The sequence below is a fragment of the Haemorhous mexicanus genome, chromosome 6, assembly GCF_027477595.1.
Source record: "Haemorhous mexicanus isolate bHaeMex1 chromosome 6, bHaeMex1.pri, whole genome shotgun sequence".
Classification (NCBI taxonomy): domain Eukaryota; kingdom Metazoa; phylum Chordata; class Aves; order Passeriformes; family Fringillidae; genus Haemorhous; species Haemorhous mexicanus.
Window position 1 is genome coordinate 9,063,962 of NC_082346.1, and position 144,179 is coordinate 9,208,140.

Consider the following 144,179-nt stretch of genomic DNA (forward strand, 5'->3'; position numbering starts at 1 on the left):
TCAGATTAGAAGTCCTACAAGGATCATCAAGACCAAGTCCCTGCTGCTCTCAGGACTACATAAAACTAAACCACAAGACTAAGAGAAGTCCAGACATTCAATGAATTCTGGCAAAGCTTGGTTATGTTCCATATTTGCATTGCACATCTATACAGAACTACTTCAGCATAGCCTTGTTCAGAAGACAAAAACCTCCAGTTATTAACTCCAGAGATAGAAGTTTTGTAGCTAGAGCCAAAAAGTTATGGTCTTTTTCAATTTTAATTGTATTTTTCCCCACATGCACTCAAATTATGCATATTTCTAAAACACATGCCATTAGTGTCCAGCACAGACCACTGATGTAATAAAAACCCCCTTTCACACTTAAAAACTTTTAAGGACCCCTGCAATGCTCCTCATTCCATGGCTCAATAAATTGCAGTACAGATTAAAAATTATAGGATTAAGAAACAAATATAAAGAAACAAAAATATCATCGAGTAGTTATTTCCCAGTAGAGTTTTTCAGCTTGCATCCCACACAGCTGGGGCCAACAGCTCAAGAGGGAGTTGGGCAAGATGAAATTTTTCCAAGGACTTTGTCTAATTTGAAGTCAACATAGCTATCATATTCTATGTTTTAATTCCTGCTTCCTGAATGTCTGGGAGCAGCCACTTCTGCTTGATTCAGAAATTGCCTTAAAGAAATGGGAAAAAATAGAAAAAGAGGCTAATTTCATTGTAATGAAGAGCAGCACTTTATTTTGATGACTTTCAATTTTTGTTGTCTCTTTACTGCACACTGCACCCAACTGCCTGCATGGGAAGGTTTGATCTTGATATTACAGCATATTTTAGGAAAGTCTTTTTGGTATTCATTAAAAACCAGGAAATTGTCCAAGTATTTTAGATATTTCTCCTGAGTCTTCAGCAAATGTTCTAATATTTAATTACTTTTCATATTTATGTTTGCCTAATGGTGGTCTATGTGCGTAAAACAGCTCTACTGGAGCTCTTCTATCATGTTCCAGGAATGCAGTGCTCAGATTTGGTCTAAGTAAAACAAATAACAAAAAACTTTATCCAAATAACATTTCTCATGTAATGATTCCTGACTAGTCTTGATGAATTATAAAAGTCGCAAACTTACTCTAGGAGATTTGTGTAAAATAGCAAAAATAACTACACTTGTTGCCACATTTATTTTCACATGGCAAGGCAAAAGAAGAAGCTGGATGCTATGTTAACACACTGGCTGTTTCCCAGCATCCTCTTGAACATCTGTTGTATCTTCCCCCTAAAAAATGCAAGTAGAATCAGCACTTCCATTGCCTCTTACATAGCAACTTAATCTAGCATTTTTATTACCCAAAAATGGATTCTAGCAAACAGCCCCAATATCTTAATGCATCAAACACTTCTCTTTTTAAACCAATGACAAAGATAAATCTAATATTTCTAAGAACTAGAATATTTTCTAAGTTTCTGTAAAACTTACAGAACCAACAGGTCAACAGTATATGCAACAATTATTAAATTATCTTCTGGTACTACAGTAGCCACAACAAATAAACTGAAAGAATTATGAAATTAGTTGCTTTGTTTGGAAAACCACCCCAATGGAATCCTGGTATCCCCAGTAATCTAAGAAAACAGCATTTGTACAAAGACATTGTTTTAAAAACCCAGAAGTTTGGGAACTGACTGGTCATTTTAGAATTTGTTTAACAGATTCTACAGCATCAAGTGATGAAACTGAGTAAGAGGGGATGACTGAAATAACATAAATATATTTCTTTCAGACAATATTAAAACTTCATATGTATCCCTTCGGATCATGTTAAAAATGCACATATGCCCAAGAGACCTTTAATCTATGAATAGTTTTTAAAAGTCACCAAGTTTTAACAGAGTAAAAACCTTTCCAGACAACGAGGGCTTCCCAATCTGCCTTTCCTACACATAATTTCTATTACATAGGGAACATGAGAAGCTCTGCATCACATTTTACATTCTAATTAATTTCAACTGTATTCACCTCGAGCATTTTGGAAAGCGAGCTCACTTGCAATCTTCCTGGAAAACCTTTTCAGAGATATGCAAAATCTCTCAGAACCTAAGTATTAGGCTAATCCAATAAAACACCCAAAGCATCCCAACTATTCAAAAAGTTTTCATGTGGAAAATTCCACCTCGCTGATAAATTTCTTCATGTAAACTTGACTCATGTCAATAATTCACAGCATTATGCAGGAAATAGTTTAAAAGTTCCAGGGTTTTTTATAAACTCCAAAGAAAACTGTGCATTAGTATTAGAACAAAATGTTTGCTTTTATTTTTCAGCTTCTTTCCCAATTCCCTCTGGGTGGGATAAAAATATTTCAAGCCAAGCTGCAGTTAGTTACTAATATAACTGTGCTCACCAAAGAAAAACAGATTCATTAAAATACATCTAGCTGTAGAAGTCCTCCACAAGGCAAACATCTATCATCAGTCATAAAGTGCTAACTTCAAACTGAAAGCAGAGCAGTATCACACAAACTTTACCTTCAGCTGAAATTCAAATTATCATTTCAGTACTCTTCCAGTACAGAACACCTTTTAATTCCATTTTCGATGTTGCTTTTTTTCTGCTGTTGAATACTCACACCAGAACCATGGACACAAACTGCAAACTTTGCTAAAAAACTTAGAAGCATAAAGCTAGAGTTTTATCTGTAAGGGAAGGAACATCACACCACCTACAGCCAGTAAAGGCTTTATTAGCCCATCTCAGCTCCACTTAGTGCACCCACTCAGCTTTCAGGATTATTCCCAATGGGCTAAAATCCTGATAGTATTAGTCAGAAAAATTAAATTAGTCTTTACCAAATCACTTTGATATAAGTTATTCCAGGGCTCATTCGTTCAATCCTGAACCATTAAAATGCTTTAGTACTGACTGGGAAAGAGTGAGACAATTCACAATTGATTTCCATGCAAGCTAAATTAAATTACATGGAGTTATATGTCTAGTTCAAAAAGGGCAACAACAAGGCAATGCTGTGTGCTTTATAGAAAAAAATCTCTAATCTCCACTTCCTACAACAGTCTTTTCCATAAAGAAAAATCCAACTGATACAGGCATCTAGGTGCCATGATAGTAGTTTGTAGAGATTTCTTTCTTATTTATTTTGGGAAGCATTTAGTGAAAAAATTTGGGGTTTGATATTCTTTCCCAGAGTAGCCTAAAAAGATGAGACTTTATCTTGGCCTTGTAAATTCTGCATATAAGACTTCATCTGTGGCAGTTTCAACTTTATTTGGACCATGTACAATTTACATGCAGTCTTTTGCTTATTTTTGCTTTTTCATTGTAAGCTTCCATGGCATTGTCCAGCAGCCATGCACTTGGCTGCCTTCAGATTCCTTACTTTTGAAAATATCTCCCCAACAGTTCCTCAGAGTTGAGCACCAAAACATGATCTAAAAACCTACAAACACCACATTACCTGCCCCTAATGGGGATCCCCAGAGCTCCACCTTGGCCCTATGCTCTGCAACATCCTGAATGACATGGACACAGGATTTTGGGAGATACTAAGTTGGGAGCTGATAAAAAATTGGGAGGAGCTGTTGCCTCCCTTGAGGCAGAGGGGCCCTGCATAGAGACCTTGATAAATTAGAGGCCTGGGCAATCACCAACTGTATGAATTTTAACAAGGGGAAGTTCTGGATTCTGCACCTGGAATGGGCAACCCTGGATGTACAGACAGACTGGGGATGAGAGGCTGGAAAGCAGCACCAGGGAAAGGGACCTGGGGGTCCTTGGCAGGCTGAATGTGAGCCAGCAGTGCCCTGGAGCCAGAAGGGACATCAGGCACAGCATCACCAGCAAGGCAAAGGAGGGGATTGTTCCACTCTGCTCTGAGCTGGGGCAGCCCCACCTTGTTGTGCTGGGGCAGTTTTGGGTGCCACAATGGAAAAAAGATATAAAGGTACTAGAGAGGATCTAGAGGAGGCCTTGAGAATAGGGATGGTTTTTGAGGGGAAGCCATGTGAGGAGCAGCTGAGGGCACTGGGTCTGTTATCCTGGACAAGAGGAGACTGAGATCAGAGCTCACCACAGTCACAACTTCCTTGTAAGTGGAAGAGGAGGGGTAGGCATTGATCTCTGCTCTGTCACAGGTGACAGGACCCAAGGGAATGGCCTGAAATTGTGTCATAGGAGGTTTAGGTTGGGTATCAGGAAAAGGTTCTTCCCCTAGAGGGTGGTTGGGCACTGGAACAGGGTCCCCAGGCAGTAGTAACAGCACCAAGCCTGACAGAGCTCAAGAAATGTTTGGACAATGCTCTCAGGCACAGGGTTTGACTCTTGGGGTGTCCTGTGCAGGGCCTGGAGTTGTTCTTTGGAGATACTTGTAGGTCCCTTCCAACTCAGAATATTCTGTGAGAATAAAAATTGAGAAAAGTTTTAGACAGACATATCTTTCTACATTTAGTGCTACTCAATTTGTTATCCCTTGTTATATTATAAGTCAGGAAGAAGAAGCAGTAGTAACTTTTTCATATAAATAATAAAAGACCACCCCTGTGCATAATTTAATCATCATGCCCATTTGAAACTTACTGATGTTAACCCCAGAAAATACTGCAGAACATTAAATGCTAATAGAAACTCATGTCTATTTCTCCATGGATAAATTTACCTAAACACACAGAAATCCCTTAACAAGATTTGCTTTTCACAAAAAGACACAAAGAAGTTATTTCCTATTTTTGTTTCAAATTACAAAAAGCTTCCCTTCAGCAGAATCAATGTAGCACTGAAAGTTGGGCTCCAGCCATTACTGATTGGGACACATGAAAGTTACCAAAAATCAGGTCCTGAGCTGGGAAGTCAGAGAAAGAATGCATCTGCAGACTTTTCCAATGCCAAAACCATCTTGCCATCTAACATGTGCCACACAACTCACCCAAATACCCAAATTCACTCTCAGATCCAGTTTTCCATCAAACCATTTCTAGCTCTACAGCAAACTGCTCAAAGCAGAACACAACAGAACCTCTAAAATTCAAAGGACACAGCCACGAGATGTTTGATGATGAACTGCTGTTGGTGGGCATGGGGACAGGAGAAAGCCTGCTGACCAGGAAAAATCAGGAAAAGAGAATCAGAATGCTGCTGGGAGCAGTGTGCCTCCAACTCTGTCATCACCAACAGCCTCCAAGAGCCCAGTAAAAATAAGAGCATACAAGAGAAGAAAGGAAACACACTGTACCAGGCAGGCAAGTCTTCCTAATTTTTAGCAGCTCAGAAATTTAACAGAACAGAGCAGCCTTGGAGACTGAATTTTCACAAGAGACAATGCGGATTGCATGTTACACTAATTACAAAACTGTTATTAGTAGTGGAGAAATAATCTGCCAGTTGGACAGTCTAAGCCCACAGCAAAGGGCAATGTGTGAAAGAGTCAGCTCTAGAGGCACATGGAACAGCAAAAACATAGCTGCAGTTCTGGAATGGTGCAACACACTCCTGGCAATTAAACTGGCTGATCCTAAAGAAAACATTCCGCAATGCATCTGAAGAAAAAAAGAAAACATATCCTTTCCCACAGAGATTCACAAGTTCTGTGTGAGTTTGTTCAATAGGAGGATTTTCAGGATTTTTTCATTAGCACATGATTCCTCTGAGCAGATTAATTTGATACTAGATTTTTGGTCACCTGGAATCTTCTCAAGTCAAAATCCATACCCAATGCACTGCTCTGCTCAGTCCCAAAAATGGATTTGTTCTAGTTGTCATAATAGTCAAATACAGAAGCAAACCTTGTGGTTTCCCCTCTATAAGGAAAATAGGGCTTAGAGGAAATGAGGAGTTAAGAAGCTCAGGCTTTTGCTGTAACCTATGTGACATCCCACAAGTGTCATGTGGAGAGGAATCAGAGATGCATCACAAGACCAAAAAGTGAATTTTTTGGCACAGCAGGAGCAATTCTCTGCCTTAGAGTACATGCATTACACTGTATGTATATGTACATACTGTACTGAAGAAAGTTCCTATTACACTGCCATCTTTCTAATGCCTGAAGCCAAATCATATGGTCAACAGTTGTGCTACAGATCAATTAGACTCCCTGCAGGTGGTCATTTTTCCCTGCACTGAGCACTGCAATGTACAAGAAATAGTCTGGTAAATAAAATGCTTAGAGACTCAATCTCCTAAGAGCACATCTGTCTAATTGCTACTTTTTACCACAACTCCCTTAGGTAAAAAATCACTTGTCACACTATATCTATCTTTTAAAGTAAATATACTTCTTCTATTTTATCTGCTAAAAGTGTTGCTGACCTACAGTTAGTGGACTCTTAGCAGCTTCCTGTGTTCTTCCTCCTTGCAGGGCAGCACTGGTAACTCCATAATAACAGCTGCTTCAGTGACATAGATTATAAATGATTTCTTTATCAACAGAAGTCTATGTTTTATAGAAAGACCATATTCCAGAAAGCTTTTATTTAAAGCATTTGCATAGAAATAACCTTGCACTGAAGACTGGACAAAAGACAGAGAAACTCCAAAAACTGTCAGGAGCAAGAGGCGAAGGGAACATCCTGCAATGCTTTGATTTCTAGTTAGAATGCAAGATGCTTGAAGCAAATAGTGCAACTGAGATGGTCAATTAAGAGTGCTGTGATTGTTCTTCTACTGTAAGACCCCCTCAACCTTGCAAAAGACAGAAAATCATTACAAAATCATTAATGCTTCAGTGTCTAGGTAGCTATCCTTTGGAGAAGAAAAAGCTTATTTATATCAAAATACAGATACGACTAGAGTAATTTTATCTTCTGGTTTCCAAGGAGACAAGTGACCTCTATAGACTTTGCCTAACAAGTGTATCAAAGTCATATCAAAGCAAGTAAAGCCTTGAAAGCCATAAGAAAGTAGCTCAATGCAGAGAAAATCTGCTGCTCAAACCTGAAATTTAACAGCTTGGGTAGTTTGCCAGCACAGCTTCACTGTTGGTGTCGCTTCCCAAGATTCCTTTTAACAGAGCACTCTCTGTAATTGGTATTGCCAATCTTTACTTCAAGGCAAAATAACAGGCAGGAAAGGCTCCAACATGGCAGCACAGAGAGTATATTACAACCAAAAATAGGGGCAATAATCCAACTTTATAGCACTCATGGGGCACACCTTCCTGAGACCCCAAATCCATCCTTTCACAACCCATCAGCAACGCCTTGAAGCCAACATTTATGTTGTGTCAGCAATTCTCTATTTCAGTGCTCCAGAATCTCTGGAGGATTCTGCTTTCTTCCTCAGCCAAGCTCAGGAAACCTACTGGAGCCCACAGGATGTATAATCACATTTTCAATGCCTTCCTAATCTACAAAAAGCAGATTTGTTTTGGCAAAGTGCAGTTAAAGAGATTCCCTGTCTTTCCCCACGTCCCTGTTGTCACTCACACGTTCTCAACACACTAGGGAAACACTGAACCAGCTTTTTCTTGGAGAAATTGCTTCAAGTTTCTCTAGTTAAAGTTTAGCATCCATCCCCAAGAACCTGCACATATTTTGGCTTCCTTGAGTGGCTCACCCTCATTTTCCTGCTATTGCTCTTCCATTTGTTCACTTCAGGCAGAATGCTGTAGAGCTAACATGGAGATGGTGAGCTGCAGGACTTCAGGGTGCTGCTGGGAGCAAGGAGCATGCCTGGGGAAACTTATGACTAATTTCAGCCTGTTCTGATCTAGCTCAGCTGACAAAAATAAAAGGAAGTAAAAAAAAATCATTAAAATATATGAAAACCCTAGACAGAAGGTCTAGGTTGTAATTGTGGAGCAGATTAATGGGTTCTCTGTGGTAATTCCAAGATCAGCTAAAGAGCCTTGTATTTCTTGTGGGGTAGGGCTGGGAAAGTGCCCTTGAGAAATTCACAAGTGTTGGTGGCAAGTTCCTGCATCCTAAAAATCTACCTGGGCACAGGCTAGCCAAGAACTCAGGAAAAATGATGAGGAGACAGGAAACAGATTCAGGAGACAGAAAAAAAATCAGGTGGAAGAAACTGTTATTTTAGACCTGACTAATAAAGTGTTTGGGAATATAAATGTGTGAAGGTGTTTTGAATGAGATCATGAGAGACAGTGCCAATGATTCTGCAGAAAATAAGAAGTGAGAAAAGCTGAATAGGAGCAAGACAGCTCCAGGTTAAACTCACAGGTGCATCAGATGAAGAGCTATGCCGACAAACATGGGGGAAAAACACCTCATGTAATGCCAGAATTGGGGGCTGCAGTGTGAAATAGATTTGTGGAAAGACACAAACAGCAATAAGAAACAAAAAAATAGACCTAGACAAGTACAAGTCCAGGATTTCTCCAATAAGACAAATTACAAATGTAAAAACTCCCCACACACGTTCAATACCTTTTTTGCAATACCTTTTTTGCTTACTCTTCAGAGAAGACTAAGAGACCAGATATTGAGCACAGAAGAGAAAGCAAAATGAGGAAAAGAGTTTAAAACCACCAATTCCCAACACCACAGAAAATTCCAACATACACAATTGTTGTGGCGTGAAGCTATATCCTGTCCCTCAGCTGTGCCAACTTCTTCCTTCCCTTCCCCCTGCCCTCTTCCTAAGTGCTGTCTGTCAAGTTCCACATTCCAGTAAAGGCATCGTGTGATTGGCAGAAGTTCAAAAGATGCTTCTCAGACCTGGGGTCATTGGCCTGTGTCCATGGCCTGTGTCCAATGTCCAGGTGCCATTGTCCCCTGAGACCCTCCCCCTCCCTCTCACCTATCCTCTCCCTCCCCACTCCCTGTGGGCTTAAAAGAGACTGAAGCCATGCGGTTTGTATTCTGTTGGAGTTGTTACCGAGATTCAGAACTCTGTCACCCTGGAATAAACTCTGGATTTAACCCTCCGTCGGAATCCGCTCTCTTTCTCTTCACCATCGCCTGAACTTTTTCCACTAGAGGTAAACTGAGTTTCTACTTTGCTTGGACTCATTCTGAGTGCCTAACTGCCAGCCAGCCAAAGGTGTCTCTGAGGTGAAACATCCACAGCTGCTACCTTTGAGCACTAGGGCTGGACCAGCCCAGGCACGCTCCACCCGGCAATATTGGGATTTTTTATTCCAATACACAATGATAAGGATACCTTGCTGGAGAATTGATCTAGTTGTTCTATTCCCCTGGATCCTGCAGTTGAAAAAACAAACAGAAGAGAAAGCAACAGAAGAAAACCCACATTGCAAGGGCCTGATGAATGCTCAGGTGCAGGGCTTTAATCCACTACCAACTCAACAGCAGAATTGTCACTCAGGTTTTTTACTCACTGCTATTTGTGATGAGTTTTACAGGCAATCAGCTGTAATCCAGGCTTCTTTCTTCTACAAATTTCTACATTTTCACATCCTTTTGTTGCCATATACATACTGCTCTATCATATTCTACCCCTTGACCAGTCGAGAATGTCTTACACTCATTTGGTTTGTAATTCTCTCCCTGTTTGCATAAAGGATGGTCTTTCACTTTGCATGGGGCAAATAAAAGCAGTACTCAAAGAAACTTATTTTTAGAGGAAAAAGTGCTGAAGTTACCACTTTTTGAGCTTCCTCATCTCAGAGGTTCTCTGAGAAATTTGCGTAGCTCATTCATAGAGCATCTCCCCGGTGCTGCGAGCTCTCATTACAGTGAGAGAAAAGAAAATGAATCAGAAATCAAGTGTTGAGCATTCACAGTCCTGCGCTTGCTCCTCCTTCTCCTTGGAAGCACAGCCTCACCTAATTACAAGGCCCTCAGCACTCCCAGCTGTGTGGTACAACGTGACACAGGAGTGCAGCATCCTTTCAGAAGCAAGATGAGAAATACAGGCCTCCCACACTGGGAGATCTGTGGCAGGGCGTTTTCCAGAATTCCTGTGCTGATAAGCATTTGATGATACAGAAGGTTACATAAATAGACAGAGAGATGAAGGTAGATAAGAAAAGATGTGACAGATTGACAAAGACATTTTGGGGTACAAGTCTTACAGCACAGTCAGCAAAAGCCCAAGGCAAAGTGGTATTTTACTAAAGTAAATCACATAGCATGGAGAAAGGCTAAGCAGGGTTATCAAACCTTCTCTTTTCATCAGAAATAAAAAAAAAAAAAGACTGCTGCTTACAATTTAAAGAAAGGTCTGACTATTGTGAACCTTAGCCATGGAATTCTCACTAAAACTGCTGCTTTTACAAAAGGTCCTCTCTCTCCCACTGGCAAACAACAAAGCATTGGACTGTTCAAAAGTCCTCAGCTAAAAGCAAAGTAATAGATTCAAACCCACAAGTATGTCAAAGAGCTAGAAATCAAAAAGCTGCAGTATAATTTGGCTGAGTGTACAAGTTTCATTTTTTTACTACAATCAAAGCCCTTCAAGTCTGTGCCCTTTGTGATTTATCAGTAAACAGGTGACTTTTATTTGCTGTTGCTCAATCTTAATTCGAGGGCAGTAAAGGATCTACTTTATCTGCCACAATGTAAGCTTATTATGGAACTGGCTATTCTATCTGTAATTTATCATAGGAGAGCACAGGGTCCCTGCAGCAGGAAGTCTTCCAGTGGCTCACAGCTGCTGGGTGTAAGCGCTTAGCTTGACATCACTGAACATCATTGTCTTCAACCACCAGCCTGCTGATCTTTCAAGGCAGCAGGATGCTGGCAAGGCCTCAGTACTCAGAACATCTGGAGCACTCCAGGAATCTTAGGTGTTGCCAGCCTTCTTTTACTCCTCATATCTTTTGAAAAAGAGTTTAAAGCTGACAATAACTATGTGCATGCAGTTAGCCTTGATATAAAGCATTTCCTGAAATCTCTTAATAAAACAAATAAAAAACAACAGTTTTCATTCAATTCTGATAAGATCTCATCCAGTCTGAAAACTCAAGATCTTAAAACTGATTCTGAAAATTCAAGACCTGAAAACTGATTTTTCCATCACTGATGTTGTATTAGTAAACTGTGTTTATAGATTCATTCTAATCCAGGTTTTCTGCTCCCAATCTGCTTTGACAACATCAACCTTCCTACCTAAATTCTGCTATTTACAGGTAGGATATTGCATTAAATTCACAGTGATTCCTTTGTAAAATTGATAAACTTTTCTTTTCAAGAGAGGATATCTTTTATAAATATCCTTCTTCATCAAAAGGGATAAATATTTTTAAAATTCTACCATTCAAATGGTTGAAGAAACACACTTTGGCAGCTGCCTAGAAACATCCCTTCCTGAGAAACATTGGAATGCAGCAGTGAAAATGCTCTTGGACTGAATTTAATCTATCTGAAGAATCATGTGTACAGCTTTTTTGACAGTCTCATGGTGAGGAAGGCTTCACCACACACATCCATGCTGGCTCACTTGGATGGGAGCCAGGCTGTCCAAGAGATCTGCTACCAGGGAGAGATCATAGCAAGTTGACACATTTTTCAAGAGAGCACAGCACACAAAGTACTCCCTGTGCTTCTCCTAGAGAGAGGCTCTCCTTGGAAAAATCTAGCCAAAAGGGAAGGCTGGGGGTGTGTAGGGAGCTTGAGCCTTTCTCCTTACACCCTGAAAATGTAATTTAACGCACAGGAAAAGGCTACACATAAACCCTGCTAGTGCTATTAGTGAATAGGACAGCTTTCTGTAGAAGAATAGCCATCTCTGAGAGTGAAAATGTGTGTATGTATACTGAGTTGCTCATGTAAATGCATTATTTCAACAGGCTTGCAATCAAAATTTTAGTATGATTTCTCCTGCTTAGGTATAAACTCAATTTATCTACCAAAGTAAACACAGCATAGAAATTAACAGTTAGATATTTCCAGGCTAGAGGTGTCAAGCAGAAAGTCTGAAGTCTAGGAAACAGAATAAAGAACTAAATTCAGTAATCCATACACAACTGCCTGAAGGTTGGGAAGAAGAGCAGGTGGACTAAATAGTACAAAGGATCACCATAGGAAAGCCTGTAAACCTAGAAATTTTTTTGGATTAGACCTCTATTTTGGACAAAAATTACTTGGCTGGCTGCCTAGAGAATCAGGCTGGCATCACTAGGCTAGATTTATTACTTGGAATAAGGCTCAGACTATGAACAGGCATCAGGAAAGCAGGGACTAAAGCTAAGATGATGCTTGATTCTAGCTATGATAAATGAGAAGAAAAGCTCTCTTTATACAGGAATTTAATCTGGACTCATTGCTCCAGCTGGACATCTTACAGACAATGGTTTTCCAAAATGTAACTCAAACTTCTCAGTTTCAACCTGAGTAAAAGATGTATCTTTCTTCCATCTGATACAATTATGGTGTAAGCACAAGTTATTGATTTATTAATGATTTATAATTTAAATGGGAAGTGCGAGTCACATGGCCAGGGATATATTCAGGGATGAAGGGAAAAAAAATCTTCAGGACTAGATCTTAAAAGAGTTTCTAGCCTGGGAAGAAAAATGGTCACAGCTGAGACTGTAGTCAGGGATGGCTCAAGAAAGGAGAACTCATGAAGATGAAACAGGCATTAAATCATAAAAGACAAGCAAGACTACAGGTAAAACTATGTTAAAAATATATAAGTAAGGCAGAAGCCACACCTGAAATATAACTTGTACCTATCCCATTTTAGCTCTGTGGGTCTTAAAAAAATCGAGCAGGCACTTGAGCCTCTCCCAACCCCTGCAGAATGGACTGTGCCTTCCTGTCCTGTCCACAGCACTCACTTCATCCCTACGAACTCTTCAAGACTCAGCCCTACTTTCAGCCTGGCAGATGCTCCTGAAATGAGAGGTGGAGGAGCAGGGCTAAATGAGCTGTCACTCCAATTCAGGCAAGTATCAGCCAGCCCTACAACTACACTGGGAGGCAGCTTTCAGGAGAGCAGAGAAGCAGAGTGAGATGAGTGCTGCAGGCTGAGAGCCTTCCAGGTGACCTGGGGACGGTGGACAGAGGTGTAAGCAAGCAAGTCCCACTGCCAGGCTGAAAAATGGAATTTAGGTTAAGGATAGAGCTTGGAAAAGCACAGCATATGCAGCTGAGTGATAGAGCTTGACATGCTCACACAGCTAAAATAAGAGCTTGAAGAAGCAGGAAGCAATGCCATGTCACGCCTTCTAAAACTGGTGTGAGACTCGTGGGTGCAGCTTGGGCTGTGGCTGGTCAGGTACAGAGAAAGTCCAGAGGTGAAAACAGCCATGGACTGTCAAAGATGGGAAATGAAGACACAGGAATGAAACCACAGAGGAATTATTACTCCTGCTACAGCAGGTACAGAGCCTCTGGCAATAATCCAAAGGAGAGGTTAGGCTCATTTAAAGTTGGGAATGCAGAGCTGGAAAGCTGAAATTGATGGTGATTGTTTAAAACCTCACACGGAAAAAAATGAAGACTGGAGGGAGAAGAGGGGATTTATCTATCACTCTGTTTAAGACAGATACCAATTTATGGCAACAAAAAAAGGCTGGATTTAGAAATAAGAGCCCCCAGAAGGCTGCTATTGCTCTTTGAGTGCGGAGCACAGCCAATTCAGTTTGCATTTGTTCAACAGCATAGGCTCTGTCTTCCCAAAAATCAAGTACAATGGGAAAGGTCTAAAGGCCTGACAGAAACATCTGCCATCGAAGACTAAAGTTTAGACTCAAGCAATGCTCCACACAAATATCACACAAAATCAGTATTTCCTAAAAGAGCAAGTAATCACCAGCAGTCTCCAATAAAGTACTCTTCTTTTTACCAGCTATCGAGGTCTCCATACATCATAAGTAGTGCAGGTGGTGGAAGATCATTGGTTCAGGTTTCAAGTACTACCCCTCTGGAATTTTTAAGCATCTCTTGAAAGGCAGACCTTGTGAGGTTGAAGTAGTTACAGGCTTGGACTAAGAAGAAAAAAGGGAACTGCTTGCCTTGGAAAGGAAAACAGAAAATACAACCGCTTTGAACCATTTTTGTTTTAGACTCTGTTAAAGGATGTCTGGCATTAAGATCTGCAGGTGGTTACACAACACCAGAGTTGCCTGTAATCTTAGGATTCTGTGAACTCAAGGGGATGATTGATGCATACTTTTGTTCAGTCAGAGACTGAAGAGTAAGTTAGCTTCAATTTGGCTAAAATTAGGTTAGTTATGGTCACCTCTCTCATGATTTAGTAAGGTTAACAGTAAGTAAACACACAATAATAGCCAGCTGTTCTCTGAAAATGCAGATTTTTTTTGTGCTTTGCAATGAGAAAGAAAAAAAATCATGGCATTTGTAGCACCTTACTTTTCAGAAAGAAAATTTCTATGATTATTCATGGAGAAAAATAAGGAATTACAGAATTTCCTTAAAAAGAAGGTGTCATGGTTTGGGCCTGGAGCAATGCCAGTGCCCCCATGAGAATACCTCTTTCCCTGGTATCTACTGTGAGATGTGATCAGAGACAGAGCAGAGTAGGCTCCACCTTAAGAATGAAAGAAAAAAAACTTTATTAACCTAAAACTACAAGGAAAAACACACAGAACACAGGATGAAAACCTTCCAAATTTCCTCCTCCTCCCCCCCACCAAATTTCCAATTCAGTTACCACCCCTTAGATCACCCACTCTCAGTCCAGCACCACCCTTTAGTTAATCAATTCTCAATTCCTCGAGAAGAGAGGAGTCCCTCTTGCATCACAGACTTCAACCAGGAAACAGTCGAAACTTCTCGTGTTTCCGTGTCACGTGTGGCACCGCTCGGAGAACATCTGCCATCGTGATCTCTTCCTTCCATGTCCAGTGCTCTCACCACTGCACATGGGCCAGAGCTGCTTCTAGGGTTTTTCCCTTTCAGGATGCTTTGTCCAGTTCCAAAAAAAGAGCACAGTCCCTCTCCTTTTGGGACACCTCTCCTCCCCAAATTTCACCCCCTGGGGCTGAGGGGTCTCTTGAACAGAGATCATCTTCCTCTTCTTCTTCTTCGAAGACAGAGGGCACCACCACCACCCTCCTCACCCGTCGTCTCTGTTCACACACTTTCACATCACCGCACTCTCCTGGCTCTGAGCCATTGCCTCCCCCTAAATGCAGTCTCTGTGTCACAGGAACTCAAGGGTTCTGTCATGGCTATTCAAGAAAAAATTCCAGCCAAAGGCCACTCCAATCATCTCTTCCCACCTAGGATTCTTCTCAACTTCTCTCAATGTCTTTCACTTGTCCATTTCTTGCTATCTCGCTCTATCTCCTCAACGTCAGGAAGAATCAGCATTTGCAAGGTTTCCATCGTCCCAAGAAGGGTTAAAAGTCCCAGGCTCTGCCGGTTCGGTTCATGAACTCCCATGGCTGGCTGCCCTGCGGGGCACCCCCCCCTTCTCCTTCACACCAGCCGCCTGTGCAGCTATCACAGGCACAGGCTGCTCTCCTCTCTCCCCCTCCGGGGGGGGGGGGGGGGGGGGGGAATGGGGGATGGCTGCCTGAAGCCCTCACAGGGCTCTTCCACCCTTCGGCCCAGGCCTGGCCTACCTCCCTCCGGCTGCATGGCTCCCCTCCCCCACCCAGCTCGGAGCCAGGCAGGGGAAGGTCTGCTCTCTTCCAAGACCAGAACCCAATGAGAGTTTCCCCTGGGAGTTCACAGCTTTTAACCCCCTGTGTTCTCAGAGGCATATCCATGCCCTCAGAGAACAAACCAGGTGCCAATATTAAAATCTGAACACCGATTGGCGTGACCACACCATCCCAAAAAAAACCTCATTTCCTCTCAAACCATGACAGAAGGCTGCCAGAACCCTTTAGATTTCCACATACAGAAGCAGACACAATGATGACAATCCCATACTAAAGTTTCCCTCATTAATCTGACATCACATGAGGATGTTACAGTATCAGGATGTTTTATTTCTTTCTCTTGGCATTTTCAGTTCTTCTGATGATCCACCCAAATTCTCTTCCCTCCCCCAAGCCCCTAAGTAGCAGCATTCTCATTGTTTTATAAGCCAATCTGCTGCACTGTAGTTAAATACATCTCACTGTTTTTAATTTCAGACCAGTTTCTTTCATGGTTCCAATGCTCTTAGACTAACAGAGCCTCCTCTGTATTTCTCTGTGTCACCCTGCACACTCTCTTTTCTTACTGGTTTTATTCAGAGTTGATGCTCAGCATCTTTCAGAACATAATCTTATTTTATAGACATAGGCTCTAATAGCTCCTTAGGGTTTGTCTGGTTATTGTTGTTTGCCTGGGATGAGCACACAGTGCTCCCAAGGTCACTGATGTGGCACCACAGGGTCTGTCCTGCAGCACCTGCAATCAGCAGCAAGGAGGGATGACAATGACCAGAGGAGAAGCCTTCACCCCATGACACAGAACATCTGCTGAATCTGCTGGACTGTACATCAATGGGAATTAGCCCTCCAGCAGCTCCCAGAAGGAGGGAGGCTACAAGACTTAACAATTTAACCATACCTCCAATTATCTTTGCTGTGTCCAAAGTAGAACTGTATTGCCCCAGACAGCCCAGCCTCTCTTGAGTTCAGCTGCTCTGAGTTTAGGAACTTCTCCCACCTTTGCAAATACAACCTCTCCTAAAACAGCCAGTGTGTTATTTTTCCTAACCTCTCCTCATTAGGCTGTTGGCACCACTCTGGGAGATATCAGAGATGGCTTTGAGAGAATAAATGTTAAGGGCAGGATGGTGCAGATTTGAGATGGGAAAGCCCAATTTTGGTAACAAGAACTACACTGCATATTCTTGATATCAAGTATTCTTTCTGGTAAGTCTGCAACATTATCTGGAAGGGAGAACAGAAGTCCATACATTATTCCAAGAAAGCGAGATACAGCGCCACTCTTATGCTCACAACATAACTATAAGAAAACTATTTTATGGCTGCCCATAGTCAAACATAAAATGCCTGAGTAGAGCCTGGAAATCTTACCAAGTGCAATCAATGAAAGACAAAATACTGAAAACCACCCATTTCCCACAGCCATATAAAGATATTATGAGCAAGACAAAGAGTACTAGAAACTATAAAAGTAGGGCATAAAAAGATACTTGAAACTGTTTCATTTGGAACCCTGGACCCTTTTATTTTTTTTTTTTTTCTTTCCTAGGGTAACAAATATTATCATACTCCAGGGATCCAATTTAAAACAAAGAAGCAAAAACTGAAAACGGCACAATATTTATTTTGTTGCCTTAGCTCTACAAGGCATACCAGAAAGCCAAAAACTCCACAAGGAAATTATAGTGTAAATTAACAAGGAGAGCTAAGCGGAACCGCAAGCACGATGTAGGCTGAAATTAACCCTCACTTGTACTTGCTAGAGTAAAGGAAGGTGTATTGAAAGAGGCCTCCCTGTTATGTTTTCTTTCTTCCCCTGACTTATGGAATTATAAAGAATTGGTCTGGCTGGTGTCTTAAAATATTTAATCCCTTTACATCAGCAAAGGGATTTGCTCGCAGAGAAAGCATGCAGCAGAGTGAATGCTGTAATCTTATTCTTTAAAAACATGGTCAGCCCAGAAATTGTCCATTTTACTCAGGAGGATGCAATTACATTTCAGCTTTCATGTAAAGCTGCTTCATGAAATTGAAAAGCCTGCACATGAATAGAAACAAAACAGCAAGGAAAAAACAAAGACTGTGGCTGGATATGGATAATTTCTCCTTTTCCACATGGTTTGAGGGAAAAATAGCTGGCTGCATTGGGTGAAGGCAATCTGCAGTAAGCAGGCTGGTACCAGCCTGTTGACCTAATGGCAACAAGGAGTCTGGACTGAAGAGCTCAGACTCCTGGGGAAAGCAGGTGATCCAATCCCTCATGTCTGTGAGTAAAGACTTTATGAACTACACAAGAGAAAAAATAAACAACCACAGGGGGAAAAAGCAACCACAGGGAAAAAAAAAAACCAACAAAAGATACAGAGAAATGGGAAGACATCTGAGGTCTCAAGGGAGGAAGAAGAATCTTGTTAGCTAACCCAAATCCGGAGGCTGGGACTAAAATAGAGAAGTCCCACTCACCGCTTGCTCTGCCAAAGCCTTTGAGAGACAGCAACATAAACTGCCAGGAGGGCTTTAACTGAACAGGTTTCTGCAAGGAAATGCCAGTGTCTTCATTTGGTTCAGGAATGCTAATAAAAAAAATAAACTTTCTGAGAGAGTCAAGGAGAAAATAATTTAAAAGGTGAGTCTTTGTTCCTTCCTCCCAGCTGGATATTGCAATGGAAGGAAACTCATACAGAAGGAGGTATCCGGCATTTGCTTCAGGGCGCTCTCTTCCCAAGATGACAGTCTTCGGTTCAATGAAGGCAGCTCCACTTTTATCAGCAAAACCAAAAAACTCCAAAATACTGTGAAAAAAGCATGTTTTCTGCCCATGCTAGAACAGAAGCTATTAGGAAAATCCTCCAAATTTCAAATAATTGGAAAGATACTTCTCATTCCTTTCTGGATGCATGATAATGAACAAAAGGAAAGTGTTTATATTTTTTTTATATATTTAAATTCAGATACAAACTGTAAATATAACTTTCAAGTCAGAAACTCTCAGCTTAAGAAATTACACTCTGATTATGTAAGGCTACAGTAAGTTAATTAAATTGTATTAATCAATGTTGGTTTCAATGTGAAAAGCAGAAAATAAAGTCAGAAGAGACTGTTTCTACATTCACACAAATATGGCTTATGTTGTGAGACATAACTGAGTCTAAATCTTGACTTGTTAATTATCAAGGTCTTTACTGTGTAGTTTCTGATACTTTGATCAAAGGTTAAAATCTCCTGTGAGAGACAGGTGAGTATTTGGAAAAACACGGTGATCATATTTTATTATAATTTCTCCTCGTTTTTGGAGTATAAAGTTGTTGGACAGAACAAAAAGTTCAAAGATCTTTTTGAGGGATATCTTAAAAATGTCTACTTGCTATCGATAATGAGATTATATTTCTGTACCCTTGATATTTGGCATGTCTGTCAAGGAGGAGCAAAGTTATTACCAATACCGTCTTTGTTATGTAATGTAGAGATATTTAAGTAACGATTAACAGTTCAGTAAGGAGAACTACCAATAAAAAAATGATATCACACATTCCTTAGTTTGCTCACATCTGTGTTTTGATAAAGTATACACTGAGAAGTAGACATACCTGTCTGGTTTAATCATTTTGCATTTTTGGAGTAAAAGTGAAAAAAGAGAAAGTGTGAAAAGTTAAATCCACTGTGTGATTCAGAAGAAAAAACTGTAAAGGTTTCATCTTCTAATCCCTTGGTTCTATGCAACACTGCGGTGCTGAAGTGAGCCAACAATTTACAGTGGTAACTTAAGATGTAGAGGACAAGATGAGATCCACCTTGAACTAAAATCCCTAGACTCCACACAGACAAACAAAGCTCAGAACTGACTGCTGCCATATACTGAAATACCCCAAACACAGGCACCCTCACAGATCACTTTGCTTTTACCCAACTTTGGGAGTAAAGGCTGTTTTACAGTTTGGAAAAAGTCACCACAGTCTTCACAAGGAATTGGGTGGGAGCTGCACTGGATATTGAATGACCTGAGATGGGCTGCATTTGGAACAGTTAAGACAACCTTTATGTTTTTTCTAAACTTAATACACATTCAACAGACAGGCATATTTATTCACTCAAGAAAAATATTTTAAATCGAAATAAAATTTTGCTAAACTAAACCACTTTTAAGACATCAAGGTAAAATGCTTTTGCACGATTTTCATTTGAGACAAAAATGCATTCTCACTTAAATTCTTTTCCTATTTGGTTAAATCACCTTATATTCAATAGAAAATTGCATTTACTTTCCTATATGTTGTGTTGATTATATTTTGCCCCATTTTTCTGTGTAATCATACTCAATTTATATTTGAAAAAGCCAGAAAACTGGCTACAAAACCAGCAATTTTTTCCACAGTCATACCATCATTCTCTTTTAGAAAAGCTTATGAAACCTATTTCTTTCAGCTTTTTCTCACAAGAAATGCTTACAAATCATTGTTTTGTAAGATTATTTTTTGTTTCTTTTTTCTGGACACTCTTCAATTCATCTGTATCTGAAATTGCAGTATCCAAAACTTGTGTTAGATGAAGCATCAGCAATTTCAAATCAGAGTAATTATGTTCTTTGTCTTTCATGCAATATTCCTCACCATAAACTGCAGAGTCACATTTGTCTTTTTGCAATAGCTTCACATTGTCAACTCACTCTGTTTGTTTCTCCCCATGAGCCTAAGTTTGCGTTCCAAACCTTTCTCCAGCCAGCACAAGCACTGGGTGGATTATGCATTCTTCACCTTTTATTTCCTAATATGGGGGAAAGAGGCCACTGAATTTCACACAGAACCCACGGAGTCAGACACACACCTCAGCAAAATTCAAACTAGCTCTCTCAATGACCAAGGAGATTGCTGGCATCAGCCCACTCTAAGCACCACTGTAGAGACAGCCCTGGGGAATACTGGGACCAGCACCACACTTTACATTTCCCCTCTTTCTTCCAGACTCAAAGGTGGGCTCCACCAGCCACCTGGAATACTGTTTAGAATCCTCTCCCAAAGGCAGGCACTCTACCAAAATCAGAATCCATAGTAGCCAAAACAACAGGATTTCAGTAAAACAGCACCCTGCATAGATCACATTGGAAAAGGTGAGGCCAGGAGTAATTTCATCACAGAAAATATTTTTTCCCACAGCTTCTGGCTCAGAGAACAACTTATAGATGAGGCCTGTGCCCTCTGCCTTGCTAAAGCAACCTTAACTCTTCTGGCTGCACAGATATTCCTGGGTTGAAAAGAGCTGAAAATCTCAGTGCCTAAAGAAGAATGAGCTCTGAAAGCTAACAGCAGCTGACATAGGCTGAAGAACATTTCTGTGACAGCTTCAATATTTAGCCAGAAAAGTATGGAACATTAATCTCAATTTCCTATGCAATGTTTTGGTGTGGACTTCAGTTCCTGGAGTAATTAATGGCAAGAGAAACCCTTCTCACACAGTGAACTAGGTGCTTACCTAGTTTCTTAGCAAGCAACTCATGTATCCCAGAAAGTAATAATTTGTGAGAATTTATTTTTAACACAAATTCTGCTGTAATATGAAAGTTCAACTGCTACTGATTGTCAGTTTTCCCTAGATTTAGGCAACAATGTATTTTGGGAGTATGACTCAGGAAAACATTCACATGACCAAGTAAAGCAGGTGGCCAGGACCTACCACACAGCATCAGTTTCATCAGAACATCCTCAGAGAAGGAAAAATAGCTCCTAGCTGCTTGGGAAGGTGATCACAGGGTGGAAGAAAAAACTGTACTAAGGTATAGGTTATAATTATTACAACAAATAAAGCAAACTGCAGTGTCTTTTGCCTCAGCATCACAAAGAGATACATTTCTAAAAACCACGATTCTGCTGATGGAAGTGTTTATATTGTGTTGAAAAAACTCATTTACACAAGGGACTCAGTCACAAGTTTAAATTATGCCTCTGCCAAAGAAACAGCTTACCTGCTTCTCCCTCAAAAGTATCTCACACAGCAGCACAGCTCATTTATTCCCGCAGTGTTTCAAAGGGCAGAGGAGATGTTTGCTAGTCTGTTGGGAAGTGAGATGCCCAAGATCCCATGAAACTCTACCTGTCCTGTGCAGATTGATGCCCAGCCCTGGGTGCTGTGGTTGCACAGGAACAGGAAGCTGGCACACATGGCACGGAGGTACCATGAGTTACAGGGTGGCCAAAGGGCCCTGTTCCCCTGGGATTCCTTCCTCTCCTCCTTCTCCTGGGTAAGAGGGATTTGTTATTCCTGTCATTCCTTTGCCCAGAAACAAGGCTGTGCCCAAGTCAGCTGTTATAAAAGCTGGGCAGTTTCAAGGTAAGTTTTTCATCCCTAGACAGAGATTTGAAAGGATTCTGCCTCAGGATCGTCACAGCAGCATTCCAGGACCCCTCCAGGGGCAGCCCTGATTCACACTGGGAAGCACCTGCCTTTAGGGACATGGGCTGTTCCCTTTAACTAAAACCAGAAGTGTTCTGGCACTTGAAACTGTGTGTATGCATGTGCTACAGCTCTGATTTTAATTCCTGCTTGTGGCAAAAGGGATTTTTAGCCCAGAACAGACACTATTTCTACATTTCCTACCTCAAGAATACCTTGCAGAAAGCATATTTTTGACACAGTTAACTGACTATTTTTTACCAAAACTGCTTTCTGGATGGACTCCAGTTTATTTGATTATATGTTAATCAGAACTAAAGATAGATCTAAAAGGAATAAAAACTTTCATCCTTCCACAAGGAGACTTGTGGGTTTGTTTCACGTGCAAGCAGATCCCATCTGACCTGTCACTTAACTTAAAAAGTTTTCTAGATTTAGCCATCTTTCAGAGAAGTCCATGAATACAGAAACAGTAGTGATATCTGTAAGTTACAAAGCATTAATTTACCATGAATCAAAAATGAATTTTTATTCCTTGGATATTAAGAATTTGTTTTGAGCTTCAGTTTGGTTTGTTTTTTTTTCCTTTTTTAGGTTAGGGTTCTGTTATCTCTAAGGTTCAAGGATAAGGGACCATATCCTCCTCACTGAAAGTTACTTCCTTAGCATTATCTTACAAATTCATCACAAAACCACCAAGCATTTTAATTTCTTTCTTTTGGTTAGGAAATGTTAATTTGTAGCTGCAAGCAGCTGAGTGGAAATACATTAGCAGAGCATTCCTGCAGTCCACATTATGACTGAGCTCAGATATTTACTTATGTGAACTATACCACTCAGTGAGATTGTCAAAAGGGGTTAATAAATAAAAGTTCTACTAGACAGTGTGATAACAATTTTCAGCTATATATTTTTTTTCTGCAGATGATTCTGCTTTTTTGAACTAGGGAAAAATGCTTTAGAGGTAATAACATTTACTTTATTCAGTGGCTTTAAGAAATGATGAGCATGGTTCAGGTTTTATATAGAGTCCTGAATACTGGCTAGACTCTTACAATTGTAACCCTTTTCTGGGCAAGCTACTTTCAGTGACAGATATTGCATCATCATTCCACCTCGCAGAAAATGGGCTCTGTATTTTATGCATTTACAAATTCTCAAATGGTATTAACTTGGGGTTTTTTTACTTATTGGCTGCCAATGCATAAAATGCAGGACCAACTTCTATTGTTATTGTCTGGCTCCCATCAGCTTGTTAATATAAATAACCAATTTCAGGGTGAGTTAAGACACCCCATTCTCAGGAGGTTCTTTTCTGACATCAAACTTTCACCTTCCTTGAGAATTTGGATATTCCAGCACGTGAGGGGAGGATAGTAAGAAGAGTGCCTCACATTCAGCATGATGACTCCATCAACTTTCATTGGACTATCTTCAACATTCAGGTCCAAAGTTAAATTCTGATTTATTAGTGTAGCATGCTATCTATGGCTCTCCTTGGAAGCAGAAAGGTCCTTCAATGGTTCTTGTGTTTTTCTTTGCAGGAACAGAGAGCTGGTGTTCAGGGATGGAAAGCCAGACAAAATTGCAGAATCTGAAGGGGAGATAAAAACCACTGACTGCAGAGACAAGATTTTCAATCCATGTGAGCAGTCAATAACAAAAACCACAAACCACAGACTTGGGAATTCAACAATTCTTCTCAAGCTCAATTCACTCTCAAGGCTGAATTATTCAGTGCACTTCTTTCTGTTCTCCCAGTAGAGTTTGCAAAAGCTGTCAAGGAATAGATTGTCAAATTAGAAGGCAAATCAGAAGAGATGTGTTTTCCTCCCTCTTTCTCAAGTTTTAAGGAAGCTTACTTAGGATAGATTAAAATTGCATGTGACATGCTACAGCACCCACAGTACTCTCTGTTAACAATGTGAGTGGTATGAAGATCAAGAAAAAAATGGTAATCTTTTATAAATAGGTCATGAAAGAGGCCCATCATACCAAAGAGCTTGTGATGTTGAGCTGTTTACAGTCTTCTGTGCAGTGTCTCCTACTTTGAGCTTGCAACTTTTCCTTAGGAAGTAAAGTTTAGTCCACTGGCAGCATGGGGAAAAGAACAACTGAACAACAACAAAAAAAAAAACCATAAAAAATCCCACTGATGAGCTGCAGTCTTGTTTTTGCTCATAACCTCCTTTCAGACAACTCATTCTTTATCCATACCCCTTCAGCTCACTCTGTAGCATGTAGCTGAGTCCCAATTGTACCAGGACACTGGCTGTCAGATGTACACTCCTAATCCTCTGGTACAGCACAGCTTCTAGTGACACTTGATGGCATCTCAGACATTTGACACACTGTTCCTCTGCTCAGGAGGGACACTTGGCTCTTCCTTCAGGACCTGCTGTGAGAAAGCTCCCTACTATCATTCAGAAAACCCCAAAATAACATTTTACTCTTTCTGACATGGGAACAGCTCACAGGCCTCCTGCAGAGGAAAGTAAAAAGATTGGTACTATCCTAGCATTTAACACTGGGTTTATGCCTTACATTTTAAATATCTGAGCAAAAGTTAATAAATTACATGTGAGTTCAAATAAAAAGCCCTAAGATTTTATAAAAACCATAAGAAAAATGCACTAGTATCCTTTTTTTCATCAGAGTATGTAATTCTGATCTCAAAATCTTCAAATGACTCCATTATACTCAAGGACAGCTATTTTTTCAGGTTAACATCATCAAAGTGATGATACCGCCTTTCCTTTCAGTAACACTAACTTGTTTCCATATGCCCTCTAGAAGTCAATGATGAGGGAAAGCCCATATGGGGGACATATCTATTTTCTAATTAACCTCCCCTTAAAAGCATTCCTAAAACCTTCTGTGAAGAATAACTAACTCATCTCAAGAATGACTGCTCAGAAAACATCTCAAAAAAAACCCCAATTGTAGTCTCTGAGATTTCCATTCTCTTGTTTGTTTACCTAAGCATTTTCTACTTTTCAGCAGTAGCAGAAGATATATCCATTAAGAAGAGAAGGGTGACTGTAAATAAGAGGAAGAGTTAGGCAGAAAGTGTGGCACAGCCAATAACAGAAACATTTTTGACAGATGTATTAATCCTTGGGCCTACAATGGCATTTCCCTTCTGAGCCTGGACTACAGGTGACTGCCTTTGATGAAATGGCCTCCTTTAACCACAGCAATGTTCTCCTTGTTTTCAGCCATTTTGTTCTTCTGTTTAACTACAGATTCACAAACTTTGAATTCTTGGGGTGAAAAATAAAGTCTTGCTTGTTGTGTTCCATTAGTGACTTCGCTGTTCTATGTGTTTTCTTGATTTTCTGAAACAACCCTGGCTTCCCTTCCTCCCTTTTTTTAAAGAAAAAGGTACTCCCATGATGAACTGTACCCAAATGGGGAAAAATAAGTCAAGAAATTATAAATACTCAACACAAACATTTGATAAGTTCTGGTTGCAGCACAGCCATAACAAAAATTCTGATGCAAGCTGCTTGCTTGCTTCCAGAAATGCATTTGTTTCACAAATGCCTCAGCTTTGAAGGTGACTTCATTGCCAGCAATCCTTGTGCTGCTGCCAGAACACTGGGGAAAAGCTTTATTTCAAGAAAAGAAAGACGAACTTGTCAATTGATGATGACAGAACTGTTGTAGGTCAAACAGTTAAACTTATTCTGACTCTATGTGTAGCAGGCTTGGGGATTTTTTTTCTAACTTCTGAGTACACTGTGTTGTGTGAGGGCAGCTTGAGCTAAACAGAAAAAAAAATAGACTTACTGTGTCAGTACAGATTGTAACTCTCAGGATAAGGTTAATAAGAGCATCCCACTGCATCATTCAGTGACCTTCTAGGACCAAAGTTAATTAGTGCAGCATTCATTAGGGATCTCAAATGTAACACAGTCCCCTCGACTGGGGAAATCTGCTGCTGACACAGGAGCAAACCAGGAGTGCCTGCAAGAAAACAAACATGCAATCAATGATAGCAAAATGGCAGAAACAACACGTTCTCCGAGGCAAGATCAGGAAGGAAATGTGGCACTTGCTTTGAGACACAGCTGATTACATTTACTGCTGTTATCTCCAGAGACATGGGCATTTGCTCACATAGTGCACTTAGAGCTCAGAGCTTTGGAGAAGAGATGCCTTTGTTTACAAGCAGTGATGTTCAAATAGTTTCTCTTCTCCACCATTTACCAGAGTAAAAAATTTCCATCTCCAAGCACCTGTATTACAAACATCTCAGCACCTTCAAATTGCTGCTATTCAAAAAAATGAAGTAATTTTTTTTGTAACAGGATAAAGAAATTGCCACTTGATCACCAGGCTGTCCAGAGCTCACTCTCCAGCAAGCCTGAATCCCAAGCTAGCAATGGCCTTGTGGTCCCACAGGATAAAAACCACACTCTGGCATTAATATCACTTTGCAGATGATATATTTGTCTGTCCTGGAGAGAGGTCAAGCTACAGAACAGCACAGCCATCTTGGTCAATGCCAAACTACCAAATTATAGCTAAATAATATGAAAAATAAAATAAAAATTATAGGCAAATTGTATACAGTAATTCAAAATCTGGTCACACATGATCACTGGACTTTGTATACAGATATCTCTGATAGCTTTAATAGCTTGGAGAGTTTACATACATATGAATAATCTGATAGCCCTCTTGAACCTGTTTTTCTCTAATAGACATTCTAGTGCTTCTAGGTCTACAAAGTTCTTTAAAATTTGCCCCTTCTCCACTGCAGTAGGGTAAGCAGCAGGACTGCTGTAACCTGATGCTTAGTTTCAGAGGAAGAGTTCTGACTGACAATACCTCTTATGAATTGTCTTTCTCCCTGCATACTTGGAGAAACAAATGACATTCGTTTTTCCAGCACCAAGATGAGCATTTGTGCAGCATTTATTGAGACTAGCAGAGAGCTTCACACGGTTAGATGTGAAAACATATACTGACATCACCAAAACCTCTGGCTCTCAAAAATATTATTACAATGGTAACAACTGTAACAGCTACACACTATTTTATTATCTATTATTAATTCTTAACAATGACAAGCCAGGCTGAGCGAGTTGCCTGATTACTGGTGGAATTATGCCTGGCTTATACAATCATGTTTTACAGATATCATTTTTGTATTAAAAAGGGGGAGTGAGGGGGGTGAAGGGAGGAATGCCTTTCAGACATAAGCAATGTTGCCAAAGCACTAGGAGGCAAGTTATATTAGTAAACAACTTTTCTTATTAATACCCTCTCCTTTCCCAAAATGCACCTCATTTCGATGACATACTTTTTTCTTTAAGAAGAAAAAAAGTGTCTACTAGAAGATTATGCTATTTCTAGAACTGTTATCATCAGTCTTTAAACAGGAGGCTGAACATCCACACCAATCTGAACTTCCTGAGCTTACCGGGGCCTTTGATATTTGCCTTAAGTATTATAAAAGGGAGAGAGAGAAAAAAAAAATGAAGTTAAATGGAGCAGCCAGTTCTCAGGTTTTCCCCTCATGACACCCACCAGCCTCCCAGCCTACAAACCCAGAAAGCGAAGCAGCACCTTACAAGTCTCCTACTTGTCAGGATAAACATGCCTAATGGCACACATCTCCTCAGCCCCCTCCTCCTCCGCGAAGGCTCTCCTGCCCTCCCCTCCGGCTATGCCTGGGTCTCAGGTGCCTGAGCTTTCTCAGCCGTGCTTTAACTCTTTTTACCCCGTCAATATGAATCCGCTGAACGAAGACCGCCGCTCCGCCCGGGCTACATCTCCAACACTTTCCCCTCCCGACTGTGAGGGCGCGCGTTCCGGATAGCGAGGCGTTCGCGGTCCGCCAGCCGAGCGAACGGGCTCGCACCGGAGTGGGAGCGGGCACCGAGCCGCAAGGGCGCCCGGCCCGGGACGAGCCAGCGGAGGGCCGGGCCTGCCCGCCATGGGGAGGCGGGAGACGGGGCGCTGTCGGTCAGGACCCGCGACCGGCTCCGCGCTCCGCCAGCCTCTGCGCCGCCTCTGAAGTTTCCCCCGAGCAGCGTGCGCGCTCGGGGCCGCGGGCCGGTCCTGCCCCCGGGGCGGAGAGGGGCGCAGCGGCCCCCACCCGCTCCTCTGCCGGCAGCGCTGCGCCAGTGCGGCTGGGCGGCCGCGGCGCCGGCGCTCCCCGCCCTCGCGTTCAACTGGTGGGACCCCCGTGCGGCCCCGGCCGCAGCACCGCGCGGAGCGGCGGGCGGCCCGGCCCGGCCCGGCGGGGCGGGCGCCGCCGGCTGAGGAGGATGCGGGTGGCAGCGCGGCGGCCGCAGGCGGGCGGCGGGCAGCGGCGCGGCGCCTGACCGCAGGGCTCCGCTCCGCTCCCGAGGATGCTGCGGGGCGATGCCCGGCGACAGGGAGGACGAGATCTGCCAGAAAGCGCTGCAGCTTCTGGCCGAGCTGTGCTCCGTCGGGGCGGTAGAGAACGAGAACTGCCGCGATTTCATCTACTACCTGCGGGACAGAGCCCGGCCCCGTCTCAGCGACTCAGGTACGGCCGCCGCTCTCGGGGACGCGGGCACCGGCGGCCTCCTCCGGCCCCGGCTGCGGGAGGAGGGCGAGCTCCCCCGAGCATCCCCGGGCTGCCGGGAGCCGCGGGGAGAGGCCTGCCGGCGCGGCGGGGGCTGCCCGGCAGCGGGCGGCTGCGCAGGGAAGGTGGTGGCGGGGGGATGCTCCGGAGCTGCGGGGCCGGGCGGGTTTGCCCGGCCCGGCCGGGGGAGGACGCCGGTCCGGGCTCGGTGCCGCCAGGCTCGGTTTTAGCGCCCGGCGCTGGGGGAGATGCGAGCCCGAGCCCGCAGCTCTCCCCGAGCCCGCGGCGGGGGCGGCAGCGCGGGGGGCGGGCGCGCAACTTTGCGCGGGCGCTGCCGCCCGGAGCGGGTCGGAGCCGCCCTGGCCGGCGCTGCCGCCACCGCTCTGCTGCAGTGTCGGCGGCCCGGGGCTGCCCCGCTGCTCCCTCGCTGCTCCCCCGGCCCGCCCCGCGCTCCCGGTGAAGCGGCCAGGCGCTTTCGCAGCTCGGTTTAACTGGAACGCTGTTTAACGCAACTCCCCGGTTCCGTGTGTCACAAGCTAACAAGAGTGTTCCTCGCGTTTCTGTAGCAGATGTGGAGGTGCAGGTCTGACAGGATGTACACTGGGTTGGTTTCTGTGTGTTTGTCAGGGTTATGGCTTCCACATCGTGGCATTACAGTCTTACTTAAAAACTTTAACTTATGGAATCTTTCTCATAAGGAAGCTGAGCTTCAGCTGGACAAAACGAGAAGAGATTGAGGATTTTTCTCTGGATGCCAGGGAAGGGCAAATTGCAGTTTAGATTAAGAGCTTATTATATTTATTTTTACATCATCAAGTTGAGGTTGCCCAGTATGGGGAGAAATTTAGTGAGTTAAGATAGAGGTTGATAAATGTCTGCAGTACTGGGAAGCCTTGCTGTTAGATCAGCAAGTCATCACAGCACAGTATTCATTGCTTCATTATTCTCAGAAATAAATCAGTCCATTTAGCACGGGACAGTCTAATGACACTCTTTTCTGTAATTTAGTAGCCTGAAGTAACACTCAGAGTGCAACTTCCTGACAAATCCTTGGATATGCTGGAGGCCTGGAGAAAACAAGTAAAACTAAGTAAAAAAAATACTCAAGGGAGGAAAAAGATGTGCTGTCACAATAAATGAATAAGGAATTTTCCATCATTCAGTTTGCTTGTATCCAAAGCTATTTGCAGCCATTCTGGCTTTTTGCCACTTAAAATATTCAAATTGGAGTGATTCATGCAATGTTTGATAGGGTTTCTTTAAAAGTAGACATATTTAATTGTTTGGTTCATATACCAAAGAATTCATATACCAGGCAGATTTAATTACTTTGTTCATATAAGCAGTAATTTTAGGACAGACACCTGTGATTTTCTGTAATTTTCATTTACTAAAGGATCAGTCATGTATTTGTGTATCAGGTCATGATTCCAAAGCCGTCTGCTTAAATCAGCGCTCGCTTTGGATACGAAACTACTTGAAATGCATATGGAGACTTTAACCTCCACCACTTGGATAACAGCTTTTCAGATTTCTTTCAGAAGCTACCTGCTTTTTTTTTTTTTCATCAGCCTCAGGCAAAAAGAATACCTGGCATCTTTTTGGAAGGGATTTTAAAACACAGTGTGCTCAGTAAAAATTTATCACCTCTACCTAAAGATGATTTAAAAAAAAAAAAAAAAAGTGTGTTTATTTCTACCTGTTTTGCTTGAACCATTATTACACAACAGCCTTCCGGTGTTGTTGTGAACCTGCTCGATTACACAGAGCAGCAGTCCCTAACCTTTGCCAGCCAATGTGCAACAACACTGAGCAATTATGCTGCAGGCAGCATCTTCCCATTGGCCTCAATCTGAACGGTTTTATTTTTTGCAGCTGCAACCAGTCTCAGAGGGTCTTAGCAGGCAACATGTTACCCATAAACCCTGACTTGGAAAATAATTCTGTGAGGTGGTCATGTCGGGAATTCGTTAATTTATCTAATCTCATATTTATTTGATTAAAACGTATTTCTTAGCCCAGGATGGCTGTCCACGTGGTTTGTTTAGCTGCGGTCTTTAGTTGTGCTGTGGGCTGTAAGAAGGCAGTGCCCATGACTTCCAAAATGAAGCAATATGACTCACAGTGAAAGGGCAGTAAATAACACTGACCAAACCCAGCTTGCTGTGTGTAGTCAGTTTCATTGACTCAACAAGGGCAAAACGGCCTTAAAAGCCCGGGCCACTCATCCATTGCCCTTCCAGCCACTAGAGGCCTGAACATGGATGTGGAGAAAAGTGGTGCTGAAGGACAGTGTCTCCTTACAGAACCAGGCAAAAGATGAAGCTGTCCTTGCTCCAGCTTCCAACCCGAGCTTCCTGCCCCCTGCACCTGTGAAGGTGATGTGCTTGAATCAAATTCAGTAACTGGCTCTTAGGCCGCCCAAAACAGCAATCTAAAAAGATCTACAGCACCAGGGTGGAGAAAAGTGCATGATTAAGTAGCTGATGAGGTACATAACTAGGTATTGTGCAGGCATTAGAGCGTGGGGACATGCTTTGAAAAGTGTTTCTGAAATGAAGTGGACACTTGCCTTAATCCATGGTGGGTACAGACAATTCTGCAGCACCTTTGGCTGAAGGCATTCATGGATGTTGGCTCTGTCCCCTGTCAGGACTTGTTGAAAAAGCCCAGCCCTAACTGGGGTGGGGAGAGGGAGCTGAGGGGCTGCTGAGCCTGGTGCCTGCATCTGTGTCCAAGCTCAGCCTCCTGGCACCCCTCAGCCCCAGCAGGGAGCAGCTAGGTCCCTGGAGATCCACTCCTCTCTTGCCTGACATCTGATACACTTGGCTGTGTGACTCAGGCCAGGAGGGGACTGGATGCTTGTGGTGTGTGCCACATCTTTATTTTTCAGTTCTTCAGGGTATTTGGGGGAGTGCTGCACGTGCTTTGAGCACGAGTTTAAGGGCTAATGAGATCTGGGTTTGACATGCTGGTCCACTGGATTTCAAGGGTGACACGAGTGAGTCAGATTTTAAAGCTTTTCAGAAAACTGAAAATGCAAATTAGGCATTTAGTGAAAAATCTTCAATTAGTTCAATAAGAGTTATATGTCAGAGCAACCTTGAAAATCCCCAAAAGGCATCCTTAAGCATTTAGATACCTTAATAAGCTGACTCGTTTTCTGTTCCATTGTAAAATGTCAATAATATTTCTGTATCACTGAAGGGCTTCTTGAAGATATATTGCAAAGTCTGAGCACATCAGGTACAGAATACATTCATAAAGGAGAGTCAGATGGACCTCTCAGAGACATTCAGGTAAAAACAATGTTTGTCATTTGGGCATTTGAAAACAATCCCTCAAGATCATGGAATATCACCCCATGACATGTGATAAAGCAAATATTGTAGAGCAGGAATGAGCAGAAGAATTCCTTACATGTGTCAAAAAAGAGAAATCCAGTAAACCAAAACAACAACAAAATCATGAAAGCAGAAAATCTTGATAGAGAGACTGACCATTAAAAGAAGAATTAGGACAAAAAAGCTGTTTATGAAATAAGGGTTCTAACAAAGTCCAGGCCACTAATCATAGTGAATTGTTCATTAATTTTGTAGTGGAAAAATTATATAAATATAAATAAAAAATAAAGTTTTCTGTTGCTTTGGGTTGCACATCTTGAGGATGAGCCATCAAGGTCTTATAATACTCTTAATTGCATTCTTTAAAATTGACTAATAGATGCTAAAACAGAATACATGATGAACATTGTGGGCATAGCAATGGCATGAAGTGTTTTACAGGTCATAAGTATGAGATAATTATTTCACAGTGACAGAAAGCCAGATTTTAGTACTTGATGGAGGTAAAGATAGTTGACAGTCAAAAAATCTGGGAGTGGAAATGGGATGGATATTGAAGACAAAATGTATGAGAAACTGCAATTATGGTCTTGCAGTAGAATTTAGGCATTTTATGAATCAGTACTTTACTTTTTAATGTCTACTTTCAGCTTCAGGACAGAGAGAAGCACAAAGAAAAGAAAGCCAAAGAGGCATAACCATGGCCTCCCAGCCCTCTGGTGGAATGTGAGAGCCCAGGTTTTCTGTGGAGGGTGTTGTTCCAGTAGACAGCTCATTCCCTAGAAAGCTACTACTTGCAATTAAATTGTACCTCAGAAAGTTTCCCTTTAATTCGGAACTGACTTTAAAAACAAAACCTGTCTTCAGAAAGTAGTTTGGTTCCTTAAAAAAGTATTTTAAAATTTTTATACTTTAAATTGCTTCCTGATTTATTCCCACCTCACTCCCCAAATTTTCCAGGAGCATAACAAGCTGCAGAGTTTCATCAAGACATTAAATACATCTAGATTCATCTAGGAAAATTCAAAAAGCATTTGCAAGTTTTAAAGACATGAAAAACATTTGAGTGGGTGAAATAACTTCCAGTATGTTTTTTCATTTTATTTTCCTCACTGTGAGCTGTTGCTCTCCAGATTTTCAAATTTTCTTTTCCTGATAGTATTCAATGTGTCCCACTAGAGCAAGACTTTGTAGGATAGAGGACAAGTGTAAATCATATTTCCTCTCTTGAGGTCAAATGAATGAGCACGTGTGAGGCCCAAGTTCCTTTGGGTTTTGAGAACCAAAGTGCTCTTTCAAGAGTTGAAAAAAATACAGCGATGTTACTGTGTTTAAGACTAAAAACAGGTATTCATTTTCTCTTTTGAAAAGTCAGGAACAAGTTTGAAGAACGTAAAAACAATTACTTCCTGTTGCTTGAATTCTAAAATGCTCTGCTAGTTTAATTCCCTCTAAACAAAGAGGCTCTCAGATATTTTCCTGTCACACTGGAGGAGTTTGATATTGTTTTTCTCCTTGGAAATCTGTTTTAAACAGCTGGCTAAATTTTGAAACAAATTGTAGAAAAGAGCAAATCATGTTCAAAGTAAAGGGACTACCTGTGCGCTTAATAATGACTTAAGACTATAATTAAAGTAAATCAGTTTAAATAAAAGTAAAGATTTTAATTTATTATAATCTCATATAACATTTTCCTGGAATGTTTTTTGCTCTTTTGCAGCTAACCTAAAGAATTATAGGTGTTTAAGTTATGACTTACTCTTCAGAACCAGAGAAAAGGACGACTACAAAGATTTTCCTCATGATAAAACCGAGCTTTGATCAGGCTGGAACACAGTCATGTTAAATACTCTTCAGATACGAAAGAGCCCTGCTCTACTGAGATCACTTACTATTTTCCAGACATGCAGAGCAGCAGCACTTTACCTTGAGAAGCCAAACACGAGGAGGTTTTCTATAGTCCCTGTGACCAAGCCTCACTCCACTGCTGTCCCATGGCTGCTCCTGGACACTGTGGGAAGCAGAAATGTTTCAAGTCTATGAGAAAAAGGCAAGGTGGCTTCCAGCCCTTCTTGGCCTCTGCAGCCAGATTCAGTACAGGTGTGGAAAGTAGGGGCTTCCATTTCCATTTTGGTTTTAGTTCTCACTTATATGGGGATTTCACCAAATGTTTGTTGTTTACAGTCTGCCTTATACCCTGAAACTACAACAGTGTGTAACACTGTGTTAAGTAGACTGATGCCAACTACATCTCTTTGTATTTAACAGAAAAGAATGTGTTTACTCAAATACAACACATGTATAAAAATGTGTTTACTCATATACAACACATATATAAAAAGGTGTTTACTCATATATGACATGTATAAAAAAATAATACTTATTTCCTGAAGTCATTGCAAGCCTATTTGTGAAGTAATACTACAAGTTAGAATAACATGCTAACTGAATCAGGAATTAGTTATCTCTGCAGCCTCACAGTTTATGCAAGTGTGCAGTGAACATTAAAGAAAATGGGTTGTTTTCAACTGGAAGTAACAAAAATATTTATCACTGAAAACAGTCTGAAGAGAAATGACCTTGGAAAATTAGGATGCCTAGATAGCATACAGGCTGTCTTACCCCTGAATTCTTGTCCCAAGTGTCAGTTCTGCTGATGAAGAGCAATAGGTTAATTTAGCCCTTGTACATACAAACTGGTTTTGCCACTAAATCTTGATCACTGCATTTGTCACACCTCCTATTTCAATGGGGTTTGCACATTTCTCCTAGATGAGGGGAGAGGGGAAATGATTTTCTAATTATGCTTTCCTTAGAGTTACCCAAAATCTTTGTACAGGCCACAGTTTACATTTGTCACCAAAAACTCAGATTGCTTAAGGAGAGATGTTGCTCTAAGAGATTTATGGGTTATTAATTCCTAAAAAACCCATGAACTTGTGTTACAATAATGACATTTTTAGAATTTTATTGTGGTAGAATACTGAATTGTTAGTTATTTGTGTGATCCACACATTTAGTGACCCAAGTATAAATGATCAGCCACATGTTGACCCAGATAGCTTTCTGGAAAATTCCTTTCCAAACTAATTTGTGTGAGTTTAATTACACTGACAATTCAGAGACCTAGAAATATAAGTCCAAAATTATTGCTGTTATAACAGCAGATCTGCTTAAACTCAGTCTCGAGGCAGTGCAGCTCTGTACCAGCTTTGATGTGCAATATTTAGAGGCTGAGCACAAACTGCAATTTATGTATTTTTGTTTAAAACCACATTTCTGGGGTTTAGCTCTTCCCCCACTGAAAATAATGATCATTGTTGATGTAGTGCAAAGCTGTACTTAAGAACATTGCACTGTATATTTTTTGCTATATTTTGTCATTTATTTAAGCTCTTCTGTGGCTTTATTTAGACCAAAGAGATAGATTATTTTGACCTAAAGCTTTATGTCTCTTTCATATTGCTAACAAAATTTTAGTCCAAGGGATAAAAATTTAGAATAATTAATTACAGATGCTGTCAGTTGCAGCTGCAGTTCCTAAAATTCATCATTTTACAAGATCAATCTTTTTTGCATGCTTTGTAGTATTGTTAAGAAGAGAGTACTTGATCAATTTATTTGGAGAGTACAGAAATAAAGTGTTGTGCATAACAGGTGGTGATTTGCCCATTTCTTACATTTGCTATTGTGGTCACACTGGGTATTGTGTGGCTTAAGCTGCTCAAGAGGTTCAGCTGCCTCTCTTTTTTTGGATTTGGGCATTCATTAGCCCAGTGAGATCAGTTTGGCTTCCTTTGGCAGGCATGTACACTGCAGGATTTAATTCTGTGCATCTCCCAAGGTTAGCTGGAATCCAGAAATACAGGAGATGCAGTCAAAACTGGCATGTGTGTGTGTGTGTGTGTATGTTTTAAGCCAATTTACCGTTGATATGTGTCTACCAAAGCTAAAGGTTGGAAGAGTTTATAATCTGTCAGAAAAAGCTTCCAGATTATTGCTGTAAATCCACCATGCTGACAAAAAAAAGACAGGCACTAATGATTTTGGAGTTAAAACTTTCAAAGGGCTTTTTCAAAAACCTTCCAGATTTCTTTTTAAAATAAGAATAATTGGATTTGAAATAGGATAATTCCTGCCAGGATAATTTCTCACTTTCTTTTTGTACCTGTAGAGTTTCACATGCACTCGAGAAGAAAGCCTTGCAGACTTCCCTTGGGTATAAGTTTCTTCAGTTCATTGCATGTTCATCAGGGAGTTTGTTTGGAATATCCTAAATCTATCTTACAGTCTGTGAAACTCCCTAAATATTTCCTTTCCAGCTGTGATGGACCTTTCCTGTGTGTATACAAAACACTTAATATTTATCTTTGAAAATTTCTTCTGGTAAACCAGTCTTCATCACTCCCATCTAGGTTACTTTTGTGCCTGGTTTCTCCATCTCTTTTCTAAATTATATGTGTATATACAATAGTGTTCCATGTGTTTTCCCCTTGGGGTGTTCCCACTCCTTTTCTCAAGCAGCATCTCATTTTATTTACTACCCTATTTTTAATCTCTTTACTTCGTCTCTGTTTTATTTGTCTGACTTCAGCAATATAATTTGGTTTTCTTCTCACATTTAGTGAAATTTCAGAATGCAGTGAGAGTTTCAGTAGCTGTATAATCAGTCAGTACATAAAGTTTGACCCATCTTACAAACTTCTTGTCTCACTGGACATCTGTCTGCAGTTATATAAAATTCCTTTGGAGCTCCTTTTTAAAACTTTCTTCTTCTTTTGTTGTTTGCAGGAGGTTCATGGCTGTGGAGTTCATGGTTTCACTGGTACAGATTAAGACATTCCAAAAGCTGTTTCTCACATCTATCCAGTTTTATAAATAATTGCAACTTGTAAGTCTGTACAAATTATCCCAATATTACAGAAAGGAATGTACAATGCAAATTAGGAAATGATCAATGAGACCAACAGTCTTAGGATCTTCTGTTTACATTTGTAGCAGATGTTTTACCCATTTAAAAGAGGAGTTTATTTTTTTCCCCTAGAGAAGTGAAATGGATAAGATTGATGTCGTTATTCCATATCTTTTTGGGAAGCCTACCCTGAATAGGCTGATCTCAAGTGAACTTAGGCTAAGTTCTCTCTGCACAGCAGAAAGGAAGAGAGAGTTTCCTGAGCCGGGCTGCAGGGAAAAGCAGCAGGTATTGAGTTGTTCTTGCTGAGTGCTCTCCTATTCCCTCTAGTAGGGTTGATGTAGGATATGTGTAGCAGTGGTATTACCTGCTGTAAAGAGATTTTAGGTCTATTAGCAACTAAATACAAGAGAAAACAGATCTGGTATTGCTTCAAAAATGTGTAAGGCTCTAAAGAGAAAATTCTCTTATCAGTAAAATTCTATTTTTTTTAAGCTATACCAATTTACTCGGGGTAATACAAGACACAAATCTAAACCAGTTGTTTTCTTCTGTGATTGTGCTCTCTCCTGCAGTAGATCATGCATCAAGAAAGGGTACTATTTCTCCAGATGCCACTAAGGCATCCATGATAATAAAAGTCTAATGTAAACTTTTCTTCCTTTTTGTTTTCATTTTAAGTTGACAAACATTAAAGATGACTAATGAGTTAAAAAAAAGCAGAGGTGAGAAATTAGACTTAGCAGGTAGACAGAAGGTGAGGGGCTGGCCCAGTTTTGTCCATTTGTTTTGTTTTTTCCAAGTTCGGGGTGTTTCACAAACAAGGAGTGCAGAAACCTCGAGGTCAGCAGGCACAAGCATGGTGCCTGTCACCTATTCTGCTCAGGAGATGGACCTGAGGAGCAGAAGGGGCAGCCAGGCCACTGAAGAGAGAGATAAAACTCATATTCCTAAGGGACCAAAGAGCACCAAGCAGACTTGCTGTCATCTGGAAATTAGTGTTAGCAGAGTTGCAGCTTGAGGTTCTGAGTATGTGCCTGTGGGGACAGGAAAGGCTGCGGATATACTGTGTTATACCCCTGTTGTAAGAATTTCTATTTCTGTTTTATATTAAACTAAAACTTGCTTTTTTTGTCCTGATTTTTGAAGCCTTTTGAGCTTCTTTGTGGAGTTTGATGTAGGGAAAAAACCAATAGATAAAGCAGATCTGTCCAAATTCTTTGTCTGTCTTAGGGTCCTCTCACTGGTTTGTTTGTTGGCTGGTGGGTTTTTTGTGGGTTCAGTAGCTTTCTAAGCCAGCAAATCAGGATTTGCTGCTGACATTTGGGCTGTGGCTAATGAGGAAAGAGAAGGCTTGGCCATTGTGGCTTCCCCTATTCTGGAAAAGCTGTCACCTTGACTCTTTCATGTGCAGCAGCATCACTGTTCCTGCCAGCTTCTCTTAGCTGCAGAAGGTGTAACATTTTTATATCTGCTCTCATTCTCAAGTTAATGTCTTGTTCCTGCCTACCTTATTCGTTCTGTACCTGTCTCTTGTTCTGTTGTCATTGTGTTATAAAGAGCAAATTGACTAGTCAAGATGATTTCTTTCCTGCTGCTGCTAGGAGCCAGTGATGATAAAATAGCTAAAAGCAGTTCCCAAAATAGCAGTGCACAGGTATAGGCTTGCCAGAGCTATTGGATAGTCATTACTCTATAGGTCCTTCTGTAGTGTTACAACTCAGACCCAGCACTGTGAACAAAAACTGCTCTTTCTTCCTTTGATGGATTTTTCTTCATTTTTTTCTCCTTTTCTTGGGAGCTAGAAACCAGAACAGAAGCATCTTCAGCCACTTCAACTTTTCTTTCCTTCACAGATTAGGGGGAAGCAGTTTTTCACCTCAGGAACATCCAAAATTCAGTCTTGGGATTCACTTCTTATCCTAAAGGCTCGGCGCACTGAGAGATGAAGCAGTAATTTTGTTAAAATGGAAGGCTTGGGATCTAACATTTTTTAACCATTTGGCAGTTTTACCTCCCTTTTTTCTGCACCCCTCTCTATGTGAAAGATTTGCAGTGGTAGTTGTTGCCATGGCACTAAGCAGGACAAGGTGTCTACTCCAGCCTCAAAACTGGATGTTTACAGCCGTATTGTGAAAAATTATCCCTTCTGACAACTCGGGGTTGTTTACTCAGAATTAACACACCACTACTCTTCTTCCAAAGTGAAGAGATGCTCTTCAGGTCATTCCCTGTGTGTCAAGACAATTGTGAGCTTCAGCAGTGCTGGAAAAGCCTCAGAATCAGCTCTGTCCTTCCACTCCCTCGTTAGCTGTTCAAATGAACAACCGCTTCACGCCCTGCCGAGCAGCTGATTGGCCTTGGAGGGAAGAAGCATCTGAAGCAGTATTAATGTTTCATTCAAAATCATGAGAGCCAGGGAGGAGGGGAATTAGGGAATTCAAAACCCCAAATCAGGACTGCCTTTTATTTCACCAGGCCCTGTTCTCCAGCAGCATCCCAAATTTTCTCCCACACTAGATTTCCTCTCAGGATGGTCTTGCTGCCTTTGTGAGGTGTTTTTGCCAAGGGTAAATTTAACAACTCTCTTCCCCTTGCCTTTCTTTCTCCATTGTCTGCTTCTTTTCCCCAGCCCTGTTGACAGTATCTGCTATTACATATGCTGTTCAGGAGATGGAGAGACAAAGAAACTGTGCATCCCTCCATCCTCTTCTCTTTTCCTTTCTCAAGTCTTCACTGCTGCATCAAGGCCAGTGAAAATTCCTTTTTATTTTCTCACCAAACACAGCCGATCAGAAAGCTGAAAAATTAGTGCCTTAAAATGCTATCTCAAAGATATGTGAGCAAACTGGATGTGATAAAGCAATCCGTAAAGGAGCGTAGTGGGTTGCATGACAGCAAGAACAGCCAGCTGCATCTGGGAAATATGTAAGTCCTTGGACTCCAGCAGTATAAAACTTCCCAAGCTGTAAAAGAAGAGCAATTCTTTCTCTTTTGTGGCAGTCCCAATGGTTTGAAACATAGTTGGCAACTAATAATTGCAATCATAGAGTCATTGACGTTAAAGGAAACATCACCTCACAGTGGGTATTCACATAAGATCTTGGATTCCTTGTACATAGTATAGCACGTGCTGGGGTTGTTAAATTTGCAGATGTTGCTAATAAATAAAAATAGTTTTATTAGGACAGGAATAGAAAAAACATTAGATACAGAAGTGTTGCATAACCAGCCTTGATGAGCAGGGAAGTTCCCCTTCTGCAGCATTCAAGAAATACTGTTCCCAGTAACTGACAGCAAATAGATCCTAAATCCCTAGGTCATCCTCAGATAAATAATACCACTGTTTTCAAAAACTCAAATGTTGCTTATTCTTTTATCTGTTAGCCTCTGGAAAAAAAATAAAGGGAAACCAGCAAGCTTTGACAGAGTATTTCCTGACTCAGCAGTTCAATGGGAGGAACGATGCTGACACACTTGGTTCAAGGTAATGGAAGGACTTCACCCCAGCTGAGGAGAACTATGAATGCACAAAACAGCACAGGAGGTGCCTGCCTGAAACTCCTGCTAATCAAATATTACTCAAAAATCTGTTAATACAAATGTGTTTGACTCAAGGATGTTTTTTAGAGACAGAAGTCATGCTTTAGTTGGCTGCCATAGATTACTAGTTGGAGACTGAAAACTAAGGCTGTTTTTTTTTTTTAATTGTGCACTTGAGATGTGATCTTGTAGTAATCGGTCAGTGCTGGTTTTCCCTACCCCTTCAGCTGCTTTTTCAGTACTGATATGCAGTAAAAATTCCATCTAATGCCATGTCTGTAATCAGCAGAGAAAGCAGGGCATGTCTCAAGTGTGATGTCAATGAAGCGTTGAGCAGAAAATGGCCTAAAAAGCAGCCAAGAGAAAACTGTAGGACCAAGGATTTAGGTGGAAAGTAGCCAGCCTGAATATGGCTCACTCTGTTTTCATAGCAAACACAAAATAAGAGCCTAGGCTTTCCTGAGGCCTCTCAGCACTTTACCCTTATAAATAATAAACAGAATACATTTTCCTCCTGTGTGGTTTAGCAAATATAAATGTGCCTCTGTTATCAGCAAGGAAGTCATAATTGAGAGGCAGTGATTTTTTGGAATACACATTCAAATGGGACTAAATAAAAGCATGAGGAGGATTTCAAAACTTCTATTTCTGTGCTGGGTTTCATATGTTCAGCTATGGAATTTATTCATGATATCTTTTTGCAAGCTTGGATTTACATTCTCAGACTCAAATCATGCCACTCACTCTAGGCCATATCTGACACAGCAACAGCTCTAACAGGGTAACTTTAGGTATAATCTTTTGCATATCCCAGCATTTTGCTTACTGCCCCATTTTTGGCATAATTTCAGAGTTTTGGGTGTTTGCTTTCATGGCCTGGCTTGGATTACAAATACACATCTTGGTGTGACACCATTTGAGACTGAAAGGAATATGGTCATGGTAATCCTGTTCACATTATTGTATCAGAAATGCAGAATAAAACATATTTTTCTTGGAGAGGGACACATTTCTAACATGCCCCATTTCCAGTTTGTGTCCCCTTCACGTTTGGGATTAAAGAGTGTCTTTTTACTGGCTCTATTTACTTGTTCTTAAGGATATCTATTTGTTTATTCAGTTCAGTATGCCTCAATGTATGTTGTGCTCATGTTTAGGAAAACTACAGAATTGATTATCCGCCTCTTACATGAAAGTCCTCTAGAGAAATTACAGTGGGTAACTCTACTAACAACCCACTAACAGCACAACTTTCACAAGTCTGGAGGTTTGGAACATGCAGTTCTTGAAAGTGCTTGGTCCTTTTCCCTTCTTCTTTTTTGTCAGTTTTTTTCTTAATGAATGTAATGTCATGCCTAAAAGTGAAAAGTTTTCTATTTTCTTAACATTCACATTTAGTCATTCAAAAAATTATTCCTTTTTTTCCTACAATCATCTGAGTCAACCCTATGGTGGGAATTGTTTTGATTTTAAGGACATAGGATCACAAGGACTTCCTGAAAAAAGGATGTGTACAAGCACCTGAGTCTAAAGAAAATAATTAAGTTACTGTTCATGTAATTCAGTTTTAGGTATTTTTTTTCCCTAATATAATCAAGCTATCAGATGAGTGATTTTATTTTCTTCGTTCAACCTTATTTCTTTATTTATTTTGAGGAGCCATGTAGAACCAGGGTTAGTAAATATTGGTGGGTGCCTTATCTACCTTTGTTGGATGACAAGTAAAAGGTACCACATTCTCAAAAATTATCCTAAAATCATTCCACTGAAGTGGCTGAAAAGTTAGCAATTCCTATCAGTATATTCCAGCTAGCAAGAGAAGTTGGGTGTGGCTGTCTCTGGAGAAATGAGAACCCCCATTACTATTTTTAGAGACCAGAAGATGAAAAAACTGTGGCTATAAATTTACCATCCATTGTGTTTGTTTTTCCCTTAGAAGTAGCAGAACTTTTTAAATTCTTCAAAGCCAAGGAAAACCCCAAATTTAAGAGCAATCCAGGTGAGCAGGTCTTGGAGGAGGAGAGAAGACATGAAAGCTCAGTGTTTCCACTCCTGTTCTCTTAAGTATCCCACAGCACTGGTGTCGTGGTTTTTGGGAACAAGGGGCTGACACCAACATCTTCTTCACACTCCTCATAATTCTGGGAGGGAGATGAGGAGAGCAGTGGTTCTCCCCTTGGAATAGGCCAGCAGTGGTGTTGTGGTTTTTAGGAACAAGGAGTTTTTAGGAACATCTTCTTCACACTCATTGTAATTCTGGGAGGGAGATGAGGAGAGCAGTGATTCTCCCCTTGGAATAGGCCCAAGGAAGAGCAGCCATGAGTCTGCAGGAAGAAGGTTTCAGGGCTGATGGTCCCTTCTCTACATCCCATTTGTTTGTGTGCATCCACCTGGAGAGCCTGGTGAGTGCATCATGTGAAAAGTGTATCACTGATTATAATTGAACTCATCTTAAAAGTACTGTGCCATACCCTGTGATTATAATTTCTCTCTCTGGTAAGGTTGTTTATCTTCTCTTTCTTGTTTGTTGCTTGAGTAAAGCTAGCACATTTGAAATTCTGTTTTAGAAGTAGGATACTGTGCAACTGGTGGTACTTCACTGCAGAATAACCTCCAGAGGGATTTGTAATCCCCTGGTACTATCATCCAATTGTGAGCCAAATTGAATAATGAGCTCGGTGCTATGAATTCAGCCTCATACTCAGCCTCATTCTGCATTGGTTAGCATTGCTTAGAAATAAATTAATTATTACTCTGTATTTATGCTATCAATGACATCCAGAGGCTGGCCTAAACACTCTGGAGCTGCTGGCAGCAGCAGCAGCAATATGATATTTTTATGTACATGCAGGTATTTTGTTCTCCCTCTGTAAATATGTGCTGTAGACTGTCTTTTAAAGGAGCTGTTACTGCATCTTCCCCACAGCTAGACAAAAGCAGACAGTACATGCTGGACATCAGTCAAAGATGCACAATGACACATAGTTTGCTATTAATGTTTACAGGATTTGGAATGTTGTAATTGATTTTGGCACTGAAAGTGCAGTCTGATAAATTGCTTGTCACTCTTGTTTCATCCCCGGTCTCACTGAGAATCTCATATGCAATTAACCATAATTGCTATACTGTATTTATTCTAAGGCACACAGCACATTGCTGGTTTGTTGTTTGGTTCTCAAAAATGGTGAGTTAATTGCTTACAAAAACACAACTCAAAATAAGGGGACCTTTGTTGTGAGGGACTTTTCTTCAGAGTAGAAAATTACGGAGACTTTAATATCATCCATGTTCCAAACTCATGGCCCTCCTGCATTTGAAATCTCCCTGGCTTCAGGGACAGGAACTTGTGCACAAAGGCATGACAAGTCCATCTCCATTACCAAACTGTGGAACACAGCAAGAGGAGCTGGATTCTCTGCGCACCAGGACCGAAGTTAACAAGTTCTTGTGCTGTCTGTAAGACAGAGCAATGCCTTCTGCATGTGGAACTAGACAGGAGTTCTTTAAAGCAATGTATTTGCTCCACATCCTCTAGGTCACAAGGTAAAAGCAGCACTGAATGGCTCACATGAATTTCTCTGCCAGTTTATCCTGGCAATATTTTCTATTTAAACAGCCAAGGCTCCAGAATTAGCATGGACTGTCTAGAAACCTCAATAAAACGAAGAGCTTTGCCAAGAAACAGTCTAGGACAGCAAAAAAAAAAAAAAGAAAAAAAAAAAAGTGAAGCCCTTCTCACAGATCAACAGCAGGAATCTTCAAAATTTTCCTTCCCAGGAATGAAGCTGCATTGTCTCCTGCTGTCATCCAGGGATTGGATGCTGGAGGACAGGTCTGGTTCTCAAGTTTAGGATGAGGGCACCTGCTCTTTTCTTGTGGTAATGGATTGGTCAAGGAAGACCTGATCAGAAATTTCATTTCTATCCTTGCTAAAGCAGAGGATACTCTTCAGTTCCTCATGTTAAGAAACCAGCTGTTCTAATTTTTTTCTGGAGAAAATAATTTCAGGAGGTAAGATACAGATCCAGCTAAATCAACTTAATTAAAGAAAATGCAAATCCAGTCTAATACATTTTCTAGTAGGGAGTGTAGATTCTGCTTGCTGCAAGCACAAAATATCTCCAAGAGTCTGGATTTGACAAATAGTGGCAATAATTGTACATCTAAAACATTAAAAATATCTTTTATCAGAATGCTGGATGAAAAAATGAATTTTTTTTTTCAACACTTGCAAATTGAAAAAACAAGCCTAAATACCATGAACTGATTTCCAGAATATTCAAACTAGTTTAGATCTTACTTTTCATCCTGTTAATTATTTTGCTATTCTCCATTCAATTAATTATCAGATTAAGGTTCTTATGTAATATGTAAAATGGACTTTTGATAATAAAAGATTATAAAAGAAGTGCTGCAGAGTTTGCTTAAAAAGAAAGCACAACAAGATTGAAATCTGCAGAATTCCAACTTGAAAGAGACTATTAACTTTGATAGCAATTGCATGTACCATTACAGTTGCATATTCCACAAGAAAATGGGGTGCATCACTTGGGGCATGGAAGACAACTACAAATCTTTACTGTAGGAATCATTAAAGATTGTACATAAATACCATTCCTTGGATTTTCTGCTTGGATCTTCCAGAATTGCTACATTTATCAAAACCTGTTTCATATTTTTTATTACAGATGTTGATTATAACTGATTTGGAGCTTTGTAGTTGCACAGGAAGGACATGAACCAGAGAAAGGCCAACAAGATGATTAGAGAGATGGAGCATCTCTCCTACAAGGAAAAGCTGAGAAAATTGGGGTTGTTCAGCCCAGAAAAGAGAAGGTGACCTAAATGTGGCCTTTCAGTACCTGAAGGGAGCCCACAAGAAGGAGGGAGAGGGACTTTTTACAAGGGCCTGTGGTGACAGGACAAAGGGAAATGGCGCCACACTGAATGATTGTGGGTTTAGATTAGATATTAGGAAAAATTTCTTTGCTGTGAGGGTGGTGAGGCCCAGAGAAGTTGTGGGTGACTCATCCCTGGAATTGTCCCAGGCCAGGTTGGATGGAGCTCTAAGCAACCTGGTCTGTTGGAAAGTGTCCCTGTCCTTGGCAGATGGTTTGGAAGTAGATGATTTTTAAGGTCCCTTCCAACCCAAACCATTCTATTAATGATATTTCAGTCTTCATGTTTCAGTGATGTCAGTGATTCATGGTATTTCAGTCTTCCTAGAATCTAGTCTGGAAAAATAAGGAATCCTTCTGCTTTGCAACCTAAGAACTGATTCTCAGCATGAGTTTTTTTACTCTGCAGGGTTGGTAACGTGGCTTTTCAGCTGACTGTATCACCTTCCTTCTCCAAAATGTGTTCATCCTCTCAGTCCTTCACGTGTTGGCCATGTGCCTACTGAAAGCAGGTGCATTTGGAGAAATGACAGCTTTCTCAGGACTCAGTTATTTAATTAACTCATTTTTAACTGGATTATTTGAAAAAGCTATCCCAACTGTCTGATGGTCAATACCTTGCTTGTGGGCTGAGCAATGCTTGTCAAAATCCCTGCTTCTCTTGTCTTCAGTTGTATTACACTTCTCTAGAAGCAACTGGAAAGCTGCTAGACTCACACTGAGGAGTGAGAAGATCCAGGTTCCATTTTTAACTTTTCAAACTGTTTTCCAAAGGCTCACCTTGACAGCTGTGCTGTGTCTTGGGTTTCCATTCTGCGTCTTGGTTTGCCTGTTTCTAAAAAGACACTTTAAGTAACTTTGACAATTATAAATGGAAAAGCTACTTAGTGATTAACAGTTTAATCACTGAGATAATTTAACAGCTTTGTTCTGTGGTCTACTTGGTATTGTGAGTAGAAAAACAAACAATTCTTCAAATATCCACTAGGGTTTCTGAACACATTTTTGTGCCGTTTACATTCCATTAACATTCTGCTGATACAGATTTACTCACAGTGGTTTTAACTGTGTCTGTCCAGACACACTTTTGTGCTAACAGCTTTCATGAGTAAATCCTGATTAAAAAAAAAAAAAAAATTACCCTATCAACAATGGCAGATTAATTGATTATTTAAATAAGGACAGAAGGCTGTCACTTATGTCTCAGATACATAGCAGAGGTTACTAAACTTAAATATTTAAAAAAATAGCTTGTAAATTGCTCTTTAAAACATTATAAATTACATCTTTCTGATTAGAAATCTGAATTTTCATGTCTTTTCCTATTAGTATGATATTTGAAATCACCAGAGAAAAATATTTTTAATGGACCTTCATGTCATAATCCAGAGTGTCAATATTGTAAATTGATGGACATTAATGAAGTAACTGTGCATCAGAGAGGTGGTCTGGAGATTTGGACAAGAAAATGTCAACTCCTCTTAATCACTCCTGAAGAGTAATTAAATGAGTTCTTAAATTGGGGTCTCATAGGTGCTTAGATGGTTTAGCTTTGTAATTCTGAGCTCACTGATGGCATCTTCATTGAATCACAGCATAGAATCTTTAAGGGTGGAAAAGCCCCTTTAGGATCATTGAGTCCAACTTTTAAGCCAGCACTGGGAATTCCGCAAAAATCAGGCCCTGATTGCCAAGGTGCTGTGTCTGGACACCTTTTAAACACCTCCAGAGAGGGAGACTCAGCCCCTGTAAGGTCAAGGAGGGAAGCTTGGCTTTCTCTCTCAGCTCCTTGCAGCTCCATCAAAACAGAGCAAGGACCTGTGGCTCCAGCAATACACATCTATCCTACTCAGCATTAGTAATTTTTTAGAACACCAAAGCCCTACAGGCTTATATCAATAAATATAATTTATTAAGCTTATTTCAGTGGTCATTTTATATGTATTTAATACATACTTTAGAATCTTATCTTTCCACCCATGCTGATGTATCTTAGACTTGGGATGGTCTTGTGTGAGTGTGTATGGCAGAGGGGAGGGATGGAGAGAGGGAGAAGAACAGAAAGAGAGGGAGAAACCTTTGAACACACAAACCAAAGTAAATTGGTGTGGATCCATCTGCAGTGTTGGCAGAATGGAGTGTATGAAGTGTGCCTGTTCATTGTCATAGAGAGAAATAGATTAAAATCTTCAGAAAAGTTTTAAGATATTAACCATTCATATTTTAATTGCTGGATATTTTTACATGCATCAAATTTACACACTTCTTTAAAGTGGTTGATACTCTTAAATAGGGTTCAACATGCAGCCATTGCTATAAATTACTTTTTGTATGAGCATATGAGCTTCTGATCCTTTCTCTGGCCTTAGTCTCTGGTGTTCAGAGGTTTCTTGAGTTGTGGCTCACAGTGATTTTAAATATCTAAAATAAAAACACCTCGTGCTTTTCTTAGGTGCAAAATCTACCACCAGGCCCCTTGCAGCTTTTGAAACCCCTAGCGGGATGCGAGGCTAATTTGTTTGGTGAAGTTACTATCAGCCTTAAAATCCTGAAATGCTGAAGCATTACTATCTTGACCTTTATGTCAAGATGAATGAAAAATAAATTAACTTCTAGGACAGCATGCCCTTCTGCAGGACTGCATTTGTTGGAAAATGTCTGGTTTTACATAGAGGCAGAAGGGCAAAAATAGGCTGTTTTTCATCAATGCTGAAATATCTTCATCTTGATGGTTGCCAGAATTTCTAGCCTTAAAGAATTAGTTATTGATACTGTTCTGTGGTGTTTCTGGTTTATTATTTTCTGGGTACAAAGCTATGGGTGTTGTTAATAGGAAGGTACCAGATGGATCAGGGTTGACAGCATGTAGGGTTATACCAAGTCTCATCTTTGTCCCTTGTGCTCCACCTGTCTCCTTCTAAAGATTTGTTTTCCTTATGAATCCATCAGGTTCTCAGCAGCTCCTGACCTTTTCCCAGTAAGTGATTTGTTGAGTGTGCCCCTTTGGCTGTGTGGCAGGGCCATGTTTCTTCTGGTATAGGTGACCAGTTTGACTCAGGAAATTTAAGGGCATATTAATACACTAATCTTCCTGAGTCTCTGACGAAGTTTTGCATCTCATTCGTGAACTCTGACATTTATGTTGGAGAGCAGCAATCCCATGGCTGCTTCACTGATGCTGAAGTGCATGGCTCAGATTTATTATCATCTTGATTTTTTTTCCTCTTTTTAATCTATCACAGCTCAATCAAAGTGCTTAAATCAGCAGCTGTAGAGAGTAAAGCCCTGAATTCATCCCTCAGTGAGCTACAGTACCTTCAGTTTGCTGTTCCCTGAGAAAGCTGCAGAACTGGATGCCTCCTGCCCACTGTGGAGTGAGAAATACAAGAAGAAAAACCCCTCTAGCTTTCCAGTTTCAATTTTATACTCATGACTAAATACAACAAGAAATTATACAGTTCATAAGAAATTGTTGTGTTTACAAGAGTTGTTGCTACTTGTTCTTTCCACAGATTTCTTTTAAATAAAATGTCTTGCATGGTTGTACAATTAAACCCAAGAAAACAGCAATCCAGATATATTCAAATCTTACTCAAAGCATACATTCTTTAGTAAATGCTTTGCAAAAATAAGCAAGTTGAAGTTCTTTTCTGTATTCAGATTTGCCAAAATTAGGAAGGCTTCCAAGAGCATTTTAGCTTTAAAATAATCCATGTCTAGGAATGAAAAAGAAGAGATCAGTCTGAATGATAATATTATCAAATCTGTTTCTCAGGTCTGTTCTTTAGCTGCTGCATTCCTAAGATGTTTCACTTCAGATTTCTCTTGATTTTCTCTGTTTTCATATCTGTTCTGCAGTTTTCTCTTAGACAGTACTGTTGTCAGACAAGACATTTGGACTTGATCTTAAGGATCTTTTCCAAGCCAAATGATTCTATGATTTTATAACTTCCAGAATTACCCACTCATAATTCTCAAAGTCTTAAGCTATTTATTTTGCTCTCTATCAGTGGAGTATGGATTGAAAAAAAATATATTTCATATTTTTTTCTAACAGTGAATTCATAGTAGACATGATCTGATGGTAAATTAATAATTCATTATATTTCCTAGTAGTAACTATCCCTGCCAGTAAGGCTTTCATCACACTCTAATACTAATGGATCAGCCCAAAAATCTTCCTTTTATAAAGTGGGAACCCTAAGTTCACAAAGAACAACAGACCCAGAATACATTAGCCATGGCTGAAATATTTTTAGCAGAAGTCAATGTGAGTGGTGCAGTGCATCTGGCTCCTCATCAGAGAAAGATAAATGCTTTCAAGGCTGCCTTTATTTCCCTTTGTCCCAGCAACCCCTCTTAAAAGAAAAATCAGGCTATTTAATCAGCTTAAGATGATAGTGATTTGTGATGGCAACAAGCAATAAAGTTCCTCCTTATCCATCTCCGTCTATACAGGCAACTTTCTTGAAGTCCCTTGTGAGGTTTCAACACTTGTGACGACCTTTTTATGATCTGCCAGTATAGAGAAAGCAAAGAATTTTGGCTCTTTCTTAAATGTAAAGCAAGTATTGTAAATATTGAACTACTGTGAAGGGCAGACTCCCATAAAGTAGGCTTAGAGTTGTTGTTTCTGAAAAGGAAGCTAATGAAATAATTGACCTCGTTTCTGTTGCAAGCAATCTGACTTTAAAGAGAAGCTTGCACTTCTACTCTGTGTAAATTGTCCAGAAAAGTAATACTGTCTTATTTCTTACATATTTATTTTAAAAAAAAAACAAAATGAAAATACACCTAAAAATTAAGAAAGGTTCAAAAATAGATATATTTTTTAGGTTATTCAAAATCAGAAAAGCTAAGGGTTTCCACTAGACTTAATAAGATTATAGAAAAGGAGAGACCACTGGTATGTTAAATTCAGTGCTTCTAGTAGGAAAAAGATTGGAAGTTTGAAAGAAAAATACAGATTTTGACTAGAACTATATGAGCAACACAGCTCCTATTAAACATTTGTCTGTCTCTGTGAAAATGTCTGTTTATCATATTCATCAGGTTATAGATTTGTGTGTAAATATTTAGTCATTAGGTATTAATGTGAAACTTTAATGTTGTTGAAGCTCAAACAGCCCTTCATACTCTTTAGTGCTCTGTCCACATCTCTCAGTCCTTTGAATTAGTTTAATTTCACAAATTTTGGAAGGTGGCGCTGCCCATGGCAGAGGGGTTGAAATGGGATGATCTTTAAGGTCCTCCCAACCCAAACCATCCTATGATTTTATGATCTCTCTAGCTGTTGTTTTGATCATTTTGGGAGAATATTACTGTACAGTTTCATACAAATGGGAAATGAAATGCTGCTCTGTCATTTCCTCTAGTACTCTAAAACGCTTTCCTATTATTGCAGCTTACTGGGCTTTCAGGGACTAAAATGGAACTTGGAGCTTTTTGGCATGGTTCAAATGAGCTCTTTGCTCTTCCATAACCTGGGGGCTTCCTGCTGCTGGCTATATACTGCAGAAATAAATGGCAATTTCTCTTCATTATTATTCATAGGGTCATAATATTCAAGATTAATGTGTGCTCGGATGGCTTAGTCATTAAAATATTCACAAATCTTGACGGTTTCCTAATTTTTAACACACACAATTTGTCCAAAAAAATTTCTACTGGAAAATTTCTCTTAGGTTATTCTTTATTCATTCTCCATCATTCATTTTGGTATTAAAACCTTTCATTCTGCTAATGAGGGAGCATACACAGTATTTGCCAAAAATGACTAGTCATTTTGTTCGACTAGATGAGAAGTTAAATTCTTCAATTACTTCATGAACTTCTACTTTGCATACCGTAATAAAAGCCAGGATAAACACTTGCAAAACATTAATTAACAGCTCTGCTCACTTTGTGAAGGGTCCTGCAAGAAAAAGAAAAGTCAAAGTGTATAATAATTATTGTTTTCTTGGAATAAATAATCTGATTCTGTGATTTAACACATGCAAAGAAGAAGCAGAAAAAGTCACGGGAGCTTTAGTCCTACAAAGCACAGCTGCTCACTGTGAAGGACCTCACAGAACTGATGGTCACAGGAATTTGCAGTGTTAGTGTCTACCCCCAAAATTTCTTTTCCACTAGTAATATCACCAGCTTTCCCTTTTAGCTAAGACACAAGCATGCCTCAAATGTCAAATGGCTTTTAGGAGATTTCGTGTTCCTGTGCTCCAGCTACTTTTCCTGTCCCAGCTACTTTTCCTGTCCTGCAGATGTATCACTCCCCATGATTCTTCCTAACAGGGTAAAATAGAGCCATTAAAGCCATATCCATACACAGAGGACTTGAAAATCTGACATGGTGTCTTTAGAACTGCTGTCCTCTCTTCTGTTATATTTTAATTTATGGATTTTTTTCCCCCAGTTTATAATTTTTTACACTCGGCATTAGAAAACCACTGGTATACAGTAATTTTGCACATTCTATCAATTGTGTGAAGTGTGTATTGAAAGAGAAATAAATAATAAGCAAAAAGAAGCAAGAATGAGGCATGAGAACCTGGGAAAATCTTACTGCAGCCATGTATATGAAGACATGAAAAATTCTTTTTTCTACTGTACTTCAACCGTGTCACTTGTGGAGCAGAAGATTTCATTTCCACCAGGGGAACAGCATCATTCCTTGTCAGTAGATACTGCTGCAGGATGGCAGGGAAGAATGCAAGCCCTTGGACATATGACTCCTCTCAACTCTGTCTTTAAAATTCACTGCTCATACAGCCAGCTGTCTGATTAGTGAAGGCTTTTTTGTCACTTACAAACTGTAGCACAGTATTATGTGTCAGCTAAGTTAACAAATATATTCACATTAATGCAGACTAAATGTATTAGAGATCCGCTGTGCAAACAGTAATAAATTCTTCTTAGAACAAGTTCACATACAATTTCAATTGTAATTAATCAACTAAGTATGAAATGACCTTACCTGAATTACAAACAAGGCATTCTGCTTACATAACTTCATCTTAATAAGCAAAACTTTCTTTTTGCAAAACAAAAAATTTTGTAATTTACTGTGTTTTGAGTACTTTTTTCATATTATTTAATTTCCATGAACAATTTGCTTTAGGTTTTGTTAGTTTGTTTGTTTTGGTTTTGGTTTGTTTTTTTTTTTTTTTTTTTTTTGCTTAAAGCTTTAGTCTTCTGACCTTATCAATAAACTATTTTGTCAATCTTATGGCAGTTTTGAGTTGTATCACAGCAATTCCTGCTAGAAAAATACTCTGCACAAACAAATCTCTTACTGGTTTTGCCCTTGTTATTGTGAATATTTTGTATGGTCATTTAGTAATTGTGATTTCATATTGAAATTGTGCTGTGAAATTTATGTAGATTTAAACTAATTGACAAGTTCCTTGGTGAAGTCCTAGGATTATATTTATGAGACTAGGTTAATGTTAAACAGTACCTGGAAAAAACATTAAACAAATTTGTAACCGTAGCAATGCAGATGAAGAGAAAGCATACACTGATAAACAGGAATTTGTAACACTTTTCAGGAATAAAAAGACATGCAAGCCACTCAGAGAATTAGAACAGTGTCTTAACCAACACAAGAGCTTTACATACCCTGAAGCCTACCTAGAAGATGTAGAACACACAACCAGCGAATTAAAAAAAAAAAATCACTAAAAGCTAATAACAGCCTCAAATACCAGTGAGACCCAGCTACAAATACATTTTCAGAGCATGGAGAATGTTGCTACCATGTGAAGCCCTGAAACTGATCTCATTTAGGCCTGGTTTGTTGGTCCACACTCATAAATGTCAAGGTCAGACACAGGTGGAGCATGTACATGTTATAAAATGAATTTAATCTGAGATTCATTCCCTTGGTTTTCAGCTGCCTTCCTTTAAAGAATTGCACTGAAAGTTTCTAAACACGGTATTAAGGATAATTAACAGCATTTCAGAGAACAATACATTAGCTGAGAATTATTCCTCTGTCCCAGGAGTCTTTGCCAAGGGACACCTTCCATCCTGAACAAATGCCAGTTATGTTAATTAAGGAAAACTTGTGAAGCACAGAGGAAACTACAGTGCAATGACAGGCTAAAACTGCTTCAGGTGCTTGATCCTTGATACTTCTCCTGTGGAAAACTAAGGGTTTTAAGTTTAAAAACTTAGGGGTTTAGGTTTTTAGGTTTAAAAAACCCTCCACTTGCTCCTGCAGTACAACTACTGAGCTGAACGATGGCTGCTAGCCTTCCATGGATGTATTTGCACAAAAGAAAAACAATTTACATTGTCAAAAGCACAGCTAGGATTTCAGAAATAGGCACTGATGTTTTCATTGTTTTTCAAGAAACCAGACTTCTGAACATATTCCTTAAAACCTCCCCCCAAACAACAAAAAAGTAATGTAAAGAGTAATTTTTTTTTTCCCTTAAGAAATGACAGCTTGAAATTTCCTCTGAATTTGGACAGAATCATATTTGCAAAGAGTGATCTGTCCCAATATATCCTATAGTCTAATAATATGATTATTCTGAAAAAAAATTAACTTCATTATTTTATTTGAATGTCTTTTGCAATTTGTTGGGTATAAATAGGGAAAGATTCCTTCTCTTGGACTAAAAATATCTGTATTGCAAGATCTTAAATTGCTAAGGTTTGTTTCACCCCTTGCTAGCCAAACTTCAGCCAACAATATTCTTGTCCAGAAGTAGACTATTCTAATATTGTCCACAAGTATTATAATACACAATGAATATTGTATATTACAATACTTCTGGAATATTAGAATAGTAATTTTAATAAAAATGAGAGCAATTCAGCAGAGAAAAGAAAGCCTGTTGTACTTTGATAAGAATGTGTAAAGAACTCTCCCAGTTAGGATTTCTAGTAAAACTCATTCAGCCTCAAGTTAAACCAAATTGCAGCCAGTTTGTTGGGAAAGGAGTTCGTTTGGTAGAGCACCAGTCACATCTAGGCAACTTACAACTTGATTTCACATCTAGGCAACCTACAACTTGATTGTCTAAATAATTACATTATTGATCATTTCCTTTGATTATGTCATCATAATGTCATCTCTGTGCCTGGATGATGAGAAATTGCCCGCTCAGTTGTTTTTTATTTATCATATGTTGGCTCTTATTTGAATCTTCTGGAGTCAGACAAATCCAAACAGCATAATTTGTGCTTTTTGACTCCACAACTCCAATTGCATGTCTAGACACATAAATTGATCTGCATTAGCTATTGACCTTTCCCATTGTTGGCTAATTTAGATACTTTATTTTGTATAAAATTTAGCAATCCAAATGGTAACTTAATAATACAAGAAGGGAAAAAAATACTTCAATCCTTGTTTCACATATGAAAAGACAAACACATTTCTGTGTGTTTTGCTTGTCTGATTTTTTGGTGAGATTTTTCAGCATCAGAGTTTTAGAGGGTAAAGCACAACCATTTATTCCAGAAAAAACAAGTCACAGGCTTGTAATGTGGTACTGTCAGTATTTGAATGGAATCATTACACATTTATCTTTGGTCTTACAGCCTCCCATACTGAACAACACTCATGCACCATCTATGGAAAAGTTCAAGACAATTCAAATTCTTCTAGAACAATCTATGATTTTATTCAAAGTCAATATAAAAGTTTATATTCAGTGGATCTACACTTTGAAATATAAATAGAAGCATAATTTAATTTTCTTTTTTACTAGATAATATGCAAAGTGCAGTTATGTCTTACAACATTACTGAAATTTTGGTTATTGTGATCTAAAAAATGTTACCCACTTAGTATTTCATCCCTGCCAAAGTGAGATTGTGCTATGAACCTACTTGGTGGCTCTCAGACATTGGAATAGGTTGCCCACAGTGGCTGGTGAGGTCTCCATCTTTGGAGAAATTTCATCTGGGCATATTCTGTGTGAGGTGACCTTGCTTGGGCAGAGTTGAGCTAAATGATCTGCAGGTCCCTTCCCCAAAGGTTCTGTTATTCTCTTTAATAGGAGAATCTGAACACAAGACAATTTATATTCCTATCGTACATTCCTTGACATAAAAAGTGGGATTTTTCTTTTCTGTGTAACAGATCTACTTTAAAATGTAAGTAAAAAATGTAAAAAGATTCAGCATTCAGCAATGACCAAACTGAGTCTTTTTGATAAAAGGGCTGAGGATTTTTTATCTCACTGACTGTAATAAAATCTGTCACAGACAGAAAGGCCATGTTCATCTCTCCAGGCTGTGGTAACATCTCATGGTCTGATCCACAGGTAGAAAACTCCATTTCACTTGCTATTTCCACATCATTTTTAACCTTGTGATTGCTACCAAAAAAATCCAAAAACAAACCAAAACTGGACAAACAACTACAAAACAAAACAAAACAAAGCAAAATTATGCTGATAAGCATAGTAGATAAATGAGGTGAAAGTCAGTAGAATAAAAAAGATTGAAACATGGAAACTCATGGCATTGTCTTACAGATATTCTGATGCAATAATAAAAAATTGATTATTGCATCAGAATATCTGTAAGACAATACCATGAGTAAGATATTCAGAGGGCCTCTGTCCTTCCTGGAAGCCATAGCTGAATTCTTGGTGGTAGGAGCTGCATGGAGATAGTGGCAGTGCCTCCTGAGTCCTCTAACAATGAAGTCACAGTCTCAGTAGACAAAGAATAAGAGACAGCTACCAAATCTCAAGAATGTTTAATCTGGGGCCATCGTAAAGGTCTGATCTCTTGTTTTCTGTCTATCCAAAGGCCTCCTTTGCTAGAGGGGAACACAGTGTCCAGCAGCAACATGCCATAATCAATATGCTATAATCCAAGTATTCTGGCATGCTGGAATTTGGGAGTGCAGCCATGATGACAAAGGTAGAACTATGAAATTTTGACTTGGATTCATATCAAGATGCTTGGCTGGCATCATGGCATTCACAGAGGGAATTCAGAAGCAACTGGATTTGTGAGGAACACTTTCTATGCTTCAGATCTCATTTCTGTGAGGACAAAGTAGTGAAGACTTTCCCTGCTCTCATTACAAAGCAGAGGAAATCACTAGCGTCTGATGAGTACTGCTACCACAGGAGAATACAGATAAACAGGCTTAGAAAAACTGAGACATCTGGAGAGATGGAGTAAAAATCACACAGAAAATACAGTATGGATCAGTAAAAGTGGCCAATAGAAAAGCAGCTCAGGGATGCAGCCAAAAATCTCTTCGCGTGGGCTTGTGCTCACCTCAGATGTTCACCATGGATCTGCACTGTTGTTGAAAATTGCCTGCCAGGCACACAGGATGTGAAAATTACTGTCTGATGAAAGGGAAAAACTTAGAGCACTACCCTTTAGTCTACTGTCTTCCACAGAAGCAAGACAGATATGTTTTCCACCCACAGAAGCAAAAATTTCACACAAAAACTTCTTCCTTACACAAAGGAGTCAGGAAGAAGTGAAACCAAGATGATGGATAAACACTCCCCTCTCCTGCTGTGACCTGCACTGTTTACTGTCCAGCTTCTCTGCAAGCAAACTGTGAGGTGATAGTGTTAGAGATTTTATTAAAGCCCCCCAAACTCTCCAAATGGAAAACAGTTCATATTGCCCTCATGTGTTTCTTCTCTCACTGTCTGTTCTCTAGAAAACTTCCTCTGCTGAAGTCATCTTCAAGGTAGGGTAGGGGACTGCTGGTCTACTTGTCAAATTGTTCCTCACCTTCGTATTCACACACCCTTATCATTGGGCAGTCTTCTGTTCTCACCTTGTAATCTTCTGGCTGCTTCTGATAACTCCAAATGTCTCATTTCTTTCAATGCTGGGCCATTTACTTGAATTAGTTCTTTGAAATAAATGGCCTTTTTGCAGACCTCTCATGTATTTCTTTCTTCTTCTCCAGGGAATCCAAGACAAATTACTTTATTCTAAAGGCCCTCTTTCACTTCTTCGTCCTTGATCCTCAGCTTTTTAATCAAAAAGATTATGTTGTGCTCTGCCTCCACTGCCAGATTTGTTTACCAATAAATATTCAAAAATTATCAAGAGCTACCATTTCACTCTCTCCCAAATTCCCTTTTATGCATGGGAGGAATTTCTTTAATTAATTTTAGCTCTGAAAAACTCTTTGCTGCAATTCCAAGCAGCTGCTGTGCTGTCCCCACTCTTAATGAGCTTTGTCTTGATATGACTGGGAGAAGGACAGAAAGGGCCACACTGGCTAAAATTGTTTGAAATTGGTTTGCAGCATGCAAAATAAACCGGACAGCTCCTGTGCAAAATGGATTGCAGTGTCACTTCCCCCACTGTGGAAATTTACTCTGTCTGGCTAGTGAGAATGAGACTCACAGCAGGGGCAGAAGGTATTGACTTTTCCATTTTTTTAAAAAAATGTTATTTTTATTTTGGAATGGACCAGGGCTGTTTCATCTGAATTGTCATTTTTAAATAATTGTCTTAGTAGAAGAAGTACATTTCAACCTTCTGCCATCCTTTGAGAATTCAGGCTAGCTGTTTGCTTAGAGAGATGCAGCCTGACACTCTACACACAGTGTGAAAAATTGCTTTGATCAGCTTGTGTTTATAATTTAAGGCAGTAAAATAGAATCCTCACTAATTGTGTTCAAGGCATGATGTATTGTGTAATCCACAGAGAGATTAATTTCAAAAACATTGTAACCACAAAAACAGCTGATCCACTGAGTCATTTTCCCAACCTGCAACTTAAAGCAAAACATAGCAAAACCTACTCCCAGTAATTTATTTCTGTTGATGGACTAGGATAATGCTGGAAATGTGGGGAAAAACAACAGAAAACTCATCTGCACATTCCTTTTTGTAGCGAAAGTTTAAAAAAAGTAAAGAAAGAGACTTTGGAGTTAAAAAATCCAGTAAAACCTCAGCTTTGAAGAGATATTAGTATCCTAATTAAATTATGAAGAGCAAGCCATGCATTGATAGTCAAAAATAATTTGCAAATATAGGAATGAGTCTAAAATTATATGGAATGGAATTAAAATAATAAACCAAGATACAGCAGTGAAATACTTTAAAAATTCATGTCACAGAGGTGCTTGTGTGCATATTTTCATGGTGTTTGAGCCTAATACAGGCTCTGGAAGAGAAGCTAGTAAGAACTGGCAAAACAGGTGGAGGAAACTGCGCTGCATGAAAAGGAAAAAAAAAGCCCAAAAAGATAAAACGTACTGCAGGCACAGCTTTTTCATCAACAGGAAGCTGAGTGAGCAAGCAAACAACCCTTTTCAGATTTAGAATGACCTTTCATCCCACCCAGCTTTTGGAGGGTAATTTTAAGCTAGGTTCAAGTCTTATGCCACCCTGATTTTTTAAGTTTTTCTAAGCCTTCTGATGTTTACATTCTTTTCACGAACCTTCTCATACACTTTATGTAAATAACTTATTGTTTTGCATTCTTTTATGGAAGAAAAGAAATTTGATAGAATGTTGGTTTGTCCAGTGTCATTGGAAAGATGGAAAGGAAACCCCTCCAATCCACTGTCACTTTTAGAAACCTATAAATGTTGGAGTCAGAAATTAAAAATTCTCTTTTTACCTTGAGAAAGCTGCATGGCTGCATTGGGTTATTTTGTGTTCTATAGTGACAGTCTTATACTGAATTCCAAGCTTTTTTTTTCCCCTGGGGGGAAAGAAATTAGAACTTTTAATAATTTTATGACTGTTGCACAGACCAGAATTTAATTTGCAGTCGAGAGGTGTTGGGTGCTGTGTTGGTGCTCTGGAGACAGTGTCGAGGCGTGACAGGGATGCGCTTCTCTCATTTGCAGATATCTCCATAAGCTTGCTGTCCCTGGTTGTCACAGCCTGTGGCCTGGCTCTGTTTGGCGTGTCCCTGTTCGTGTCCTGGAAACTGTGCTGGATCCCGTGGCGGGAGCGGGGTTTGCCCTTCGGGAGCAAGGACAGCAAGCAGGAGCCGCTGCACTACGCGGACGCGGAAGCCGACGCCAATGAGCGCGACTACAGCGAGGAGTACCTGGGGCAGCCCGCTGCCTACCCCGAGGCCTCCATGAAGATCAGCCACACCTCCCCGGACCTGCCGCTGGACACCCAGGCGGGAGCCAAGGAGAACTGCGTGCCCAACGTGCGGATGCAGCGCCAGACCACCGAGCCCACCTCGTCTGCCCGGTCAGTAAATCGATTTGTCTCTGTTATTCATGAATACAGCCCAAAAAGCACGGCAGACACTGATCTAAAAAAGGGTTTAATTTTCTTTCCATGTTCCTTTAAAAAGATATATATTTTTTTTATATGTGTGTGTATATATATATATAGAAATATATATATTATAATATACATATTAGAATATATTATTATATTAATTATAATTAATAATTATAATTTTATTGATTATTGATAATATATTATATATTATAATAATTATTATATATTACTATATATTATATATAATGGTATATATAAAACTATATATTATAATATTTATAAAAATTATATATATATTATATAAATAAATAAGTAAGTAAGTAAATATATATATATATATATATATATATATATATATATATATACACACACAGAAGTTGTTCACTGAGGTGCACAAACCTTGTAGGCCGAAGAGACAGGATCGCAATCCTATTCCACTCTTCTCACAACTGATGCCTTTTTGGGACTACCTAAAAACAGAGGCCAGCCAAAATTAAAGGAATAAAATACAGTTGTATTTATTGAAAGGCTTTCAGGTACATTCTGGGCAGACAAAGCCACCCCAGGGACTATACCCAAAATGGATGACAGGTCTTGGGTTTCATACTTTTATAAGTTTGGTCCATTTGCATATTGGGGGTTAATCTTCCAATTACAACTTCAGATAGTAAAGTCATTCATCCCCAGTTTGCTGCCCCCAACTCACTTTTGCTTACATCTCTTGGGGCCTGAGACAGTGAGGTGTCCTTGATTCCCAGGCCTGGAGAGGAATTTCTCTGCCTGACCAAACTGGGGGAACAGTAGCTGACGCTTTATATGGAGTTTAGATTACACATTGAAGAATTTTAGGATTACAAATATATGAAAAATATAAAAGCTAAAATCCTAAGACATCACAACTACTGTCTCATTGGTGCTTTTCCCTCAGGAGCTGGATAACACAGAGCCCTGCATCCTTTACAAGCACCAGTACAGCCTAGATTTAGCTTGTAAAGCATATTCATATGCACTTAGCACTGGTGCTGAACATTCAGCAATATCTCCTCAAAGATTTTTCCAAAGAAAAGTAGGGCAAGCTAATGAAACTCTTGCAAGAATTAGAAATAGGATTAAAAAACTCATAGATTTTAGCCACAGTCATGACTTTGGGGGGAAGAGTGACTGAACACAAGCCAGTGAAGTCTCCAGGGGAACTGGAAAACCAGTACACGAGGGAAGAGGAAAGGGGGAGGCTGAGAGTGTGTGCAGGGGCAGGTGAAAAAAGCATTATGTTTCATACAGCAAGAATAAGGATCAGCATGTGAAGAGCCAGTAAATATCTGAGTCAAAGCCGATGCACTTCAATTGGAGAAGGTACAGCACTAGCCCAGTGGCTCTTTGCTAGCCTCTTCTTTTTATTCCTCCACAGTATATTCTGTGTCTCTCACTGCCATGAAGAGCTTAAGGGTTGAAATTTTTTTCCTTTGCTGACATGATAATATTTTATCCTGGAAATGACTAATGTAGAGCCATAAGATTATGTATTTATTATGCAACAAGAGAAAAAAAAAATTAGGGTAGCACATAAGAGGCTGTTCCTGCTTTAAGCATGGGTAAACAGATATTTACCAGGAATGAATGAACAATTATAGCAGAGGAACTCTTGCTGATTACATTCAATATAGATAGCTTTGGATTAATCCTGTGCTGGCATTTTCCACATGCTCTTTCTGTGTTCAACCTGAGCTCCTGGTGCTCCCATACACTGAGTGATTGCTGCATATGAATAGGACAATAAAATGGAACTCATAGAAGATTAAGCTTTTACCTAATTCAACTTTCACATCTCCCTACCTCAACAGGGATTGCAAATTTGATTTTTGTTACCATCCATGAAGGAGAAATTTCAGTCACAGTAAGTGTGAATTATTAAAGCTAAAAGCAACTTTCTTATCCTCAGCTAAAGAAAGTAAAGGAGCTTTTCAGCCTAAGTACCACAGAGTTTATTACATCAGGTGTGAGAGAAAAGGAAAACAATTGCCAGAGTGATCAGCAAACCGTTTCAGCCCAGCTTGAGAGATGGGAGCAGACACTGATCTGGCATTAGCAGTGGGGTGCTGAAGGTCAGCTCTCACAAACGCTGGGTCTCAGGGTTTATCCCTTTGTTAAAAACCCGACCCGTTGTACATTATGGAAACACCTAACGTGAGCTGGATCTTCAGCGTGTGTGCACAGCCTGTTTCAATTCTTTCTTCTTGGCTTTAAGGCACAACTCGCTCCGGAGACAGCTCAACCTGTCCAACCCTGACTTCAACATCCAGCAGGTGCAGAAGCAGGAGCAGCTGACGGGCATTGGCCGCATCAAGCCAGAGCTGTACAAGCAGAGATCGCTGGACACGGACGATGGCCGGAGGAGTAACAGCAAGGCCTGTGGAAAACTCAACTTCATCCTCAAGTATGACTGTGATCTGGAGCAGCTGATAGTGAAGATTCACAAGGCCGTCAACCTGCCGGCAAAGGACTTCTCTGGAACTTCAGATCCATACGTGAAGATATATCTGCTCCCCGACAGGAAAACAAAACACCAGACTAAAGTGCACAGAAAGACCCTAAATCCAGTATTTGATGAAGTTTTTTTATTTACTGTCCCCTACAATGATCTCAACGCAAGGAAACTCCATTTCTCTGTGTATGACTTTGACAGATTCTCCAGGCACGACTTGATTGGCCAAGTGGTAGTGGATAATTTTTTAGATTTGGCAGATTTTCCCAGGGAATGTAATATTTGGAAGGATATTGAATATGTCACCAATGTAAGTATTATAATCCTTCTTTCTGAATTTTATTTGTTTCTGACTTTATTTCCCTAATCTGATTAAAACTGAAATTGTCTGTTGAATTTGTGAAGGAAAATACTCTATTCTCTCTCTTTCTCAAGCTTTGACCTTAATCCAGGGAAATTGACAGTACATTTTCAGTCCTCATTTCTTATTCTTTGGATATATTAAAGAATGTTTTATGTAGGAGACAGTGGGTTTAGTCACTGCCCTGCTGATAGGGCAGAAATGCTGGAGAATGTTTTAATCTTATTTAATCTGAAACTTTATTAAGGATATGTTACTTTTCTTATTTTTCCTGTCTTCCTGTTTTGCATGATTTTTTATGTAACTTACAGCACACTAATCAGCGAGAACTGCAGATTCAACATTTCTTATGTAGCAATCTTCAGTTCTTCAAAAGACTGAAGACTTTATTCTCATAAAGTCAGAAGACCCCACAGCTACAATCCTGCCAGAGTTCAGACAGTGCTGTTCCATGAAAGCAGTGGATGGTTTAACACACTGAATTGGTTTAACTCTTTGTTTGTCATCGCTGTATTCCCAGGGAAATGAGGAATGTATTTTAGAAGTCTGTATTTCAGTTATCCCAAAGTCTCTGTTATCAAGTTCTATGCAGGAATCCAAACAGGGATTAGGTATAAAATCATGGAAATTACTTCCAAAAAAGAAGGAGCTTTCTACTCAGAGCAGGAGCCAACCTCCTTATAATGCCATTGGAGATGAATCCCACGCATCCTCGGGAGGACAGACCTTCAGTGAGAATAATACATTGCAGAAATCCACAGGGGTGAAGGCACCAGTGCCAAGTGTCAGGAAACATTTCATTTGCTGTGTCAAACCACACTCCAGTGCAGTGCACATTTTAGAGTCAAATAAACCAGGCATCATTAGCAGTGAGATGAAAGGGTAAGTTTGTTACACCTCAGTTCAGGAAAGCACTGAAACATCTGCTTAGCTGAGAATAAGAAGTCATTGAAAAGTGAAAGATGTTCTGAGACAAATAACTTGCCTGAATTCAGACCCTCATCTTATACCTCTGTGGTCTGGTAACATGCCCATATTAAAGACCAAATTGATTAATTTTTTTTTCTTGGAAAACTCTTCATGAAAATGGATATTTTCCTAGCTTTAAGGAGAATTCTCTACATAATCCTGTCCCACATGAGGATGGAAGTGCAGCAGCAGCACAAGCTTTGGGGGGTACAGGGCAGGGACATGGACACTTGGTGTCAGGAAGGATAAACCTGGCTTTTGTAGGAGAAGCTACTGCTTTTCAGCTGTAAAGGAAAAGCAAGGATGTGACAGAGCAGATAACAGTCATTGCAAGTGAAAGGCTGCCTTCATACAGCATTAAATGTCCAAAGATCAACTTCATTTTTCACAGTCAACTGAAAGCTGAATGTGCACGCACACTGGAGCTGCTGTGATGTGAACAGGTCATTTTCCCCTGCTATTACTTAGGCAGAAGATTGGCTCTGGTATTTTCTTTTGAATCACTTCTTCCAAATTTCAGAAGTGATGCGGCATATCATTTATATTTAGATTTTCTGTAATATCTGAAATGAAATTCAGGACTGCAACATGAGTCATTTATTAATTCCTCCTGATACCAATTCTCCCATGAAGTGTAACCCTGTTTATCCAAACAGAACACACGACCTGCCATCTAGACTTGTCACTGGCTTTCCAGCTAACAGAGGCCTTTTCAAAGCAAGTGACTCATGGCACATAGGAGACACATCCAATTTTGGGTAATGTGAGTTCTGAGATAAGAGTAGCAGATAAATGAAAGTGTGGAGTATCCGGCTTACCAATTAACATTTCCCAAATTTCAAAAGTTAGAATTCATTCCATGAGGTTATGAGAAATACTCCACGCATCATTTAAGAAACCAAGTTTCAGCCCATTTTCTTGTCTGGGTAGCTGAGATATCTCTGAGCCTGACAGCAGAAGCTGGATCCTGACCTAGGGCTACTCGGTGAGGCTGCTGCAGTGAATCCTCCTGTGGCTGCTCTCCAGGCCAGCAGACAGCTTTAGTGAAACTCATAAAGAAATTTTGGCAAGGTTTTGAGCCCCACTGGGAAGTTTATGGTTGGAAACCAAAACTGTATCAACTGTAACAGGTTTTCAATAATTCATATTCAAACGTTGTCTTGTTTCAAATAATAATTAAGAGAACAGAAAAATGCTGGGCAAAGTCACTGAAGGGAATTCACTTTATGTAGGTCAGCAGAAAGTGCACACAGGAAGGATATTCCTAGGAAATGAATGAGAAAAAGGGAAGCTCCACACAGACTGCACATGACAGGTTTGACATACTTCTGAAGAGTACAATTCATTTTAATTCCTTGTGCATCTTCTTACACTCCTAACCAGCAAGCCCAGAGGCCTTTATTTTACATTCTCCATTTTATTGTGTTCTAATCCAATTTGACACAGCAATATAAAAGAATGTATCAAATCCTTGTCTGCCCAGCAAAATGTCCTACTTCAAGCGAGCACTGCAGATTATGCCTGAAATGTCAGCTTTACTGCAAACAATGCCATTAAACTGACCTATTATGCCATGTGCTTTCTTCTGTTTTCTAATACCACTGGAAGATTTTTTTTTTTATCCTAAACCAGCAGTTTTTATTCTTTGGCCTGTAGCATCTGTTACCATTCCAGTGTTTGAAATTATTTCATAACACAGACACATGTCAGCATAAAAATTTTTTACAAGCTTAAAAGCAGTCTGCTGCCAAAGATGAATCTCCAATATCAAAATTACTGTTCTTCTAATCCAAGGCCCTCCAAGCATAAAGTCTCTCTCCTGTAGCACTAACACTTTTTCCAAGCAGAAAAAAAGCAGCAGTGGGCTGTATAATGGTAGAAATAACTAAGTGGATCAACTGTAGCATGAGCATGAAATGAACTAGATAAGCTTTTTTTTTTTTTTTTTTTTTGAATATCTACCAGTCAGATTACACTAGCTTCTGGCTTATCAAGAAAAAAAGATACTTTTTGTTTTTAGCCTGAGTTTCTCTTGTTGGCATGTTTTGTTTAGTAGCATGTAAAACATAGTCAGGGTTTGGGGTGGGGTTTTTGTTTGCATTTGTTCATGAACTGATGGCATGTTTGAAGAGAAAAAATAAGTGGTTGATATTTCCTTGGTTGCTGTCTTCAAACTCAAGTGGGATCAAGCAAAAACACATGGCTTTGTCACAAGATAAAATGGAAAACTGTGAAAGAAGGTGTCAGATATGAAGCAAGAAGGTGTCAGATGGTCCATTTCAGATAAAGGAAAATCTTCTCTTTCAGAAGGTGCCAAGTGTCCTCTTTCATAACTTGCCCCTAGAAAGGAAAATCCTTTGTTAAAAGTTGCTTGTTAAACATCACTAGCCAATGCAGGGCACAGAGAGCCAGCTGGAAATACAGCTCTGGTTCCTCCTGGCTCCTGGGATTCTCAAAGTGCTCAGCACTTGATAAGCAGGTGAACTTCCTTGAGGAGTTTTCTCAACTTAGAGGAGGGGGATAACTGGAGTAAGAAAGTCATTTTAGCAGGTAAATTTGTGGCTTTGGTCTTAGTGTGTAATAGCTTCTGCCACTGATGCTGTTTTTTCAGTTGTCAAATACAGTTCTGTTTAATATCTAGGCATGGAACAAAACCTGCTCTTTTTTCTGAGTGTTGAAGTTCATATATACACTTTAAAAAAATCCTATTCCTAACACCCCATCGGCAGCTTTCTCTCATCTCAAAAAACCCAAATAGATCAAGGTGCAAATAGAAATACAGGGAAATATTTCTGAATCTAAGAGGGAAGAGAGTACAGAAAAAAGACCCTGGGTAATACAGATAGAATTTGAGAAGTAACGTGCCACAGACTTTAAGGAATATGTTTACTAAAACCCAAAAGAGAGTTATGGATAGTTCAGGGCTATGAAGAGACATTAGCTGTATATCAAGTTGTTCACTTTGACATCCAGAAAGAACCGGCGTATGCCAGAAATTTCAAAGCCAAGAAATTGATTTCATCTGTTTGTAAGAATCTTCAAGCTATATTAGGGTCTGGGTCAAAAGACCAACAGTATATCAGACAATGCTGAATTCCTTCTGCACACATTCAGGAAACAAAAGCATATTGGAAAAAAAAAAATTAAGATACACTTTAGTGTTTTGGCAAGGAGAGAGTTAAAAATTAGGGTGCCTATAAGTATTTTAAATTATGCATTCTAAAAATGCTAATTGTTCACTGCTGCTGTTCTTGAGTTTGCCCAAGCAAGAAAGATTTGAGAATTTGTATTTTAAGGCATTTATGTTGTATAACTGAGATGCAACTGGAATCATAACATCACCAGAAGGAAGTTTCAAATTCCCTGTTTTGGAGATGTTAATGCCAACCACAGTATGTATGGAAGAGAGATGAAAAGAGGCTAAATTTTTCAGTCAGTTGTTCATGGAAAGCATAATAAATGTATAAAATACTAAAATCTGAACTGAAAAAAATCTTCCTCAAAGGCTACATTGCTCAGGTCCATTCCTGCTAAGAGCTGTGAGCAGTTCAGCATCTGCCAAATGCACATGAATAGGTGTAGGTCATAAGGCTGAGGGCTTAAATCCTCAAAAATCAAGGAAAATAAACATTCCTTGAAAGAAATAGGTAAATCCTGCCCCTAGCTCACCCACAGAGGAAGAGGCTTGGCCAACAAGAACAGGGCTTGCTCAGGACACGGTGCTGCTAATGGCAGAGATGAGAGCAGGTCCAGGATCTGCAGATTCCTGGCACCAGCCTTAATCCACTCTGCTTGCATTGCTTATCTCCCTCGACAGTGTGCAGACTCTGAAGCTGGCAGGAAGTCAGCTAAGTCCACCTACTCCAGTTCTAAAAACTGTTTAGCTTGTCAAGATGTTTTAGCCAGTGTTTCTGAAATCCCTGTTCTGGCAACTTGCAGGGTTTGGAGAAGTAATGGCAGTGAGCAAGAGCTCAGAAAAGCCTTTAAAATATTTACAGTGGTTAACAAAACTTTTCAATTTGAGGAAGAACAAAAACAAACCAAGTCTCTGTTTATGAATTCAAATCCTATCCATCACTGTCAAGTGCCACATCTACTTTTTTGTGTCAGTAAAAGAGAAAATAATGTTGATATTTTTTTAATTTTTTTTTTTTTTTAATACAGAAAACCTATCCTCTATTAACCTGGTCTTCTATTTCTTTATGCTTTGACATCAAGGAAGCAACAAGTTATAGTTGTGGAGATGTACCTATTTAATTGATTTATAAATGCAAGTCTCTTTAGAAGAGACTGATTTGCAAACCCATGGATCTTCCCTGTTTAAAAACATGGCAAAAGCTTAGCAGCAGCAACAACTATCTCATGGCTATTTCAGGGCAGAAAACACAAGGGATAAGATTCACCTTGTTTAATGAATATTTTTTATTAACAAAAAAAGCAAAACCAAAAAACCACAATCAAAACCAGAAAAACCAAAAAAACCCCAAAACCAGAAAGCATAATTGCCTTTGAGAGGTAGATTAGTGGATATGCATCTTCTCCTGAGTCACAAGGTCACCCTTTGTTGCATGATTTTTTCTGTCTATTCTTAATCAACTGTACAGAAAAAAAATGAAAGTGCATGTGTAATGAATCATTTCATAGCCAAAAGATGCTGGAAAGTCACAGATATTTAATCCTTCCAATTCCTAAGGGTCATCACAGTAAGGAGGAAATAGAAATTAATTAGGCTTTAGCATCAGCACAACAGGTATGGTACTCAGTGTACAGTAGAGAACAGCTGCAGACAGTGTTTCTCTTTTTAAATACCTTTTAAACTACTATTTATATGCATTAATTTTCAAAACTTTTCCTTTTGTCTTTTGGGGGCTTTTTCTTTTTAAATTTAATGATTGTAATAATTACTTTGTAGAAGATTTGTCAGGAATGCCATGCATTTAAATGATTAGGGGCCAGCACTCAGCCTGGCTGAACAAAGGACAGACACGGTATGTACAACCACCCAGGGTAGAGAGACAATATTCACAGCTTTTCAGAAAGTTAAAGGCAGCATGTGCCTAATTCTGCTGGAGCAACTGGGTAATGGTGAGAATATTAAACAGCCAAACTTGGGAAGGGTCAGGAGTTAAAAAAAGCCAAGTCCCTTGGAGAGCAGTGGTTGGATAAGGATTTTTTTTCTGTTGGTCCCGACTCAGTGGTACAAGCCCTGCAAGCTTGGCTCTATAAGGAGTGAAGTCTGTTTCATGCAAGGGATTTCCTAACAGCCTTGTAATTCCACAGGCATGGCCAGAAACAGGATGGATCCTGTAATATCACTGAGGCTTCAGCTACCATTTACTGGAGGTTTGGGAGCAGTTTAAGGAAATAATAATTCAGAGAGTTGTGTCCATGTGTATGCACCATGTGAAGTTTACAGAGCCCAAAAGTGTAGCCATCAGCATTTCCAAGGGAGCTTTTTCAGGATGGATATTTCTCTACAAAAAAACCCCAAAACCTACATGCAGAAAATCAAGCAAACAAAAGAAACTAAAGCATTCAAAAGAATAAAACCAAAACCTATGTAGTAGAAATGGCATCATTCCAGTTAGAAAGAAAAAATAGAAAAAAAGTTAGTATTTTGAGAAAACTGATATTTCAAAACAAGATCTTTAGATTTCTCATTTGGAATGCCCTTTTGTGACTATATTTTAAAATATTTTGAAAGCAAATTGTTTTGAGTGAAGTGATGGGTATTCTGCTTCAAAATTGAAATAACTCAAAATTCCTTATCAGATGAAAATGCTGCTTTCTAAACTGATACTTTGCCTGCCCATCAGTGCTGCATCTTCTTGAGTTCTCTGTGGTCCCTGTATCCTTCATCTTCCCCAGGTACAACAGCCCCAGAACAGCAGTGGTGTATGAAGAATAATTTCCTCCACACATTAGCTACATGCTGAAAAAGGTCAGACACCATCCTAAATTACTGCTTCCTTGCAAGTGGAAGTGTCTCTGAGTGTCCCTGTTCCACACGTCCCCCTTCTCCTTTCTTCTCACCCTCCTCTGCCAATCCTTTTTTTCCCCCAGAAATCTCTCTCAAGCAAAGCTCTGGGAGAGAAAAAGCTCACAGCAACACTGACTGCACATAAACCAAAGTCAGAATGTGATCCCGGTCAGCCAAGCCTGTCCTTCAATTACACCATCCAAAATTGTCAGTGGGAGCTGCAAATACCAAAAAAATCTTGCCCCAGTATTTTACAATTCATAGGCGGCAATTCTTGAAGACAAGCAAAGAGCATTTGCACAGTGCTGGGACTAAAATAGCTGTATTAAAAGGATCTTGGTTGTAACCATTCTGCACATAATTCAGGATTAGACTGTGCCATAGCCTTTTTTTCTACAGGGTTATATAACTTTCAATTTAAACATGTATTTAGCCAGGCAGGGAAAAAAAATCACTTCAAACGCATTTAATTATTGAACAGTTTTGGGAATGCTTACTCTGTCTTTTTTTTTCTAGCAGAGGTCACAAAAAGCATTTCAATAGCTTATGGATTTATCAAAATTTCTGCAAAATCCTACTCTTTAAATTAACTTTCAATATTTGGAGCCAAACTTGAAAGTATTCTTCCCTCTGAACATACTGTGCTTATGTGAAAAGCCTCAAGCCGTTTTTAGCCTTTAATCCCCACTAGATATCACAGCCATCAGGCATCTTTTTCTCTACCAAACAGGGTATTTCAGAGTTTTACAGTTCCCTCTCTGTGCAGTCTGTTTATCCAGTCCTCATGTTATTTTGACAGGGCCTTTTATTTGAAAGTGGACTTTTTCTGTTACAGTTTCCTTAGGAGTTCACTGTAAGTGTGCCCTGAATCACAGCAGGATATCCTGGGAGTTGGGGCAGGGGACAGCAGAGCTGTTTGGGAAGCACCTCCAGCACAGCAGATCCAACAAGCTGGCCTGCAAACACAGCCTGAAGTGTGGATGTGTCCAGGCACAGCCCTGACTTCATCTCCTCTAGTACACCTGTGGCCCAGGTAAACAGGTGGGAGAGAAAGTGCCACTACACACAGGCTCTTCTCTCACCAAAAGATTTGTCTGGCTCCCTTCAAAGTCTTGTTAGAGGATGTCAGCTGTGTCACACTTTACCCTCTCAGGATTCCAGGATCTGTAACAGAGGACAAAATATCAGCTGTACAGAAGGGAGGAATTGCTGGATCGTAACTTGTGCTAGGAGGCATGAGATTAAATTAGAGATCTTGCCAAAATTAAGATAAGGCTGTACCATTTACTAAATAACCACACAAGGACTGCCTCAGACCTCTTCACTGCCCTTGTAGGGGGGAAAACATTAGAAGCTGCAGCTGAAGTGGGAGCTGACCTGAGGAGAAGAACATATTATTCCCGCAGTATAGATCTATAGCTTCTCTAGCTTTTCTCCTCATCCAGGAAACTTTGAACTGCCATGAATGACAGTAGGAACTTCAAAGGACACACAAACCATTTTTCCTAAGATTTAGTGCAAGATTGGCTGCGCTGGTCAGAGCAGGGTGCTGATAATGCCAAGGTTGTGGATTCAACCCCTGTAAGGGCTGCTCACTGCAGGGTTGGGATGGGTGATGCTTGTGGATTCCTTCCAACTCAGAATATTCTGTCATGCTGTGAGAAGTAGAATTCCAGATATTCTGGAGGCCCCGTTTGTCCCTGGGTGGCCGTGGAGGTCGAGGTGTGTGGCAGCTTTGCTGTGTTCAGTCACAGCCCCTTGGAGCACGAGGGCTCTCTCTGTAGGGAACCTTTCTCAAGTCATTGCAGAAAGATTCACAGCTTGGCTCCTCCATTCTTTCACTTTGTGAAAAATAGGCAACCAAACCACCCAGGGGAAGAGGGGCAGAAGGCATCACTCTTTCATGCTAAGTGAGCTATTTTTCTGGGAGCTGAGCTAAAGAAATAATGGCAGAACTGAAGACCTGACTGAAAGCTTTTTCATGGAGATTTATCAGCTCCAGCTTTATGATGCCTTTGCAGCAGAGAACTTCATTTTTATTCACAGTTTCATTTCATTTCCTGTCATGTGTGCTCATTTCTCTAAAAATTTGGAATACACGTGTATCAGGAACAACATGAAAAGTGTGGTGTTCCCTGCAAAAAATCCAACAGGCCATGGCAACATCACTTGGTGCTTGCCTGGGGAACATTAAATGACAGACACACAAATCTCTGAATTCTGCACTGGTTCTCACAAGGGCAATGCATGCTCAATGCACACTCCAATTCTAAAATCATGGATATTATGACCCCTGTAGCTAGTCTTGCTGAAGTTACTAGAAGTATTCACAGGACCAAATGAGGCAGAGAGGCTTTTGCAGTGTCTGAGCCTTCCTGTGGCTCCCTAACAGAGATTTAGAGTGAGCATTTCACACTGTGTATTGTGGAGAAGTGACAGGCTCAAATGATGAGAATGCATTAGAAATGTCTGTGCTATCATGACATTTGAGATTTGTGTAGCTACATTCTCCTGGCCCTTCATTGCTTGATTAAACACCTTGCTCTATTTACTCAAGAAAATAGGAGTCACAAGCTGCCTCTTACCTTACTGAGTGCTCAATCATTCACTACTCCCTTCACCAGACAAACTTCAAATTAAAGCTACATACACCACCTGGAAGAGGATTGCTGCCTAGTGGTGGAATCTTGCTTGTGATGGACAGGGAAGCAGAAAACAACTGACAGCTGGTGGTTTTCACAGTGGATTATATGAACTATTGGGGAAAAATCCCCCACTGAGATATTTGGGGCAACCTGACATGTAAAAAAATAGCACCTGACATCAAAAAAAATAGCAGTTTATCACAACATCAGGAAACACCCCATTCTTGCCAGGCAACCAATTACTGACATCCTCAGAATGTGTGTCTAAAGTCATTGCTCCCCCTACCTAACATTGCCGCCTGTTTCCTGCAGTAAATTTATTTGGAAAGGAGCAGTGAATAGGAGAAACACTTTGGAGTTTAACTCCAAAGAACAAAAGAACAATTCTCCATACTGTATTTTTTACATCTGTTTTCAGAATTCATTGAACTCTATATGTGTTTTCTCTTTAAAAGCATGCTGGGGTTTTATAAGTATTTTTAAAAGCCAGCTGTGATTTAATCAACCATCTGATCTGCATTATAAAAACCCTTCTGAATAACCCCAACAATAAAATAAACATGTATGCAGTAAAGTGAAACAAAAGTGTGTACAAAAATGATAGAAAAAAACAGCAGACTTTGGTTTCAAGCACCCTAGAGAGATATTTATGATCATCAGGAAGAAAGGAATCACTTTAAAATAATGAAAACCTTTCAATATCTGCACTTCACTAAGCACAGAGTCTTACTGTAAATGCTAATTTAACTATAAACTTCACCCTGTTGGGACACCACACTTTGTGCAGGTAGAAATGAGTAGTGCTCAAGATTAGATCCTTACTCTACTGTAAAGTCAGGGAAAGAATTCCCACTGAAGCTCAGATTTCATGCACATCCTCTTGCTGTAGTCTGGCAATAGTATCTTGTAAACAGTACAAAAAGACAAGTGAAATCATGTAAACAGGTAGCCTGAGCTGTGCATCAGGAAATGCAATAGAACTGAAGAATAAGCAAATTACCAGCCTTATATTCCTTTCTACAAAAGAAACATCTGACAATGACCTACTCAACAAAGATTTGGAGGTAGTCCTCCTCCCCCAAAATCTGATGATTAAAATGTGAGCGAGTTATAAACTTTGGTTTTGAAGAAAGCAGATAGGGTTCTCTCCATCAGAAATTGCCTGAGTTCAACATCTGCTTCTTCATTTCTGACTGGCTGCACCCATCCTGATGGAATGAAGACATATTATTTCCCCCTAGGGTTTCTGCTGGGAGCACCCTGACCCATCTCTTTTTGTAGCTCGCCATTGTTTCTCATTTTCCAACTCCTTTTCCAAATCCTTCACTTTACTTAATGTATAGAGCACCAGCATTCCTGGGAAAGCCATGAAAAACACTTCATTGGACACCAAGCTTTTATCCTAAAAGATTGTATAAAAAGCTTCTTATCCCATCTGTAACAGTAATAATTTTTTCATTATAATACATATATTTTTAAAAACATATGTATCTATAGCATTATATACTCACTGTCTTCATCCCCATCATCATGTTCTTCTCAAAAGTTACTTATTTTGAGAAACATTTCAGTGCAAAATCAGCACACACATCCTTCTTTTCTGATAGTTTTGAGTCAGGATGGTCAGAGATAAGTACACTAAATTCTTTCAAAGTCATACTTCCAAAAAAAATTGAAGTTAGGCCCTTTTAAGGTATCTGATCAAGTACCCAAAATTAGATTAACGAAGTTATAAAGTATATTCATTATTTAGGACAAGAGTTTACAACTCTTATCTAAAACCATCAAATTATTTAAGTTACAAAATGAATGAAACTGATTCAAATAAACTGAAAACTTAAGAAGGCATTTAAGTGACCGTGAGATTTTAAGTCACAAGCTGCCTAACAGTGCTACTTATTCTCCTATACCCATAACTGAGAATGTACTGAATAATACCATTTGTTCTGAAAGTAGTCATAACCAGCTCTAAGTCTGGGCAGCTCACCACACTCATCTCATAATTCCAAGAGGAAGAGCAGAAGAAGCTGCAGAAAACAGTCATTTTCCTCTCTAGGTGTGTTTCACATGCAGCATGTGTAAGGTAAAACAAGTTAGAAGAAAAATCTGCTAGGAGGAGAGGGTTCTGTTGACTCATCTTTATGGACTTCAAGAACTAAAGCACTTCTATATTTAGTGCTCTCTTTATCTCATATCTTTCACTACCCTCTGCATTCTTTAGGAGAAAAAACATGCTCACTGAAGTGGCCCTAAAATTGCCTAAATATAATAGGAGACCGAAACACATCTGATAGAGAAGATGTGTTACAGAAAAAGAGCTGTTATCACACCCTGCACAATCACATCTTCCCCTGCTCATGCTGCAGACACCTGGATGGATGATACACTCGATTTCAGAGTCTGCATTTTCTAAAATGGATTCCTGTCCTCTCTCTTCACCTTCCTTCAGCTTCCTCACAGTCTTTTGCTTCGCTTTAAAGCTCTTTTTTTTTCTGTACACTGCTTAGTAGATGTAGTGGTTGGTTGGTAAACTGCTTAGCAGCTTCATGATTAAAATATTGTGTTTATTTGTAAGGTAGGGGGATGATACACAGCAACAGCATAAATTCTCCATGACCAGATCTATATATCTCAATGTGTGTCAATTTGTGTCCTCATGACAATAGTCCAGAGCTGTCTCTGAAGAAAAGCAGGCAGCTGGATTTGCATGAACTGCTGGGCAGCACCCGCAATGAAGAGACCAAGAAGCACGAAATGTTCCTGGTACTGCCTGAGAGAAGTGGATCACCATGGATTCCATGGCATTGGTTTGGGAGGTGAGGCAGGGAGGTTTGCCCTGGCAGGGTTGGACACCAACAGCATCTCAGCATGGCATGCAGTCAGCAGGTTTTACAGACTGTTATGAAATCATCTGTAGCACCTCTAGGAGGAAACAGAAGAGCATTCTCTCCCATGTTTCCTCCCCATGCCTCAAAAAACCCTCACCAAAACCCCAACATCTCTCCTGATTCAAATGTGTAATTTTCTTTTTACCATGGTTTGAGAACCAAAGGATGAAAACTGTCCTCTTGTCCACACTTCTGGAATGATGCTGTCTGGATATCATTAATTTTCTTCTCATCCTCTTTCTTTCTCCCACTACTGCTTTAATTCCTTTTGTATTTGAAAACCAGAGAGATTCTAAGTTATAAAATGAGATATTTTTTCAGTATTGAAGATGTAGGAGCTTCATCCATATTGACATATTCAGTAACTGAGTTTTATAGGATTAAAGTCCATGATTCTATCTTCCATTTAAGTTGCAGTTAAGATGGAATGGCTGTGCAAGGACACTCAAAGCACTACAGCTGCACACCTTTGCACCCCATCCATTAGTAGAATACTGCCAGCAGTGAAGTATTATCTTTACCTTGACTGCTTTGCTTTGAAATTTGCAGATATTTTCTTTTCTATATTACCCATATAAAGAAGTAAATGAAACTTCTGTGGAAGTTGTTTTCTCTGTCTTTAAAAGCAGGCAATTTTATATAGGAGTGTTACTAGTACAATGCATGTTGTGAAATTTAGTTGTGCATTTGTTCCAATGGAAGGTTCCAATAGAGTGCTCTCAGAGTTGGGTTGGAGCCATAATGATTCCTTTTCACCTTTTCTCAGGTGGAGGAAGCTTTCTGTGGATGGTGCATTGGAGTCTGGCACTGTTGGTGTTATACAACTGTTACTGTTATTTAGGTTACTGTTACGCAGGTGACAGATCAGAAAATTTTTTTTTTTTTTTTTTTGTATTTAGTGGCATCACTTAATAGCAAGCAAGTCAAAGGTAACAGAATTTCAGCATCAGGGAACTCTAGAAATGAAGTTGCTATTTTGGCAGCAAAAAATACTTCTTCATGTGAAGTATCTTCACTGTTGCCTGACCTGAGGGCATGCATGGCACAACGTGACAAAACTGTCTCCAGAGAAACAAAACACATGGAGAAATTTCAGCAGAAAAACACTTTATTATTTGCTTTAGAATCACAAGGATGCCTAGGAAAAGTAAAAAAAAAAAAAAAAACCACCAAAATACCCAAACTTTTAATAGCAATGAAAAAAATCCCTTTGTAAATCATAGGAAATAAAAAGTAGGAGAAATAGATTCATAAGCTGATGCTGCTTTCCCCACCTGCTAAATTGGCACTGAACTTGAAAGGAGCTACTCACAGAAAAGATTGCTTTTGTAAAGTCCAACTTGGATAATAACACTTGTATTACTTTTTAAGTGGGATGAGAAGTCAAAGAGGATCAGAGAGAGACAGAGAAAAGGTGCACCAGGGGTTTCATTGAACATGGGTTTGATATCCTGATATCACAGAATTGTTTAGGTTAGAAAAGACCCTGCAGATCAAGTAGTCCAACCATTAACCCAGCAGTGCCAAGGCCACCACTAAACCTTGTCTCTGAGCGCCACATCCCCATGTCTTCTAAATCCTTCCAGGGGTGGGTGACCCCACCATTTCCCTGGGCAGCCTGTTCCACTCAGCAGAATTTTTAAATGATCAGACAAGGTTTGGATTAATGGCACTAAAGTTATTTTTGTGGTCTGTGAAGGGAGAACAGTGTATCCAAGGGGCCAGGATATAAGGGCTGCTTTGCTGCCTGTTTGCAGGGAGCAAGGCACATGTGTTTCTCCAGCTTCTGCATTCTTTACACTGGCCAGCACATCTTCCCCCCTGAAATCACACCTGGAGTGGAATTCCACTGCAGATGGAAAAAAAATCCATCTGATTAAATAAAAAAATTAAACATATCTCTGAGAAAATGTCTAGAATGGCAGGCTACTGCAGCATAGAGTTTGACATTAACTTTCTATTTTTCCAGCACAATGCTATTTGGACTACTCTCTTTTTTTGTATCAATGTCTGTAAAATTGTAAAGAAAAGTTAGACTAATTGTAGATTTAGATTTGTGAAAATGGCCTTCCCTTATTACCAATTTTGTGAACTCCATTTGCTAAGCCTGAGGAGCCAAGTCAGTACAGAACACCTAATGTGAGTGTAATGACCATGTGTACCTTCAGAACACATTATAGGTGCTTCTGCAGACTGAAAAGAACTTTTTTTTCCACTGATACTGTGACATTCTCCATCTTTTTGCAGCATTACCCAGGTACTTAGTTTCTCTCCTCAGAGCGATGTGCTCAGAATACATGTTGTAACAGACAGCTGCTTTGCACAACACAAAATGCCTGCACTCAGAATGAAATTCACATTTTAGTAGGACTGTAAGTTCATGTGCAGCCATTGTAACTCAAGGTAGAGTGAAAGGCCAATCCATTCATTTGCATACAGATCTAGTTTTAATTGCCATTTTCATTTTAACACGCTAGGGGGAAAAATTAACAGGCAAGACATTTTGGATTAAAACATTTTGATTAGTTAACTTCCTTTTAAAACCACCTTCCTCCCTCGCAATTTTTCTTGGATGTATTTGAAATTTTCATTATTAGTGGTATATGGAGATAATTGAACATATCTTTCAACTTATGTCAGAAAGGAAGCAAAGGGTAACTGGCAAATAATTCGTGGTAGAAATAATTTTATGTATTAGAATGGATTTGCTGCTTCATTTTCTTCAAGCTCATGTTTGCCTAGAGATACTGAGTACTTAACACATAATTTAGCCTCTCCTTCATACAGCAAACCAGCCTTTAGCCTTGAAACTATGGGGGTTTATTTTCTCATCTCTTTCCATCTCTGTGATGTTCACTAGAATTTTTCTTTTTAATCTGCAAGGTTGGCCTCCCCAGGTTAAACTGGTTTAAGGTAGTGCATACTACAATGCCATTAACTTCTGCTTCACTTTAGTCATTTCGGTCTCACTCTTTCACAAAAAACAGAGGTCTAATCCAAATCAGTAACAGCCTGTGGAAAAATTACTGGGTTTCACATGACAGATTCTGATGGACATTCATAAAAACTTTTGTCCTTAATTTAGGCAATGAATGCTTCAGAACAAATCCAGTCAGTGTCCCAATTTTCCAGATTGCAGTGTTCCACTGGTTTGTGACACTGCCCTCTGAGGAACATTCCCTGTCTGCTTGACCTACCTGTCCTTCCATTTCTACCACCTTCACCTGACATCAACACTCTTATTTTTCCCAGTGCAAGCTCCCTCCTTATTTCCTTTTGAGAAAGCACATGCCCTCCGAACACTTATTCCTGTCTAGGGCAATTTGCATTTCATTGCTATTCCCAAGCTTGTCAACATTTCTGAAGCAACCACTGCCTTCCCTGCAGAGGGAAAGGTCTGACTCAGCTCTGTGCCAGAGTGCTCCCCCTTAAAGCTTCAGGAGTGGGAAATCAAACCCAGCCTCAGGAGGCTCTGGAAGTGTCATTCCAAAGGTGTGAGCACCGACGAGGTAGGGATACCTCGAGGTGGGAGAAAAGGAGAAGCCAATTTCTCCACAGCACCTTGCTTGTGAACTTGTGTCTCACTGGTTATGACATTTTTCATACATTCCATCATGAAGGCACAGTTATTTCCTCTACTTTTCAAGCCTTACCTGTCCTACACCCACCCACCCACCCATAAACACACCCTGCCTCCCAGCACCAACCAAAATTATCCAAGGCAGCCTGGAAAACAAGGGCCAGGGCAGAAATTTTTGTGTTATTAAATCTATACTGAACTTTCCATTTTCTAGAAACTGACAAGTCATAGAATAATTTTTAAAAAGGCAGTAACAATTCAAGAAACTAACCTAACTTTCAGGGGAATAGTTTAATTTGCAAGAAGAAACTTAAACTTCAATTAACTTTTCTCTCTGGCCACCAATGCCATCTAGCAAGCCTTCAGAACCAATTCTATACTTTTTCCTTAATAACTGATGAGGGAGTTAAAAATTACTTCTATTAACTTTCTACAGCAGTTTCACTTTGAGAAGGCCTCATTTCTGATTTTCCCATGAAATCAATTTCTGACACAGACAAACTGGTCAAGTACTCCAGCTTTTGCACTCATGTCTCTGCTAATTTTCATTAGCTCAATTCAGACTATCTCTGCCTTTCATCAATTTAGTTTGAAACAGATTAAGTCATCATTTCTATCTCAATAACTACAGGATAATTCATTAGATTCACTGTTAGGCCCAGATTCAGCAATCCACTGTAGCTGTTGTGAGCTGAAAATCTGCATAAAGGATTCAAAGCCACTAAAATTTATAGGATTTAAAAACATATATATGTTTATATATATATGTGTGTGTTTATATATATGTTTAAGAACAGGTATGGGATAAAGTTTATCCCATGTAATGGAGGATTTTATAAAAGGATCTTAATACAGAATAATTTAACAATAAAATCCTAAATACTCTAAGAACAAATATATCCTGAAATGCATCCCAAGGATCATATGCAGCTCACCAACTGGAAAGTTCCAGTTAATCACTGCCACTTTATTTATAGGATATAAATTATGACAGTGGAGTTGTTGGGTCTTTAGCGAGATAAGTACATTGATAAGTACAAGAAAAGGCCTCTGTCCTTGATTCTGGTCAGGACATGGTGTCAGGAGAAAGTTAGGAGTATGTTCTCCTCAAGGGCACTGACAGGATTTGTTCTGAAGTTTTCATGAAGGGAAAGGCTCCTACTTTGGCTCCCACTGCCCTCATTTCTGAGGCATCTTGAATGACTGGCACAACAAAAAGTTGAGGCTGAAGAATCCTTCTTATGGAGGCTGGATTAAAGAAAAGTAGTCATGACACAAGGATAATGGAATCAGGAGAGGAGAAAAACAAAAAAAACCCAAAACACAAACTCTAAAAATCCATGTTAAAGATCTTCACACTCTGAAGACAGAGGATATGGTGTTGACTTTGTTTTTGATACTGTCTTTATAGAGAAGTTGCCAAAATGCTCAGGAAACTATGAATTCAAAATCCAGAGTGAATTACATCAAATACTTCAGCTTTCTTCTATTCCTTCACTGCAGTTAAAACGAGCTCCTGAATTGTTTGTTCATGTTCTTTCCCAGTAAGTGAGATCAGACATACCAAGCTCAAAAGGCTTCTTTGCCTATCCGCTTTCATTTTTAAAGAAATGCATAAAGAAAAGAAATAGAGACAATGAAATAAAATTTTTAAAAATGAAATCATAGTGAGAAAATGGTACCCCTTGAAAATTAACTTAAAACATGAAATATAGCCTGACATTGATGTATTGAAAGAATAATTCTAAAAGATAAGCCATTCCCATTTTCCACTTACTTTACTTAATCACATCTCTGTAGATATGGATTGATTCAGGCATTAATAAATATCTCCTCTGCTAGGGTTCATTTCTGTGATTTAAGATGTCATGAAAATAGAATTTTCCAGTCATATCTTTTCTATTCATCTCAAAATGTGTAATGAGAAGCAACTGGTACTCTTCTAGTCACATGCAAATTCAATTTAAATACAGCATTTCAAAAGAGTTTTTATCAGTATATATTTCTCATAGATATAACTCAAAATGACTCTGATGAAATTATAAAAAAAGGAGAGCTAACTTCACAAATTCTTCATGTTAGATACTTTAGCTTTACTGTCACTCCCAAACAGATTATAGTCTGTGGGATTTGTATGATATTTTTGTCCTGGACATGCTCCTCAGCAGAATTAGTATCTTATCACTCAAATTTTATTCCAAGCTTCTCAACAGAGATAAGTAATTTAATAAATGTATATGCCAAAAAGCAGATAACACTACTTAAAGCATGTGTAAGTCATTTGGGCTTAACACATATACCTAGTGTACTTAACTCATCCTTGCCTTAGCTGAGTGAACCTCCTCTGAAATAAATCCTTGCAAAATTCAAATCCCCTCATTAGCAAATCTTAGAATGATGTGCAGTGAAACTTATCTTGCACTGGAACAGTATAATTCCCTTAATTCCTGGAAAGATTTGCAAGTAACTAGGAATATTTTTTTGTTGTGGTTTAAAATGCAACTCCTTTAATGGGCTCCTCAGCTTGGAAGGGAGAAGAAAGAGAGACTTAAATAAAATAGTGCCAATCTGTCCTTTCTGTCCAATTCAAATGATACCTCCTCATTCCATGACACCTCTGCTCTTTTCCTGTTTCCCTGTGTCCTTTGCAGAGACATGTCCAACTGCTACAGGGGGCAGCATGCAGAGCTACCATGGCCTGAGCTGTGCAGCTCTGACACAGCAGCAGAAATTTAGCAAATCTCTAAAACCACTTCTGCCTCAAAAACCTCTCTCCAGAGTTACCAACTTAATAGGAAATAAGCAAGGGCATCAGCGCCTGCTAAGTTCTCCAGTTAATGTTAGCTTGGTGAGATGCATAAAAATATATGTGGGCACCTCACAACCCATAATTAGTTTTGCAACATAGCAGAAAAGTGAAAAAGTAGTGTCTGTCTTTTTATAGCTGGAGAAGGGAGGAACCTGGTATAATTGAGACATATGCTTTAATTAGAGTGGCACAGGCCCTGCGTGGTGCAGGCCCATCACAGCTTCTCTGCTCCAGAAATACAAAACTCAACTTGCCAAAGAAATGAGCACAAACCTCATGAATGCCTAACTTGGGGACAGCAAATCTCCTTCCAGATCTGAGGCAGAAGCAAAATTATATAAATTGTCTTGTTTTCTTCCATCCCCTGCTGCCTGCTTTACATACCCATTTTCTGTACTCTAATGTATCTATGAGAAGGCAGAGGAGAGCTCTGATCCCAAATGTCATTCCCATTTGTCAGAATATCCCTAACAACCAGGTGACCTGGAGGTTTCTCTGGGAAGGTTTGATCCAGCCTGAGCTGCTTGATGCAGCCTCAAAGGCATCAAAGGTGAGGCCATTTCAGGGCCCTTAGTCACCATCCTCTTTGAGGTTACACATCTCCCTGTTTAATATGCTGAGTTATACTCACTGAGCAACAGCATGGAGCTGCTGACACAGTATTGGGAAGGGATTTATCCTGCAGGCTAATCTCCAGCAAAATTGAGTAATTATAAAAACTATAAATCATGTGTGATTATAGACTAAAAGCCTAATGTTACTATTAGAATTCAGCATTTTCAAAGGGTTAATTTTACAGGGGGGAAAACCTAAAATGTTTTCTGGGAAAAGCAGGAACAATAACCCTTTCAGTAGAAGCCACTACAGAAGAAAATTGGTAAAAAAAATATGACACTTATAATGTATCAAGTGTTTCCACCAAGAACAGAGCAAGAAGGAAGCATAATATGAGAGGGGGGCATGTCTTCATGCTCCTAACAGCAATCTTACTTTCCTTGAGGTTTCATGGATTATGGGATTCATCCCATTTGCAGTTTTCAGGCCAACCTTATGATTTACACCTCTGGTTTGAACTCTCCCAGGTAAGACTGGGGCATTTTCAAGGAAGAAACTTCATGCTCTTGCTCCATTGAATAAAGAGCTGCAGGAACACAGCAAGGGCTCAGAGACAAATCCAGGTGGGATTATCAGAGGCCCCCTGTAAGGCACAGCTCACAACATCAAGGCACTCAGCCCTCACCCTGGGCCTGGGGCCCAAGCCTGGGGCACTGCAAAAGCAAAGCTGATCCCAATCTTGTTTCACTTATTTTAGAATACAGGAACAGGCAGATTACAGATTAAAAATAAAGGCTGTGTTTCTGCCTCTGCACCTGGGCAGGTTTTAAGGACAATGGGAGAGTGGTATATTTGTTAGAGGATATTTATTTAGTTATGCTTCCTGCTGAATGGGACCAAAAGAAAAATAATGTAGAGCATGTACATATAAGTAAATTAGAATTTTAATTTAATTATCTTCTGATTATTTTCTTTTGAGTTCCTAATAAAAGTGACAAGCCTTTAGGTCTGGTTATATTAGGGCTGTCACAGTTGCACTGTAACTTGCCCAGTATGGTATTATGACCACACTGAATGAGGTTAGGCACAAATTTGGAAAGTACAATGCGCATGACTTGATAACCTACACTATTTATGAAATCTTCTCCTAAGCAGGAATTCCAAAATGCCCCTGGCAGTGTAATGCCTGTAGTGCCACATTTTGTGGAGTGAACACAGTAATGCTTAAGCACTCAGTTCAAACAGGAACTAATCCTTGCAGAAGATCCTGCCCTCTATCCTTGTTAATTCTGTTCCTCAAAGTGATTTCTTGCTAATACAGCACACCTTTGGTGACAATCCGTGGGTTAAGCTGTGTAGCTCAGTGATTCTAAACTTGTGAAGATGTGCACTAATCCTCTCTGTGCTCTGACACTGGCTTTGGTTCTGTTAGAAAGCTGCATTTGTAGGAAAGACCTGTGTTTACTGGATGTGAGGGTCATGCCTGTGACAGAGCATGGTGCCTGTATCCCCCCAGAGAGATGAACACACACCTGCAGATTCTAGGGGGCTGTGGCAGTGAAGCAGCAGGCCAAAGATCTGGGATTGCTAGCAATATTAAAAGTGGCTGACATGTCCACAGCAGTTCAAAGCTACGCAGCCATAAACCAGGGTGCTACAGAGCTATATTTGCAGTTCATAGAGCAATTGCAAGATGCATTAGAAAAACAAATAGTAAATAAAGAAGCCAAAGGACAAATAATACCGCAATCAACCAGAGATAATGCTAAGAGCTGTCAGCTTTCTCATGTCGACTCGAGTCAGGATTCTGATTTTAGGCCTTTGGTGCTATTTCACCACCACAGAGGGCAGTCAAAGTTTGTGGGGGTCTCTGAAGAACATTCCCTCATTAAACCTTTCTAACTGAACCTTGAGGACCCCTTGTTTGTAACAATTTTCAATGTCGCCCTTTGATAAGAGAAAATAGGGGTAAGACAGGGAGGAATAGCCGGGGCAAGGCTCTCTTTGTTATAAAAATCCTTTCCAAACTTTAGAAAACCTTCACAAGTAGCCAGTATGATGGAGTAGTCATTAATTCCCTACAATTTAAAATGAAAGTATGAGAAGATAGGGCCTCTTTTTCAGACTGAGAGAAGGACATGGCAAAAGGTGTCTCTTCCCTTCTGCTGCCTGCAAGCTGCCCTTCAGTCACATTCTGGGGCATTGGCTTGTGAGCAGACAATCTCACAATCATCTGTGCCCTATTGCTGCAACACCTACAACTTCTACAACTGGAAAAGACTAAAGAAATCACAGGCTCTGTGTCCAGTATAACTCTGTTTTTTTCCCATATAATGTCCTGTGCAGTTTTTCAAGAAGCATTAATAAAGCATTATTATATATAATATATATATATCACATATATATGTATTATATATATCACAGCATTTGTTAAAAAACCCATCACCGTGCTGGTGACAATTGTTTTTCAGTTGTAAGGCAAAGCTTGTGGGTAAGTTATTATAGCCTGATTCCTAATATTGCATTCAACACATGTGATCCATTCTTTTCCTAAGCAGTTCATTTGTGCAGTTCATTTGAGCAGTTATACATGCAGGGTGTGATTCTTCAGGTTGCTCTGTGCATGGATGGGAGTGTAACTCTGTGATCCTTGTGGGTCCCTTCCAAATCAGGACATTCTATGATTCTCTGATTTTTCTTGGCATCTGAATTCAATTACTAAAACAATTGTATAATAATTTATTTACCTATAAACTTCTTGATAAAAATTGGATAAAAATGTTTTAAGTGTTCATTCAGGATGACCAAGTCTGGAGTGGAAACTTCTGCGTTTGGTAGTGGCAGTAAATTTACAGTATTCACAGATTTAATTCCTAGTCACCACGTGGAGCACTGGAGCTGAATATGGAGTATTCAATATGGAGTATGGCTCTGAATTTTGCATTCAGACGCACAAAACATATCTGCATCAAGTAATAATGTACTGAGTGTCTAACATAATGGAGTACAAAACATGTAAGAAGGATATTCTGCAACACAGATATATACATATATATATATATATATATATATGTATTTCAGTGGTGCATAGGTCAGTTGTTGTTTATTGAAATACCTCCATGATGACATAAAATCCAAAATACTGTGTCAATACATTCTGAACCATTTGAAGTCAAACATACCCCTATCTGATAAAGATGAACTGCAAAGTGCTTCAAAATAAATTACAAAAAAGTTATGCAAAATCCCCAATCAATAACTGTCCGTATTTATTCATATAAATATGCCACAGCTGACAATATAGAAGTATGCCAAAATACACAGTTAAAACAACAGACGCCTGATAGGCTTCTTTGTGGTCAGGGAAAACCTGATTGATTCAACAACACTATCTTCTAAAGGGTAGTGACCAATTCAAGAAAAACAACCTATCAATATTTGCGAGAGTGACAAATTCCCAAAAGATGGGTTCAGTCAATAATATCTTTAAATGGCTTAGGAAATTCTGGTCCCCTCAGAGTTGCAGCACAAGAGAGAATTTCACAGTTACAAGTCTCAGCCCCTCAGAGCTGGGGAATTACATTTCCATGTTGGAAGTTGCTCTCACACTGGGAAGGACAAGTGAAAACTTTGCCTCCTGTTTTCCTGGTTATAGGTATCAAGCTCCAGCTGATCCCTGGGAAAATCTCAGAGGTCAGTTATTTTCCTGTAATGATAAGGGCAAGTATTAGCCAAGAAAAATTTATCCTGGATGTGATGACACCTCTTTAACCTGTAGGACTTCTCACAGCATCCCAAGCAGCTTTGATCCTCCCACCAAGTGAGTCTGTGGCACAATTTGTTGCAGCAAGTTTACTTCCAAGTGGGAGTTATCAAGAGGCACTAAACAGCCTGAGTCATAGCAGCCACCTCAATATTGTACCAGCCTTTATTAGCTTTTCAGCCACCCTGAAACACTGATCTTCAGAATGGGAAAGGTGATAGGGTTAAAACACTGATCTTCAGAATGGAAAAGGTGATAGGATTAAAAGCTGGTTATTCCTGACAAATGGCCCATAATATCAGCCTTTTCCTTCTTTGCCTGCATCTCTTAAATAACAGCACAAGGAAAGGACTCTCTTTTGAATGACTATACCGGTTGAGTTTTTTCTTTGAACGAGCTGTGAGCTAAAGCAAAGGTGCCTTTCTTGAGCAAGGGGTTGGACTGAGCAGAATTTCCTTCTGACACATTTTTCTACAGCTGTGTGCCAGCAACACTTTCTGTCCTGCTTATGTCCCCTGCTAACTCCTGGAGTGACACAAAGTGACGGCACAGGCTCTGGGCAGCAGCTGCCTCAGACACAAACCTGTGCTAGGGGCTCCTTCCAGGTATTTTCCCTCTCTCTCTGTGTCATCCACCACCCTTCAGCTTTTGGTGACTGACAGAGAAGGAACCAGCTTGGGAAAGATGAGAAGCTATTGCACAAAGCTAAGTAAGCAAGATAAACATACTCCACAACAGCTGCATTTCCCTTCCCTATAAAACCTGGAATGTGGCCTTGAAAGGATCAGGTAAATTTTTTTTAATTTTTTTTTTCTCAGTCAAGAATGAAATATTAAGTTATAGGAAGCAGGTCTGTGAAAGTGTGAATTCACTGCTCAGTCAAAAAAATGCATATCAAATAAAAGAAATCATTTAATACAATCCTTCCTTTGCTATTTTTTTAATGAAAGAGCTGGATTTCCCTCTAAAAAAATAGTGATGCTTTGTAACTGCAAACAGGGTTTGTAAATTTTCTAGTATTTTTCTGGAACCCTGATGCCATCAACACAGGAAAGGGTTGCAAATTACTCTATCAATGAAACAGATGGATAAATCTACTTAAGGGAGCTTGTCTTTGTGAGGCACAGGACATTGTTGTTGTTATTATTGTAATTATTATGATCAACAATTAATAATAACCCTTACTCTTCTTCTGGTGGAGACTGTCCCACTTCCATAGACACTTCAGACCTGTCACACCAGCTTTCATACAAACTTAAGAGTTGGAAAAAGCTTTGTCTTGCCCAAACAATGGGGGTTTTTTTCTGTGACTGTGTCTGTGGTTTTCTTCCTGCAGACCAGAGAGAAAGGCACAGACATTTGTGGCTGCTTGTCAGTGAAAGAGGCAAATCACTAAAATACATAAAATAGAACAAAGGTTTTCCAGCCCCTCACAGGGTACCTCATCATTTCAATGTGTGTCATCTCCAAGGACTGAGTGCTAGAAACTATAACCTCATTTGCCCTGGAGAACTTTGGTGGTCTAGCAACAGAGTGACTTGAATTTTGTATGCACATGGATGGCTGGTTTATTTAGATATGTTTCAGAATTAAAATTCAGCTTTTACTGCATAACTGCAGATCCCCCAAGGTATATTTTTATCTTTAAATCCTGCTAGGAGTAGAAAAATTGTTATTATTGCTTCACATTATCTTTCTTTTCTTGGAACAGGATAATGTGGATCTTGGTGACCTTATGTTTTCGCTCTGCTACCTTCCAACAGCTGGTAGACTAACTATTACAATAATAAAGGCAAGAAATCTAAAGGCAATGGATATCACAGGAGCATCAGGTAGGAATGAATTTAATGCTCAGTGTGGATTTCTGTTCCATTTCCCTCCAAAGACACAGAATTCAACACTGTCAGATCCCAGAATGATTTTTGAGAGGGGGGTGGTTATACTGTGAGCTCTACTTGAGTACAGGAGCTGATGAGAAATAAATAACACATTTTAGTTTGCTTAGATCCAAGCAACAGTTTAAAATAAGTTGCTCTCTCAAAAAGAGTGCAAGATTATTATTTCCAATGCCACTGTAATTTAGAGTAAAACAAGCTGGCCAAAATGCATTCCCAGCACTGGGAATTTGTTTGTGCAGCAGACTGTTACAGCTATGACACAGAGGCAGACTGGCCCTGTCTGACAGTCCCCAAGAGCCACTGAGCCAGTTCTGCTAATACTGGCATACGAAGAAGATGGTGATCATCCCAGAATCCTTTCAGCAACCCTTTCAAAAGCCCACAGTAAAAAGTATAAACATAAATAAGATTTCATAGATTACATTTAAATACTAGCAGGGAGTTGTAGAGCTCAAAAAGGAGCTACAAAGAAATAGCTTTCTTTTTGCTACATTCAGGAGTTTAAAAATAATTATAATTCTCTTGAGAAATACAAGCCACTAATTGTTGCTCTTTGAATTGTATTTAACCATACATCAGTAAATCCCTTTGTGAAAAACATCGTCATCTTCTGTCTATCCTACAAATGTAACAAGTAATTAGGCTGCTATAAATAGGCTGATACACAGGCTGTTGTATAAAATACTTATACATAACATGCTTCAGTGGATATTTTAATACCCTTTGAGAAGTTGGTACACAACAAGGAGCTTCTTGAACCTAAAAAGTTCATTATGAGCAGTCAACCAGGTAAAGCTTTCAAAGCTGCACTGCCTCCCGTACATTCCATGGTGACAGAGAAGCTCAAATTCCAGTCAGGTCCGGGAGATTAATCCTGCAAGCAGGTATGGGCACACAAGAAGACTCAAATTCACTTTCCATTTGCATTTGTCAAAGATCAACATTGTTCTTATGACCCACACAGATCCCTACGTGAAGGTTTCTTTAATGTGTGAAGGAAGGCGGCTAAAGAAAAGGAAAACTTCCACCAAGAGGAACACCCTAAATCCTGTTTACAATGAAGCCATAGTCTTTGATGTCCCTCCAGAAAACATTGACCAAATTAACTTGTCGATAGCTGTTATGGATTATGACCGGTGAGATGCCTGTAGCTGTCAAATATTGGCTGATAGAGTCTTGCACGCTGGATTTCCACCTAGAAGGATACTTTTGGGGTTTTTTTCCCTATAAGCTGGGAATTAATGTCAGGTTGATCTTGGTAGAAGTCTCCAAATTTTTTGTTTTGCCAGGCAGAACTTCCTTACTAAATTTTAAAATATAGATTTGCATCCATAACTGACATCAGTGAGCTGCAGATGTGTTTAGCAGAACTGAGGTAACTGGGCATTTAAGCACTGATGTTCAGTTTGTACATTTATGCTAAGCCTTGATGTACGCATGCTCCATTTATAAAGTTGTGTCTTAGAGTCTGTTTGCCTTTGCAGCTATTTACAGAACACAGGCAAAGAACCTTTTGTGTGCTACAAAGGGGAAAATATCAAATTGTTCTGAGCAGTGGGAAGTGCAAGGAGCAAACCTATGTATTTCCTAGTGCTTTGTGTTCTCCTTTAGGAGAAGAATTAATCCTAAAAAATATGGTTAACGTTTCTGATGAAATATGCAACTGGTGTGGTTCCAAAGGTAAAATTTTAAGAAAAAAATATTATGGACCATTTTCACAGTGTAGGTCACAATGAGGTCATTGGAGTTTGTCAAGTAGGCAACGATGCAGAGAGTCTAGGTCGCGACCACTGGAATGAAATGCTCTCGTACCCTCGGAAGCCCATCGCTCACTGGCATCCTCTTATGGAGGTAAGGCTCTGATTTATTGCTTCCCCCTTGCAGTAATCATAAATGTTCTCCCACACGGCTTTAGAAGTTGGATAAAATTTTATGAGCAAACCCAAGATCCATGTGCATGAGGTAAATCCTAGAAAAGGGTTTGGAAATGCTTTAAAGTTGAAATGTGACACATTAGTTAAGTCTGCTCCTTTCAGTTTTAGGGACACAGAAGGTAATTGTTGTCTGTAATATACAGACATGAAAACACCAAACATTGTACACTCGATTGAGGGTTTTGTTTTGCTTTTGAAATAAGATCTTGGGTAACTTTCACCGTAATTGATATAAAGAAATGGACCTTGTTTACAGAACAATCAAGACTTATTTTTTTTATATACAACAACCTAATTTGACTTCTTTTCTTATAACAATATATCATCAGTGGCACTAGCACATCTCAAAGGATGCCTAACTGCAGTGACAAAAATATGTTTAAGTGTCTTTGGAGATCTGAGGCGCTCATAAGAAGCGACATGATCAGAAAAGCTTTTCAAGGTTCCTATGGTTTTTTTTGTTTTGTTTTGTTTTGTTTTGTTTTTTGTCTTTAGGGCCCTATTCAGCAGGAATGTTATGCAGGTCTTCTGCGGTTGGATGGCTGCCGAAGATGTTTCCTCACCCTTTTAACCTATTCAGCAGAAATTTGGCATTCCTGTTGAACTCTTTCTTAGCCATATCCTCAGGGGCTATTCCACAGAGTCCAGTGGGGTAAAGATGTCCTTTTAATCCCTCTGTCTAATCCTCTCCCCAGTACAGGGAACACTAATCCTGATTCATGAGACACAGAATCTTCATCAAAGATCGAACTAAATTGGTTCCTAAAGTTACCATGACTTGCTCACATTGTTGCTCTCACTAGCTGAGTCAGGCAGTGCTCCCAGTCAAAGGGAAATATCTTATTTATGAACAGCTCCAGAGTTATCCTCAATGTTGAAAGACAGGAAAGAGCACAGTACCCATATGAAGCCAGGAATGATGCTGTGGGCACTAATACTTGGAGGCAGGCAGTTCACAGCCCCTCTGAGCTTACTTTTGCACCAGAGTGCAGCTGTGTTACCACAGTGCCACTGAAGATTTCCCTGCTTGGTTCTGAGCACTGGCCATAGGCAGTTCCAGAAAAGATTGTCAGGCATTATGAAGATGCTGCAAGCTAGGAAGAATCCCACAGTCTTGTCCTGTGTCCATAAGGAATTGTGTTTCCTGGTGCCACAGCAGCACAGTCTGAGCAGGGAGTGCCCATGGGCTGTGTGGCAGGAGGAAGGCTCCATGCCTTCGCAACACAGCTGCTGCCAGCAGTGGGGCAGCTCTGCCGAGGTGCTTGGGTAGATGCTGGCTGAAGTGCCATGCTTGAAATGCTGACCTGGGCATTTGGGAGCTCTCTGCTACAGCCAAGTGTTGACAGGAACGTCCTGACACAGCACACAAGGTGTGGTGTAAGGGTTACTATTGCCCAGAGCACAAGTGTCTCTTAGCAGAAGTTGTCTACATCCTTATATCCAACCTGTCTTCCCTCTTTGATAAATTTCATTGCAGGTAGAGCCCACAATTAGGTTTTGACAGCTCTTCCCTTTTCACAGGCATCCTGTTCTTTTCATACATGCCTGGCTAACTTCTTTAGATTTCATTACTGTGGATTGCTTTTAATGTCACTGAGAGCTAAACAGAGACATATTTTTTTCCTTCCCAGGAATCAAGTGGGGGAGGGTGTCCAGCGCATCCAGGCTGTGCAGAGAAATATATACACAGCATATCATTTTGGTTCCTGAATCAGGATTAGACTCAGCGAGAGCTTCTGGAACCTCTGTGGCCACAGCCATAGGACCCTGAATATTTGTTGAATAGGACCCTCAGTCTTCTACTGTGTGAAGAGCTATTGGTTTCAAATAGCGTGATGTTATCCACTTGTAGCATTAATTCTCCAGCTGACACTACTGCTACTGATAGATTATTTGTATGGTCGTAAGCATTACCCAAATTGGAGTCATCATTTCTGTTCAGTAGAATAACCCAGGTTTACAAGCAAAATGATAGCAATGTAAACCAACAAATATGGGAAGCAGCAACAAATATTGTCCTTGTATTTGCAAAAAAGGTGCAGTATTGTGAATGATTAGCTTTCTAAGTTGTTTTTTTTCAAGAATGATTGTCATCAGATACTTATTTTTTTATTGATTACAAGTTGCGTCCTCAGTCTCAGCTGGTGCCTCCTTTCACCTGACGTGAAAACAAATTAATAGGGTTCCTTGTAGAAATCCTTCAAATCTGAAAAACTGTAAAAAAAGTTCTGCTGGGTGAGAACAAGATGCATATGGTATTTGTAATGACAGCATGTTCTTTGAAAAAGGAGATAACCATCTGTATAACATGGAGGTTGTTAGTTCTTAATCTTTGTGGATGATTTTCCAGTCAATGTTCCTGAGTCATGTCCACGACACCGCAAACTGTTGGAAGCATGTCCCAGGTGGCAATGCTGGATCATACAAAGAAACACACACACCCCCTGTGTTGTCTGAAAATGCTGTTCCAAATATATAGTGCCTGTGAAGACTTCTTTTGTTATTTGTGGTAGAGTTAGCAGGGCTGTTTTACATGATGGTATATTGTAAATTCTGACAAATTCTGACCATTAAAAGAAGAGAATCAAAGCACTGCATTTTGTCACGTAATGAAATTTGTACCCCAAAGCAGGAGACCCTGGAATAAATTTTTCACCACTCATTTAGCCATGCATGGAGTTCTCTCATCCTCCAGCATCTTCTACAGAGAACTCAACTCATATCTTTACATGGGAATTTTTTTGTTTAAAAGATGCAAATGCAAAGTATGGATGTTTTATACAATACAGCTGTCTGCTGTGTACTTACAGAGAGGGAGCCCTGGTAATTAGATAGAGTTCAGATAAGTTTATGTGCACACACATTGCTTCACATCTAGTATGTGATGAGTGTTCACCAAGCATTTTGGATCTGCAACTCTACTGACACAAGTATGCATGCACAGATTTGAAGAAATATCTAACATTTTGGCCTCAAGTCTAAAAAATTAGTTTTATAACCTATCAATGAGGCTCTTCCACAAAATCAGAATTACTTTTGGGTAAAGAATATCTTGGAACTCACAGGAGATCTTGGATCTGCTGTAAATGTATGCTGCAGGCATAAATCAGAGTTCCTGTAAGCACAGCGGTTTTCAAAAATCTATTGCCATTCCATGGAGAATACAGCTACCACAGGCAAGGGTATACCTGGCAAACTAAACAGCACTTCCAAACCTGCCCAAGCACAACTTCGGGAGGGCAACCACTGAGCATTTCCAAAAGAATGAAAATTATGTTGCCATGGCAAAACTGTTTCATTGCACCTTCAGCTTTGTATCAGGAGGCCAATGGTACATGACAACGTGCATATCTGTCCATGCATCAGCCTCCCCTTGGGCAGAATCCTGTGTTCTTTGCCCAGCAGTCACTGAGGGGAGATGGGCCTGAGCAAAGGAGGAGGAGCTCTTCTTTGGAGTGAAGTTCTCTGATTTCCTGGACAAATCACTCTACATTGCATCTCTGCCTGGAATGCAGAGCGAGCATGCTTCCCACTGCAATATTAGCAGCAGAAACTGCTGGGAATGAGAAAACACCTACACAGCAGGCTCAATTTGTGTCCATGGAAAAGTGCAGGAGCCTTTCTAGGATTTTTCCCCAGCAGCTCAAAGGGACATCAGCTGAGAAGTGGTATTATTATAATAATTGTCAGTGGGTTGTCATTCTTCTATTTTATTATGATGGTCAGTTTATTTAATGCATCAAAAGAATTATTTTGAACAGAATTCTATTAAAACAGGAAAAGAAATCTCAATGACAGTGCACATTTAAAGTGGAACCCAGCAGACTTCAAAAGCTTAGAGATGAGGAAAACCCCCTCAATTTATTGAATTCTCCTAATTTTTGCTCATGACTTGCAAACTGTTACTCAGGCTGGGGCATTACTATGTGCTTTTTACAAATACCTGCCTTATCATAGTAGTACATCTATGGAGTGATGGATATTTTCTATATTTGGATACTTCACTCTTGACCTTTATACTCCACTTAACTAGTGGTATTCCCTAGACGCTAAATATTTTTCTGTTCTGGTTCTGGTTGGCCAGTAGACTGCTGCTGTCTTTGGACTGTATTACAATAATACCACAGCCTGCTGGAAGGACCAGAGGATAGATAATTCTGCTACAAACTCAACTGGAAACCCAGGGAAAGCTATGGTCCCAATGCTGCTCAGTCTCTCTTCTCTGAGCAATGATTCTCAGTAATTACCAGTAGACTCACAAGAATGATTTCAAAGCTGAAACCCTCATTTATTTTCTTATTTGCTGTGAATGCATTATTACACTGTGTGACGAGTATCGTAACTCTAAAATAGAAAAGAAAATCGCTTAGAAATGCATCTCAGCAAGACTTTAATCCCATTTTGCTCTTTAACAACTTGCTATTAAATTGTTACCTCTAGATTTCTATAAAAAGCCTCCGTGTCAGGTGCTGTTCTGTGAAAAAGCAGTGAGTGGCAATGGGAAAACCTTCAGAGCTACTGACAGTGAGGCCGAGTACCATGGACAGTGGCCTGATAGTCTTGTGACTAAAGACTCACAGCAGAACTCCTCTGCAGCTGAGTGCTCAGATATCTCTTTATCTGCTTCCACTGAAATCACAAGACATTAAAAGCATTGCTGTTTTCTTCTGTTTCGCTTTTCCCTGCAAAATAGCCCTAGCAGTGGATAAGCAAACATTCATCTCAATCTGGGGAAGGAGGGACTACCAGAACAGAAAACCAATATGTAGCATAAAAGACCCAGTGTTAAAACTGTTCTTACCAGCCATTGCATGCTCAGTTTTCCAAGCCAGCAGATCCATAAAACACAAAAGCAGCAAGTGTGAGACACTTGTTACATAGAGGTACAATTTAACTGCTCATAGGGGAACTCCTAGATCAATACAAAATGAAACAACAGCAAAGGACAATGCAAAAGAATGAAAAAAAGAGGTTATTTTAGTCCACCCTTCTTGGCTTGAGGGGATGGTTGCTGAGGGGACTTTTGGGTTGTTTTTATTCTTTGGTTTGGTTTGGTTTGATTTGGTTTAGTTTGGTTTCATTCATGTGTTTTAAACACCAAGCATGGTATGTAGCTATATTAACATGAGCACCCAAAGCCAGAGACACAAGAGATATCTTGATTTACATGCTTATCACCTAGCAACATTCCAGCACTGAGGGAACGTGTCTGCAACTGAAATAAAAAATAGCTGAAAGCTCTTTTGGTTTAAAAGTAACAAAAAAAAAAAAAAAAAAAAAAAAAAAAAAAAAAAAAAACAGGGACCAGGAAATTCAGCTGAAAAATTTGTTTGACCCAGCTAGAAATCCATCTGAAATGACTTTGTTGTTAATACATTTTGTTTGAACAGAAGGAAGTGAAAAAAACCAATCAGGTGACTCCATCAGAAGTGTCATTGATGAGATGCTTTTTTCCCCTTAAAACAGTGCATTGCCAAACAATTGCATCTCAGTATCAAGAGAGAAAACAATGGATCTCTTATCTAGTAGGGGAAAAAACTCATACAGTGAAAGTAATCCACAATACTGTAGAATTTAATAGAAGCCCCCTGTGCTGCAGAAAAGGGCAGCAAGTCAGACTTGGTGAAATCACCACCTTGAATCTTGCTCCAGTTAGTGGCACCATGATTGAAGGTGACAGCCTGAAGTGACAGCCTGGCAGCACATGAGCTGAGCTCTGCCAGGTGCGAGGGGTATTCCAGCCATGCCCAAGGCCGGGCAATTCCAAGAGCTGTGTTCACAGCTCTTTTCTAACACAGTGGGTTGGGCAAGGAACCACAGCTGGGAGTTCTCCAGGGCCCTGAAATGCTCTGGGAGCACATCCATCTCCATGGAGGCGCACAGAGGGCGGCGGTGGCGCTGCCCATCGGGGAAGGCATCCCCTGCGGAGTGAAGGCACCACATGGCACACATGGGGAGGTGACAGGAGGACTTGCAAACATCTGGGCTCTTCATTTGTTCCTTTGTTTTGTCTGGGCTCTTCAGTTCCTCCTCCTTTCTGCTCCAATGTAGACATTGTAAAACTGAAATGTTTTACTCGGTTGCATGCTGACCAGCTGCCATCCTCGATACCCGTCACAAAGGTGTGTGAAGAGAGGTGTGTTGTTCTGGTATACTTTTGGTTTTGGTAGCACATCAACATTGTACTATACTTTATTATTTCTTGTTCAATAAATAGTCCTGGTATCTCTATGTTTCATGTCTAATTTTGGAGAGCAGGGCCATACCTGTATCAAGGCTCTCTCAGTTTGGTGGGCATTTTGTTTGTTTAGTAGAAATAATGCATGATTCTTTTCGCAGTGATGGTTTGAGGGACAAAGAAATTCTTAATTTTGTAATATGTATTACAATCTTCTGAACACAAGTAAAAATGTACTGTGATTTATTTATATAAATCTAGTCTGAACAAATAAGTTTTGATCTTAATAAAAACTGTAAGAAATGGTGCAATTGTAATTTATTACTATTTTGTATTCAATAAATATTAAAGTTCAAGTCATTATTCAGAAAGCCAGAAAACACTTTGGAAATGTTTTTGCTCAGTTTTTCTCCACAGATAACATGTTTTGATAAAGTACATGAGGCCAGAGAGAAAAAGCTTTTAATTTTACAGCACTCACACATAATTTAGGAGTTTGGATACTGAAACCTCCTCATGTTTCATCCCATGTCCATAGTCATCATGGCAGAAAGATTATTTGATATGTCAGTGGTGAATCTCATCTGTGTTTCATGTTAAGAAAATCAAGAAGCTACAAAAGTGCTTCTATCTAGTGACATTGTGTTAAATTACCAAAATTAGTAATTAGCATGGCATGCTGGCAAAATTAGCAGTCCTCCTGTCAACACCTGACCAGTAGCTCCAGGAAATTCTGAGAGGTTCCCTGGCAGAGCCCAGAAACAAATGGAAAAGAGCAAAAATATATCTTGTATGACCACACAAACTGCCCCCAAAAAGATAGCACTCCTGTCCTTTTTTCTTCTCTTTTACACCAGCTGAACTTCCACATCCACCAGCAAGAGCCCTACATGTCCATAACTTCTAATCAAGAACCTCTTTGTGTCTTTAGGGATAAGTTCAGTCTCTCCTCATTTGGCAGATCTGGCCTGCTTGCACACACCACATTAATACAGGGCTGCTGACACATGGTATAAGACACAAAACAATATTCCATGCCACTAAGAAATTAACTTTGTTCTGCTCTCTTCTTGGGAATATTTGATATCACTGATGCATGGAAAAGAGATGAGAACAGGCCTGGAGTTTTGATGTTGGTACTGTCCTTAATAGTGGGAACACCTTTAGGCCCTGGGTAGAATCCTGCTGGGGTACTGGGAGATGGATGATTGGCAAGGGACACATCTATAGGTATTTTGTTTGTGTCAGTGAATGCAGTGTTAATTATCCCTCTCTGTCCCATATGCCACTGTAAAATACACCTCAGCAGCACAGGTGTATGAACTTCAAAATTGTTTTTAATGTCTTTCAGTAATACTGGTTTGTACGTCTCTGTTTTTTTGTTAATAAGCAAGCAAAAGCCTCTTCCTCTGTCAAAACAGGCCCACACATTTCTCCTTCTGAGACACTTGTCCAGCAGAATCATCCTTTAAGTCTTTTATGTAGCCTACAGGCCTGAAAAGAAAAGGGACAGTGGTTGCAACAGCCTGCAAGCCAAAGTTTGAGAATCCTTCCTGAAAAAGCCTGATCAATAGCAAGGCATCCCACATGGCCTTAAACCTGAGAAGCCCTGTAATCCTGCCCAGCTGATCAGCAGTGAGATGGAAATTAGGGGAGGTCCCTGGTCAGTGAGGAGTTCTGCTGGCTGCTGCCCACAGGGGGAATGCCTGGTCGGGACACAGCAGAGCCTGCGGAGTGCCTGAAGTGACAGCAGTGGGAGTGCGGGGATGTCCCCCAGGAGCGGAGGACACCAGCTGCTACAGAGAAATCAGTGCCTCAGCAAGGAGCAGAAGCACAGAGCAGGGCTGCACGCTCTGCTTCTAAAGACAGGATCCTGTCAGGAAACTTGGGGACTCCAAAAGCAACCTTTCTAGGGAAAGAAATCACAGAGTGTCTTGTTCTCAGAACAAATTCCTGTCACCTCTGACAATATTCTCACTGAAATTTTTCACAGTGGGCCCTAGCAGAGGTTTCTCATGTAAGCAGCACATGTTTGTTTCACCCTGATTGCTATTCTTATATTGCCATTTAAATAGAATCACATAATTCTCTGGGTGCATTTATGCATTTGTCTTTCCCATATTAATTAACCACACACTTCAAGCTAGCCCACCACACCATCCCAAAGGTCATGGCTTTAAACCACTTCATAACTTGCCAAAAAACATTCAGTGAATTTGTGTTCCAATACCAGCACACGTAGGAAAATCTGTAAATATTCCAGGATATCAGAACTGCCTGAACAGTCTGGTTCAAAGAGCTTGACCAAAGCTGTCTAATATTAAAGAATCATTTAGAAGTGTCAGAAGTGTCAATATTCTAACTAGTGTTAGATCCTCACCCAAAGATAAAACTGTCAATAAAAATATTTTTGTTGGAGTAACCATTCTTAATAATAACAACAACAAATTCTATACTGAACCCTTATTTTGTAATTTTCAATTTAGCAGGCAAAAGTCTGTTTCAAGAATGTTACTGTAATCCTATCATTTATATCCTGATAACTGACACAAAAGCAGTTTTCAAGCAATATATGAAGTAGAGTTCAGATACATTAGGTAGCCATTCTATCCCAAAAATGGCTTATAGTTTTAATAACCATCTTTTCAAAATGTAACAGTTTGGACCCTTTTCAATAACTTTTGCCTTCCTAAAAAAAAAAATCGTTCCCAACATAAAATAATATTAAAAAAAAAAAAAAAACAGATAGCATCTGAAGAATAATCACCTAGCTTAGTAAAAATTCCAAACTCATCAATCAGTTTTTGTATTTTAGTGAAACTCAAGTCCAAATATTTGCTGTTCTGGTGGAAATATCTCTTCCATCTGCCAGAAGACAACTTTTGATATTGCTGTTTCCTAAGTTCAAAACCTCAGCTCTCCAAACATGCTGGCATTTTCCTTTCAGTTCAAATGGGTTTAATATAGACCACGTTTCAGGAAAAGTCCTTAGAATATATTTTCTGAGTCTGGCCCAGAATCAATTAGAAATACAATTTTGGACAATACATAAAATAAGTTTTGCTATTCTTATCAGGAGTTAAGGCTTTCTGTCAGATTTCCCCAAATTAATTCATTTCTTGCATCTTTACCCAATTGTTTGTCCAATTGAAGCTCCAAGACTTCTTCCCTTCCTACACTACTTAAACTACTTGAAAAGTTAAAGTGGATTGAAACAGAAGGAGCAATTTCCAATGTGACATTGGAGCTGCATCATCTCTTGATGAGGAAGGACAGGAAGTTATTTCCTCCTATTCTTACTATAAATCCATCTTAAATAAAAATTTATTCTTCCAAATAATAGGTTGAGATTGCTCAAAAAAAATATCCTTCCTTTCATCAGGAACATGTTTATGATTGGGTGTGGGGCTCTGCTGAATTGCTTTTCCATTTCCTCCCATCTGCCTGAGAACTGGAGTCCCACTCTGCCTCACTCCCTTTTCTGCCCTTGCCTTGCCAATGCAGAACAGCACATTTAAGGTGAACCTTCAAAGGTTCTGCAGCTTTTCAGAAGATCTGAGACCACTTGCCTCAGAAATTCCACTGCCAGTAGAAATAACTTCCAATATATACCTGACAGATTTTCATATTGTTGTTGGTGGTGGTGGTGGTATTATTATTATTATTATTATTACTATTATTACTACTAGTACTATTATTTGGGTCTTTTTTCTTCTAATACCTGCTGTTTTGCCTCTTCCTATCCTCAAAATCTTTCCCTCACCCTCCTCCCTCAGTGATTTTTACTGGACAGATGGGTTCAGCTGTTCCCATTCCTCACATGTGAGTTCTCCCAGCGAGCCCAGGTCCAGCAGAAAAGACTGGTAATGCGCTGCTTCAGCCTTTACTCATATTTCATCTGCCACTCACCTCACAGCAATAACATCTTCATTACAAAGGTGGGTATTTTCTCTTCGGGTAACAGTCCAAAATTGTAGGGACGCCAGGAATGCTGCAGGATGTGAGGACATGATGGAATTAAGTTGCCAGTTTTCAATTTAATGAGTTAATAGTAATGGCCAGGCCTGAAACACTTTTGATGAATGCTGCAAAATCCAAGGTGACAGCAAATCACAAAATCAATAGCTACTCATGTCTGTTCCTAAAGACATCAAACATTTGGTGTCTTCAGGTGTTTGAATAGTATCTTAATAAAATGTTTGACGCCATAATGCAGCCTGAGATGTCAGAGCATTCTGACACCCGTCTAATGTAATGTTCAGCCACACAGAGAGCAAACAGACAAGTGGGAGAGCTGTGTTTATAAAAGGAGCTACCAGAGGATTCAGGGGAACTGACACAGCTATCCAGCTGTCCAAATGACAACAATTAAAAGAGAAATATCTTCTGGAATTTTTATTTAAACCAAAGGCACAGCAAACTCTAATGCTGCTGTCCTTAAGAGAAAGGAACTCTAAAGAAAGGAGATTTGTACTTACAGCTCTGTATTAATTTCCTTTCCCCTATGGCACGTGCTGTGAACAGTTTCAAAAAAAAAAAAAAAAGCTGTACATCATTATTGGTTTTAGCTGCCTGAGTTAGCCCCACGTTTCAGGGTTTAAGAGCAAAACACCCTGTATTCAGTGCTGACAATTCCTGGCTCCTCATAGAAGTAGAAAATCTCATGTTTCTCAGAGTATGGCATTATCTTGTTCCAAAACTGCATTATTTCTCTTTCCCAGACTCCCCTCACATCCTGTTACATGAATGGCTTTCCCAGTTTGCTGACAAGCCTCAATTTTAATCTGTGTGCTCTGTTTGCATGGCAAGGTGGTGTCAGATGCAGGCAGCAGCTCCTGTGGGTGCCTGAGCTCCCACCAGGGTCAAACCTCCAAATCAGGAAACAATTCATCCCTTCTTTTCCACATCCAATGTCTGCAAACAGAACCTGAAATTTTTGACACAGAAGATTTATTGCAAAACATTAAAAAAAAATATTCTACACAAACCATGCACGCTCCATGACAGCGACCCCAGATAGAGGTTATCATAACAGTACATACAATATTCTCATAGCAATCCATGTGTGATTCCACATTACCTCTGTTTAATTCAGCTTTCTGCATCGTGTTCCAGCAGTGGTTTTGTGTTTGTTTTGAATTTCCTAGTAAGTACCAAGGGTGGGCTGCAGACTGTGCCTAAAATAGCATCTGATTTGTAATTACTGCCTGGAATCTAAATTACAAAAACCTGTTGCTCCATGAAAAGATATAATTATTGAAAAGATCTTTTATGTATGGTTTGTCTGCATGCTCAACCATCAATTAAATCATTACCATCTAATCCTGCTCATAAATGGAATTGCACAGATTCCCAAATTCCTGAACCTACAAAAATTTGTTTCCAAGTGAAGAATTACCATGCTTTTTGAATAACTAAAGGAAAGCATAATTCCACTATGGAGATTGGAACTCCAAGCAGAGCCTTTTTTCTTTTTTCTTCATGGAGGGCTATACAATCACCAAGTTGTTAATTGAGGGGTAAAATCAGTTCTTGTTTATCCACTGCAAGTACATGGGATAAAAGCTAATTGATCCCAAACTTATTTTCTGGGTACCAATCTACACCTGCCATCACAACTTCAGTCTGGCAGTACAGCCTTTTTGCTCTGGAATTTCACCCAGACATCCCAGTTTTGACTTTCAATAATGGGGTTTTTTTTCCTGCAACCAGACACACACATCAGACACTCATAAAACTTTTGAGCTTCCTTCATTCTGATCTGCTTACCAAAGGAGCAGGACAGGAGAGGGGGTGCACAAACACACATTTTTGTGCTGCCCAGGGCTGTGTGCCCAGGCAAAATCAAAGAACTGGTGTGTATTTCAAGAACTTAAAAAAAATGCTTGGTATCCTCTTGATCTCCTTCCACCTACTGACACAGTTCCTGTGCCAAGTGTGACAGCTCTGAAGCAGAATTGTGCCAGGGATGCTCTGCAGGGAGAACTTGGCGTTCCCTTTTGGGGCTCCTGGGGAAAGAATCAGCAGAATGAGAGCAGGAGGCACCCATCCTCCCCTGGTGGGCCTTTGGAGCCTCCACAGTGCCTGGGAGTTGATGGACAAGCTGTGTGAGACCTTGAGTTTCCAGTGTTTTCCCTTCTGCTGCTGGTAAAATTTCCCTTATCTGTCTTTCATGCAGATTATCTCTGACACAAAGACTTCTTTTCTTCCAGTGTGAAGATTTCTGCATCCCCCTGCTGCTGGCTGTGCTTATGTTACAGTAATTCTGAGTAATGTCAGGCATGGATGTAAAGGAATGCCACATTTCCAGTAATGTAAAGGAATGCCCCATTTCCAGTAAGAACCAGCAGGGCTCAGTTTGTAATCAGTTCATAATTAGGAGTCTGCTCTGTCAGGTTAAGGTACTGTAAAGTTCCAGTGAATTGTTAAGCTATTCATGGCACTCTGATGCTACTAAACTAGGAAAATATAAAGTCCTTAAAATACCCTCATGTAAACATATCAGAAATGGAAGGATGGAAAATCCAGACAAAATAGAAATCCATCTAGAGTGTCATCTTCTACACACAAAAATGGTGAGATTTTCAATATTTAATTTGGGCCTACCAAGAAATATTATCTTTAAAAATGAAGTGAGCTTTGCAGTATTTCCTTTGATCTATCTTTAACTATAAATCACAACCCAGGTAATCCTCTAAACAAATTCTCCTTCATGTTGTATTTTTTCATTAAATAAAGTCATAAATACCTTTTCCAACATCCTGATGTCAGGAGTGGTGGGCATCACTCCTGATTATGTAGAGAAAGCTGAACAAGCCCAGTCAAGGAAGATGACCTTCTTCTATCATGAATCCTCACATCATTCACTGTGTCTCTGGAAAAAGCCCTGTGGTGGCTTTAGAAAGATGAAGGTTTGGATTTTACTGAACTGGATGAATGAATTCCAGTATCACTGTGGACAAAAGAATGCAATCTGATATGAGTATTTTGCCTTCAGTCCCTGACATTTCCTTCTGCACTGGCTACTCTGGGAATTCCTCTTGTGTGCCTTGGTTTGTGTTCTGGAAATAAATGCATTTCCCTTAAGCCAATAAAATGAAAAACACAGGACATATCCTGGGAAGTGCTAAGAAAAGTACAGTGTAGATCTATTTCTCATCTCCAAAATAATCTTACTTCATACATCCTTTTGTAAATAATTTCCTCCTTCCTCTGCCTTCCTGTAACTCCTTTGACTGCACATACATAGAAGGTTTTCCCTGGGTATTTCTATTTTTCATTAGAAGTGTATTTCTCCACTAATCATATCTTCTCTAGAAAAAGTGTATTTCAAAGGATCAACCATTTATTTCATCTTCTGAGCAAGAAGCATCATTGCCCTTGCTCCTGCCTAATGCAGGAAATGTCCCCCAGAATGACACCTGCACAGGATTAATTTTGCATGGCTCACACATGCAAATGTGACTTTTCATACAAATTCACATGACTGGCTTTGAAGCTCTAAGCCTTAAACAAAACCAGGGAAATGAAGATCAAGGAGAGATCATTTCCAAGTGGCTCTGAGTCTGTTTCTAGTGCTTCCTGTCCCTGAAAATGGACTTTAGATGTAGCTCAAGTTTAGTTCCAGATTAAGTTAAGTTTATTTCCAGCTCCAAGCCTGTCCATGAAAGTTCCCAGGCATTCATACTGAGGTCAGAGCCTGCGCTGACTCACAGGCGTAAGGTGATGTCCACAGCTTCAGCTGGAATCCCATCAGATAGTTTTGTTTCTGTCAAGATGGTAAAGTGGACAGGGTGCCAGCAATGGGAAAGAAAGTCTAGAGTATTTGGGTGAGAGTTTATTTTATAGCTGATTTTTAAAATGCTAATTTTGCCCTATTAATCTAAATTACTCCTGAAACAAATTCAGAGAAAATAAAGATATTTCCAATTACCCATCATTATGTTTTCCCAATTGTAAATAAGCCACCATAAAATAAAAAAAAAAACATTTGAAAAGGGACCATTTACATAACACAATAGACATCATTTTAGAAGTTGTAATCTTCAAAATTTTGTACAAGTATGATTATCTAAATTACTGACAATGTCAAATAACAGTAATAAAAGAAATCCTAAAAATACTTGGAAACTTACAAAACTAAAGGCAATGGTTTTTTAGAGAATTTGTGTCATTTTATGATATTTCCTTCATAAGCTGTTATTATTTGAGGAAGACCTGCCAGTGTACAGTCAGGAATGTCCAGGACTGTTTCCTCTCTCTTGTATTTCCAGCAGACATCTGGTCAGCTGCAGTCCAAGATTTTTCTGTATTTTGTTCATTATCTTTTCCATGTAAAATATAACTGGGTATCCAAGTCTTCTTCAGACACTGATTCTCCATATCCAGTTCTGATAAGCTACTTAAATCCTTGTCATCTCACAGATCTAATCCTTTCTCAAATCTCACAAAAATGTATCATTAGCACTGAAAGATTCAAAACTGCAGCTTTGGATTTGGGCACCTAAATTCCATCCAAATGCTTTTGTTATGCCTTTAAATGCATTCTGACTTTTAATGACACAAAATTTCACTTTTTTTTTCAACAGTGTTATGTGTTCAGAATGTTTCCTTACAGTCAAGGTAGAACCAAGCCACCAGGTGAGCATCTCAGCTTTCACTTTGTTTCTGAGAAAGTATCTGGAAAAATCAGAATGTTCAGGATGAGAAAGTAAATTACCTCATCCATATTAGTTGTGTTTAGACTTTAGGAGATCTTTCATGTGGCCTTCACATGATCTATGATTTTTGAATTTGTGACTTCTAACAAACTTTGCCCTTTCTGTTGGTATATTTGGAATTTTCTGCAGTTTGAGTGTCTGGTGAAGCACATGTGGCAAATTCCACAGTGCTCTCAGGCAGTGCTGTGACCTGGTCACAGCCATGACTTTGAGATGGCAGAGTTAGAGCCCTTCCTTCAGATTTAATTTCTGGAGACCTTCTGGCCATCTGCTGAGAAACCACAAAGTGCTGCTGACTCCATCCAATCTCTGAGGGAAGCTTTCCACTGGGTTTGCTGGGAGGTTCTTAGTCCAGACTAACCTGGAGTCTGTGCCTTTCAAATTGTTGCTGCTCCCAAATTGCAAACAATTCCTGTTACAGCTTTACACTGTGATTTAAGCACTGAGTTTGCATGGCACAGTCCCTCATTTTGCATATAATCTAACACAGGAAGGCATCAGTGCAGTCCCTCAGTGACTCATTAAAATATTTTAATCAAGTTTTAATGTGCTTTTCATGCAAAGAGTGACTGCATGATGCTATGTCAGTAAAAACAAAACAAAATCCAAAACCAACAACAAATCCCAAATAAAAAAATGTTTTAAATAAGCTCCAAGTTCGTGAAGGAATAATCTATTCTGCCCTCTTTTAATTCAGGCATAATCAGCTTTCTGGCCTGTTCTTATGTTTAATAACACTACTGGGAATATTTCCATTGACTACAATGAGGAAAAATAAAACCCTGGGTTAATATATGCTTCAGCTTAGAAAATAATAACCCAGCAACTTGCTTAACATGGTTTTGCTTAATCTATTCATTTATTTTCATACCTAAAATACAAGGTCCAGAACACATAGGAAACTACCAAAGGACTGCAGGGTTCTTTTTGTTCAGTATTAAAAAACTAAATCCTCATTTAAAGATATTATTAAATTGGGTGAATCATCCTTATTGGAGGGATATGTCACAGTCATGGGAAGAAGTAGAGTGACTGAATGGTAGCAAAGAATTAATGTTTTCTGTCAGGTCCACTATGAACCACAGGGTATTTCTGCCACCTCACAATTTTAACCTTTCAACACCTGCATCAGAATCGTGGAATCACAGAATCACAGAATTTATAGAATTATATAATGGCTTGTGTTGGAAGGGATCTGAAAGATCAACCAGTTCCAACCCCTCTGCCATGGTTCCAGCAGACCAGGTTGCTCAGAGTCCCATCCAGTCTGGCCTTGGACACTTCCAGGGATGGAAGGAGCAGCCACAATTTCTCTGGGCACCCTGTGCTAGGGCATCACCACCCTCACATAAAGAATTTCTTCCTAATATCCCATCTAACCTTGCCCTCTGTCACTTTAAAGCCATTACTGCTTGTTCTGTCACTATAAACCCTTGCAAAGAGCCCCTCTCCACCTTTCTTGGAGCCCCTTTGGGCACTGAAGGGCTGCTGGAAGCAGGGCTGCTGGAAGCATCCAAACTCCCTGGAGTTTGGATGTAAAAATAAAATATACAACCATTCAGTAAAAAAATTTTAAACTTATGTTTCTATAGTTGTAATTAAAAATATACTTCAAGTAAGTAAAAAACTATATTAAGATAAAGAAAAGTTTATAACGTAGAAGTGTAATTCTATAAAGTAGGCCAAGAGTTTAAAAGTTATAATAGAAATATATACATATATGTTTAACAACCACCTATTGATTAGAAGTATCTGCAATACAGCAAAATTAAGTAAAAGTGATAAATTAAAAAAAACAAAATAAACTTTATAACATCTATCCATTAAACTAGAAAGTTATATATTATAACAAAAAGCTTATAATTACTTTAAACTACAACCAACAACTTACTCCTTTAAAATCTCCCATCCTCTAAAACTAATGTTTATCTAAGCAATAAATCATGCTTAAGCCAACAATGGTCCCATTCCTTCATTTAAAACAACAATAATACCTGTGGAAACTGCATTGCACAACTTTCTGTCCCTTTATCCCCTAATAACATGTTATTAAATGGAAACATTTTGCCCCTCTCCTGCCAAAGCAGCACAAGGACACCACTGAAGGAACAGTAATTAATACTGCTGCTGGCTCTTCTCACCAACCCCATTGTTTTGTTTTCAAACCCCTTATCCTGACCCTTATCATCAGAAATCCCCAAGTGAGGAGGTTGAGAATTTTCTCCGTAAGAATTCCTTTTAAAGCCAAATTAACAGGTTTTACTGATTCAGCTGGCTTCTATTTTTGGTGCCTAGCTGGGAATACATGTAGGGAAAGAGACAAATATAATTTACAGCAAGATCTTAGAGCTGGTCCCCTTGTGACATCAGAATGTCTACACTCAAGGCTACTCATTACTTCTGAAAATCTTGTCCCATCTAAGTGCAACAAATTCAGGGGCATGATTGTAAACAGCTCCCATTGATCTAGACATTTGAAATCTATTTATCTGTCTGTCTAGATCAGATATAAACAGCATTTATTTGATGTATTTTCCAGCTATTCCAGACAGCATGAGTAAAAATATCAAAGCTTTGAGCCTCTGCAACACATTCCATAATAAATACAGCACCAGTTTTAGCCTTGTTTATTTTTATGAGGCTTTGCTTTTAAGGGATTTTATTTTGTTCCAGAAAATGCACTTTCTCCTAACATCAAATTCAGAGTGGTCTTCCACTTATTTTATCATTCCTACATTACTGACAGTCTTTTTGAGTTTGAACAGCACTATCAGAGAAGTAATCAGTGATCTTCTGAGGCTACAGGGATTCAACAGATACTCTGAAACCACATCACTCAGAAGCTCCTGGCTGCCATTTGGGATAAATGCCTGTATTACAGGAAAGAATATATCATGTTATTCATGCCTGTGATTCTTCATCATATGGAGAAAGTTTTACTTCAAGTAATGAATCAGAAAGCAAAGCAGCAAGAGAGCCGTAAAGAAAAAAAGTAGACAACAGCAAGAGAGATGGAGAGGAGAGAGGAGAGAAGGGAGGTTCGAAGAGGAGAGGTTCGGAGAGGTTCGGAGAGGTTCGGAGAGGTTCGGAGAGGTTCGGAGAGGTTCGGAGAGGAGAGGAGAGGAGAGGAGAGGAGAGGAGAGGAGAGGAGAGGAGAGGAGAGGAGAGGAGAGGAGAGGTTCGGAGAGGAGAGGTTCGGAGAGGAGAGGAGAGGAGAGGAGAGGAGAGGAGAGGAGAGGAGAGGAGAGGAGAGGAGAGGAGAGGAGAGGAGAGGAGAGGAGAGGAGAGGAGAGGAGAGGAGAGGAGAGGAGAGGAGAGGAGAGGAGAGGAGAGGAGAGGAGAGGAGAGGAGAGGAGAGGAGAGGAGAGGAGAGGAGAGGAGAGGAGAGGAGAGGAGAGGAGAGGAGAGGAGAGGAGAGGAGAGGAGAGGAGAGGAGAGGAGAGGAGAGGAGAGGAGAGGAGAGGAGAGGAGAGGAGAGGAGAGGTTCGGAGAGGAGAGGAGAGGTTCGGAGAGGAGAGGAGAGGAGAGGAGAGGAGAGGAGAGGAGAGGAGAGGAGAGGAGAGGAGAGGAGAGGAGAGGAGAGGAGAGGAGAGGAGAGGAGAGGAGAGGAGAGGAGAGGAGAAGGAAAAGCTGCTGACTATTAAAATCCTCCAGTATTACGTTTTCCCTATATCTGACAATATGTGAAGTATGATGCACAAACACTTTTCTAAATAAAAAAGTAAGGAGCAGTTGCCATGGAGACATCATGCATTCCCTTGGGCTTGAGGAAACACAATTAGCCTACAGGATGATTTTCAAACACTTCAGTTTGAACCTTTTGGAGTTTCAGCAATGTAGTGGTCTGGTGAAACAAGTCTTCATGCTGTCTGCATTTTTTCAGTCAATACGTATTACTATGTGACCAAAAGTAAAGATTAAGGAGGAATAGGTCTCATTTGGATATTTTTAAATTGAATTTATAGAAGGAAAATCTTCACCTTTGACTTTTTATCACTAGATTAAAAACCACCATCAGTTAGTGCAGAAATCTCTTTTTTTCTCTTCAAACCTTTCTGATTTTGTAACGATAAAAATTATTTTTTCGTACACCATAAATGGGTTTAAATAAAGACATTTGCTTTTCTTTAAACTTCCAGTGAAGGAAACAGTGTTTTTTCTTGGCTATTATCCCAAGTCAGCTCTCATTAGAAAAGAGTAATCAACGATTTGTGGAGTGTATTTCATCAGATAAACACTCTGCTTCTGATCTGACACTACTCTCTGCTTGATTACACAGGCTGAAGCTGAATTCTCAATTTCTGAAGACTTCCATGCCTTCTATCTGTGCACCTTGCGTTCATTAAGGGGTGAAAGGAAATAATTCTAACAACTTTTTAACCCCCATCCCTGTGCTGAGGTGTGGATAGAATGGCATGTTGTTATTATTAGCAAGGTCTTTGGAAAGGATCTGTGCTTCCAAACGGAAACCTCAAGGGATTAATCACTCAGGCTAAGAGCTGTAATGTGCTTTTAACACTCCAGATGAAATGAGCTATTCCTGATTGTCAGATCTACCAAAAGTCTTTGTATTTCTGATAATTTACACCTTCCTTTAATCGTCTGAGCCTGCTTCTCAAAGGAAGCCAATTAGCTTCAATGCATCTTTGCATATCATTGCATATAAATAAAGGAAACCCGTATTTCTTGATAGGTTTTTACTGTAATGGCAACTCCACCTTGTTTTCTTCTCTTTAAAACAGGCTAGCGGGTCATATTGCCCTGATTTGAATGCACAAAGAACAGGTCTCCAGAAATAATTCTAATTAGGACAAATACAAATAAGCTTTCTATTTGCACAGCACAAAAAATGTCATGTAACAAAATGTTTTGAGATCCTGTGCAGAAAAACAGCCCTGATTTTACTACAGTTAATTGTGAAGGGCAGATAGAATCTCAGAAGATGATTAACAGTGTTTGTTTAACAGTAAGGATTATTAAAAAAACAGAAAACAATTCACCACACACATCAGAGTGTGTGTTACTTCATGATCAAACAGTCTGTCTTTGCTGCTGTGACTTACCCACTTCTGGTACCCCAAATAGTACTGAAGTGCAGTTTTCATTGCTGACAATCACAATCATGCCAAAACCTGCAATTTAAACATTATTCTACTTACTAGCGGAAGCTGCAGAAAGTTTCAGTGTGGTATCAAATAGGTAATAAGCAGCTCAGGAAGGCAGAAAAATAGAAGTTTATGAAAAATTCAGTAAAGAATAAAAATATATGTTATGATCACTATTTTCTTCTTGCCTATCCATATCAGACACATGCGGGAAGTCAGAGACCAAATATTTTCTTCTTTGACAGGAAAGACCTGATCAAAACAAATTTTGCCAATGAAAGCCAAGTGCCTGGAGACCAGAGCTATACACCAGAACATTCACCATCAATAAGGGTATAACATTTCCTGAAATATAATTCATGGAAGTTATTAAACAGATTTGCTGGAACAGAACTGTGACTTTAATATTGTGAGCAGCAATTTGGATATTCTCTTTAATGAATGTGTCATCTCATCTTGACTGACATGTGTTCCAAGATAAATTATATCCAAAATTTTAAAATACACATTTTCATCTCTTAGCAGTTAGACAGGAGAGCTGTCTTCCCCCTTAGTCTATTGAACTTGTTTTGTTTTACTTTATTAGTTAGTTCAATTTTTAAAATATATAATTAATATTTGTTTACAATTTGCTGTCATTTGAACATGCTCTTCATAAAACCAGAAAACTTTCTGATCATTTTAGAATGTGAACGAAAAGGCAATTTCAAATCCTTTTTAAGATGTATCTACTAAATTTTCAGACCTAGTCATCAATGAAACCATGAGAGATGAAGAGTGTCAGATAATTTAAAAGGGTATTTAAGGTATTCATATCTTATTTTCATGTGTCTAAGTCTATTAAATCATTTATCCCAAATTTACAGCTGTAAAATTTTGAAAAGTTGTGAGTCCTAAAGAACTTGTGAGTCCAAACAGAAAATTGTGTGCAAAGAAAATAGTGAGCAAATATAGAAAGCAAGCATTAAATATAATTACTCACAAAACCACATCCTAAGTGAAGTGAAATAAAAACCAAAACCTGTAAATTCAAGCAGGAACTACTTTTAGAGCATAGCCCAGGCCTTACAGTATAACAATATCAACAAAATAAATAGCATTCCTTTATCACCAGTGACTGCACATCACCTATCAAATGTACTCCTTGTTAATAAATCAAGTGCACAGTGCTTCTTCACTTTTTAATTATTCTGAGATACTCTTAACTTACCTTTTGGTAGGATCATATCAAATTTTGTAAGTAGAACCTAAATGTCAAGATTTTTTGAATCATGAGTGGTAGGAAAACCTGTTTTATGTACAAGCATAAACATGTACAATGAATAATTTTATCAAAGAATAAACAGAGTTGAGTCAATAATTCTGTTTTTTTCTCTTCTACAGAGTAGGTAGCACCCACTGATCTTGAGCAACATGTCTTTACTAAGCAAAGTATCATACAGCACAGAAGGTCCACACGTAATTAATTCTGCCATCCATCAGGCCTCTCCCTGTCCTGTAATGCTACAGAGTTTATTCCTTTACCAAAAATATCTCACCCCAGAATCTCAGCCTAAAGCAGAAGCACCAATAACTGCAGAAAAGATTGGGTATTAACATCTCGCCAGGTTTTTTTTTTTTTTATTTTTACATTTTCAGGCAAGTGAAAGCTGCGAATAGATTTTAGAATGAAACAAAAGCCATAGTTTGAGTGACAGTCTTTAGAATTAGAAATAAAATCACATTCTCTCATTAAAGATACCTGCTTTTTAACTGCCACCAACAAAAGACTAAAAAGAGAAGGTCTCCTGTGAAATAACTCTAACCACCTCCAGCCTCTCATTCCTTTTTTTTTTTTTTTTTTTTTACCTTTTTTGGCTTATTTGTTTCTATGGTCTGAGTTTTCCTAAACATCACAGCAAGGCAGCTTCTTCCAGAGAAACTACATTGCAATAACTCAATGGGGTGAATTCACTGTTTGAGCCTCGTGGATTACTCTATGAAACTCTGAAATTATGTATTAGCCACATGGCAAAACCTTCTTGAAGCATAACAAATGCACAGGTCAGAAAAAAAAAATTGCAGCAGGGTAGAAATATAGTGGTTTTCACTTTTCTCCTGAAATGTGTATTGGTGGTGTAGCAACCACCATTAGAACTCTCCTGAAAATGGATTCTGCATTCTAAAGAGTGATGGCCTCTCAGCCATTGCACCTGAGATTGATTTGTTAGCTCAGAGCTTTTTGACAGCTTTACATGTACAAATTGCAGTTCTGGTAAATACTTTCGTGTATTTCATTGAAATAGTCTGCTTTGAATAAAATGCACTGGAGAAAGTTGTGATCTAAGCTACCACTTTTATGTAATGTCAAGGTTCTTGATTTTAGTAATTTACTGGCTGTCATCTGAAAAAAGTAAAAAGGCTTGACTTTATCTTGCTCCTGTTGCATTTATATAGGAAATATTGTACTAATATATTCAGAAGATTTTCTGGCTGCAAGAGAGACATGTAATCATCATTAGGTTGCTGTCCTCTACAGAGTGTTATAATTTCTGGTATAAAACACAAAATACTTGAATAGGAGAGAACTAAGAACAGGAAGGAGAGTTTTGTCCTTTTCCAGTGTATTTGTTGACTTAAAAATGATGATTATTGCAGTTCTGTACAAGCACTGAAGGAATTAACGGATTCACAGGGAGGTCATAGTGAAAAAACTCTCATTTTTCCATCCCACACATGCATTTTGATGAATCACTAGGGATTTCATCCACAGCACCCTTTTCTGTTTCGAACATGAACCTTCCTTCTTCATTTAGTCCAGCAAGGAACAGCAAGGCAGACTTTTGCTTGGTGTGAGGCAAAGGTGTGTGGGTTAAACACCTCCAGAAAGCTCTCAAACCTGTCTGAGAAATGGGATTCTCACAGCTCAGAGATCCTCAGAGGACACAACACTGGCAGAGCAAATCTTCTGGCAACTGTTCCTCACCCTCCTGACACAGTAAGAATTTAGAGCAGGGGGAAGTATTCAGAGCCAGGATCACAGCAAACACGGGTAGTTCTACCCAGATCAATCCTTTGGAGGCTGTGGTTAAGGACACCTTTAATTCCAGCTCATGCCAACCAGGTGCTCCTGCTTTTAGTGCTCAAAAAACTCCTGGGTTCTCTTTAATTCCAGCTCATGCCAACCAGGTGCTCCTGCTTTTAGTGCTCAAAAAAACACTCCTGGGTTCTCCTTAGAAAATGTAACATAGGTAATCTCAAAGCCACTTCCTTTTCCTCCAGATGCAGTCTAAGTTGTCTCAAGCTCTGCCACAGATTAAGTACTTAATATGATTAGGCCTTTCTATTTGCACAGAAATGTCTTTGTGCTTAATGCTTCTCTTGCAAGTCCTATTGCCACTCTCTCAGTGTGATTGTGCAGTGCTATTGAAATCTGTGCCTCAAAGAGTAATTTAGCCCTATCTACCTTTTCTCACTGCTAAATTAAAAGGTTTCAGTCCTTCATCTGCAATTTAACCATATCCATACCATTTTAAAAGGGTGGAATTCTATGCCCCTCCTACATCAGTATTTTATATGCTGATATCCCTGCTGATCTTTTAGAAATTAATCTCCCCCAGGCTGTTGGAATGTGAAAGAAAAGCACAGTTCTCATCAACTATCTATGCAGAAAATATTAACATTATTACCCTCCGTACATTCATTTATCTTTCAAACAAGAGACAGCAAGACTTTATCTTGGTACTGCAATATTATTCATACTCCAGTTATTTGAGTCAATTTGATGTAAAGTGCTCCAAATAATTTTAGTCTTGGATATTGAGATTTAAGGTGAAGTTAAATTACCATTTTCTTTGGCCAAAGAGTGAAGCATGACTGATTTGAAGCAGAAGCTTTCTTCCTTGTCAGGGCCATGGTTCTAGGAGAAGAAGAACACATACGGTCCAATTTGTCTAGTAGAGAGTTGTAGTGGTTTTGGTTTGTTAATTTGGGATTTTGTTCATTTTGAGATTTTTTGCTTAATTTATTAATGAGTGTGGTGGGTTTAGCTTTGGTTAATTATAACTGTATTTATTCTTTGTTGTGAGGTAGGATTAGGGGAAAGTTAAAGTAGGTTTAAAATTTTAAAAGGGTATAAAGAAAACTTCATAAATAGTAACTAAAAGAAAGAGTAATAAAATTAGAATAAAACTTTTAGAATACTGTTTTTCTCTTTATAATTTGTTTTCTTAATGATAATGTAAAGAAACAAACTTAAAATTATAGTTAGTTTACTATTTATAGAATAGTTTTTCTTCAATTTACTTAGGGAGAGAAGTCTCTCTTGTTAATGTTATGGAGAGTTCTCTACAAGGAAAAAGAACTAGTTTTCATGTGTTTTTTAATTTCTTATGAATAGTAGTTGTTTGGGGGAAATTTGTAATTGTGAAGTTTTTCTTATTTTTTATAAGTTTTAGTCATAGTTGTGTTTATAGGTTATGTTAACTTATGGGGTATTGTTTTAAACATGAGTTGTTTAAAGGTAAATGTTTTTATTATTTATCTTTAAAACTATTTTTATTTCTGAGAATTTTTTTTTTTTTGGAGGTATAGGATTTTCACTACTTTTTTTTCTGTTTAAACTTCTCATAGGATCACAGTGATTTTAACATGTTTATTTTGGTATGGAGGCTTCTGTTTGATATTAATTTAAATCTTTTATTTCTTTATGTTTTTATGTGTTATAAACAGATTAATAGGTTAGGGATATAAAACATGTAGGCAGGGATACAAAACAATGGTGGCTTTCCCAGAGTCATACAAAATTCCATTATTTGACAAGGATTTCAGCAAGCATTGCCACATCTGGGGCTGGAAAACCCTTTTTCTTCATCTGTTCCCTGCAAACAACACAAAACAAAACAAAACCCCACCAAAAAAAACGACCAAAAAACACCCGATGAGCTAATGTAAAGCTAATCAGGATCCCTGGGCATAAATTTCTGATTTAAAGTGTTTCGTTCGAATCCATGCTTATGACATTACTTGCTCTCCTGAAAATGGATTTCCTCACTAAGTTACAAATTGGGGTAAATTGATAATTTTTTTTCTTAAATCAAACACCATCTTTTAAAACTAAAACATATAGAATCTACATCAAATAACTTTTGTACCCCAAAGAACATGAACAAGATCCTATGAGTAATGAAATGGCCTAAAGCAGCCAGATAAAGGATGCATGAAAAATTCATTGATTCCTTCAAATATGTTGCAAATTTTATTTGTCTTTACAGCTGTCTTATGGAACAAATTTATTCCCCACAGTGATTTTTTTTTCCTCGTCAGAGGTTATCAATTGCATTTTAAGTGCCTCATGTAATGGATATTCCATCATTTTCCATGAGAAGATGCTTTGCAATCTGATAGCTGAGGATCCAGAAAACAAATCCAGTTTAAGAATGCTCTTTACTTGGTGCCTGCTTGTATAACCTAGTAATTATCCTTTTCCTGAAATTTAATCCTCTTGTGAACTTACACTGGCCTCAGTCATGTTAGAGACTTGAAACAAACCTTAAAAAGGTGACAGGAGGTGACAGGCAACATATTTCTTTTCAAGAGAAATATTATATGAATTATTAATCTGACCCAGAAAAGAAGATAATCAAAGACTAGCAGAGGTCCCTTGAGCACTGTTAGAGCATAATTCCACCCTCTGAAGCTTGAAAGTGTGGAGAATTCATATAGGAAGGAGCAGAGCAATAAAGCCAAAATGTATGTCACTGGCAGAAAGTTTAAAGGAATGTTGCAACACCTAAAATGGTGTTATTTATATATATATGAATGTATTTTAAATTATTCCTCTATTACCATCTCTTTAAAAAAGAAAAAAAATAAAAAGGGGGGGTTAATACTTACAATAATTTAAAAACACTACCAAGCAATTCCATACTTTTGAGGAGTTGGAAACCCAAAGAAAGTGGGAAATGAATGAAAAATTTATTTCTTAATTACAGAATCTTTCCCTCAGAATGAAAAAGCAGCTACAGCCACCTAAAAGAGAGACATTGTGGTGCTGTTCACAGGGGTCCCAGGATGAGGGAAGAGATGAGAATGTTGACTCCATGTTTCAGAAGGCTTGATTTATTATTTTATGATATATATTATATTAAAACTATACTAAAAGAATAGAAGAAAGGATTTCACCAGAAGGCTTGCAAGCAAAGGAGAAGAATGGAATAATAACAAAAGCTTGTGACTGACTGAGATAGTCTGGACAGCTGGACTGTGATTGGCCATTAATTAGAAATAACCACATGAGACCAATCACAGATCCACTTGTTGCATTCCACAGCAGCAGATAATTATTGTTTATATTTTGTTCCTGAGGCCTCTCAGTTTCTCAGGAGAAAAAATCCTAAGGAAAGGATTTTTTATAAAACATGTCTGTGACGAGACATAAAGAGAATTTTAGCTTTATTCAGTGCTGAATACATTAACACTGTGGACATCCTCAGTGCTGGAAACTTCCATGTCATGGCTTTGAGTGAGTAAAAACTTAAAAAAGAGATAACCAAAGATTTTAGCTTAAACACTTTCAGCAGCTGTAGCAAAGTCTCCTCTACATCTGTCTGCTATAAAAATGAAATGCTGATAGGAGTTGACACTGTATTCCTCTTGCTGCTGGAAAAAAAAGTTGGTTTTAATTACTATATGAAATAATCAGAGAAATTAGCTAAACTAATCCTGAGTTTCTGATCTTGATCAGCTCTTCTTAGCACAGCACGTCCTGCTAACACAGGACAAGGAAAAACACATAAAGTTCTAGTGATGAGATGTACAGGTAAGTAAAATAGAGCAAAGGGAGGACTCTAGATTCTGGATCCTGCAATGCTTGACAGGTTTTCAGAACATGAATAAATTAAATATTTCATCAACCACCTAAATGCAGGGCATAATCTCTGTAGCATCTTGGGTGGACAGAAGTAAACAAAACAAACAAAAAAGGCAGTTTCTAGCCACTTCCCTCAGACTATTACCATGGTGTCTTAGGCTGGAGGATGTGGCTGGGGGTGTGTGTTCTATTCCCATCTATCAGAGGTGGGGCAGTCATCTCCTTTAAATTGGCCAGGTTTCTTTATCTCTCCCACAGCCAATCCTCCCTCCAGGAGATCTCTTCTGCCCATGGCCAGTGAGTGTCCCTGCATGGCTGATCAAATTCCATCATCCCATGGGGAGATGCTCTGCCCAGGGGAGGAGCCAAGCATTCCTACCTGGATCCAAACTGACCTGGGAACAGCACAGCAGCCTTTGCCCACTGCATTCCAGAGGAGCAGCTTTCTTTTGCCCTGCATTCCCAGAGGAAGAGCAGGCCCATCTGCAGCACTCCTGGAGCTTCAGAGGAAAACTCCCCCCTTGTGGAGGATCCCTGCTCCAGCAGAACCACAGCTGGCACTGCAGGAGGGCTGAGCCACCCTGGAATGGGACTGTGCCACAACCCTGACCCACAGGAGTTCAACTCCTCTTCTGACTCTGTCGCTGGTTTGCTTCTTTTTGCACTATTGCATTTGTATTTTTAATTTTCCTAATAAAGAACTGTGATTTCTGCTCCCATATCTTTGCCTGAGAGCCCCTTAATTTCAAATTTATAATTATTCAGAGGGAGTGGGTTTACATTTTCCATTTCAAAGGAGGATCCTGCCTTCCTTAGCAGACACTTGTCTTTTCAAACCCAGAGACACTGTTATACCTGAGCTATATCAGTTTACAGCAGGGCTGAGGGTGCCTTGCAGTACATTTGCTCAGAGCACACATGAGCTGCCAGCTGCCTGCTCATCCGCACAGGAACATCCAGTGTCATGGAAAACACTGAGGAAACTCCAGCCAAAGAAACCTGTTTACACTACATCTCATCTGAGAAAGTCACGTAAGGCCAATCTCTCATCCCAGAAGGCCTGAGGTCTACAAAATTGTTAAAAGCTCTAATGAAATGCAGAACCTCTGCTGGTTTCTCCTGCTCCCATGGGGCACACACAGAACACAGCTCTTACAGGGCCCCCAGGCAGGCTCAGTCTGATGTACGTTATTATTGTTTATTCTACAGATATAGCATTAATTATTTATACTCTGTATTTAGTCAGGTACACATTCCCTTATCTTTAAAATAAGCTTCCAATTTGATTAATTTCTCACTGTATCCATCCACACACTCCCTCTCAACAAGATTTTGAAAAGCAGATTTTGCTCTGTAAGTTCAGCAGCAAAAGTCAGGGCTGTGTATGAACAAGCCCTCCTTGTCCAGATGATGGAAAGATCTTCTGAGCCTCTAAGTGGACAAAACACAATCTACAGAAAACTTCAGAGCAGGCAGCAATTTTGAGCCAGCCAAACCTTGGACCCTTCTGTTCATATTGCACCAACAGGAAATTTTGTGCGTGTGTATCTAAATCATCCCATATGGTTTTGACCTGGAGTGTTTTCAGAGGGTGTACTTAGATAATCCTTATTACAATGGTTTCTGAGCACCTCAAAAACCTTTATAGAGTCATTTTCTAAGTACTTTCACAGAGGGGAAGAGGCTCAAATGTACAGGAACAGGAGACTCCAAGTACCTCACTGTCTTCTTGAAAGTGTTTTTTTTTTTTCACTGTGATTCAGTTGCAGCATTAAAACCTGCAGCACACTGGGAGTGCAGCATTCACATGGGCAGGGCTCTCATTCTCGTCCTAATCACTTTGTCATTAATGGTACCAGAAACCTTTAGAAGACAGGACATGTGAATAGATGTGACTGTTTATGGGTATTATTAATTTACTTGCTGCAGGCTGTCGTCAATGTTTTTTGTTGCTTTAGTTGCTCAGGAATGCTGTGTGCAAACTCGCAGGCTGATCCTGGAAGGTGCTGGCTGGTTCTGGTCCAACAATCACAAAAGTTCCACAAGAGTCTGAGCACACCAAAAACAAGCGTTACAAAATATTTGTTCAGCTGCCACAAAAAAAAAAAATTAGCATCTTATAAGATTAATTTTATAATTTTATTTATTTTGTGACATGTATTTCTGATACAGAAGTCTCTGTTCTAGTAGGAAAATAAAGCCAGCCTAGGTGAGACACCAAGCTAAACATTCCCGGCACACAGTTCCTGCGCACACTCCCCTCCCCAGGCCTTGCCCAGCCTCTTTTTCTGACAGCCACTGCTGTTTACCAGAGTTATTTCTAAATGATGAAAATTGCTTTTGGGGTTCCAGTCCCAGACCCTGATTTCCCAAATACAAGGCTTCTGAAAGAGTTTTCTGTGGGACTAACTTTCAAACATGAGATTTATTCCCCAAGACCTTTCTGACATAAAGGTTGTAGGGGGACGCAGTATGGGTAAGTGAAGGTGGTATAGAAGGTAATCTTATCCCCCAATGAGTTGCAGCTGGACCAATTACTAAAGATTAGAAGCAGGCCTGACCTTGACAGGCCACACCTGTAGCCAATAAGAACAAATGGTATAAAAGAGTGGATTGGTGAGAGGAGTCAGAGGACTGCTGCAAGGACTGGGAATGGGCAGTGCATAGAGGAGCTGCCTGTGAGAAACGTTGAGGCGGTATGAAGCTCTGGCGATATGAAATCCTTGCACTATAATGATGTTAGAACTTATGCTGTCTAAGATGACAAAAGGTAATTTATTTTTAAATTTTATTTTAAGGGAATCCATAGCAGATTACGTATAGACAGAGACAACACAGCAACAAATGTAAATTAAACACTCAGAGGGATATTTTGGCAGAGATTTTAGGATTCTAATATAACTTTTACTTCTAGCACATTTAGACAGGGACAACAAATGCCAAGCCAAAAAACATTGCTACTGATTGTGACAGGTTCAATAGTACTTGTAAAGCTGAATATCTCAGCATTTTATAGTCTCCAAAATATTGAGAGGGCATATGAATTCCAGTGCTTGCATAAAGCATTCTTTAAATTTGGAATCAAAATCATCTGGGCATTTATGACTGGAGTATCTGATAAAAATTCCCATTGGGTGCAAGAAGTATTCCAGAGGAACTGGCTGTGTTGGCTTCATTATCTGACCATGAGAGCACTTTATTATTTCAGATGTCACTTTTCTCAGTCTCATAAGTTTGGCTCCCTTCAGCTACTCCTGCAACTCTGGTGGAACTCAGACCAAGTCTGAGAGGTCTGCAATCCCAGCTGCAACTGCTTCACAGGCACCTGTTGAACACAAACCTCAGAGTTCTCTGAAGGTGCCCAGGCCCAGACTCCACAGGGACCATCTATCACACCTCCTAACCACAGCTGTCACCTTCCATCTGATCTCAGGAAGGTCTCTAAAAGCCTCTATTTGTTAGCTTTTCTGCAAAATACTCAGAAACCAGATTGAACCCCAGACCTTGTTTCCTGCATTCAATTCCAAATTCAATTTCTCTTAGCTTTGCCCAGGTGGACGCCTGCAGAAACATAGCTGTTCCTAAGCTTTTTCATCCACAGCCTTTGGGGGAAAAAAGGCTCACATTCTCTTACTATCACTTTCAGTGACCAGCTAATTGACTTTTAGGAGCAGCTCTCTTAATAGCAATCTGTCACCAATCTCTTCCAGGGCATATGAGAAACCCAGTGTGCTGAACACTCCCATAATTTAATTACCTGTTTTCTGCAACACAGAGCCAAGCTCAGGCAGAGGAAATACCACTGCTCTCTTTGCTCTGGCCACCCACAAAAAAAAGCCTGATCAGTTTTTGAGTGTTTGTAGCAGCACACCTGCCCTGGGATCCCCCAGAAGATCTCATGTGTCCAGAAGAGTTTGTCAGTGATGCCAGCCTCCCCACTGGTCATGTTTTTTGCAAGGGTTCTTGCTAAGCCACCATGAAGTTCTCAGCAATTGACATAAAGTTTGCCAACCTGCACCTTCTCCTCGTGAGATAATGTGAAAACAGATGTGTGCAGTGTCTCAGAGCCCTGCAGATAGGGATGCAGGTGAATGTTGGGGAAGTCAGCTGGAAAAGTGGTCTTGAGATAAAAGCCCATGAGAAGAAGCTTGTTAGCTCACAGTTTTCCTGTCTCTCAATTGACATGTTCTTTGGTTTTCCCCCTTATCTCACCAGAACAGAGATAACAGCACAGTTGTGCAGGGAAAGACAAGGAATTCACAGTTCTGAAAATGCTGAGATCATCATCCCGAATTGCAGAAGATTGTTCTGTGATATCTCAATCTTCAGCAAAAGCTCATTACTGAGAACACATTTACTAATCATCATTGAGACAGAATATAAAGAATGGGGAAAGTCATTGTGGCCACTAAAGAAGTTGGTGTGAACCATGCATTTCTAACACATTTTTGGTAAACAAAAGCTAGCCAGCATTAAAAGCTAAATAATCACTAAGCTATCAATAGTTTATGAAAATAATCCAATTATGTAATTTTCTGTTACTTTCAGCTGATGAATAAATGGGGAATCTTTTCTCGGGTCCCTGCCACAAGGCAGCTATCCTTTTGTGCCCAGAGGCAGGCTATCTCAAAGAATGTGCACAGACACAGACTAACTCACACAGGTACGTGCTCCTTGGTTTCTCACAGAGCACTTTAGTTTTGGTCTCTTTCTTCTGTTCCTCTCAATCAAAGTAGAATGCAGCCTTCAATCATTTCCATTTTTCTATTTATGGCAAATAGGAGCATCCATGTGTACTCTCTAATTACTTCACAGATCCTCTTTGGCATTAAAACGAGTTGAAGGAAACTCTTCAGCATAAACCGTGTGGCTGGGTTTGGGTTCCATGCTGAAGAACAATGCACAGCAAGAACGTTTATGGACATATGAATGCTGTCAGGTGTGATGGAGCTGTGAAGAATTTCAGAGATGAAGCTGCTCATCTGTGATTTTTATGCAACTGCTCTGACCATGCCTTGGCCTTCAAGCAATTGATTTTGTGCCCCAAAATCTGTGAATTTCTAACTCAACTATTTGGTCAGGCTCTGTGTTCATGGCCCCTCTGACTCTGAAATCCCTGGGAGTTTCTGTGCCAGGATTTTTACAGCTAGCAGCCTTTCTGCTACTTAACTTGCATAACTTCCTTTGTCTTGTTTTATAATATACACTTAAAAGACCCAAAAAAGCCCCATAATTTATGACAGCCTCAAGAACATCTAGAACAGGAAAATGCTAACTACATTCCAGTTCTTGCTGGTGAACAGAACTTAAGACATTTGTTTCTGCCTCTTGGATGAAAGTTGTTAAGAACCTTTCTAGCATTTTTAATTTACATGAATTTCAATGAATTTTATTTCTGATTCTTAGTGCACTTCTTCTGTTGAGGTGTTTTTTTTTGTGGCAGAAGTGAATGAACACTGGTGGAATCTAGTGGTGGCGGAAGGCATATTAATTGCAGATGATACTACAAATAGTACAGGAGAGCAAAGGCAGTGGCAGATTTATGCCAGATGAAAAACCACAGTGCTTTGGTAATATATCTCAAGATATGTGCCATATATATATAAAATAGCAGTTCATTTATCTCACTTTTATTTCATTTTCACATTTACATCCCTCAATCTACCAGCTGAAGCTCAGTAGTGTCATCAGGCAATAGAAATTCTGTGTTGGTAAATGGCAGAAAAAGGCTTTCCAGATTGGTACAATCCTGCACATCTGGTCCCTGCAGAGAAGCTTTCTAAACAATCAGTCAAAGAATCATCTCCTTCTGCAGGAATTCCCAATACGTGATGCTTCCATTCAACTGCACATTGCCTTGCAAAATGAGAATGGTCGCACCATTGCTCAGAAAAATTAATGCCTGTAAAACACACAACTTGCTCAGCAACTACCAAATTATTCTGGAACTTGTTATTGAAAAAAAAAAAAAAGGCAGGTACCTTGTTTTGCTGTGATGGAAGTGATGAGTCAAGGAACCTCATTATGGTAGTGATGAAATCTTCCCAAATAGAAAATCAGAGAAAGAGCAAATGAGAAAGCAAAATTAAAAGAAAAATGGAGGGAAATCAGGGATGCTCAGTGTTTGCTGACTTGTCTTTAAAACACTACAAAATTATTTGACTACAACACAGCAATAACAGCAGTACAGTCTTAAGGGAGAGAAATACAGATAATTATATAAATTTGCAATTGCCATAAATTGAATGGAAAGAAAACCCCTTGATGCAGGAAGGAATTATAGCTAGATTTATCAGGATTAATTTAAATAAAAGTGGGAATAGAGTTTAATGCTGCTGTGGAGTAGTTCTCTTAAAAGCTCACAAAAAAATTATCCTGTAAAGAGACTGTGGAGTTTATGTGGGAGGGGAATTGAATTTGGGAAGTTGCTTGCAGAAGAGAACTTGCACAAGTGCACCAGATTGCTGCACTTCCAAATCAGCATCTCAAATGCCACTTCAGCTGCACCATCCAGCCTCAGGATCCCAGCTCAGTCCAGAGATATCCATGGAATGCTGGAAGCACACAGGGACAGAGATGCTCAGAGCATCCCCACATCCATCTCTGTTTTTTTAGAGGCAATCCTGAAAGCCATAAAAGGATTCCTGACAGTCATATCATTCAGTCTGCCTGGGTCTCTGCTTGTGAAACAGCACTCAAGCTTTTACTGGTTCTGCCCTGAAAGAAACATCAAATTCCTACTAGCTGGAATAACATTTTTAATGAACGGAATGATGACACAAATTTCACCACTGTAAAATAGGCCTTATTGCAGTTGCTCAGTTAAAAATCCAAAAAGGAAAATAAATGAACTTTTTTATGTAAAAGTATTTTTGTTTTGATGGTGGGTTATTTTGCAAGAACTACCATAAATATACAATAATTACAGACATCTGTAAAAATGCTGGGAGTCCTACCCACTAAGCTTTTTCAAACAGAGTCAAATGCAAAAGCAATCTCTGTATCAGAGTCAGTGGGAAATCTCAAATCTGAACCCAGAGCAGCTAAGGAGAAATTCATTTTGAATCAGCAGCTTATTTTAAACAGCCAGAAGCTTCCAGGTATTTAATGCTTTGCACTGATTAAAAAAAAGGGAAAATAACCCAAAAAAGATAGTGGGAATCCCTTGTGCAAAATTCCAGCTTCATCCACAAGAGAGTGAAGAGCAAATTCCTGATAGTATTTCACAAAGGATTTGTCAAAAAAAGAAAAAGCTTTCCATTCACTCCAAACAAGCCTTTTCTCAAAAGCTGCCAACATGTTCTAATGAAACAAAACAGAATTTCAAGCACTGCTGTGACAGGACCATAACTCAAGGTGATACAGATAAATTGGATAAATTGTATTAAATTAGTGATATGACATTCTGTGAAGATAATAAGTGGTTGTGGAATTGTTAATACTTTGTGCTCTAAAGTTGAGCTAAAATCTCACTCAGCTGAGAACTCCTGTCTCAATATAGCACCATTTTACTTATGAAAAATCAAGATATAAATATTTTGCTACTCTATTAGATAATTAAAATTCAGTCATCTACAAGTGCTTCCAAGCTACCACTGGTATTATGGAAGGTCAGTTGATTTTACCTCTAAAGAATCTTTACAATTTGCATGTTTTTAGGTTTATTTCTGCAGCTAGCACTAGTTTGTCTCAGCAAGTCATAGGCTGCATAATCAATTTCTCTTATTTTTTTTCCACAAAAAGTGCAAGGCATATCCTGATCTGGTTTCCATCCTGTCTAAATACTTGGACTTTTTCATCTGTGTTCAGTGGTGTCAGCCTACAACTCTCTTGCCTTTTCTCAAAAATGTGAAGGCTCAGTGGAAACCCAGAACCACTTTTATTGTGGTGACTGAGATACACAATGTAATGCATGGTAATCAAATGCAAAATCAAGTAAAAATTCGTAATTTACTCTGCAGTATCTAAGGGTTTGTAGCGCTGGTGAGACACAATGAGTGAAACAGGCTGAAAGGTTCAGCACATACAAATTTTTTCCATTGTGACAAATGCTCTCTCTGCACTTGATGATGATTCCACATTATATAAAGTCTTTTTCATTTCCCCCATTTAAGCCTCTTTTATGCAGCACTACAGAAGGAATTCTTTTCTGCTTGGTTCTCCATCAGCCTGAGGGATTGTGGAGGATCACAACCACTGAGATTATTAGTTGGACAACACTATTTACAGACATGAAGACTGAGCTACTCCACTGCTGCAGCACAATTACTGGCAATCTGAAACAGTGTGATGCATTTCTATTGCACTGCACAGCCTCACTAAGTAATGCTTCTATGGAGATTGCTTCTTATCAAAAAATGGTATAAAACTATGGGTTTCCTCTGTAAAATTGAATTATGGCACTCCAAAATCCACACCTAGGGTAAGCAGTACCCAGCATCATTTTCCTTCTGATCTCTCATTCAAACTTTCTTTCACTGAAATGCCTAGAATTTTGGATCTTAATCATTCATGTCCCACTTTGTTTTTCATGTGATAGCTTGAGTTTTGACTTGCTATTTCTGTCTTCAATCTGTTATAGGGGAATATAAATCCACAGAAAATAAATTATTCCTTAATATGATGCTCCCTTGCCTCTATATTTCTTACTCATAATTACTTAATGCTTCAGAGGTGGCAATACCAGAAACAGGCAATGATTGTTTCAAGTAAGTAATTAGGATCAGGAAGAGAGAAATTCCAAAGAAAGATGGATTTCAGAGCTCTGCAATTGAGTGGGAAGGCCAGCTCTTTTCAGGGAAGTCACTGTCCCTTCTGGTTACCCACAGCTATCCTTTACTTCGTGCACAATAATACCATTAGTGGGGCTTTTGGAACTTCTGGAAGGGTGATGGTGCACAATTTGACTAAAACTGATTGGTTACAGAGGAGCACAACAGTAAGAACATGCCCCAAACTGCTCTCATTATCCTTCAGTGTTCATTAGAGTTGTCACTTCCTAGAGAAAACATAGGGCTTGCACTTGGACTGTAAGCAATTCTAATTAATGCCAGTGATTTCATGATTAAACAGCAGTAAAAGCAGTAATTTACATCAGTAGTTTAATAATGTTAAAACTCTGCTAATCCTATTCTAGTTTGGGAGAAAATGAGGTGTGGACACCAGAGGGATTGAGCAGATCTGGCTACCAGGAGCTTCATGAAAATCTTAAACTCTGAATTAACCTCATGGTCCAGATTCAAATCAGGGTGAATTCAGAGGCTGTGGAAATCATCATGAGAGCATCACTGGCACAAATAAAGTGTGGAGAGTCCAAAAGATGAGGCCACAGTGTTTATAATGTGCCAGCAGCCCTGACCTGGAGGGACCAAAATAGCCCTGACTTACATGTTCATCTGCAGCTTACCCAAAAAAGCAAGAATCACTAATTAGCAGGGGGTTACAGAGCATATTTGAAGCAATAACCTGAAAGAGAATGGCCAATATGGATTTCAAAGGGAAAATTTTTCTGCACAAAGATGGTTATAAAAGGTTATCGAGCTGCTTATGGCAGCTCATTCAAACCTTTTGATATTCAAAAGGCATTTGATGGCACATCTCCTGCTGAAAGCCATGGAAAAAGTAAATATGGGTCACATAGAAGGAAATATCCTATGGTGAGGACTAATTGCATTCATCATTTATTTAGACATGGAAACCTCATAAAACATTCCATACCCCAGGGACATCCAAACACTTTCCAGACTCAGCCATATTTAGGACTCTGCTCTACTCCCTGGAGAGGGAGTGTCATGGTTTGAGGGGAAATGGTTTTTTTTGGGATGGTGTGGTCACGCCAATCGGTGTCCAGATTTTAATATTGGCACCTGGTTTGTCCACTGAGGGCATGGATACGCCTCTGAGAACACAGGGGTTAAAAGCTGTGAACTCCCACTGGAAGTTCCTTTTGAGTTCTGGCCCTGGACCAGAGGAGACCTTTCCCCTGTCCAGCTCCTAGGTGGGCAGGGGGGAGGGGAGCCATGCGGCCGGAGGGAGGTAGGCCAGGCCTGGGCCGAAGGGTGGAGGAGCATTGCACTGCGAGGGCTTCGGGCAGCCATCCCCCATTCCCCCCCCCCGGAGGGAGAGAGAGAGAGCAGCCTGTGCCTGTGATAGCGCGGCTGGAGTGAAGGAGAAGGGGGGGGGTGCCCAGCAGGGCAGCCAGCCGTGGGAGTTCATGAACCAAACCGGCAGAGCCTGGGACTTTTAACCCTTCTTGGGACGATGGAAACCTTGCAAATGCTGATTCCTCCTGGAGCTGGTGAGATTGAGAGAAGTTGAGAAGAATTCTAGGTGGGAGGAGATGACGGAGTGGCTTTTGGCTGGACTTTTCTTGGATAGCTATGGACAGAACCCTTGAGTTCCTGTGACACAGAGACTGCATTCTAGGGGGAGGCAATGGCTCAGAGCCAGGAGAGTGCGGTGATGTGAAAGTGTGTGAACAGAGACGACGGGTGAGGAGGGTGGTGGTGGTGCCCTCCGTCTTCGATGAAGAAGAAGAGGAAGATGATCTCTGTTCGAGAGACCCCTCAGCCCCAGGGGGTGAAACATGGGGGGGACAGGTGTCCCAAAAGGAGAGGGACTGTGCTCTTTTTTGGAACTGGACAAAGCATCCTTAAAGGGAAAAACCCTAGAAGCAGCTCTGGTCCATGTGCAGTGGTGAGAGCACTGGACATGGCAGGAAGAGGTCACAATGGCAAAATGTTCTCTGGGCGGTGCCACACGTGACACAGAAACATGAGAAGTTTCGACTGTTTCCTGGGTGAAGTCTGTGATGCAAGAGGGACTCCTCTCTTCTGAAAGAATTGAGAATTGATTATCCAAAGGGTGGTAACGGAATTAGGAAATTTGGTGGGGGGAGGAGGAGGAAATTTGGAAGGTTTTCATCCTGTGTTCTGTGTGTTTTTTCCCTGTAGTTTTATGTTAATAAAGTTTTTTCCTTTCAATCATAAGTTGGAGCCTGCTCTGCTCTGTCTCTGATCACATCTCACAGTAGATACCAGGAAAAGAGGTTTTCTCATGGAAGCACTGGTATTTTGCCAGGCTCAGACCATGACAGGGAGGTTCTGGCACACTTTAGAAGCTGGCTCACTAAAGATCCTCAGATTCTAAGAGCCAAGGGACTCACTGGCTGTTGTAATAAAAAAATGTAAATTAATGAGTTTCACCTTACCTAACCCATCACATCTTTCTGTCAACCTGTGGTATTCACATACTCTTAGAACAGGGAGAGACATAATTCTCTTTCCCAGGATTTTTCCTGGGGAAGGCAATGAGAAAGCTCAGAGAGAAGAAGAGAAAACAATTGTTATCTCTATTTGCTGTTCCTGTTGTTTAGCACATGTGGAACGTTTTATGGAGATTGTTTACCAAAAGTGATTTGTTAATTGGACACTGGTGAAGGTTGTTTGGATTGATTGGCCAATTAGGTCAAAGCTGAGTCCTGGCTGTCTGGTGATGGTCATGGGTTTTTCTTTAGTAGTATGATATAGTTTTAGTATAGTATGTCATATAATATAGTATAGCTTAATAAAGTGTTTGTTCAGCCTTCTGAATCACACATATCATGCATATTATTCCCACCTGAGGGACTCCCTGCATCCATATCAACCTGACAGATAAGAGCATTTTTTGGGCAGACACAGACTTTTCCTCCTGGCTCCCCAAAAGCAGGGTCAGGTTGCAGGACCTGGATGTCCGCATATGCTTGTGTACATGCTGATGCTGTGCTCCAAGCCATGACTGATCATCTTCAATCTCCAGCACATTCCAGTTGCAGGGACTCCATCCCTGAGCATCCTGAGCAGGGCTGGCAGAATTCCAGGCTTTTCAGTGTCATTCCCCCTCACAGGCATTGGTTTAACCATGTGCAGCCTCTGCTTCTGTTGTGTTCTTTCAGCAGACCTGATTTTCCTGCTTCCTCCCACAACATGTTTGTTTATTTCATCCTTTCATATCTTTCTGATTTTGTCATTTTACCAAGGATCAATGTCACAGAAAATCACAGAAAAGTCCTGTTCTTTTTCTTACTCCATACAACAAATTATGAACATGAAGGATTTTGGAAGCTAAAGCACTTCCACACTTAGAAAGAATTTTGAGCACTAAAATTTTTTCAAGCCATTTCAGAGAAAATGAGTTTTTATTTGCACACAAATGAATTCTTGAGTGATTTCATCAAAAAAAAACAGACAAATGCTGTGTATTAATGCTGTAACATTCAATTTTGGTATTTTGAAACCGAAGGCCTTGATTTATTTTAATAAAAATTTGAAACTGAATTTTATTACAAATAATTTAAAAAAAAGAAGAAGAAAATGAAAAAAAACTTTATGTATTTGCTATGCTAATAAATTAATATGCACAAGCCTGCTGGTTGGCCCTCAGACCACCTGGCATGGAAAGGCTCATGCCACACTAATAAAGTTACTTCCCTGCCAAACCAGGCTCCGTTCAGATGGCAGATTGGGAAGGCTCCTGACCAACGCTGATGCCTGAATCCTGCCTAGCTCCTATTTGGGAAAATGTTAGTGAGCTCAGGCCAAAAGGGAACAGGAGACCTTTAGAAAAGTGTGACAATAGAGAAAATAATATTCTGATAAACACTGAGGTTCCCTGGCACTGTTTAATTTATGAGAATCAACATATCCTCAGTGCTCGTGAACTGAAAAAAAAAGGTTCTTTGTAGATAAATACCTGTACTTGGCACACCAATACCAGGTGCTCTACATGTATTTAAGCGCTGCTAGTTGAATTAGAAGTTGCACAGGAACCAATGACTCAGTCAGTTTGGGACTCCAGGAGCTTGAAAATTTAATTTTAAACATCCTGTGTCATGGGGAAGGCTTGGAAAAGGGACAGTGGGAACACAGAAGTTCTTCTACTTGGTTTCTCACATAAGAATTTTATGAAGGTATTTTTAAGGAAATGAGGAAACAGTCAGCTAGGTGCACCAAAATTGCTGTAGCAGTTCTGTTGGTGCAAATCATTGTGTCTTTTGAATGGCATGAAAGACAAGGCATGAAGCTCTTTAACCTAAGAAGAAAGTCCTAAAGTTGAGCTAACCTGGTTTTAAACTGTAGAAACATTTTCCTTGTTCACTGAAGGTCAGGAAAATATTTTAGGCAGCATTTAGCTCTCTGTAGAAGCTGTGAATGCTGCTGGTGCCTGCTCTAAGTAAGAAAGGCTGAATGGGACAGGAAGAGAACGGGATGCTGCTTCTTACTTTCTATCTACAAACCTAACCAGGATCCAGCTGCAGATTTTCAAAAGTAATGCACTGAGCTTTATGAGACATCCTCACAACCATGAAATGCTTCTTCACCTCTGCCTTTGAAACAAGTACCTGTAAGGATCTCCAAACTCTCACACAACTCTTAGATCTGATTCCATTACAGAATCTTGCAACAGCAGATAAAACAGCTCATGAGAGAGCTGGAGCAAGACCATTCAGCAAATTTCAGCCCACTGATATTATTTCACTTCCAGATAAATGTTACTCTCAACAATTAATTCTTGCTGTTTGTTTTAATTAAACACTCTCTTTGCTCATTAAATGAGGTTAAAAAATCACTTCATTTAACAAAACACAGCAAAGGATTTTTCCCATGCTAACAACCCTAATCTTCCATCTCTTTAGAAACTATTTTTTGCTTTTCAATGCCTTCTGTTGAGCTTTTCAAAAGCACGAACTTCAAAATCTTCCCTTCTGCAACCATCTTTCTGCATGTAGTAAACGCTGAATACACACAGTGTGATCACCCAGTTCACAAACTCTGAACATTTTGAAAGGTTTCTGCATCATAATTGGAGCCCCAAGAGCCTGCAGGATAAAGTCTACCTGTTCGTAAAAGGGTCAGGTAGAGAAGAGAATCTCCTAGCTGAATGTGGTGCATTCAGGATCTGGTGAATGGTATTGATCCCAAGATCCTCCTTCCGAAAGCTGGCCATTTTTTTAAATTAATAATTTTACTTCTATTATTTAAATAATTTATTTATAATTTTGTTTTATTTAATAAAATAAAAATTTTTATTTTGAAATAAAATTTAATGTATTATTATTACACATAATTGCTGTGCTCTGTGGATTGCATCATGGAGTTGGGTGCATCAGACGACTCTGTGTTAGAAGCTTCCTGGGAAACCTGCCAGCAATTTCTTCCTGAAAGACTATTTCTTACCCAAGTCTTTCATTCTGACATGTCTTCTAATTACTGCTCTGTGACCCTGTTCCGTTTCCTGCATCAACTAGGATGATAATATTACCATAACAACAAGCCTGTACCAAATGAGACCAATATTCAAAGGTTATTTCTTGTCTTGTGACAAATCATAGGCTGTCACTGCTTCCTTTTTCTGCAGTGACAGAATACTGGGAGTGACTTCAGAATTTCCTCATCCTGGGAAGTTTCCTACACACACTAAAGTGCCCTCAGAAGGCAGAGCCCAGTGCAGAGGGGACTTCTGCTCACCCTTGTGAAAAGTTCAACTGAAGTCATTGGGATAGAGAGCCAAACAACAGAACCAACAGATTGAGCCGAGAGAAGCCTCATTTGCTCCAAAAAAACTTGTCAGCACTGGATGTCAGTTGTGGTGTTGTGAAGTCCCCAGGATGAGGTGAGAGATGAGAATTTGACTCCATGCTCTCAAAAGGCTGATTTATTATTTTTGGATACGATATGATATGAATTATATAAAAAGAAATTATTTACTAAAACTTTACTAAAGAAAGAGAAAGGAGACATCAGAAGGCTAGAAAAGAATGAATAATAAAAACCTGTAACAGACCAGAGTCCTGACACAGCTGGACTGGGATTGGTCAATAAATTAAAACAATTCACATGCTGGGTAAACAATTCTCCAAATCACATTTCAAAGCAGCAAAACAGGGAGAAGCTGAAGCTTCCCAGCTTCCCAGGAGAAGAAATACTGGCGAAGGGATTTTCCATAAAATATCAGGGTGGCAGTCAGGGGCCACAAAGAGATCTGCCATAACAAATCACATGCCTTTCCCAGCCAAGGCCCCGATGCATTTCCTGCTCTGGAATCTGCCTGTGATGCACACAGGGATCTGTGAAAGGTGGTGAGAGGTCAGAATGGACTGGTGTGTGCCAAAATCATAAGAAAGCCAGTGTGCAAACTGGGATTGAAATGCAAATTCCTTGGGTTTGTAGTTTCTTCTGCAGTCTGCTGGAAAAGCTGTGCCTGCTGCATGGGGCATGGAGCTCCCAGCTGGAGACAAGGGAAGAGATTTCAGATTTATTTGCTGTCCTGCTAGACATATCAGTGTGCTGGTGGAGATCTGACTGATAAGATTGTTCCTGGAGAGGGGCTCCAGAGAAAACTGGGATTTGGGCTGTTCCCATCCCAGACTCCTAGCACACTCGGAATCCAGAGCTAGAATTTTTACACTCTCCACACTCTGGAAGGACCAACCTGAGTGGCAGCTGCTGCACTCATTTGCATCAAAGCTGGGAAGGGATGCTAAATAGCAAAAGACAGCAAACAAATTGTGCCAACGATGCCATCAGAGAAAATGAAACAAAAGAAACTTCATATAACTAAATTTCATCTCCATTTATACTGAAGTGAGGACCACAAAACAAAATATCTACAGAAGGATGGAAGAGGCTTACTGAAAGAGGAATTTTAAATAGCAGGAGAGTAGTTCTGGCTTAATCATCTCAATCTTTAATCATAAAACAGATTTTTTTTTTATGTTCGTTCTGAAATTCGCAAAAACTTTTATACTGAACAATTTTTTCTTGTATCAGAATTATTGTTTGGTTCTATGTGGATTTTGTACTGGCTGTGTACATAAAAGCCACAAATATTTCATGTTGCAAGGGTAAGAGGGAAAAGCTTACTAATCTTATAAGCAAAATCAATTAATTCAACTTAACTGTACAAGAACATTAAGTCAACTGTGTTACATAAATCATTGTAGTATCAAAGACGAGAAAAAAAACCTCACATGATCAAGATGGTATAGCAGGTTTAGCATAGAAAGAGTATGAAAAGGCGTAATATTCAGTTATTCATAATGTTCCTAGAAACTTTCATGAAATTTTGGTCCCAATCACGTGGCTGAAAGTTTTGCTGCAAACTTTGCTGGGTCCAGATTTGATTTTTCCCTGTTTTCTTTCTCCTCCCCTTCAGTCCCACCTTTTACCCAGAAGGAGAAGTATTCACAATAGTTCCTTGGTGGCATGCACTTCAAAGAAATAAATACCTACTGAAGATGTGCTACAAGGAATTTTTTTTCTTCATACCAAAAAAAGTAGAATTTTTGGAAGTGTAAAAATAAAACTGTTTAAGCATATGACAATATTGCCCTTTTAGCCTGATAAATATTCTGGAGTAGAACTAATGTACTTCAGTGACACAGACTTTAAATTAAAAATATAAAAAATTTAATACCTCAACATGAAATAATGAACACTGTAGCTCCATCCAATACATGTTATCTAAGATTTAGCTTCAGGAGAATGCAACATGCATGACCTTTAAAAAATGAACTTATAAATACTAATTGAGGTAAGCTGTATAGACGTGTATGTCTGCTGTGATGAAAATAATCTTCCTAACCATATCCTGATGCAATCTTCCCTCATTTCAGACTTTCGTATCTTGGGATATGCCCTAATTCTTCTTCAAATGTGGCACTATCATGTTTTTAAGTTTAAAATACTGCAGAAATAGGTGATTAAAAAAACAACATTATTTAATTTGAACAGTGATCGCAGAATGATCTGCCCTCTCAGCTCTCAGTCTCCTACAACATTTCTCTGAGATTCTGTGATTTAGGAGACAAAAAATTGCTTGAGACTTGAAATCTGAAACCATTAAATATTAAAGAGAATAAGGGTAGCATGAGCTCTTTCTGCATAAAAAATATGGTGATTTATGGTTTTGGTTTTTTTTTAATAATATCCTAACAAACTATAGTAGCCCTTCTATAGCCAGGTCACAGTTTGAGTTGGCTCATGAATATTGTTGTCCAAAGTTTTCCTAAGAGATCTAAAGATCTCAGGGAAAAAAAAAAGGAGTGTGATAAATAACAGCTGAAACAAAATAGTAAGCTGGTTTTTTTTGGTTTTTTTTGGGTTTTTTTTTTTTTGTTAATGGTAATGTTTGGTCCATGATAATCTATCAATGGCAAAAAGATAAACTTTGTGGGCAGAGGTAATACCTTTTATTAGACCAATTAGCAAAGTTCAAAAAGACAGGCTGGCAGAGATGGATGAGCATTGCTTGTTTGTTTCTCCAAATGTAACAGCTTCCCCTGCAAGATTTCCCTCACAATTAATGGTTTCATTAGCAGTGATGATTTCATCAGCTTGGCATCTGTCTGTTCCATCCACTGCCAGAGAACCCTCCCTGGGCACTGAGGGAAGGCTCTGGCCCTTAAGCAACCATTTAAACAATTCTGTCATTTTTGTTTCTATGGAAACATACATCTGGCTGCTTTCCCAAGCTGATAGCCAAGTCAGCCTCCCAGTCATGTTCCTTTATTTTATCTTGCTCTTAACCATTGTAAAGACATTCTACTCTCATGCTCACCTGTTTTGGAGAAGTTCTGCTACAGCCACCACTTGCCTGTTGGTCCTGGCCGGTGTTGGTACAGCTTTGATTGAGTTTGCAAATCTCCCTCTGGATGACAGCCACAGTCCATCACACAAAGCCCACCCAATTCAGTTCCTGTCCTCTTGTCTGACTCAGCCTGGCAAAACCCCATCTATTTTGCTGCCTCGGTTGTCAAAGATCTTCCAGGACACTGAAATTTTGTACTTCTTAATTTTTAAAAACTGCAGGCTCTCAATTTTCAATTTCAAGTGCTACACATCTTTTTGATTAATGAACTTTTTCTCTGCCTTCTACATAGGCATATTCTCCAGCCAATACCTATCCCAAAAAGTCAGGTCAGTTTGTGAAAGTCTCCTGACATACCAACCAAAATACGTTCCGATAACCAAGAACCAAATACATCCATTCACTTACAAAACTGTTAGTCTGAAAATTTACATCAATATTTCATTAATTTTCCTGTTTGCTATGGTTGCTAATGTGTCAAGAGAGAGATTTTCTCATGTATTTCCATACCTAATGGTTACACTTCTTAAGTACAATCTTGGAATCATCTGATCTAATTCCCATTACTTTATTTCCTGCATGACAGACCACAGGAGGTCTTTGTCCAGGACCTTCAGGCAACAGACCAAAAAACAGGAGTTCTAAAATTAGAGCTGGTTTGAAAAGGCTTTCAAACGAGAATCAGCTAACAGACCAGTCCTTGTTGCCTCCAGTGCCAAATAAAAGTTGCTTTCCTATTTATATAAATCTGAAGGACCTCAAATCTGAAGGATGCCTGTGCCCATCATGAGACAACAGGAAGAAACTTTCTGCAGTTTTAAAATGCTCCTAGTGGCACAGGAACATTTCCTTCATCAGGAAGTGTACAGTGTCCTCAAGAGAAGGCCTTTAAACCATGGATCCTAGATGCTGTTGCATTAAACATTAAAAATTATGAGTATAATCATGATGTAGCTTTTTCTAACTGTATATTCTTTACATATTTCCCCCGTTACATTTTCTTTACATATTAATACCTAAAAAGTAGCCTGGCTTCACCTTCAAAATTCAAAGCAGTTATCTTCAGCTTCAGCAGAGGGAAAGGTGGGCTTCTCTTGTCTCACCAAAGTGCAGCTTATTACAAAGACCTTTGTGACTTTAAAAAAAAAAAAAAAATCTTGATTTCACCATGACTTTAAAACACAAAATCCATCATATTGGCAGCAGATGTGAGTACAAAATGGATGTATTGAATAGTTCAGCTCTCTTCTGCAATACTTCCAACTCCTTTCTCTGAAGTATGTCAGAAAGTGCTTCAGAGCTCCTTAAACAAAATTTTCCTAAGTGGTTTGATTAATTAGTGCAGTCAGAACTCTCTTACAAGTCTAGTATTGTATCTTAATTAATTGCTTAATGTTTCTTTTGCCTTGGGAAACTTGATGAATGGTCTTCAAATCAAACATCTAGTCATACACAGAAGCAATCACTTACCCCTCTAATGGAGTGTACCGGTCATAAAGGCTGGGAATGGTGCAGATAATGTTGGTCCTGCACTCAGTGTGCATTTTAGGGGATTTCCAGAAAAATACCTTCCTGGCTTTGGTGCAGAAAACCAGTTCAGTCCTTGTTTTCATGTGTAAATCAGTGTAACCTTCAACAAAATATCCTCCCACACTCAATTTTGCCTTTTCAGAGCTGGCACTACCTGCTCCCTCAAACCAAGGGGAACAAACAAAAGAAAAACCCCACATTCTTCAAGCTTGGCTGACCCCAGCCCTCTCTTAAGGATTTTCTGTTATCCTGATTACTTTTTCTACAGCCAGCCATGCCATTTCTGTTCTTTTTCTGCAGAGAAGGAACACTGAGCTCCCACAGTCTGTCAGTAAAAATCTGGGTGCCTTGGATGACCTTGGGTACCCACATGGGGCAATTCCCCCAAAATTCTGCCAGTGTTATTGTATTTGGGTTGGGCCCAGATGAAGGAAGGAATCCATCTCCATGTTCTCAGAAGGCTAATTTATTATTTTATGATACTATATTATATTAAAGAATACTATACCAAACTGTACTAAAGAATACAGAAAGGATACTTACTGAATGCTAAAAAGATAATAATGAAAACTCCTGACTCTCTCCAGAGCACCGACACAGCTTGGCACTGCTTGGCCACTGAGTCAAAACAACTCACACCAGAATCCAATGAAAAAATCACCTGTGGGTAAACAATTGCCAAACACATTCCAGACCAACAAAACACAGGAGAAACAAATGAGATAATTATTGTTTCCCTTTTCTCTGAGGCTTTTCAGCTTCCCAGGAGAAAAATTCTGGGCGAAGGGATTTTTCAGAAAATGTGAATGCAACGCAGTGTACCTGAGAACTTCCAGCCAAACAGAAGGCATTCCTGTCCAGTGCATCCCGAAGGTTTCCAGCAGGTTCCAAGGCTCACTCAGCATGGAAACCCCAACAGGAAATTCCCCTGCAGTGACCCATGGTGTCTGACTGAACGCCGAGCTCATGCAGTGGAAATGCCCAAAAAGAGTTCCTGCAGATCACAGTGGGACCAGCTTGCCCAGGACAGCTTCCAGAACACTTTCAGTCTCTCAAAAGCAGTTTATGTCTCTAAACTGCAGCTCTAGTTGCTGTAATTTTGAAGCATTTCTACAGTGACACTTAAATGCTTGGGTTTTTTGCCGAGAAAGTATAAATGAAAATAGAACATTACATTGTAAATTTTGTGGATTTATTTAAACTCTGGGATCTTTGAAAAATCACCTCAAATTTGGAATTTGGTTTTTATATTCTAGTTTATAAAATGGAATTTGAGGGTTAAGTTTTGGGCTCTAATTTTTAAATTAAAAGTGCTTTTAAAAAATATCCCAGTCACTAAACTTGCTCCTAATACCTCCAGATACTTGTGAAAAAACAAAAGGACTTTCAAATTCAGAGAAAGATGAAATGAAACTAAAATACACTTTCTTCCCCTGCATGTGTTACTGGATGTGGTTCACAATTAACATCCATAAAATCTTTTGAGGTCCCTGCCTATATATGACAATCACATGGTGCATTTATGTACAGCTTATTGTGGTTATTAAACACCACATGAGAGTCTGGGAAAACAACATTTTCTGGTACTAATTACTCTTGAGAACATTGTTATGCCTTTATCTTCTCAGGGAATGGGTTGTGTTTGTACCTAGAACAGTGGGAAAATAAAAAACACCAAAGATCAGTGCTTCATTCAGCAGCATCAATACATTCCTTTTTTTTTCCCAGGCCAGGCACTGAAAAGCACCACTCACCTAATGGGTGGTTATATGTGCCCCCCCGGTGCAAATATTTAATGATTTATAGTGATACATTTCCAAAATACTATTTTAGGCAGCTTTGTGGGAGCTGTTCTGGGTACAGGAAGGCACCTTCATCTTCTGAGGCTGCAAATCTGAGAAAGTAGTCAACAAATGATAAAGATAAGGTCATATTTGGAATCAAGACAAAATGAAGAGTAAAATGTAGTGCCTAAGGAAATGGCTGTTAAGCTATTTAGAGTGCTTTCAATTGACAGTGCTCATTTTTTTATGCTCCTGACTTGAAGAAGCCAAATGACAAAATACTCATTTGAGTTAGTCGGTGAGAAATCATGGCTGAAGCACTCAGGACAGAAAATTCCAGTGTTTATTTTAGCCCAAATTAGTTTGAAGGACATCTGAGAGGTAAATGATCTTCAAGATACATCCCGTAATGGATGCTCTACTCTGATTTATCTGTGGCATTCCCTGAGCATTGGAAAAAAAAGAGGAAAGAGTCTGGAGATTTGTGGTAACATTTTAAAAAGCAAGAGAAGAAAGAAGCTATTTTTCCTGGCTCACTTCAGACAGTAAAGAACTGATATTATAAACATTGTGATAAATGAAAGCAAAGAATTAAATTATGCCTAATACCTGGGTGGACTCCCATGTTATTTCACTAGGAAGACTAACAGTAGAACAATACATTGTATGCAATATAAAAACGGAGCTACTCAATGCCTTTTGAATTTCCTGCTGGTAATTTTTATTGTCAAAACTTCACGTACAACTTCCACTGAACAGCAGCAGAACATAGCTTTTAACTGGAATTGTTGAGTATGTGTTTAGCAAAGAGTGAGTAGTAAATTATTCTGCTTATTTATTATTCAGATTAAGTCTTCCAGAAACATTTCCTATTCTATTAATTAATAATTTGAAAGCTATTCAATGCAGAAAGCTGTGAAGAGACAGCTTTTTTAAATTTGATTGTTTCATGTGCAGAATGTAAAATGTAATTGCAAAAGTGCACATTTTTTGCTGAGATATAAACAAGTAGCCCTGCTACTCATGACCTCTGCTGTGCAGCTTCCCCAGCTACTCCTACTTTGTCCTGGCTACCAACTCTTTACAGAAGCTAGAATGAAAATAATCTAAATACTAACATGTAGTGAATCCCATAATGCATCAAATACTTTATATTTCTCCATAGCCAGGCTGAAATACACGTGCAAAAGCTGGCAAATTAGCTAACATTGCTGTAGTAACAATAGCCTGAGGATATAAGCCAGGCAAGATTTGTTGGGAGACATGATACCTTTTATTACATCAAGGGATACAGCTGGGGAAAAAAAAAAACCATGAAGATACAAAGCTTAATTCTGAATTATTAGCGTGCATGCATATACGTGCACACAGGCCAAGCAGACAGAGTTTAAAAGCCACAGAACATGGATCTGTGTGCAGGTTTAGTCTTTTTTGTTGCTGCTGTACTGCAGAATTCCCATATTTCAGAAATCCCTGAGATGGCAGCACTACGTCAGATGGATTATAATCAGTTCTGGGAGAGCCGAGCTTCCTCAGCCCCCGTGGGCACCGCTGAGAATTAAAAGCCACAATCTGTCCAGCTCCCTCTGTTTGCCAGTTGTAATTAAATAGACCTTCAAAATCTGTATTTTCTCCACAATATTTTGCATACAGTGAAGGTTCTTTTAAAATTAGTTTATCAAAGCATGTTTGCCTTCTATTTATAGCCAGACAGGGTTTCCGTTTGCTTCTTTAAGTACCCAGGAGCTCATGCTGGAGACTGATGTTTGAGATTACAACAAGCTGTTTGAAAATTGTAAACTGGCAGTCATTCCTGACATTAAGACAGATTCACCAGAAGTACATTCTCCTCACTCTTTTCTGACAGAATAAAAGGTACGCCAACTTATAAATAAAATATTTAACCATGCTTGCAATTGCAAAATTTATGACTGCTCCTGCAAGTGTGTGTGGTCCAGTGGAATTCAGCTCCCTGAACCAATCTTTTACAAAAAAACACAGTAAACTTCCTTCAGGCAAGAGAGCTGTTTTTTTTTATTTATGAGCATATAGTTAATATTAAAAGCAGCTGTGAAATGGAAGAGAAAGGAAATCAGAGCACGTGAAGCATCGGGACATTCCAAAACAGGTAAGCGCAAATCTCAAAAAGAGGCTTTTAAAATTCAATTGAAAGACCATTCTGTATTGGATACTATTCAGAAAACTTGCTATGTTTGGGTAAACACATTTTTACAATGCCAGTAACCTGGCATAATTGTATAGTTTATAGCCATCAACACTCTCTCCCATTCTGTTTCTAGATGCATCATTCTCGTGAGCCCTTAATTTGGATACAAAAACAAGGGAATGATGTAAATCTCAGCAAGTCTGCACAAGCTCTCTGAGTTGGCTCTCAAGACACTGAAGGACTGGGGGAAGCTGCAGCAGGGGTGCTCCACAGATATTAAAGCCTCCTGAGCCCACTGCACCACCTAGAAATGTTGAATTTGAGCCAAAAGGGAAATAAAACTGGAAGAGGTGCCAGATGGGAATGTTTGCAAGCTATAGGCAGTTCTTTACTTAAAAATACAATTCCATGCGATGATTGCTCACCCTAAGGCTCTAGATCCAGCACAAACTGTCTGCATGCTGTTCTGTACTAAATCATTTTGTGACGTTTTGTCTGTGCACCTGTGAACTGCTCAAACCAGAGATCCATCACTGTGCACATAAATTCATGGTATGGAGCCATATTTCCTGAGTAACTAATCCCCAATTAACTCTTGAAAACTGCAATGTTGTGCTGAAACCAGAATTCCATTCTTATGTCATGCTTGGCTGTGTCCTCAACTCTGAGGCTGCAGAACTTCCCCCCCACCCCAGTCCCAGTGCTTCTCAAAGTGAATCCCATCTGATACAAACAAAAGCAGCACTGCAGCAGCCAGCCTATATATGTCACAATCTGGAGAAAAAAGGGGAGTTTGCAGCTATTCTACAGCACCAAGGATACTGCTGCACAGAATAGAAGTACATCATACTAGTCATTTACTTGTGTGTTTCTCTCTGAGCATAAATTGGCACTTGCTACCCAGAGGAATAACCCTAGGTCTTTTGGAGTAGATTGAAATTCCTTTCTAAGGATTAGTCTGTGCAAAAGTCCTGCTGGGCAAACTGATTTTTCCATGTGCATTTTTCCATTTTGCCTATATTCAGTTTGATTACAGAGGATTGGAAATTTCTCATGGGATGATGCTCATTGAAAATAGGTAATTGGGATAGCACAGCTTGTGAAGCTTTGGAGCAGTAAGAATAAAGGCAAATGTTCTGTTTGTACCACTAGCACTGTGAAATCTTTTCATGGCTTTTAAAGTTTATTAGCCTGGTTGTAGACAGAAAAACTAGGTAATTAGGTAAGTAAAAAAGATTCTCAAGTGTACAATTGCATTCCTAATAACTACAATGGAAACAAGTCCCATTATAGCACTCAGTGGTCTGTGGCATCTTTCACCCAAGATGCATGTCACCCTCCATGTTTGTGACTGAAATGCAGTAACTGTGAAAAACAAAACTGCTTAATAATGCCAAGAAACCAGGTAATGTTTAGAGGGAGGAAGGAAAATGGGTTTCAGCTCATTTTAGTTGATTCCAGCTTCAAGAGGGAAATTACCTAGAGTTCACTTTCACCAGACCGTGCAACTGGAGCCACATTTCACATCACGAAGGACTCCCTAGGATTCGGAATTACTGATCCACCATGGTTAGCCAAGATCTCTCTCTGCCCATGCCACACCAGCTCCTAATTGTTGCCAGAAATGGTTCAAGACAGCCTATGGGTGTGCATATCCCCATATAGAGTAACTGCAGTAATCCACATTCTTATTTAGCCTGGATTTGGGACTGTGTTTTTGCCCTAACTCCCAGCCCACCTGGGCAGATGCACTGAATGGCCTCACAGCAGTCTGCTCAGCAGAGAGCCAGCACAATAAACACAGCACAAGTCCATTTTTCTATGCAATGCATGGGTTTTAAGAGGCAGGGCTCTCAGTTCCTGTCCCTATGTACTCTCAGAAACTGTTCCAGTTCCCATTTCAAAGTCAGGTTAACTTAATTTGTGGATGGTTTCAGTCTTTTTGTACATTAGAGCAAAACAGAAGAGAAACAACTAAATCCATGAGCAGTAGCAACTGAGAAGCCACAATACCAGAAGTCCAGTGCCTCTTACCTCCTTCCAGGGACGAGTATCTGCCCATCCTAAACTGAAACAAGGCTTAGATCTCACAACCAGGGCACACATGCAGCATAAACCATCACTAAAATCTTGCTGTCTCTTGGCTGGATATGCAAGAATTTGCTGTAATCCTGTTTAACTGCTGACAGTGCCTGGATCACATTTCTATTTTTTTACACTTGACAGAACTCTCTGCATGCATTACGATATACAGAGGGCACAGGTTTGACCATCTGGCTGTAGATGTCAAACTGAGACATTTTCCAGTGGCAGCATCTGGTTGTTCCACAAAAAGCAGTGTGTTTGCAGCTTTGGGCTTGTTACTCAGTAAGGCTACAGATGCATTATCTGGGCTACCAGCTCTCCTTGCATTGCTTTCTTATAAGTTACCTTTAATTCTCTATTTTTTTTTTTCTGTTTGTGAGACTCTGAATATGCTAACTTGTTTTGTAAAGGTTTAATAAGGAGCCATGTGAAACATGCACCAACAGGAAATGTGTAGTCCTGCATGGAGTCAGTAACAGGCAGGCTGAGAGCCTAATCTGTAATTAGCAGGCTATCCTCAGCTGTGTGGCAACAATGCCCCTTAGGAGCCAAGGACAATACATGTGGCAAAAGGATAACATTCAGACTGATACAAAGCTGTCTATGCTTCTAATGCCTGGCACATGCCAAACACGGAGGAAATTGTAATATTTCCTTAGGAGGCATTTCCAGTAAAAGAAAACATGAAGCCTAGATTTAAAGAGGTCTCTTTCTGTAAAATCTCTGCAGAAGCGCCCCACAGGATTTGTTCCTACATCCTGTGCCATTTCATTCAGTGTGGCATTAGTGGATCACTGAAGTACTTTAGAGTTTGAAGGACCAGCTACCAGACTGTACTGAAGGCCAGGAAGAAAGTCACAAAAAATAAGCTAGTGGCCAAATCTGATGTGTCACTTTTATGCCGTGTAAGGCAGTGACATCTTTTTAAATCATCTCTCAGGCAGACACACAGAGATAATTTTTTCAGAGGATCTAAAAGAATATATGCAATACCTGTACATGTATTAAAATATATGTAATACCTGTACATGTGTTAGCACTAACACAGACCATAACTCATGTTCTAACACTAACACAGCCCAAAATTCACATTTTAACACTGTCACACACAGATTCTCTGCTAACTCTGCCATGGCAGCACAGCATGACTGCAGGGATTGCTTACCTGGGACTATTCTCCAAATCAGCTCAGCTGGGTTCCTGTGACAATGAAAATTCCACAGGGACTGTACATTCCTTTTGCCAGGGGCAGGAGTGCACAGGGCACACAGTGAAGTTGTGGCAGAACGTTTGGGTGTGATGTTCACATGCCCTGTGCAGAAAAGGGAATGATATTTCACTGTTAAACCAGCAGGCCTAAAAGATGCAGCAGAGTGCAGGCTCCCAAGTGTCATGAATAAATATGTCCCATTGGAGGACTAGGCTGATTCAAGAGCAGAAAAGATCTCTCCCCCATGTACAGATGCTGCTTGTCCTCTGCTGCAGAGAATCACAGCAGGAATTTTATGTTTGAACATATGGAAGAGTTAGTCATGCCCTATCTACTCAGAGAAACAAACAGAGCCAGGTTGGATAGCTTGCAGGGCAGAACAGCTTTTCTTTTTTCTTTTTTTTCCCCATAACCCAGTAAAAGGCCACAATGGTGGCACTGAATTTCTATTTTAATCAGTTAACAGAAACAGTTTCTGATTGTCTGGCCAACTGGGGGCTAGAGAGATGGAAAATTTTACCACATATTATCTGTCCCTGAATGGATTCTGTCCTTTCCAATCTTCCTCCTAAGACAAGTGTTTTGCTTTTTTCCCAAGAAAGCACTCTGTAAGTTGAATATTTTCTTATGAAAAGACTGAAATGTTTTCAGCAGAAGCTCACATTTCAAACCATACAAATTCAGTGTGCACTGAGCCCTGACAGGTCAAAGGGAACAGATCAAATCCACTTGGTACAGCACTGCGAAATGTTGTACACTGTGCACAGAAACGTGTGACCTTTTCCTGGATGGAGATAATTAATTTTGAAGATATTGCAAAGCTTGGGGAATGGATTCAGTATAACAATGGTAGCACTGCTAAACAACAAGCTGACTTCTAAAGAAGAATTAAAGAAATGGTTATCAATTATTCATGACAGCTTAACTTGTTTATATCCTTTCCAGGCAACATAGTGCATCTGGCTTTATTATTCATCATAAACTGGCACCAGGACCATTTCATCTGATACACTGACTTCCAAATGTGACAGTGCTAACCCCAGAGAGAGCATAGAGGCCACAAAATCTATTTCTTACATATGTGTCATGCCTAGAGTTCACTGTGTTTGTTTGGAAGGCTCTCTCTAATCTGGAGTCTCATGTGAATGTCTTATTTTCTATTCACTTTCAGAGATTGGGTGCAGCATAATATGAAGCATACACTGAATGAAAATATGGAAGTGTCTTGTCATGGTAGGGCTTTGAAAAATGTCAGTTTGAAAAGCTGTACAGCTGACTGCTCTGCAGGTCCAATGGACACACCCTTTCCTGACCTGCAGCTTGTCTGTCAGGAGATTTCCTGAACTAATTCTGAGAATAATGTGTCTCAAAAAACATCCTCTCTTCTTATAAACTTTTTTTGTGCTTATTAGCTCACTTGCCCTGCCTATAATTATAAGTTTATTTTACTTAGATTCTCTGGCATGCATCAAGGATAATTTTGAGATCATAAATTGGTTTGCAGAAATGAAAGTTGGAAATAGAAAAGATAGAAATTATGAAATTTATTTTTGGGACTAGATTAGAGATACACAAAAATCTATATGCCTTTAGACCACCATTTAAAGTCAGAATATGTCTCTTTGGCTCAGTTCCTGAATGCAATTCTTAATTTTGAATTCGTCCAGAGAAGTATTCTTAGACAGTGTAAAGATTTAACAAA

At 39.6% G+C, this 144,179-nt stretch overlaps 1 protein-coding gene and 1 long non-coding RNA gene across 4 annotated transcripts; one reads left to right on the top strand and one right to left on the bottom strand.

Annotated features, from left to right (window-relative positions):
* Positions 1 to 15,814: 15,814 nt before the first annotated feature.
* LOC132328501 (uncharacterized) lies at positions 15,815 to 27,919 on the bottom strand. Its single transcript, XR_009486792.1, has 4 exons — positions 27,621 to 27,919; positions 25,682 to 25,858; positions 23,885 to 24,003; positions 15,815 to 23,665 (listed from the first exon to the last, which is right to left on the bottom strand). It is a non-coding gene; the product is annotated as an uncharacterized LOC132328501 (long non-coding RNA).
* A 264-nt stretch (positions 27,920 to 28,183) lies between these two features.
* SYT9 (synaptotagmin 9) lies at positions 28,184 to 95,451 on the top strand. Of its 3 annotated transcripts, XM_059848396.1 has the most exons (8): positions 28,185 to 28,415; positions 58,963 to 59,320; positions 61,602 to 62,148; positions 87,100 to 87,220; positions 88,251 to 88,422; positions 89,008 to 89,137; positions 89,716 to 89,872; positions 90,852 to 95,451. In XM_059848396.1, the coding sequence occupies exons 1-7, from the start codon at positions 28,268 to 28,270 to the stop codon at positions 89,821 to 89,823; spliced, it is 1,584 nt and encodes a 527-aa protein (XP_059704379.1). In that variant the 5' UTR covers positions 28,185 to 28,267; the 3' UTR covers positions 89,824 to 89,872; positions 90,852 to 95,451. The 3 variants fall into 3 exon arrangements, 2 of the variants coding, with proteins under 2 accessions (XP_059704380.1, XP_059704379.1); XR_009486793.1 differs by lacking the exon at positions 90,852 to 95,451 and having other exon boundaries at positions 28,184 to 28,415; positions 89,013 to 89,137; positions 89,716 to 89,739; XM_059848397.1 differs by lacking the exon at positions 89,716 to 89,872 and having other exon boundaries at positions 28,184 to 28,415.
* The last annotated feature ends 48,728 nt before the right edge of the window (positions 95,452 to 144,179 follow it).

What these genes read in the sequence shown, in the direction of transcription:
- SYT9 (XM_059848396.1), top strand. Translation starts at nt 28,268, where the DNA reads ATGCCCGGCGACAGGGAGGACGAGATCTGCCAGAAAGCGCTGCAGCTT. An exon ending in GCCCCGTCTCAGCGACTCAG is followed by an intron (nt 28,416 to 58,962) that starts GTACGGCCGCCG and finishes TCTCATTTGCAG; the next exon opens with ATATCTCCATAAGCTTGCTG. An exon ending in ATATTGAATATGTCACCAAT is followed by an intron (nt 62,149 to 87,099) that starts GTAAGTATTATA and finishes TTCTTGGAACAG; the next exon opens with GATAATGTGGATCTTGGTGA.